This window comes from Microcaecilia unicolor, chromosome 2 (genome assembly GCF_901765095.1).
Source record: "Microcaecilia unicolor chromosome 2, aMicUni1.1, whole genome shotgun sequence".
NCBI lineage: Eukaryota > Metazoa > Chordata > Amphibia > Gymnophiona > Siphonopidae > Microcaecilia > Microcaecilia unicolor.
The window spans coordinates 553,282,330-553,426,508 of record NC_044032.1 but is presented as its reverse complement, the minus strand read 5'-3'; the positions used below and the strand labels follow the sequence as shown (position 1 = coordinate 553,426,508).

The window sequence follows — 144,179 nt, the reverse complement described above, 5'->3', positions numbered from 1 at the left end:
AAATGTCACCTTAACTTAGAATGATATACTTCTCCCCATCAGTACCTCATAAGTAGTCTTCCCAGCCATGGCCTAGGACAGAGAGTGCATAAGGGACAGAGGAAGGAAGGAAAAGAAGCCCACAGATATATAGAGACCCTTCATTTGTACTGTTGAGTACTGGCTGTCAACAAGGTACTTGAGACACACCCAGCCAGTAGGTTTTCAGGATAGCCACAATGAATATGACTGGGATAGACTGGCACCCCCATAGAGCCTTGGTCTTTACTCCCAGTCCTCAAGGACAACCAATGGGTTAGGTTTTCAGGATATCACTAATGAATAAACAATAAGAGAGATTTGCATATAATGGAGGTAACAGACATTCAAATCTCCTTCGTGTATGTTTATTATAGATATCATGAAAATCTCACCAACTGGAGTGGGAGGACTAGGACTGAAGACTAAGGCCATAGAAGCAGCACCAGAAAATACAGCTCGTGGGGTTTGCTGTGGGTATCCTGAAAGCTTGACCTGAGGCCTGGGTGGAGAAACACTGCTTTATTTGGATTTTTGCTCACATATTTTCAGTAGTAGCTCAAGGTGAGTTACATTCAGGTACACTGGGTTATTTCTCTGTTCCCAGAGTGCTCACAATCTAAGTTTGTACCTCAGGCAATAGAGGGTTAAGTGACTTGCCCAAGATCACAAGGACCAGCAGTGAGATTTGAACTAGCCACCTCTGGATGTCAAGATTGGTACTCTAACCACTAGGCCACTTTCTAACCACTAGGCCACTCCTCTACTTAGAAAATATATGGTAAAATGATATTTGAGAAAGAATGTACAAATCAGAACTGAGATGTCCAGTTTGTAATCTCTCAGGTTCTGCTAGTATTCTAGAACAGGATCTGCCGACGTAGAGTCTGTTCTAAAATACATGAAGAAATGGATACATGTGGCAGGAGCATCCATTTTAGAAACATAGATGTCTAAAATATCAATTGGTCAAAACTGGCATTCCAGGTGACGCTGGATCAACTTGAAACATTTGGCCCCAACAGAGATCCTTGGCACCATGATGCTGGAGTGTCCTATGTTCCTGGGGTATTACATCAACTTAACCAGATGTGTAGAGTCTCTGATATTCACTGGGGACCTAACAGAGTAATTCTATCTCCAGCAGAAAAGAACTATGTATAGTTTATTATTTTTTTATTTTTGAATGACCGAATGAGTTGACTGATTTCAGAAAAAAACGGCCCTTGAAAAGGCAAAATTCCCATGCTGACTGCTTACTTGAGACTTGAAACCACAAGATCAGCCCATACTTGCTGCACTGCATGGCTCAAGCTTACAGAGAGCCCAATTGCAATGGGGAGGTAGGAACCTGGCTGTCTGAAGCACGAGTTCTTAGAAAAAGCAGTTCTAGGTATGTGCTTACTTAGTTTAATACAATACACTACCATTAACTGAGCAGTTGATTCCATCTACTGTAATTCTTTTAGTGTAGCTTTGAAAAGCTACAAGAAAAGAGAAAAAAAAGCCAAATTATAACCACTAACAGTACAATTATTACTATGAATAATAAGGTTATTATTATGAATAATTTGTGTGTATTATAATGCGAAAGAGTGAGAGGCATGATACAAGCTCACTTTAAACTATTTTTACTATTTCTATTATACTTCTTATAGACATTTTTTTTTCTGAAGATTTGATTTGAGGCTTGTTTTTGAGTTTTATCACCAATACCATTGAATGGAATGAGACTTTACAATGTACTTTTGTAACTTTGGTGCATGTACAGCATTAACCTATCATTCTGGCATTTATTAAACATAAGGCTGACCCTTCAGTGACCAAACTGTAAAAAAAAAAAAATTAGCATTTTAATCTCTTTTAAATTCTCAATCAGGCAGAAATGTTCTGGGTTTAAGGAAGTATCTAAGTTCTAATCTACTATAATAAAATTCACCCTCAACGTTCTGAAGACAACGTTCTGAAGTCACTCAATCACTCCCTGAAGGGTTCGTGGATTCATGGTGGTGAAGCCAGGCAGCCTATGCCCCGCCCTCGCGTCAAACGTCAGAACGTTGTCTTCAGAACAGTAAAGGAAGGGATCGTAAACAAGCAGGCCTACTCCTCCCCCTGCCTAGGAAACGAAGCCCACCAACCTTCAGACCCACCCGTGAAAAAAATCTGGAGGGAAACCACCTCCAAAGCTCCAGAGTCCAAATGACTCCGGACACCAGTGTTCGAGGTGCAACCCCCCCCCCCCCCCAAGCCACCCACCAAAGCTGCAGTTCGAAAGAAGCCCCGCCAAAAGAATGCAGGAGGTGCAACACCCCCCCCCCCCCCCGCAACACCCCTCCCCCCTAAGCCACCCACCGTCGTGTTGCTTTGCCGGCGGGGGACCCGAAACCCCGCCAGCAGAAGTCCTGTGTTGTCTGCTGAGTCTCACTCCAGCGATCTTCGGCGTTGCTAGCCTGTGCAGGCAGGGCTTCTGTGCATCTGACATCCTGCTCAGATGCACAGAACCCCGCCCTGCACAGGCTAGCAAGCAACGCCGAAGATTGCTGGAGTGAGACTCAGCAGACAACACAGGACTTCTGCTGGCGGGATTTTGGGTCACCCGCCAGCAAAACTACGCTATGGTGGTTGCGATGGTGACGGTGAGTGGGTTAGCAGCGGGTGGGTGCATCACGGTGGGTGCAATGGCGGGGGGGGGGGCATTGCGCTGAGGAGGTGCTTCCTTCCTTCTTTAAAGCAGGATCCCCCCACAAAACTAGACCAGAAGTAACTGATAACAATCACTAGAGTTTGCTTTAGAGTTACTCATTGTCACCAACTGAAATAGATCTTCTGGACAAGCACCCATTAAAAACTTAAAAACTAAACATAACACTTCAAAAATAATTCCAATCGGTAACCAATGTAGCTCCGTCAACACAGCAGTCACATGATCAAGTTGAGATTTGCAAAAGATTAAACTAGCAGCTGAATGTTGTTGAAATGAATTTTAGAAAACAACTTAGAGGATATACCCAAATACAAAGAATTTTCATAATCTAATAAAGCCAAAATTGAAAGCTGCACAATGATTTTGAAATGATCTCACAGAATATAAGAATGTAACAGACGCATTGCTTCAATTTAAAATAAGCTTTCTGAATCAGCCTATTAATCTGGGGTTCCATCGTCAATAAGGAATCCAACAGTACCCCCCATGACTTTGAACACACTCAACATTTAGTTGTTCCCCATCATAAGTTAGAATACACAGCAGGATATTTTGCAAATCAAGAGTAAACTATAGATCTTAGTCTGACTCGCTTGGTCTCATACACTCACTCTCACAGAGAATCTGTGTCTCACGCACACTCTCTCGCACACACACACACACTCTGACAGACACACTCACACCGAGACTCACTCTCTCACACACTCACACTTTCACTCTCTCTCTCACACACAGTCACTCTCACATACACTCTCCCAAACATACACACTCCGAGGAAAACCTTGCTAGCGCCCGTTTCATTTGTGTCAGAAACGGGCCTTTTTTACTAGTATACTCATAAGCTTTAGTTCTATACTTCTTCCCTTGGTACTCTGATCTCATCCCATGGTATTCAGTATCATCTTTAGGCTGATGACTCCCAGATCTACCTCTCCACACCAAATGTAAGCCGAAATCCAGGCCAAAGTATCAGCCTGACTGTCTAACATTGCTGCCTGGATGTCTCAGCGCCATCTGAAACTAAACATGACCAAGACTGAGCTTCTTATCTTTCCCCCTAAACCAACCTCTCCTCCTCCCCCATTCTCTATTTCTGTGGATAACACTCTCATCCTTCCTGTCTCATCAGCTGGTAACCTTGGGGTCATCTTCGACTCCTCCCTCTCCTTCTCTGCACATATTTAGCAGACTGCTAAAACTTGTCGTATCTTTCACTATAATATCAGCAAAATTCACCCTTTCCTTTCTGAGCACACTACCAGAACCCTCATCCACACTCATCACCTCTTGATTAGACTATTGCAACTTGCTTCTCACAGGTCTCCCACTTAGCCATCTCTCTCCTCTTCAATCTGTTCAAAATTCTGCTGCACGACATTCCGCCAGTGTCATTATGCTCATATTAGCCCTCTCCTCAAGTCACTTCACTGGCTTCCTATCCGTTTCCACATACAGTTCAAACTCCTCTTATTGACCTATAAGTGCATTCGCTCTGCAGCTCCTCAGTATCTCTCCACTCTCATCTCTCCCTACATTCCTCCCCCGGAACTCCATTCACTGGATAAATCTCTCTTATCTGCACCCTTCTCCTCCACTGCTAACTCCAGACTCCGTACCTTTTATCTTGCTGCACCATATGCCTGGAATAGACTTCCTGAGCCCGTACGTCAAGCTCCATCTCTGGCCGTCTTCAAATCTAAGCTAAAAGCCCACCTTTTTGATGCTGCTTTTAACTCCTAACCCTTATTCACTTGTTCAGAACCCTTCTTTTATCATCCTCACTTTAATATTCCCTTATCTCTTGTCTGTCCTAATTAGATTGTAATCTCTGTCGAGCAAGGACTGTCTCTTCATGTTCAAGTGTACAGCACTGCGTACGTCTAGTAGCGCTTTAGAAATGATAAGTAGTAGTAAGTAGTAGTAGTTCCCATACACATGATGTTCATCAAGTCTCACTTTGCTCAATTATTCTGGCAGGCTACCAAACCCATTAGTTGTTTTGGGGAAAAGGGAATAAGAGAGAGTGAGAGGAACTGAATGGGGGGGGGGGGGGGGGGGGAGGCAGACTGGATGAAGGCTGGGAGTTACGCGTGAGAAAGAGATATTAAAAGCTGAGGAGGTGTATGTAAGAGAGCCTAATGAAGGCTTGGGGGTATATGAGTGAGAGACTGAGTAAAGGTTTGGGGATTATAAAATTGATGAAGGCTTGGGGGGGTATGAGAGAGAGAATGGGTGAAAGCTTGGGGGGGGGGGAGACAAGCATATACTGTGTAAAGGCTGGGGAGAATATGAGACAGAGACTGGGTGAAGGCTTGGGGAGATATATAAGAAACTGAGTGAAGGCTTGAGTGGGTGTATGAGAGAGACTGGGTGAAAGCTTGGAGGTGTGTGAGAGAGACTGAGTGAAGGCTTGAGGGGATATATGAGAAAGACTGGGTGAAGGCTTAGAAACATAGAAAAAATGCAGGCAGACAGACTATCAGGGGCATTTTCGAAAGAAAAGGGCGCCCATCTTCTGTCACAAATCGGGAGATGGGCGTCCTCTCAGGGTCGCCCAAATCGGCATAATCGAAAGCCGATTTTGGGCGCCGTCAACTGCAGTCTGTTGCGGGGACGACCAAAGTTCACAGGGGCATGTCGAAGGCATAGCAAAGGCGGGACTGGGGCGTGCTTAACACATGGGCGTCCTCAGCCGATAATGAAAAAAAGAAGGGCGTCCCTGACGAGCATTTGGTCGACGTTACTTGGTCCATTTTGTTTCACGACCAAGCCTCAAAAAGGTGCCCAAACTGACCAGATGACCACCGGAGGGAATCGGGGATGATCTTCCCTTACTCCCTCAGTGGTCACCAACGCCCTCCCACCCTAAAAAAAAATAAATTTTTTTTTTTTTTGCCAGCCTCAAATATCATACCCAGCTCCATCACAGCAGTATGCAGGTCCCTGGAGCAGTTTTAGTGGGTGCAGTGCACTTCAGGCAGGCAGACCCAGGCCCATCCCCCCTACCTGTTACACTTGTACTGGTAAATGTGAGCCCTTCAAAACCCACCCGAAACCCGGTGCACCCTTCACCCCTTAGGGCTATGGTAGTGGTGTACAGTTGTGGGGAGTGGGTTTGGGAGGGGGTTGGGGGGCTCAGCACCGAAGGTAAGGGAGCTATGCACCTGGGAGCAATTTGTGAACTCCACTGCAGTGCCCCCTAGGGTGCCCGGTTGGTGTCCTGGCATGTGAGGGGGACCAGTGCACTACGAATGCTGGCTCCTCCCATGACCATATGCCTTGGATTTGGTCGTTTTTCAGATGGCATCCTCGTTTTCCATTAGTGCCGAAAACCGGGGATGACCATCTCTAAGGTTGACCATCTCAACATTTAGGTCGACCATCTCTAAGGGCGACCTAAATGTTGAGATTTGGGCGTCCCTGACCATATTATCGAAACAAAAGATGGACACCCATCTAGTTTCGATAATAGCGGTTTCCCAGGCCGTCCTGTGGGGACACCCTCAGGAAAACTTTGGTGCCCCGTTTGATTATGCCCCTCCACATGGCCTATCCAGTCTGCCCATCCACGCCATCTGCTCCCTATCACTCTCTTAGATAGCCTATGTATTTTATTTATTAATATTTTATATACCACTAATCGCCATGTGGCATCTGGGCGGTTCACAATAGAAAGCTCAGAGGAGCATACAGAGAGGAATATAAGAGGAAGAAAAGAAAAATACAGGAGATAAAACAGTAGACAACATGTGGTGAAGGAGGCATCATCCATGGAAATAGACAGGAGGACTGAGAAGTTATGGTGGAAAAGCTTGACTAAATAACCAGGTTTTAAGGAGTTTTTCTCCATCCATCCATCCATCCATCCATCCATCCATCCATGGTCAGCAATTTTCCTCTCTCCCCTCCTCTCCAGCGATCTCTTCACTCCCCCTGCCCTCCCCTCCATATCCAGCATTCTCCCTCCCTCAGCTCCCCGACAGCCCTCCTCTCCATTCCTTCCTTCCCCCCCCCCCCCCACGTGTTTAACCCTTTTACTTTCAGTCGCAGCGACGGCAGTGGAGAAAACAACACAGCAGGCTCGCCTCCAACTTCTCCCTTCCCTCACACAGTGTCCCACCTTCTGCAATGATGTATTTGCTGTCTCCAAGAGGGTGGGACACTGTGTGAGGGAAGGGAGAAGCTGGATGTGAGCCTGCTGTGTTGTCTTCTTCACTGCCGTTGCTGCGACTGAAAGTAAAAGGGTTAAACGCGTGGGGGGTGGGGGTGGGGTTGGGGGAAGGAACAGAGAGGAGGGCTGTCAGTCAGGGAGCTGAGGGCAGGAAGGAGGGACCATCCAAGAGCTGCCTGCTGTGTTGCGTCGCGCCGATCCTGCGTTTTGGGGGGGCAATGCCCCCTCACCCCCCAAACTACATCCATGCCTGCAGATCCAGTGTCTCTCCTCTTTTCTTGCCCCCTCCCCATTCCAGTGTCTCCCCTCCTGGGTCTAGTGTCTTCCCCTCCTCCAGTCCAAGTGTCTTCCCCTCCTCCAGTCCAGCAGTCTCTCTTGCCTCTTCCTGGCCCAGTATCTCTCTCTCCCTCTCCTGTATCCAGCACCTCTTCCTGTCTGCTCCCACCCCCAGGTCCACTGCAGCACCTATCCTGCTCCCCCCCCCCCCCCTGCTGCAGCATCTGTCCTTCTCCCTTGTTTTTCTCCTCTCTGTTGCAGCATCTATCCCTTTCCTTTGTTTCTTCCCCTCCCCCCGTTACAGCGTCTATCCCTCTCCCTTGTTTCTCCCCCATTGCAGTATCTATCCCTCTCCCTCTTTCCCTCCCGAATGCAGTGTCTATCCCTCTCCCTTGTCCCCCCACCCAGAATGCAGCATTAATCCCTCTTGCTCCCTCCCTGCAGTCCCTCTAATTTGATTAGATCGCCGCTGGTAGCACAGACGGCAGCATACTAACTAACAGTTCACTTTGGGGCTTCATACTGACAGCCTTCCTTATGATGCGTCCTGCCCTCACGGAAGCAGGAAGTTTAGTCAGAGGAGGCGGGACACGTCACAAGGAATGCCGTCAGGCCAAAGCCCCGAAGAAGCTGTTTTAGTACAATGTTGGCGTGCCGCTACCGGCGGCGATCTAAATCAAATTAGACTCAGGGAGGGAGTGAGAGGGATAGACACTGCATCGGGGGGTAGGGGGATGAGAGAGATGCTTGGGGTTTGTGGCTGGGGAGGCTTAGCCTCCCCAAGCCTCTTATACCGGGCACCTATAGGAGAGAAAGAGGGGACATGGAAAAAGCCAGGGAGAGAAGGGGAGAGAAAGAGGGGACATGGAAAAGAGCAGGGGAGAGCCAGAGAGAGGAGAAAAAGAGGGGACATGGAAAAGAGCAGGGGAGAGCCAGGAACATGGACAAGAGCAGGGGAGAACTTGAGAGAGATGGGGAGAGAAAGAAGGGACATAGAAAAGAGCAGGGGAGAGCCAGGGGCATGGAAAAGAGCAGGAGAGAGCCAGAGAGAGAAGGGGAGAGAAAGAGGGGGCATGGAAAAGAGCAGGGGAGAGCCAGGGACATGGACAAGGGCAGGGGAGAACCTGAGAGAGATGGGGAGAGAAAGAAGGGACATAGAAAAGAGCAGGGGAGAGCCAGGGGCATGGAAAAGAGCAGGAGAGAGCCAGAGAGAGAAGGAGAGATAAAGAGGGGACATGGAAAAGAGTAGGGGAGAGCCAGGAACATGGAAAAGAGCAGGGGAGAGCCAGATAGAAGATGCTGGATGGAAGAGGGGTACAGAGAGAGAGAAAGAAAGAAAGAGAGAGAGAGAGAGAGATGAGTGGAAAGATGGGGAGAGAAAGAGGGGACATGGGCAGGAGAGAGAGAGAGAGAAGCTGCTGGGGAGAAACTGGGGGAGACCCTAGCTGTCAGACGGAGAAATGCTGGATGAAAGGAGGGAGAAAGAAGGAAAATGCTGGAAGGAGGGGGCAGAAAGAGGGAAGACGCTGGTAGGGAGGGAAAGAGGAAAGACACTGGAAGGATGGGGAGAGAGAGGACATGCTGAATGGAAAAGGGTCGAGAGAGAGAACTGTCTAGAAGGAAGGGGAGATAGAGGGAGACAATGGATGGAAGGAGAGGGAGACAGTGGACGGAAGGATTGGGAGAGGGTAATGGGTGGAAGGATGGAGTGAGAAAGAGGGATGAAGGGTAGGAGAGAAAGAGGGATGAAGAGTAGGAGAGAAAGAGGGAAGGTGCTGGGGATGGATGGATGGAGGAGAGGGAAGACTGGAAGGAGATTCCATGGATGGAGGGAAGGGAAGAGAGGAGAAATCTGGACATGGATGGAGTGGAGGGCAGGGAAGAGAGGAGAAATGTTGGACAGGGATGGAGGGAAGGAAAGACAAAGGAAGGAGATGCACACGGATGGAGGGGAAGGGAGAGAGGAGAAATGCTGGACATGGATGGAGGGGAGGGAAGTAGATGCACATGGATGGAGGGGAGTGAGGAGAAATGCTGGGTATGGATGGAGGGGAAACTGCTGAATTTAAGAGCTGGATCGAGACACTGAAGGATAGGGATAGAGCTACAGATGGTAGACAGGACGTATAAGGACAAAGGAGGATGGTGGACATGGTGAGAGAAAAAATATCAAATGGAAAGAAGACACTGGGACCAAAGCGAATAGAAAAACTAAATGCTCAGACAACAAAGGTAGAAAAAAGTATTTTATTCAGAATATGCCAGCTTCTGGAAATGTGCATCTATGATATTTTGCATTTAAGTTTTAATTTCTCTAGTATTGCATGCTGAGTCTGACTTCTTGAGGTAACTTTCCAGTTCAGTATTTTGCCTTCATATGAGATGTGTATGAAAATGGCTGAGATCCACAATGGGTCAAGAAAGACTGACAGCTTTATGTTTACTGAACATTGAAAGTGATCTTGTTGGAGATTTTAACCCTGAGCAGATCATTGACACTTATGATGTGAAGTCTAGTTGCCGGATGTTACTTCACTATTGTGACCATTTCATTTTGGGATTTTCCATGGATGGAAATAACAGTGTTTAATAATTGATAACATTTTTGAATAGTATACATTGGTTAATATATGCTTTGAGCAACCACTTTTTTTCTTTGACATATGATACATATCTAATATCTAAATTTAATAAAAAGTATTTATTGTAACTATTTTACTTTTACTTATTTTTTTTCTGTGTTGTCAGACAATTATGGATGTAAACCCCACCCCGGCACCACCCTTAACCCCGCCCCTTTAGCCTCCCCAAACAGTTGGGCCACCGACCGCCTATGCCTGTAAGTGCTAAAGTTATGACAGCAAAAGTCTTCTGCCTATTGCAGCTCTGGCCTCACAATGGCTACTGTGACCCCCCAGAAGCAGTCTTGCAGTATTTGAGGGAGGGGGGACTGGGACCAGGGGAATTGGATGGGTGGAATCAAAAGGCCTGAGAAAAGTTCTTCTTCTCATGTGGGTCCCGACTGAATATCAGCCGGGACCCCCATAAACTCCGGTGGCTAGCAAGTGCAGAATTACCCTGAATTTTCAATGCTGGCACCTAGATATGGCCTCGAACTAAATATCTGGGGCTAATTCTGCTCAAGGCATCAGCATTTAAAAATCTGCTGACCAAATCACAGGCTGAATACTGACCAGAATTATAATAAATCTTTCTCGTGTTAGTTGGTGTATATCAGTACCTCACACTTTGTGTGCTGATTTTTAAATATTCCATGTGGATATCTTGAGCACCAGACTTATTGTGACTTATTGTGGAGGAGTGGCCTAGTGGTTAGGGTGGTGGACTCTGGTCCTGAGGAACTGAGTTTGATTCCCACTTCAGGCACAGCTCCTTGTGATTCTGGGCAAGTCACTTAACCCTCCATTGTCCCAGGTACAAATAAGTACCTATATATGTAAGCCACATTGAGCCTGCCATGAGTGGGAAAGTGTGGGGGTACAAATATAAATAAAATAAATTACAAACACCAGGGCCCAGATGCTCAAAATCTAACAAACTGGTGCTAGGAATGATTAGCACTGGAACTGCGCACATGTTAATGTGTGCAGCATGCACTAAACCTTCCAGCACATGTGTTAATCAGTGCGCTGAAGATCAGCTCAAATTGTATTTAAATGCATTGAATTAGATTCAGATCAGGGTGATTATATATTCATTCCAATGATCAGAAGACAGAACAGAAACTAATGCTGGCCTTAACGCTGAGAACACGCCGCCAGGTCGGAGATAGCGTTCAAGTTTTGAGGAGAGGATTTCTTCTGCATTTCTCACTTTAAATTACTGGTTTTGGGCTTCTTTTGAAAGAAGAAAGAAGCCAGTGCAGCCTGTAGTGCTGATAGTGAGAAAAAAACCCATGCCTACGGATCCGAGCAAAGCTGGGGGTGAGGGCGGGCTTTGGTGCCTGCTTTCCTGCACTTTAGTGTAAGCCTTTTAGGGGATTAAGGGCCCTGTTTACTAAGCAGCATTAAAGGCATGTTTACATTTTTAATATGCGTTAACCATATACGTGCCTACAGTATCCCGATAGGCGCCTACATGGTTAGCGAGCATGCTAAAGCCGTCTTTTACTAAGGCACGCTCACAGTTTTTAGCGTGCGCTAAAATGGTGGGTGCTCTAAACATTGGAGACACCCATAGGAATGCATTGGCATCTCTAATGTTTAGCGCACGCCAAAAACATGAGCGCGCGCCATAGTAAAAGACCCTCTAAGTGTAGGCACACTAAAAACACTAATGCACCTTAGTAAACGGGGCCCTTAAACTGCAAATATTTGGGGGGAGCTTATATCCATGGCACAGGGGAAGGGTGCTGATGTGCTGTTGCACTTCCTGTTTTGCCTGGCACAGGAGTTTCACGGTAAGCGCAGCTCTTGTGCGCATGTGTCACTCACATTCCTCCCTTTGCCTTTGCTTTCCTAGTGCGTATAACATTTGCATCCCATTTGCTTTGGACATTGGAGGATTAGTTTTCAGCGCTGCTCTTGCGCTATGGGATGTACGTTCTTGCCTCTAGCACTGGAGGTTTGAGCGTCAGGCACTAGGTTAACATACACAAGAAAGTTAAGATGGATTTTTGTTTTTTAAGTGGATGCCAGTAAGTTATTACAGAGCTCATTTACAGTAAAATTAACTGAAATGAATGCAGTTCCCACTGAAAACTGAAATGGTGCTAGTTATTTTTCATATTGTTTAAACCTGTGGATAAATAGATGAGATCATAGGATTGAGGCACTCAATTTGTTCCGCTTTGTTAGCATTGTAAATGTCTCTGTGGGGTGTTTACAAACCAAATTGGCTTTACTGACCCATCTGAAGTGCATTTAGCTATTGCGCTTTGGCTATGGATCTTGTCTTTGCAGGAGACGTGTGACAGGATGTTTGTTGCTATTGGTCCACTCTTAGTTAGTATTAATATGTTTTGTAAGTGTCGTTTGCATGCAGTGTTCCTTACCAGCCATGGTGTACAAATTGTCCAGGGCTTCGTACCAATTGCACAAGCTGGGAAATACTACATCATTCTGAATGGCAGTTCATGATGGTGGGAAATTCTCTAAACGACATTGCATTTCCCACACTACAACACTGTTTCAGACAAAAGTTGTGATTTATATTTAGAATAATATGCTCCCATTTTGTGCCTCTGGAAAAATCCAGTTAGAAGTCAGGCTCAAACGATGCTACATGTACTTTTTCTCCTTAATAATAAAACTGGCTTTAGTTACATCTTTGTGGTAATGTGCATTAAGTTAAAAAAAACTTCTGAAAACACAGCTGTATGTGGCATCATTCTTCTAAGCTGTTAGTTTCTTGTTAATAGAGATTAGGGATGGAGCAATGAAATTTTTATGAACAATTATGTTTGTCTTATGTATTGTATAAGTTTACTATCAGGTTATTTTCAAAAGAGAAAAACGTCCAAAAAGTGGCATAAGTCTGCATTTGGACGTTTATCTCACAATGACGTCCAAATCAGTATTTTCAAAACCTATTTTTAGACGTCTTCAGTGGTGTGCTGGTAAATGTTTAACAACAGGCTCTCTCCCCGGTCCACCTCTGCGCCCCCCCATCCACCTCTGCGCCCCCCCCCCCCCCCCCCCCCCGTCCACCTCTGCGCCCCCCCCCCAAATTGCAGAGCTGGCTATAGCCGGGGAGAGATCCTGGGGGGGGGGGGGGGAGGGCAATGTATTACTCCAGGAAAAAAAATATTTTATGATCCCAGGTTCCAATCTAATTCATATTTAATGTGGGATAAAATGCCATAAATAAGTAAATAAATATAAAATTTTAATGTTGAGCACCTGATTCTCAAAGTGGACATATTCCAAACACTATAATGAAAATAAAATGATTTTTTTATACCTTTGTTGTCTAGTGGCTTTGTTTTTCTGATCATGCGGGCCCAGTATCCAATTCTGCTGCTATCTGTCCTCTTAACTCCGTTTCCAGGGCTTCCTTTCCATTTATTTCTTTCCTTTCCTCCTTTCTTCTTCATTTCTGGTCCTCCGCAGACTTGACTGTCCAGTGGATGCAGCTTCTGCCTATTTTCTTCATCCATGTGCAGTTTTTCTCCTCTCTTCATTTTCCCTCATCTCATCTCCTTCCTCACTCTTCCCTCCCCTCCATCCATGTCCAGCATTTCTTCTCTCTCCCTTCCCTCTGCTCCATCCATGTCCAGCAACTCTCCTCTCCCCTGCCCCCCCTCCAGCCATCCATACCCACCCAGCGATTCTCTCCTCTCCCCTGCCCCCCTCCAGCCATCCATACCCCCCTCCAGCCATCCATACAAACCCAGCGATTCTCTCCACTGCCCTGCCCCTCCTCCAGCTATCCATACCCACCCAGCAATTCTCTCCGCTGCCCTGCCCCTCCTCCAGCCATCCATACCCACCCAGCGATTCTCTCTGCTGCCCTGCCCCTTCTCCAGCCATCCTTACCCACCCAGCGATTCTCTCCTCTCCCCTGCCCCCCTCCAGCCATCCGCACCCACCCAGCGATTCTCTCCTCTCCCCTGCCCCTCCTCCAGCCATCCATACCCACCCAGCGATTCTCTCCTCTCCCCTGCCCCTCCTCCAGTCATCCATTCCCACCCAGCGATTCTCTCCTCTCCCCTGCCCCTCCTCCAGTCATCCATTCCCACCCAGCGATTCTCTCCGCTGCCCTGTCCCTCCTCCAGCCTTCTATAACCACCCAGCAATTCTCTCCGCTGCCCTGCCCCTCCTCCAGCCATCCATACCCACCCAGCGATTCTCCTCGCTCCCCTGCCTGTCTCTAGCCTTCACTTCGTTCCTGTCAATGTCCCGCCCTCGTGGAAAGAGGAAATGATGTCAGAAGAAGGCGGGACACTGACGGGAACGAAGTGAAGGCTAGAGATGGGGGTTGACTGCGTCTGCTGAGGTAAATCAACAATTTAAACCCCCCGGAGCGGCGAGGGATGAGGTAAGCATGGCTTGTGGCGCCCTCCTGCCATGCTTACCTCACTTACCGCCGGGGTGCGCCGCCCCTCGGAGCCAGCTCACCTGCCACAACAACCGGCTCGCAAGAGCTTTAAAAATTTAACAACCGGCTCTTGCGAGCCGGTGCGAGCCGGCTCCAGCACACCACTGGACGTCTTTCTCTGAAGTCCGTCAGAAGGATGTCTGAATCTCAAGGGGGCATGCCAGGAGTGTGTTCAAGGTGGGACTTGGGCATTCCTAAGAAGAAGACATCTTTCAGCCATAATGGAACAAAACAAAAATGTCCTAGATGTTTTGAGCTAGACCTGTTTTTATAAGGAATAGCTGCAGTGGAAATTGAAACCACTTCCCCAGGATCAAAGTCTGCTGCATTAACCACTAGGCTTCTCCTCTACTCCATTCAAGAGGTGCCCCAAATGATCAGATGACCACTGGAGGGATTCAGGAATCACCTCCCCTTACTCCCCCAAATCACAAAACATTTTTCCAAACAGCATTTTCAAAAGGAAAAGATAGACTTTTTTTTTTTAGTTTAGAAAAAAAACGTCCAAATTCAGGCTTAGATGTTATATCCAAAAATGCCCCTTGTGCATTTGACTTGCCGAAAGTCACAAGGAGCAGCAGTGGGAATTTAACCCATGTTGCCAGGCTCAAAGCCCGCTACACAAACCATTAAGCTAATCCTTATCTGTTTTGGACATCTTGCATTTGGACGTCTTTTGTTCAAAAATGGACCAAAAAAAAGGACGTCCAAATCACAAGACGTCCATAATATTTTCGAACACAGAACATAGACGTCCATCTTTTTCGAAAATGACCTTCTTTCCTGTTCAGAATTATTCTGATTTAGATGTTCTATTGAAAATGCCCCTCCACGTGTGTTTTATGCACACCACCTAGGTTTTAGGTGGTATTTAAATGTTAAAAATACATAAATAAACAATAGTACACATGTGGGGCAATTGATAACAAGGTGCCTACTACATAAAGGAAAAATAGAGCCTGTGTACCCTTACAAATGGGCACCCAGAGCCAGCCCCAACAGCATGCAAATCCTCTTACACAAATTTAAACCTGCTTTGAAGCTGATGTAAATGTGCATGAGTACTCTTTGCATGTATTAGCATATTTTATAAAATACATGTACACAAGATCAAAGTGCAAAGGGTCCGCTTCGGCTTTATTCTGCTAAGCTACCAATCATATTTTATTTGTACTAGGCGGGACAATCATCCAATTTGTCATCTCAAAAGGACAAAGCTAGGCTGCTCCTTAGAAACCACAACTTTATTGACCCCTGATGCAGATGCTGTGTGCCGAAACACGGCCCTTGCCGGGTCATTTATGAAAGAAATGATGTTTAGGTTACATGATTAAAGAAATTGTGTCCCGTTTTTGAAGGCTCCTGGTGCTTCTTTCCACTGTTTGGACTTTGTTCTGTACTTTAGACCCTCTCTGTGCTGTTCACATTGCAACTCTGCCCAAACTCCACCTCTGGAACAGCTATGTGCATGCCTTGATGGTGTTTAATCAAATTAATTACCATGCCAAACAATAAACACTTATAAGTGCATATCATCTAGGCCGGTGGTTTTCAGCTTAGTCTTCAGGGACCCCCTGGCCAATTAGGTTTTCAGGATTCCCACAATGAAAATGCATGAGAAATATTTGCATGCAGTGGAGGCAGTGCAAGCTAATACATCTCATGCACATTCATTATGGATATCCTGAAAACCCAACTGGCCATAGGGACCCTGAGGACTGGGTTGAAAACCACTGGTCTAGACAGCGTAGTGTGTTTGTATGTGCAGACATAGCTATGCAGTTGTATAAAAGCCTTGTTCTACATATAAAATAGGCTTTACACACAGGAAATGCTTTCTAAAATTACCCCCATGGAGGGAAATTCTATAACAGGGTGCCTGGAAGGTAGCTGGAGAGGGGTGATATGACACCTACATCTCTATCATATCTCCCCTCAGCCATCTTTTATCAAAGCTGAAGAGCCCTAGCTGCTTTAGCCTTTCCTCATAGGGAAGTTGTCCCATCCCCTTTATAATTTTTGTTGCCCTTCTCTGTACCTTTTCTAATTCCATTATATATTTTTTTGAAATGTGATGACCAGAATTGCATACATTATTTGAGGTGCGGTCGCACCATGCAGTGATACAAAAATATTATAATGTCCTCATTTCTATTCCTTTCTTAATAATTTCTAACATTGTATTTGCTTTCTTAGCTGCCACCGCACTGAGCGGAGGGTTTCAATATATCATCAACTATCCTGCTTATAATCGAACGAGAAAAACGCCCAAGTTCCGACCTAAATTGGGAGATGGACGTTTATCTCACAAAAACGAATAACGCGGTATAATCGAAAGCCGAACTTGGACATTTTCAACTGCACTCCATCGCGGAAGCGTACAAAGTTGACGGGGGCGTGGTGAAGGCGGGACTGGGGCATGGTTATCACCCGAACAGAGATGGGCGCCTTTCGCCGATAATGGAAAAAAAGTATGCGTTTGTAGCTAGAATTTAGGGCACTTTTCCTGGACCCTGTTTTTTCACGAATAAGGCCCTAAAAAGTGCCCTAAATGACCAGATTACCCCCAGAGGGAATCAGGGATGACCTCCCCTGACTCCCCCAGTGGTCACTAACCCCCTCCCACCACAAAAAAAATGATGTTTCACAACTTTTTATTTTCACCATCAAATGTCATACCCACCTCCCTGGCAGCAGTATGCAGGTCCCTGGAGCAGTTGTTAGTGGGTGCAGTGGACTTCAGGCAGGTGGACCCAGGCCCATCCCCCCCTACCTGTTACAATTGTGCTGCTTAATGCTTATTAGTCGTCCAACCCCCCCAAACCCACTGTACCCACATGTAGGTGCCACCCTTCACCCCTTAGGGCTATAGTAATGGTGTAGACTTGTGGGCAGTGGGTTTTGAGGGGGATTTGGGGGGCTCAACACACAAGGGAAGGGTGCTATGCACCTGGGAGCTCTTTTACCTTTTTTTTTGTTTTTGTAAAAGTGCCCCCTAGGGTGCCCGGTTGGTGTCCTGGCATGTGAGGGGGACCAGTGCACTACGAATCCTGGCCCCTCCCACGAACAAATGCCTTGGATTTATTCGTTTTTGAGCTGGGCGCTTTCATTTTCCATTATCGCTGAAAAACAAAAACGCTCAGCTCTCAAATTGTCGAATAAAACATGGACGTCTATTTTTTGCGAAAATACGGTTCGGTCCGCCCCTTCACGGACCCGTTCTCGGAGATAAACGCCCATGGAGATAGACGTTTTCGTTTGATTATGCCCCTCTATGACACCTAGAACCCTTTCCTGGTCAATGACTCCTAATGTGGAATCTTGCATCATGTAGCTATAGTTCGGGTTCCTCTTTCCCACATGCATCACTTTGCACTTGCTCACATTAAACCTCATCTGCCATTTGGATGCCCAGTCTCCCAGTCTTGTAAGGTCCTCATGTAATTTTTCATAATCCTCCTGTGATTTAACAACTTTAAATAACTTTGTGTTGTCAGCAAATGTAATTATCTCACTAGTTACTCCCATCTCTAGATCATTTATAAATTATGTTAAAAAGCTGCAGTCCCAGCACAGACCCCTGCAGAACCCCACTCTGTTTTCTATCTTTTAACCAGTTTCTAATCCACAATAGAACACTACCTCCTATCCCATGACTCTCCAATTTCCTCTGGAGTCTTTCATGAGGTACTTTGTCAAATGTCTTTTGAAAATCCAGATTCAGAATATCGACCGGCTCACCTTTATCCACATGTTTGTTCACCCCTTCAAAGAAATGTAGTATTTTATTTATTTATCATTTATTAATTTATTATTTAATTCACTTATATCCCGCTTTTATCCAAAGCAGGTAACAATTAAACATACACAGGAAATAAAATCTTAAATACATATAATCATCATTAAAAAAAAAACACTATCATTCAGACAAACTCTACTTCATTGTGTCAGGAAGGTCTTCACAAAATAATGAGTCTTTAAGAAATGTTTGAACTGTTGAACATTTCCACAAAGTCTTAAATGTCCTGAAGGATTTTCTGTTAGCTCTAATTGCTTCCTTCACCTCACTTTTTAGCCATGCTGGCTGTCGTTTGGCCTTCATTACTCCTTTTTTAATACATGGAATATATTTGGCCTGTTGGTATTTTTGAACAGCATCCACGCCTGATGTAAATTTTTGACCTTCGTAGCTGCTCCTCTAAGTTTTTTTTCACCGCTCTTTTCATTTTATTATAGTCTCCTTTTAAAAAAGTTAAATGTTAATGTATTGGATTTCCTGTGTACATTTATTCCAGAGCTGATATCAAATCCGATCATATTATGATCACTGTTATCAAGCAGCCCCAACACCATTACCTCCTGCATTAGATCATGTACTCCACTAAGGACTAGGTCTAGAATTTTTCCTTCCCTTGTTGGCTCCTGCACCAGCTGCTCCATAAAGCAATCCTTGATTTCATCAAAGAATTTTACATAGTAACATAGTAGATGACAGCAGAAAAAGACCTGCACGTTTCAGCCAGTCTGCCCAACAAGATAAACTCATATGTGCTACTTTTTGTGTATACCCTACTTTGATTTGTACCTGTCCTCTTCAGGGCACAGACCGTATAAGTCTGCCCAGCACTATCCCCGCCTCCCAACCACCAGTCCCGCCTCCCACCACCAGCTCTGGCACAGACCGTATAAGTCTGCCCAGCACTATCCCCACCTCCCAACCACCAGTCCCACCTCCCACCACCGGCTCTGGCACAGACCATATATGTCTGCTCAGCACTATCCCCGCCTCCCAACCACCAGCCCCGCCTCCCACCACCGGCTCTGCCACCCAATCTCGGCTAAGCTCCTGAGGATCCATTCCTCCCTGGCATGTTACATTTACCCAGTCAATATTGGGGTAATTAAATTCAATAACTTATATAGAAAAAATGATTCTACTAAAATACAACCGAGTATTGACGGTGTACAGTCACTAGCATATATGAAACGTGGAGAAAAAAAGACTTCAGAAACTCATAAAGAGTGCTTTTCATGTGGAAACCACCTTTCAATATTCTAGCACTCTAGTTCTTCAATCATTAGTCTTCACAAAAAAAACTCCACTCTTCTTATTCATATAATGCATGTATCCACACCTATATACAATACTCCAAGTTGAAGGCACACACCTTAGTAAACAAACTGGTGAAGCAAAAAATTTTTTTTACTTAACTTGAAATGTTCTTAAAGCTGTCCATGCTTCAACCGCATATCATGTATCCAAAGCCCAACAGGAGACCCTGTTTCGCCACTCTCAGGCTGTTTCAAGGGCCAAAATTTAAATATGGACAGTTCGTTCTCAACTTCTAACTCCACCACGGTAAACTGCCTCCCGTCGGCGTCCTAAATATGAGTGCTGCTTCCTGCTTCTATATATACGTCATTTCCTTCCACCCATTGAATATACATCAACAGCTTTATTGACAGGAGCTCATTTCACAAAAAGGCTTTCCATTCAATAGAAATGTTCAATCCCTTAGGTATGACAGTCTGTAGAATATATATCCATCGCTGTTCCCGCTGTCTTAACTTTTTCTTTATATCTCCCCTACGTTCTGAGATCTGTAATTGCTCCAGAACTACACATCGCAACTCATCAAACTCATGTTGTCTCAAAAGGCAATGAGAAACTAAAGTTTCATATGTCTTTCTGGCTTGTATGCAATGTCTATGTTCGATTAGCCGCGTCTTTAACATCCTCGAGGTTTGTCCCACGTAATATAAATCACAAGGGCATCTCAATAAATAAATCACATTTTTTGACTGGCAATCCGTCATCACTTTAAAATGATACGTCTTGCCAGTATGTATATCAGTGAATTTATCAATTTCTTGCATTATGTGACACACTGAACATTGTCCGCACGCTTTATGATGTCCTGCTCTGACCGAGGGATTGGTCTCACGGTTCCACGTGTCCGCTACACACAAAATGTCATTCAAATTACTTTGTCTTTGATATGCAAATACAATTCTTAAATCACGGAACCAAGGATAGATTTGTAACATAGGCAAGTGTTTCTTAATGATCCTCATCATGCGATTTGTGTGGATGTTATATTTCGTGACAAAAGTCACTACTTCTTGCTGTTCCCCTGTATTCATAGTCGGGTTCAGCAACCATTCTCTGTGGTTATAAAAGGCTCGTTTTTTCGCCCGAGACACCAAGGTTTTGGGATAGCCTCTATCTTGAAATTTCTGTTGCAAAACAGACGTCTGCTGCAAAAATTTTTTATTAGTGGAACAAATTTTACGATATCGCAGAAATTGTGCAAAAGGAATGTTAGTTTTACAATGAGCAGGATGCATACTTTGAAAATGTAATGTGGTGTTTCGATCTGTAGATTTAACAAACACAGACGTTTCCAATTTTTTCTGAACCAAATTCACCTGTACATCCAAAAATGAAATAGAATCTTCACTATGGGTGCATTCAAATTTAATTGTCTCATGACACCCATTCAAATATGTTACAAAATCCTGTAATTCTATGGACGTACCACTCCATAGAACAAAAATATCGTCTATGTATCTCCACCAACTTTTCAACAATTGGTTCCATCTTGATTTATACACCCATTGGCATTCAAAATATTCCATGAATAAATTAGCAATAGTAGGTGAACACGCTGCTCCCATTGACACTCCAGTTTTTTGTATATAATATTTCTTATTACAAGTGAAGTAGTTTTCTGCCAATGTAATTCTAATCAATTCCAAAACAAAATTCGTTGGTACCAAATGTGGACGCTCTCTTGTGTCTAAAATATGTTCCAAAACCTCTATTGCTTCATTTTGAGGGATCGAGGTATAAAGCGAGCAAACATCTAACGTGACCAATAAAGTGTTTTCATACACTTCAGTTTTCTTCATCTCCAAGAGTTGTAGAAAATGAGAACTGTCTTTTACGAAAGAATCAGTTTTTGAACAGCATCCACACCTGATGTAAATTTTTGACCCTCACAGCCACTCCTCTAAGTTTTTTTTTTCATCGCTCTTCTCATTTTATCATAGTCTCCTTTTAAAAAAGTTAAATGTTAATATATTGGATTTCCTGATATCAAATCCGATCATATTATGATTACTGTTATCAAGCGGCCCCAACACCATTACCTCCTGCATTAGATCATGTGCTCCACTAAGGACTAGGTCTAGAATTTTTCCTTCCCTTGTTGGCTGCACCAGCTGCTCCATAAAGCAGTCCTTGATTTCATCAAGGAATTTTACCTCCCTGGCATGCCCTGATGTTACATTTACCCAGTCAATATTGCCTTCACCTTTGAGTATTGTGTTAGGTGTATGTGCACGCAGTATATGAATAAGAAGAGTGGAGTTTTTTTTGTGAAGACTAGTGATTGAAGAAGTGGGGTGCTCCACAGATATATGGTGGTTTCCACACAGGAGCATTCTCTAGGATTTCTGAAGTCTTTTTTTCTCCACATTTCATATATGCTAGCGATCACACACCTCCAATACCCAGGTATACAATAGTGGAATTTGTGGGTTATATATTTTGGTAATTAAATTCACCCATTATTAGTGTGTTCCCCAGTTTGTTAGCCTCTCTAATTTCTGATAACATTTCTACGTCCGTCTGTTCATCCTGGCCAAGTGGACGGTAGTACACTCCTATCACTTTCCTTTTCCCCTTTACACATGGAATTTTAATCTATAGGGATTCCAAGATGTGCTTTGTGTTCTGCAGAATTTTTAGTCTATTTGATTCAAGGCCCTCCTTAACATACAATATTACCCCTCCACCAATTCGATCCACCCTATCACTACGATATAATTTGTACCCTGGTATGACAGTGTCCCACTGGTTATCCTCCTTTCACCAGAGATGCCTATTATATCTAATTTTTTTATTTAGTACAATATATTCTAACTCTCCCATTTTATTTCTTAGGCTTATAGACATTTCAAACTATGTTTGTTGTTCCTATTTACTTCTTGCTCAGCAATTGACAGTAATAATATGCAATCTTGAAAATCGGTCTGCTTTTTATTTAAAGATACCTTATCTACTATGGTCTCTATTGCAACCTTGTTATCGGGATACCCTATCTTCCCTGTTTTGGTGATGTCTTTGAAAGATACCTTGTTCCGAACCATGTTCTTTTGACTGACTGCCGGCCTTCCCCCAGTTTCTAGTTTAAAAGCTGCTCTATCTCCTTTTTAAATGCCGATATCAGCAGCCTGGTCCCACCACGGTTAAGGTAGAGCTCATCATTCCATAATAGGCTCTCCCTTCCCCAGAATGTTGCCCAGTTCCTTACAAATCTAAACCCCTCCTCCCCATGTAGCATACCATGGATGGCAGGAGAAGTCCTAAATGTCCTAAGTGTAAAGGAAGTTTATGTTACTTTTTTGGGGCTGCACAGTGTGTGTCAGCCAGTTTTTTAGAATGTAGGATATAAATAGTATGTTTCATCTGTGATGAGCCATACATCTTAGCTGAAAATGTTTCTAAATCTGTAGCAGGGCTCTATCATGGCCTAAGTGCCTCCAGGCTGATAACTGTAGCAATGTACACTGATAACAGAAGTAAACTGTGGTGGTCCTCAAAATCCAATAGGTGCATTCCAATCTACATTGCTCAGTCTTGCCACTCTTTACATTATTGTTTACAGATGGTAGCTATCAGGCCTGTCAGCTTTATAAACACATTCTGAGAGCAACATCCACATTCCTAGGAGTTATGGCTAGACAGATTTCACCTTTTAGGGCTCTCCGTTCACTAACATGTCAAGTCCGTTTCAGTCTCACTACAGTCTTCAGCCTGTTCTGGATGTTCCATTTAGAAGAGTATACGGAGCTATTTCAATGTAAATATTTCAACTAGAACAGGCATATCTGATCCAGATTAATTTCCTTTACACAAACCCCTCATTCTATCTTGTGTGCACTATTTTACATTTAGTGCCTGATTCTATATTTGGCGTCGAAAAAGTCAATGTGGATGGAAAATGCGCCTATGCGTATTCTATAAACTGCGCCTAAATTTAGGCATGGTTTATAGAATACATATAGCACCATCCACGTGACTGAAATGTAGGTGCGGCCATTTACACCAGTGAAAAGATGGTGTAAATTCCCATGCCTAACTTTAGGCGCAGAATGGGTTATTCTTTAACCCTGCACGTAAATTTTAGGAATGCCCACGGCCCACCCATGCTCCTCCCAAGGGCACGCCCACTTTTGAGAGCCTTGTGCTAGAATTAACGCGGACTACTTTATGGAATACGCTTAGTGAGCAGTGCAACCAGTTGAGTTGCATGTGCAAATCAGAATATGCCCAGATTTCCACATGCAACTCTAGTGGCACTATATAGAATTTGCAGGTTATCATGCAAAATTGCAAATGCAGGTTATGGAATTGATAAAAATTATAAAGAAATTATAAAGATACAGTAACTGCTGTTACCACATCCTCTGGCAAAGAGTTCCAGAGCTTAACTATTCTAAATCTAAATTACAGCATAATTTTGTTTTCTTTGTATTATTTTTCCTGCTTATTAGATCATTTTCAAGCTAAGTGTTAATAAATATAGAGTCGTTTTTCTGAACATGTGGATGCTTGTTTTTTGTATTGATAAAAATTATAAAGAAATTATAAAGATACAGTAACTGCTGTTACCACATCCTCTGGCAAAGAGTTCCAGAGCTTAACTATTCTAAATCTAAATTACAGCATAATTGCCAATATCAAATTTGTGCTTAGTGTGCAGCATCCCAGTGGCAAGCTTTTGGTGACCTGTAAAGAATGTATTGAAATAAGAGGTTATGGGACACTTATGGGGCATGTCAAGATGGCGACAAGGAAGCTGGTGCTGTGAGTTTGCTCTCTGACCGAGCTGCAGTTCTGAAGCAATTACCTGGTTTCCTGTTGACCCGATGCCCCATATGAAGAGGAAAGGACAGGTCCGGGCAGTTTCCTCTTCAGCCCGGACCTCTTTGCCGGTTCAGCAGCGCATGGAACAGTACACCATCGGTACCCCTGTGAGAATGTCGGGAAATCCCGCTGTATTGGAAGACATGGGATAGTCTTCCATTCTGGGGTTGGATGTTTCTCTTTCTCCTCCCAACGCCAACCCTCCCCCATGTCCAGCGACAACTCCTGCCAAGCTAGCTGGGATTCAGGAAACAGAGGAGTAGCCTAGTGGTTAGTGCAGTGGACTTTGATCCTGGGGAACTAGGTTTGATTCCCACTGCAGCTCCTTGTGATTCTGGGCAAATCACTTGACCCTTCATTGTCCCAGGTACAAATAAATACCTGTATATACTGTGTAAACTGCTTTGAATGTACTGTAGTTGCATAAATCACAGAGAGGTGGTATATTAAGTCCCTTTTCCCTTCCCTTCAAGTTCCAGCAAAGAGGAAGCTGGCTTGGAGAGTATGCCAGCTGTGATGTCCATTGAAGGGCTGGGTGTTCTTTCGCTACCCTCAATGGAGGTTATTCTGGAGCACATCTGGAGAGGACTTCAGTTAATTAACAACATTGTGGTTGAATCTACCAGGAAGGTAAAATCTCTGTCTACTAAAATACAAGATTTGACCTCTGCTTTAGATATTGTGAAAATTTCAACAAATAAAAGAGGATATAAAAGAAATTTAAGACTGTAACAGTTAAGGACAAACCATTTCTTCATAGAACAACTAGAAAACTATAACAGGAAGTTAAATCTACATCTTCTAAATTTTCCCAAGCCAGCTGGTATCCTCCCTGGGAACTTATTTAGGCAATATTTAATTGAAGTTCTTCATTTTACCCCTGAAACTATTCCTGCTTGGAATAAAATCTACTTCTTACCGAGTTCTTCTAAAAAAACAGGGAATGGTGGTCCAGGAGTGGCTAAAGTTAAAGAAGGCACTATAGACTTGAATAATTTGTCAACTTTGTTGGAGGAATCCATATCAGAAGTAGCAGAGAAAACTACATTGATCATATCTTTTGTATTTGAACAAGATCTTAACAATGTGATGAGATTTTATTTCCGGAACGTTAAGACTCTGTTTCATGGCCAAAACGTTTGGATGTATTCTGATGTCACCAAGTCCACTCAAAATAGGAGGAAAGCTTTTTTGGTCATAAGACAGGCGTCTAAAGACATGGGAGCATCTTTTTTGTTATCTTATACATGCCAGTGTCTAATTAAATATGGTGGGATTCATTATGTTTTCTTTTGCCCAGAGCAACTGTGGTCCTTTTTGGATGGGAAGTGAGCTCCAGGTTTGAAGATCTAAGTTGGATTATGAAGAAAATGCGGGGGGGGGGGGGGGGGGGGGTGTAAATCCTTGCTAAGCTTTTTCTTTTTTTTTGTCTTCTTTGACTCCCTTTGGTTTGCTTTGTCACACTCCCACTTATATAGTGGGTTAAGATGGCTAAAACCTTTCTTTTTCTTCTTGTTATATGTTGAAGATCTTATTACATAATTTTGTTTTCTTTGTATTATTTTTCCTGCTTATTAGATCATCTTCAAGCTAAGTGTTAATAAATATAGAGTCGTTTTTCTGAACATGTGGATGCTTGTTTTTTGTATTGATAAAAATGATAAAGAAATATGAGGTCATGAAGCAAACAGTCTTACTGTATGTTTTTATTGGCCATGTTCTGGACTGTTATCAGGCTACAGAAAATGGCATCTAAGGTTTGACTCCATTGCTAACAAATGTCAAATGTAACACTCCATTCTAGTAATAAAATAAGCAGAAATGTGAAGAAGGAATGGAGGATCTTAAAAATGCCAGAACCACTACGTCTTTCTGTGTAGGTGTAATGAAAGGTATTACGGCCTACACAAATTCTAACGATGAACTGGTATCTTACTCACCACTATTCACAAGTGAACAATGAAATTAAACAAAGTATGAAAGAAATTATTTTTTACCACATCTGATTTGCTACATTGGTATTAGCACATTTTTCTTTAAAGATGCTTATATATTTGCTTTGTCTGCTGTCTGTGTACACATTATGTTCTGAGTAATTTAATCTAGAAAACAGTAATCAATTTTTCAGGATGGGTACATCTGTGTAAAAGAAACTCCTTGTGTAAAGCCATGTGGTCAGTGGCTCTAATGTGGGGCTTTCTGCATCGACCCCTGAACCAGGAGACTTGAGCACTTGGGATCTCCTTTTGTTTGCATTATCCATGTAAACTCTTAGTAAAATATACTGGCATAAAATTTCGTAGGACTAATTATGTTTTCTTTATCCCTGAACAACTGAAGTTTTTAAAAAGATTTCTGTTTTACCCTCTCCAATGGTCATCTGAATAATCATTTTTAATATATATTAGTGTTTACAATATGTTAATTTTTTTTTTAATATAGAAGGGGGAGAGAAAGAGGGCAGAGAGTGAAAGACTGGGAATAAGGGTAAGTAAAATAGGCAAGTTGGGGTGAGTTTATGAGATGGAAAGCTGCAGTTAGACGCAGTAAATAAAAGAGGGAAACTGAAGATTAGATAATAAGAATGAATTAAATCTGGACAGAAAGGCAGAAAAATGAATTGAAGAAAGCCAAAAGGGAAGGAAGGAGAGAGAAAATTGTTAAATGGACAGGAACTCCATGCAAGAGACTAAAGAGAAGACAGAGGAAAGCAGAAACCAGAGAAGTAAATGGCCAGAAAACAAAGATAGAAAAAAGAATTTTATTTTTAATTTAGGATAAAGTAGTGCACCCCTGATTATGAAGGTTAATAAATATAAATAGAAAATGGAATTAAGATGATATATTTTCATTGGACTAATTTTAATACATTTTTGACTAACTGTTGGAGATCAAAACCTCCTTTTTCAGGTCAGGACAGGGTACTATAACAACAGTTTACTGTCTTGACTTGAGGAAAGAGGTTTTGGCCTCTGAAAGCTAATTGAAAAGTGTTTTAAGTTAGTCTAACAAAATATCATCTTAGTTTCCATTTTTTTTGTTTGTATTTGTTAATTTGTAATGTAGTGATTGGAATATATCAGGTTTTGAAGTTTATGTCTGCTGTCTTTCTATTTTGCACGGAACAGGAGGACATGCATCATTGTTTCTCTGGTGTTCACTGTATGCAGAGTCTGACTTCTTTCGGGTTTAATTTAATTTTTGTCTATTTATTTCTATTTTTAGTTTATGGTTACTTATATATACTGGGATCTGTGTTCTGCGTTTGTGAAAGAGACATGGAGGCGTATTTTCAAAGCACTTAGACTTACAAAGTCTATGGAACTTTGTAAGTCTACGTGCTTTGAAAATGAGCCCCCTAGTCACATGCCAACAGGAAGATGCTGGACTGGGGAGCTAGTGCTGAGAACCAAGTGTGAAAATACCTGCATATATTTCCAGAATACTGCTTTAATATGTTGTATTATTTTGGCTTGCATTATTTTGATTTTTATTTCTGGTACATATTTCTCTGAAGTGCAGCGAGGGGCGACTAAAATGATAGCGGGGATGGGACAACTTCCATATGAAGAAAGACTAAGGAGGCTAGGGCTTTTCAGCTTGGAGAAGAGACGGCTGAGGGGAGACATGATAGAGGTATATAAAATAATGAGAGGAGTGGAACAGGTGGATGTGAAGCGTCTGTTCACGCTTTCCAAAAATACTAGGACTAGGGGGCATGTGATGAAACTACAGTGTAGTAAATTTAAAACAAATCGGAGAAAATGTTTCTTCACCCAACGTGTAATTAAACTCTGGAATTTGTTGCCGGAGAACGTAGTGAAGGCGGTTAGCTTGGCAGAGTTTAAAAAGGGGTTGGACGGTTTCCTAAAGGACAAGTCCATAAACCGCTACTAAATGGACTTGGGAAAAATCCACAATTCCGGGAATAACATGTATAGAATGTTTGTACATTTGGGAAGCTTGCCAGGTGCCCTTGGCCTGGATTGGCCGCTGTCATGGACAGGATGCTGGGCTCGATGGACCTTTGGTTTTTTCCCAGTATGGCATTACTTATGTACTTATGTACATAATACCATCAGTAACAGAGCTACTGGGGAGACAGCTGGTAGATAGTGAAAGAGTCTTCCCTATTGTGTTCAAAAGTGCCTCTACTGCCCCCCTTTTTTTTATTTGTTACAGAGGGAGCAGTATTCCCACAAAGCTGTGCTAAACATCCTGTAGCTGAGTAAAATTTAGAGTAGCTATGAACATTAGACCTTATTGACCTACCACCCAGGAATGCTAAAAGATCAGCACGCACATTCCTAAATCTTCACTTCCCCAGCTGTAAAGGTCTAAAATATAGAGTAATACATGCATCCAGTTTTTCATACCTGAGTTCGCAATTGTGGAATTCTCTACCACTTGACCTGAAAATAATTCACATTCTAATCAACTTCTGTAAAGCACTGAAGACACATCTCTTTAACATGACATATCATAATGCCTCATAATTAGAACCTTAATTCTCCATCATTTACTTAACAATCGGAGTATTTTCTCCCTATATCCTATTGTCTAATCTTATTATATAATCCATGTTCAATATGTGATACCAATTGTTTGTTTTCCCCTTTTTTACCTGAGTGACCTAGTGGTTAGGGTGGTTGATTTTGGTCCTGGGGAACTGAGTTCAATTCCCACTTCAGGCACAGGCAGCTCCTTGTGACTCTGGGCAAGTCACTTAACCCTCCATTGCCCCATGTAAGCCGCATTGAGCCTGCCATGAGTGGGAAAGCGCAGGGTACAAATGTAACAAAAAAAAAAAAAATTATATCTGTACTCTGAAATGGCATAAGTCATGATGGAAAATTGTAAGCCACATTGAGCCTGCAAATAGGTGGGAAAATGTGGGATACAAATGCAACAAATAAATAAACAAACATATAATTAAATTACACATGAACAAATAGAGAAAGCATAAGGAGCACGGCTAATGAAATTATTTCCAGCTTCCCTGTGAGTGTTTATATGTGTGTATGCACGTCTGTGTTTGTATCTGTAGGAAGTGCTCAAAGGGTAATGAAATGAAAATTTTTTGCTCATGTCAACTCAGTCTTTTTCTTGTGAAGAAAAGGTTTTGCTCACATCAACTCGGTCCTTAGAGGGAACATAGCTGGTGATGATTATATACAGCATGACATGAATTATAGTAATGCTGTTTCCATAGGGATTATTTTTTATTAATGATCTGGATTTTAAGGCTTGTAATGTCATATTAGTGCCTTTACCTGATTATTACAATATAGCCATGGCATCACCAAGCAGCTTCAATAACCAATGACACTTCCTATTTCATATATTAGCACCTGGCCCTTATTATCATACAGTACAGTATATTAGGGCCATACTTTTCAAAATATTTTTTTCTTCAGCTGTATGTTGCTTGTACAGTGAAACAGATAGTTACATACAAGTCATGAGGTTGCCTAATATTAGAAATTTTTGTCCTGCTTCTCATTTCTTAAGCCTATAAAGAAAATGATAACAGTTTGTCCATCCAAAAACATTTTCCTTAAAATTGCTGTTTCCATAAGTTTAAAAATATTTCATAATTATGGTATTCAGTTTTCTAACAGCTTTGTTGGGTGACTCAGTCAGCATTTTTTAAATTTATTTCAGTAGTGAAATATACACTTCCAGACACAGAATAAATGGAGAGACAGAACGGGCTACTGAAGGCATCAACAAATTATCTTAGAATCTAGGAGCCAGACGTGGAACAAAGAAATTTTTTATTTATTTATGCACATTTATAAATCACATATTCATGATGTGCTCAAGGTGATGTACACAAAACTATTTATAAGTACATAAGTATTGCCGTACTGGGACAGACCGAAGATCCATCAAGCCCAGCATCCTGTTTCCAACAGTGGCCAATCCAGGTCACAAGTTCCTGGCAAGATCCCAAAACAGTACAATACAGTTTATGCCACTTATCCTAGAAATAAGCAGTGGATTTTCTCCAAGTCCATTTTAATAATGACCTATAGACTTTTTCTTCAGGAAGCCATCTAAACCTTTTTAAAATCCTGCTTAGCTAATTTCTTTTACTACATTCTCTAGCAATGAATTCCAGAGTTTAATTACACGTTGAGTGAAAAAATATTTTCTCCGATTCGTTTTAAATGTACTACTTTGTAGCTTCATCGCTTGCCCCTAGTCCAAGTATTTTTGGAAAGAGTAAACAAGCGAGTCATGTCTACCCATTCCACTCCACTCATTATTTTATAGACCTCTATCATATCCCCCCTCAGCGGCTAAGGCTCGTCTTTTCTCCAAGCTGATGAGCCCTAGCCACTTTAACCTTTCCTCATAGGGAAGTCGTCCCATCCCCTTTATCATTTTCATTGCCCTTCTCGGTACCTTTTCTAATTCCACTATATCTTTTTTGAGATGCGGTGACCAGAATTTATTACAATAGAAGGGAAGGAGTGGATAAGAGGCTACTGCTCTCCCCATCGCTCACCCACCTGCACCCTATCTGGCAATGGAGAGTCTTTAAGGCTGTGGGGCAATGAGGGAGAGACTAAAGCTGCAGCTACTAGGGATTGGTGGGGAGTGCACTCATTTACCTACCGCCAGAAGCTGCAGCTGTAGGTTCTCTCCATTGCCATCTGCCCCCAGCAGCTGCAGTTTAACCTCTCTTCATTTCTTGTACACTTGCTCCCAGCAGCCATAGTCCTACAGCTTGTCTTCATCATCTACACAGCTTCCTCTCCACCAGCAGCCTTGGTGTCACATCCCCGCATACAGCACTAACCTCTCTGTATCTCTCCTCTTTCTCCCCCCCCCCCCCTCACCCCACAAGCAGTAGCCTTTCTGCAACATTATTTTCTTAGAGGCCATTTTACTAACCGTGTAGGCGTCTATCCAGCTTATTTTCGAAGGAGAAGGGCGCCCATCTTTCAACACAAATCAGGAGATGGGCGCCCTTCTTGCAAGGCCGCCCAAATCGGCATAATTGAAAGCCGATTTTTTGACACCCTTGACGGCTTTCTGTCACGGGGACGACCAAAGTTCACAGGGGGGTGTCGTCAGGGTAGCGAATGCAGGACTGGGGCGTGATTAGGAGATGGGCGTCCTCGGCCGATAATGGAAAAAAGAAGGGCATCCCTGATGAGCACTTGGCCGACTTTACTTGGTCCATTTTTTTTTCATGACCAAGCCGTGAAAAGATGCTGAACTGAGCAGATGACCTCCCCTTACTCCCCCAGTGGTCACTAACCCCCTCCCACCATAAAAACAGGTTAAAAATACTTTTTTGCCAGCCTCAAATGCCATACTCAGGTCCATCACAGCAGTATATAGGTCCCTGGATCAGTTGTAGTGGGAGCAGTGTACTTCAGGCAGGCGGACCTGGGGGGGGGGGGGGGGTTGGGGGCTCAGCACCCAAGGTAAGGGAGCTATGCACCTGGGAGCAATTTCTGAAGTCCACTGCAGTGCCCCCTAGGGTGCCCGGTTGGTGTCCTGGCATGTGAGGGGGACCAGTGCACTACAAATGCTGGCTTCTCCCATGACCAAATGGCTCGGATTTGGCTGTTTTTGAGATGGATGTCCTTAGTTTCCATTATCGGCGAAAACCAAGGTCGGCCATCTATAAGGGCGGCCATCTATAAGGTCAACCCAAATGTTGAGATTTGGCCGTCCCCAACTGTATTATCGAAACGAACGATGGGCGCCCATCTTGTTTCAATAATACGGTCGGGGATGCCCCTTTATGGGGCCGTCCTTAGAGATGGGCGCCCTTAGAGATGGGCGCTCCTGTTCGATTATGCCCCTCCACGTGCGCCCAACATGTGCCAATTCAGAACTACCGCCTAGCTACCACATGGCCCGGGCAGTAATTTCATTTTTTACAAGCACCCACTACATGCGCTGGAACATATATTTTATTTTCTGGCATTGTATGCGCACTGATGATTACCGCCCGGTTAACACATGAGACCTAATCGTTAAGTGAATGGGTGGCGGTAAGGTCTCAGGCCCAAAATGGATGCGTACCAATTTTCATTTTGCCGCACATTTTTGGCCTCCCAAAAAGGTCTTTTTTGCAAGTGCGCTGAAAAATGGACCTGTGCACACCTAATACACACGTCTACACCAGCACAGGTCACCTTTCGGCACACCTTAATAAAAAGACCCCTTAGATTGTTCTAAAATTATTCTAAGAAAACTCCAGATCGTGGCTGTTGGTCTGATTTATTCCTTTTCTAAAACAGATCACATCTTTCTTTATGTGTCTTCACTGGCTTTCAGTGGAGGCGAGAGTACTATTCATGTTTTATTGTTTTCTTTTTAAGATTGCATAGGATGAGGCACCTATTTACATGTATGACTTTTTAAATTTTGCTTCAAGTATAAAGATATAGTTGCTAAGACAAGTGAATCCTTTTCAATTTCCTAATACTAGAAGCAAAAAGTCAATTAAATTACTCAATTCTTCTTTTGCTTTACAGGCTGCAAAATTGTGGAGAATTCTTAGGGATATTTCTGATTATACAAAATTTAGAAAGGAACTAAAAACTTTTTTATTTCAAAAATGTGTTATATATTTATGGATTTAGTTGGGCAAATTGTTTCTAGGTATACTATGTTGTAATTTCTGGGTATCTATTTTCTGTTTTTTTCTTATTGTAATCTAGATTGAACCTGAAAAAAAAAAGAACCAGAATGTAAAATTGATCTGACCAACAAAGCTGCTGGATAATATCCTCTTGTAAAAAGGCTCCGTGTAGGCTACCTTTTCAGGGTGGACACTCCCCAACTTTCCTTCTCTCTCTTTCTATCCTCCAACAAAGCCTCCCCCCCCCAAAAAAAAAATCTCTTCCGTCACTGCTCCTGGCATGCACAGATCTCCATAGCTCTCTGTCAGCCCCTCCTCCGGAACCCCCCTCCCAAAGCTCTCTCTCTCAATCACCTCTTCTCTTGGACCTCCCTCCCATAGCTCTCTCTCAACTCCTCCTCTGCCACACCTCCCCATAGCTCTCTCAACCACCATCCCTCAACCACGACCCCCCCTCAGCAAACACCCTTTATAGCTCTTTCTGACCATCACCCTATATACCATTTTGTGACATACACCTGACCACCTCCTGTAGCTGTCTCCTAGTGATCATTCCCATAATTGAATCCCTCCAGCTTTCTCTCTCTTCCACCTACACATAACTCTCTAGCTCCTGCACCCCAGCACACAGACATTTGACTGTCACCCCTCCTGCTGCATCCTTCTAGCCTCCTCTGCTGTTTTGGCACTGAGATCCCGATGATCAGAAGCAAATGTGGGCACTAGAGGCCATTAGCACTGGACTACTGCTGGATCTTGGACAGCTCCAATGGAGGGATGAACGAGGGCAGCAAAGGCTAGCATGGCTAGCATTTAAATTGTATTAAAATTAATTAATTAAATATGCATCAGATGCCCTTCTGCTCTGCAGGGATCTCCGTATGGCCATTTTTGTACAAATGATGTCAGACTGATGTTTTTGTGTCTGCTTTTTTGGTATTCATATTTTGAATATTTCAATTTGGAAAATGGCTGTTCATTTTGGACATTTTCAGCACAAGAACGTCCTTCTCACACATTTTTCAACAGGTAATCCCAAAGCTTTTCCTGTTCAAAAATGGCTGTGGATGCAATTTTATTTTGGACATTATGAGCAGGATGTACCAATTCTGATTTGGACATTCTTTCAAAAATGCTCCTCCACATGTACTTATTTTAAACATGTTAACTGGGAAAACCAGATTAAAGCAAAGGTCCCCCTCCTCTTTCTCTATGGGGATCTTTTACAAAGCGGCGGTAAGCTGCCAGTGGTAACTCTGGCTGGTGCACATGGTATTTCCGGCGCTCTGTAAAAACTTTTTCTCTAGCACAGTGCTAACCCAGCGATAATTGGGCTTTGCTGTGCACTGCCCGGTTACTGCCGGGTTACCATGGGAGCCCTTACCACCACCTCAATGGGTGGGGTAAGTGTTCCCCACCGCTTGGCCATGCAGTAAGGGTTATCTTACCACATGGCCATTTTTGGGAGGCTTTTTACCCACTGTGGTAAAAAGGGAAAACGGCCCTTTTCCCCACAGCTTAGTACAAGGACCCCTAGATAGATAGATAGATAGATAGATAGATAGATAGATAGATAGATAGATAGATAGATAGATAGATAGATAGATAGATAGATAGATAGATAGATTTTAAAATATATTTTTTGTTTTTTAGGAGCTTGCTCAAAATGTTGTCCGGTCTTTACTAAGAGGAAATTAAGACCTAAAAGCATTCAGAAGAAACTCTGGCATTTGAATAAGCTTGTGCAGAACCACATCCAAGCTGACCTCATTGTTCTTCGAACAGGGTTATAGAATAAGATTGTGCCATCCAAAGGGTTTATTGTGCATCACTGCACACAAGAGTCTATAGACATTTTCAATTGAGGAAGACTGAGCATTCCAAAAATGTAAAGAATCCCTGCATTGTGAGATAGGTTGCTAGGCACACAAGCCAGGTATTTGTCTTTATTCTCCTCTATCTTCCTCAGCTGGAAGGGAATTCATGATTAACTCTGCATCTTTTCACTGCATTTGCAATTGCCTCACTGGCTCTTTGGCTTCTGCTGATGCTAACCCCATTAATTCATAACTCTTTCTTTCTTTCTTGCACATTTGCTAATGTTATCAATGCTTCAGCCTTTTTTGAAGCTTGGCTCCTTAGTGTGTCTGTGTATTGCACATTCTTGCTACCTACTCACTATAATAACAAGGGCAGCAGCTTTGAGAGTGCTGTGACTTGTGCCTTTTGCTTACACAGCAGACAGGCTCAGCAGCCTTTCCTTGTTCCAGCAACATCCTTTTGCCTAAATGGAATGATAAGATAAAACACACTGTAGAAAGAGAAAAAGAGATAAAAGATAATGAAGAGGAGAAAAAAAACTGGGAGACTATGGCGAGTGTTGCAAGAAGCTACAACCAGAAAAAAAAGCATGATCAGACCCCTTATGAGTAATTATCTGACAAACTCCTAATCACAAGAAAAGGATCTCAGGTGCACTGGTATCTTATCTAGTATTTTTTTCAAGATAGGTTAGAAATGGAGACCAGACAGTAAGATATGCACAGCTGTTATCGAACCTGTCAACCCATAAGCTTGCCATGTTTCAGCAACTCCTGTCTTGGAAGCAGGGTGGGTTGTGCTATTTTTAGATTGTTGAAACTGAGCATCTGGTGGTGACTACAAGATATGAAATACGGTTATTTTAATGGAACAGATGTCTTATATGTGATGATGGAACAAAATTGCTGCATCACCAGAGACAGAAATACTCAGTAACAGTTCATATTGTCTTGAACACTGCTTTCCAGATCTGCTGCATGTGCTGACAAAATCTGCAAAATGCAACAGAGTGACGACTGAATTATAATTTCTTCATCACAAAGCTTTGCTGTTTCCTTGTCTTTTGGTGGCATAGCCAGAAGGCAATTTTTGGATGGACATTAGGGGGTCCTTTTACTAAGCTGCAGTAAAAAGTAGCCGTAGGGGTCTTTTACTAAGCCCAGGTAGTGTTTTTACCTCATGGTAGAAATCAGATGGTGGTAATGTAGGTGTCTAGACATTTACTGCCAGCTGATTTCTACTGGGAGCTAAAAACCCTATTGCAGCTTAATAATAGACCCCCTTAGTGCACCTTACGCAGGTCTTTCCCCACATGCTATGGTCATTTTACTGTAGCCATAAAATGGCCTGTTTTCTGTTTTTTGTATTAATGGCCATGCACTAATGTTCACAAATAAATAACAAGAGTTCTCCTGTAGCCCGACCTCACAATCCAGCGATGTTCGCAGGAGGAAAAAGCCTCAAGAAGCTCACAAATGCAATAAGCAACAAGAGCAGGGCTGCTTCATCATTGGCACAAAAAACCTCCTTATGAGCATACATGTCAAATGCAAAACTGCAAAGCTGTATTCCAAAAAATAAGCGGAAGAGTACTTAGCTTAAATGGGTCTTCGTTAACACTCCTCTTCTCAAAATGAAGGACCGTGACCTACGGTGGCCAACGTTTCGTTGCTTGCTTCAGGGTCCAACGGTCGACAGTTGTCGAGAGAGCTTCATCCGTCTCTTCTCAAGGGGAAGACAGCAATCAGAAAAAATTGCAACCCTTTAAAGGGCTGACATCAGACGCACTGAACAGCAATAGCCAATCACCTGGCAGTCTTATGGTGTAGGTTGTACAATTGCAAATGGTATTTCCAAGACCACAATCAACCATAAGCTTATTGTGTTTGTCCTAAGTATAGAGTGAAAACTTTCAGCACCTAATCACAAGCAAAACGTCTCTTGGCTTCCATAAAAAAAGTTTTCAAAATCTCAATTTGGTGTTTCAAAATCTTGTCTTACAATCTTATCTTAGAATATCTACATGGGCTCATGTTTCGCTAAAAGTGTCATCAGGACATTCTACAAGACAATATAACATGCTTACAGTGGCGTAGCTATGTGGGGTGTTTATCTGGCTGCCCTCTCCCAGGTATAAAGCTACTAGTTACCTGTAACCTGGAATGTCCAGCACTCCAGGGATTATGGTCCTAACGCCACCAGGTGGAGAGACAGAAAGACACAGAAGGCTATAGTAATAATAGAATAATCAGTAACTATTTATTACACTTACCAATCAGGAATACAATTAGAATACGTAATATAATTATTAATTAATTCTCATATGAGACAGCAACCGGGACACAAATGTGACCTCTGACATTAGCTCTCTGGTTGCCTCTGTCCATGATTCTCCTTTTATACCCTTTTCTCTCATAGACTAGTATTGGAAGTACAAAGTCAGCATATCTAATATAATAATTTGCTCCTCCAACATTTCAATGTGTCTCACTGGGATCGTAACCACCTGCTGACATCACTCCTCCAATGTTCTCCATCCCCCCTCCCTCCCAGTTCCATGGGACCCTGGAACTGGGAGGGAGGGACAGAGGGAGGGGGGACCCTGGAAATGGGAGGGAGGGAGGGAGGGGGACACTGGAACTCAGAGGGGGGAAGGGGGCCTTGAACTCGGAGGGAGGTGGAGGGGGCAGGGGAGAGATGCTGCACATGGATGGATGGAGGGGACAGGGCACAGAGGACGTTGCCTGCATATGGATGAATGCAGGGGAGAGAGCATAATGCAGGGGAGGGAGGGGACCCTGAAACTCGGAGGGAGGTAGGGCAGGAGGGGGACAACAACCCTGGAACTCGGAGGGAGGGAGGGGGGATGACCCTGGAACTCAGAGGGAAGGGGGCCGACCCTGGAACTCAGAGGGCAGGAGGGAGGGGGGGCCCTGGCACACACTCTCATGCTCACACACACACACTCTCTCTCTCACAGACACACTCGCACCCAGTCTCACTCTCTCTCTCTGTCACACACACACACTCGCACATTCACTCTCTCTCTCTCACACAGTCAGTCTCTCAAACATACACACTCCGAGGAAAACCTTGCTAGCGCCCATTTCATTTGTGTCAGAAACGGGCCTTTTTTACTAGTTCTAACATATTCCAGCATATACTAGTAAATTCTATCTTACAGAAGCAAAGTTCTTCATAACATATTTGCTTATCAAAAGTAAGGTCGGTAAGGTTATCCTACTTTGCAAAAACCATCTTCCCAGCAACCAAAGTTGTATCCCTTCATTTATCTGCTTTCATGGTCAGCAGCAAATTCCCCCTTACATTACTACCTTTATGTACAGTATTCTCCTGCCACACATATCTCTGTTATGACTCCATATCTGCCTGTCTCTCCAACAGAAGGGCAAGCTGGAGAGGAAGAAGGAGTGCTGGGTAAGGAGGAAAGAAGGAAGGAAGGAAGGAAGGAAGGGAGAAAGAGCTGGCTTTTTTGGGAATAACCATAATGTATATTTCTTACAAAATAGCCAAAATATATATTCTTACAAAAAGTTTTGTTACACTTACAATAGCTCCTTTCAGTTTTGCCCGCTGCTTTCCAACTGATGTTCCCATCCAGACAGCAATTCCTTGAGGTAATCCCCCATCTGAACAAAGTTAGTTTTTTTTTTTTAATCTAGAACCTTCACTTTTGAATGAACCCTCTCCACACCTATCTTAATATTAAACCACACCATCTGATGATCACTGGATGACAGATGATCACCTACTATAACATCAGAAATACTCGCCCCATTAGTAAGCACAAAGTCTTGTATGGCCCCACCCTGCATGGGTTCCATTACCAACTGCTGGAATAGTTCTCTCTATAGAGAATATGGGATCTCCCTGCTTCTAAAAGACCCTGCAATAGGGATACCTGAATCAACATCTGGCATATTAAAATCACCTATTAGTAGTACTTCCCCTTTCACAACTATATTTTGAATGTCTTCAATTAAATCTCTGTCCACTTCTGTCTATGAAGGAGGCCTGTCTATCGCACCACTACTACTACTACTACTACTACTACTATTTAGCATTTTTATAGCGCTACAAGGCGTACGCAGCGCTGCACAAACATAGAAGAAAGACAGTCCCTGCTCAAAGAGCTTACAATCTAATAGACAAAAAATAAAGTAAGCAAATCAAATCAATTAATGTGTACAGGAAGGAGGAGAGGAGGGTAGGTGAAGGCGAGTGGCTACGAGTCAAAAGCAATGTTAAAAAGGTGGGCTTTCAGTCTAGATTTAAAAATGGCCAAGGATGGGGCAAGACGTAGGGGCTCAGGAAGTTTATTCCAGGTGTAGGGTGCAGCAAGACAGAAGGCGCGAAGTCTGGAGTTGTCAGTAGTGGAGAAGGGAACAGATAAGAAGGATTTATCCATGGAGCAGAGTGCACGGGAAGGGGTGTAGGGAAGGACGAGTGTGGAGAGATACTGGGGAGCAGCAGAGTGAGTACATTTATAGGTTAGAAGAAGAAGTTTGAACAGGATGTGAAAACGGATAGGGAGCCAGTGAAGCGACTTGAGGAGAGGGGTAGTATGAGTAAAGTGACCCTGGTGGAAGACGAGACGGGCAGCAGCGTTTTGATCCGATTGGAGAGGGGAGAGGTGACTAAGTGGGAGGCCAGCAAGAAGCAGATTGCAGTAGTCTAAACGAGAGGTGACAAGGATGTGGATGAGGGTTTTGGTAGAGTGCTCGGAAAGAAAGGGGCGGATTTTACGGATGTTGTAAAGAAAGAAATGACAGGTCTTTGTGATCTGCTGGATATGAGCAGAGAAGGAAAGAGAAGAGTCAAAGATGACCCCAAGGTTTCGAGCTGAGGAGACAGGGAGAATGAGAGAGCCATCAACAGAAATAGAAAACAGGGGGAGGGGGAGGTGGGTTTGGGGGGGAAAATGAGAAGCTCGATTTTGGTCATATTTAATTTCAGGTGGCGTTGAGACATCCAGACAACAATGTCAGACAAGCACGCTGAAACTTTGGTTTGGATGCAAGGTGAGATATCAGGGGTAGAAAGGTAGATTTGGGAGTCATCAGCATAGAGATGGTAGGAAAAGCCATAGGATTAGATTAATGAACCAAGGGAAGAAGTGTAGATAGAAAAGAGGAGGGGACCAAGAACAGAACCCTGAGGAACGCCGACAGGCAGAGGGATAGAAGTAGAAGAGGATCCACCAGAGTGAACACTAAAGGTGCGGAGGGAGAGGTAGGAAGAGAACCAGGAAAGGACAGAGCCCTGGAATCCAAGTGAGGACAGGGTATCGAGAAGTATGCTGTGATCGACAGTGTCAAAAGCAGCGGAAAGATCAAGAAGAATGAGGATGGAATATTGACCTCTGGATTTAGCAAGTAATAGGTCATTGGAGACTTTAGTAAGTGCAGTTTCGGTTGAGTGGAGAGGGCGAAAACCAGATTGTAGTGGGTCAAGAATAGCATGTGAGGAGAGAAAATCAAGACAGCGGTGGTGAACAGCACGCTCAAGTAATTTGGAGAGAAAAGGGAGGAGGGAGATGGGTCGGTAATTAGAGGGACAAGTAGGGTCAAGTGAAGGCTTCTTAAGGAGAGGTGTGACCACAGCATGTTTAAAGGCAGTAGGGACAGTTGCAGTGGAAAGTGAGAGGTTGAGAATGTGACAGATAAAAGGAATAAGAGCAGGTAAGATGGCATTAAGAAGGTAGGTGGGAATGGGATCAGAGGAACAAGTGGTACATTTTGAGGAAGAAAGGAGAAGTGTAGTTTCCTCTATAGTAACTTCAGGAAAGGAGGAAAAGGATTGAGGGGAAGGAGAGAGAGGGGAACGGACTAGTGGAGGGAGAGGTGGCGAGGTAGAGAATTCAAGGTTTATCTTTTGAACCTTGTCGTGAAAGAATTCAGCAAGGGTCTGAGGAGATAATGAAGGGAGAGTTGGGGGAGGGGGCACCTTGAGGAGAGAGTTCAATGTGGTGAAGAGAAGTCGAGGGTTAGAGCCAAGAGAGTTGGTCAGTTGGATATAATAATCCTGTGTACACCAATGTAAATACATTTGTCATTCCCTCTTTCCAGATTGACCCACAGTGCCTCTTCCTTACCCTATAGGTCCTGGAATTGCGTGGCTTTAATATTATCTTTAACATATAATGCCACTCCCCTCCATTTCTTCCTGCTCTGTCTTTCCCTGAACAGATTATAGCCATGTATAACTATATCCCAGTCATGTTTCTCTGTGGACCATGTCTCTGTGATGTAAATCTAAATCAGCCTATTCTATCACAGCCTCAGGATCTAAAACCTCATTTCTGATACTTCAGGTATTAGTATATACTGCTTTCCAGACGTTGTCCATTTTCCCCATTTTTGAGTAGAGATATTTAGTGCTTCACTTACCTGAGGGTTTATACTTACTTGGGGCCTTGATCACCCTTCACCTTTGGAAAAGTTGTAAATGTGTGCAAGGGAATTTTTGTGGTGTTAGGGCTAGTTCTGAGAGATTATCTCATGTGGGGGGCATAATCGAACGGGGCTGGCCATCTATATGGGCGGCCATCTCTAAGGCCGGCCCCGGAAAGCGGCATACCTGACCGTATAATCGAAACAAGATGGCCGGCCATCTTTTGTTTCGATAATATGATTGGGGCCAGCCAAATCTCAACATTTGGGCCGGCGTTAGAGATCGCCGCCATTGTTTTTTACCGATAATGGAAACTAATGGCGGCCATCTCAAACCCGGCCAAATCCAAGGCATTTGGTCGTGGGAGGAGCCAGCATTTATAGTGCACTGGTCCCCCTCACATGCCAGGACACCAACTGAGCACCCTAGGGGGCACTGCAGTGGACTTCAAAAATTGCTCCCAGGTGCATACCTCCCTTACCTTGTGTGCTGAGCCCCCCAAAACCCGCTACCCACAACTGTACAACACTACCATAGCCCTAAGGGGTGAAGGGGGGCACCTAGATGTGGGTACAGTGGGTTTTGGGGGAGGGGTTGGAGGGCTCACATTTACCACCACAAGTGTAACAGGTAGGGGGGGATGGGCCTGGGTCCACCTGCCTGAAGTGCACTGCACCCACTAAAAACTGCTCCAGGGACCTGCATACTACTGTCATGGAGCTGGGTATGACATTTGAGGCTGGCAAAAAAATGATTTTTAATTTTTTTTTGGGGTGGGAGGGGGTTGGTGACCACTGGGGGGAGTAAGGGGAGGTCATCCCCGATTCCAGTGGTCATCTGCTCAGTTGGGGCACTTTTTTGAGGTTTGGTCCTAATAATAAATGGACCGAGTGAAGCCAGCGAAGTGCTCGTCAGAGCCGGCCTTCTTTTTTCCATTATCGGCCGAAGTCGGCCAAATCGCGTAACCACGCCCCCGTCCCGCCTTCCATACCCTGCCAAAATGCCCCCTTGAACTTTGGCAGGCCCTTTGACGGAAAGCAGTTGAAGCCGGCGAAAATTGTCTTTCGATTATACCGATTTCGCTGGCTTCAGGAGATGGCCAACCATCTCCCGATTTGTGTCGGAAGATGGCCAGCCTTCTCGTTCGAAAATAAGCAGGAAAGGCACATAAATGTCTATGTTGCCTTTATAAAGTAGGTGCTTATTTGACATTTTACTTATATATTATTTGTTCTCTGTTGGATGTTCCTTTGTTACACTTGCTACATTGCTATTCAAACCACTCTGCTAACATTATGGGGTCCTTTTATTAAGCTGCTGGCATCAGCGTCTGTTTTTGACGCGTGCTGAGGCCCCCTTTTACCGCAGCAGATAAAAGGCTGTCTTTTTTTTTTTTTAAGAAATGACCATGCGGCATTGAGGTAGCGGTAAGGTGTCCCACATTTTCCCACCTATTTGCAGGCTCAATGTGGCTTACAAAGACCTGGTATGGCATCGCCATACCAGGTTAAATAATACAATTGGTGTTATAAAGAAGTTAATGACGACAAAAGGATTTGTTCAAGCAGTTGTAGAAAGATACATTCTGAATAAAGTTGGATAGGTGTTGTGTAATTAGGATCTATTCATCCAGTATGCACAGAACTGAACATTTCTGCATAAACTATAATACCCCCAAACTATAGTCTGTTCTTTACAGCATATAATATAGTTCAAAGAAATGTTTATAAAATTTAATTTAAATGGAGGAAAGACTTCAGTAAAGTAGTGCTCCAGAGAGCGTGTGTTGTATTCTTATATGTATTCCAGCCATCTACATTGCCCAGCTGAATTTGTAGCTGACAAGCCATAAGAGGGTGTATTGCAAATCAACATTAAGAAGACTTAAAACCCTCACTAAAGATAAGTAGAACCTTCTGATAAAAAATAAAAAGAAAGCATCTGATAAGAATAAAAAAGAAAGAAAATTTTTTATTTTGTGATTGATAGAAAATAATAAGAAAATAAATAAAATCTTCAATAAAAAAAATCACAAACTAGGACGGAAGGGGTTTTCTGACTAATGATGGTTTAGTGTAGTAGCTGCATATACACAGAAGTTGGCAGCACTACTTTACTGAATTCTTTCTTCTTCCATTAAAATTAAATTAAATTTTGTAAATATTTCTTTGAACTCAAGTTTTTGGTATTTTGCATTTTATCTGTTTGCCTATTTTTTTGTTGTTGTTGCATAAACTATAAGCCATCATTTTTTGGGTACTGGGACTAAGTGGAAAATAAATAAATAAATACATACATACATACAATAATGTAACATCCGGCCCTATATTATCATGAGAAACAGATAGCATAATTGTAGTAGTAAAATTAACTACACTGCAAAGTCATTAAGAAATTATATTGTAAATATGTGCACAATATATATGAATGGTTTAATTATTAGGAACATGTCACTTAGTGGCCCTTTTACTAAGGCATCTCTAAAAGTGGCCTGTGCTAGTGTAGGAGTGTGTTTTGGACGCGGACAGGTCAATTTTTCAGCGTGCCTGGAAAAAAGGCATTTTTTTCTGGCCAAAAATGGACATGCGGCAAAATTAAAACCAGTGCGCATCCATTTTCGGCCTGAGACCTTACCGCCACCCACTGACTCAGCGGTAAGGTCTCATGCACTAACCTGGTGGTAAGCAGCTGGCGCACACAAACTGCCATTTACCACCAGGTAAGCACCACGTGGTAGAAAATAGAAAATATTTTCTTCCACGTGTTTTCTGCACGCTTCAAAAATAGAATTACCACCCTGGGCCAGACAGTAGTTCCAATTTGGCACGTATTGGATGCATGTAGGCACCTACGCACCTTAGTGAAAGGGCTCCTTAGTGCACAATGTTTGTCTATTTGATATATCTATCTGTCTATGAAGTGGAGGAGTAGCCTAGTGGTTAGTGCAGTGGACTTTGATCCTGGGGAACTGAGTTCAATTCCCACTGCAGCTCCTTGTGACTCTGGGCAAGTCACTTAACCCTCCATTGCCCCTGGTACAAAGTAAGTAACTGAATATATGTAAACCGCTTTGAATGTGGTTGCAAAATCCTCAGAAAGGCGGTATATCAAGTCCCATTTCCCTTTCCCTATTTGAGATTCTACATGGAATGCTGCTGTTGCTACTATCTGAGATTCTGGAATGTTGCCATTCGAGATTCTACATGGAATGTTGCTATTCCACTAGCAACATTCCATGTAGAAACCTGCCATTGCAGATCAGCCACGCAGCTGCACAGGCTTCTGTTCCTGTGAGTCTGACGTCCTGCACATATGTGCAGGACCTCAGACTCACAGAAACAGAAGCCTATGCGGCCGCATTGCTGATCTGCAACGGCAGGCGTCTACATGGAATGTTGCTAGTGGAGGAGTAGCCTAGTGGTTAGTGCAGCAGACTCTGATTCTGGGGAACTGGGTTCAATTCCCACTGCAGCTCCTTGTTACTCTGGGCAAGTCACTTAACCCTCCATTACCCCTGGTACAAAATAAGTACCTGAATATATGTAAACCACTTTGAATGTAGTTGCAAAAACCTCAGAAAGGCGGTATATCAAGTCCCATTTCCCTTCCCCTTCCCCATATGCATGTGTCAGGGGCCCAGTCCCTGGACAGATTTGGCTGAAATTTGGTAGGAGAGCTTCTTACTGAGGTGCCAACATTTCTCCCAGATTTGTCCAGGGGATGATCCAGAAGGTTGGAAGAAGGGGACATCTATGATTTGGCAGGACCCAGGGAACAGGAGTGGAAAGCAGAAGAAAACTATGAAATGCACCTTCCTTGTGTTATGCTTATGTTTAAAAACCATGCAATTCTGCAACTTATTATGGGCTGTTGAATTTATATATGGTTGAATGACATCTTGACAATGTTAATTGGTTTTGCATTTATAACATTCCAGTCCAGATGAGTTATGAAACAGTTAAGTTGATTTTTTTTCCAGTACATTAATTACAGTGTAATTTCAGAGATACAGAAGCACTATTGTACTGCTGATTTTGTGTTGACATCCATTCACATTCCTTCAGGTGCAGCAAGGCAGGTGCAAGAAGATCAACCTATTTGAAAGGGAAAAAAAAAGGAACAGATGCATCACAGAGAATTTCTGTCCGACAGCTGAAGGGCAGCATTCCCTTGCCCACAATATTATATTAACAAAAGGCTAATCAAACCATACAACATATGTTTACCTTTGTAAGTATTTATAAAGACTGAATTTCTCTCTGTAGTTGGTAATGCCCGTGAAAGGTATTTTTCTCTAAACTAGAAAATGATTCCCCTACATAAGAAGCTCATTTTCAAAGCACATAGACTTACATAGGTTACTCTGAAACTTTGTAAGTCTATGTGCTTTGAAATGAGCACCTTAATAGAACAGGTTCCATCTAACTGAGCGCATCCACATTACACTGCCAACATGCTTCAGTTCTGTCTAAGGAGATCATTGATATAGTGAAAATAGTCTTGAGAAAAAATAATCTATGCTCTCAGCTGGGTAGCAGTCACATATCTGGACCTTAAATATGGGGGAAGTGGGTGGCCTGAGCCCAAAGTAGGAGGATACAAAACGTTACCTTACCCTTGGTCTCCACCCCTGCACTTTCCTTGCTCTCTGTGACCCCCCCCCCCCCCCCAAAGGATCTGAGCTGGCGGCGATCCCCAAGCCCTGCCAGCAGAATGGGTCCTCCACCTATGATCTAGTAGTTGGCAGTTGTTTCCATGGGCTGCCACCATGCCAGCCTCCCCATGCATGTTCATTTTTTTGCACGTGTGTAAAAACTGAGCATGAACGGGGGGAGGACCAGCACAGTGGCTTATATAAAGAACCGCCAATGGAAGATGTCTGCTGATGGGGCTTGAGGATCCTCATCAGCTCTATCAGCAGATGGTGCCACAATATTTTGGGTGGGGTCCTAAACCCAAAATGGGGGGAGCCCAGGCCCCCCAGTGGTTACACTACTGCTGAGTAGTGGTGATTGTGGCAATTGGTTTAGGGGTCCTTTTACAAAGGCGCTGAAAAGTGGCTTGCGGTAGTGTAGGCGCGGGTTTTGGGCACATGCAGAATCATTTTTCAGCATGCCTGTAAAAAAGGCCTCTTTTTCCCCCCTGAAAATGGATGTGCGGCAAAATCAAAATTGCCGCACATCCATTTTGAGTCTCTGACCTTATCCATAGACCTAGCGGCAAAGAATTTGGGTGGTAAGGACCTAAGCGCATTAGATGCCACTTGGTGCGCATCTGAAAATAAAAATTATTTTGCAGACACGCATAGCGGATGCATGCCAAAAATGAAATTACCACAAGAGCCACGCGGTAGTTGGGCAATAAGTCCATTTTGGCACACATTGGGTGCGCATAGGCGCCTAAGTGATGTGAACACCTGTCTACTAGATAGACGAAATGGCCAACTCATTTCATGTCATCATAATGAGCAAGCAAAGTAGGGATCAGAAATAGTTATAAGTGAGGGCAATATTCAGCAAGCTGGAAAACAATAAAGTTTTAAAGTATTATTGCAAATTATTCTACTAATTCATGTGAGTCTAAAAAGAGGAAACAGGAAGGAAATGCCTCGGAGAACTCTGCAGGAATATTCCTGTGGTTCAAATTCAGTCAGCATAAAAATCCTTCTTGTGAGTACATTTCATACTGTGCTATGCAGTGCTCAAACTATTGTGCATTCAAAACACTAATCATTGAACTGAACCCCCCCCCCCCCCCCAAACTTAACTTATGGTCAATGCTGGTCAGTGTGTCACAGTTTCTATTAACGTAATCGTTGCATCAGGGAATAAGAGACCTCTTATATTGTACTGCTTTCTAACTTGCCATGGGGAGAGGGAAGAGGGTAGTCACTTTACCTTTACCAATCAGGTTAAAACTTTTAGACAGGCAGCCAAATAAGCCTATCCCTGCTTCACTTCTGCCAAACCCCATAGCTGAGAATGTCAGCAGCCAACGGCAAAATAAAAAACAACAGCAGTACAGAGAGAAATGGTGGCAGAAAAATTGGCTTGTTCAGAAAGTTATTTTGCTAAAGTACAAAAGGTCTAAAAAATACTGTAGAGAAATCATCCTTAAGATGATCAAGATAGAGCTCTGAGAGAAATACAGAGAGTACTGTTTCTGTCTCAGTGTCAGAGAACAGTGTGTTTCAAAAATTTCTCAGGCTTTGAGACTTTAGAGCCAAAGAGACTGACTGCATAGAAATAAATAGCAGAGACAAGGCTCCGTGAGAGAAACAAGCAGCACTGTTTCTATCTCAGTGGGAGAGAAATGTATAGACATTTCTCATGCTCTCTGGCTTCAGAGTGAGAGAGTCAGCTTAGAAGTCAGGGAGCCATTTTCTAGATCTCTATGTTAAAAGGAAACAAAAAGAGAGCACAGACAGGACAGATAACTGTAGGTACTGTTACTACTACTACGTCCATCAGTTTTCATTTCTAAAGCACTGCTAGACATATGCAGAGCTCTATGAACACACATAAGAGAGAAATTCCATAGTGGAAGAGGTAGAAATAGTGGTAGAAGTAAGGAGGTCAGGGAACATAGTTGATGCTCTCAAGGGATCTAGGACCAGCAGAAGCACTAGTGAAGAACAGAGAAGATAGACTCCAGTACCATGTAGTCCACCTATCAAGCTGAAGAAAGATTTCTTTGAACGGGAGGGTAAAAGGGAAACCATACATTAAGAAAGAAATCTAAGACTATAATCCTCAGAGCAAGAGTTAGAGAAAGAACAGAGACGACTACATTTCCATCCGCCCTAGATCCAGGAAGGAAACCCACATAGAACAGTGGGATCACAGGGACTCTGAGGATTAACGTTCGGAGAGTGGGAGGGTGGGGCTTTCCCATAGCAGCACAAAAACGGTAATTAGAGGAGGAGCTGGTAGAACTGAAAAAAAGAGTCACTGCTAGAGAATGACACAGGGACGGGGACAGAGCTTGCAGGGGCGGGGTTGGGACAGATCCCACGGTGATGGGGACAGAGCCCGTGAGGATGGGGACAAACTTTGTCCCCATGTCACTTTCTATTTTGAAGCCTGTTAATGAACTGGACTGTTATTTATGTTTGTTTGATTGATAGAGACGACAATATTTTTATTTTTTGGAAAAACAGGCAAACCTGCTGGCCACAGCTAGCAAAATTTGCATGGGGATCCTGTACATCCTGCTACCAGCACATCTTCTAAGAAGACATCTTCTATTGCAGGAGGGACTGTGGAAGACAGGAGAGCTAGACTGAATTTTGAGATTGTTGATGACTTCTTATTCATAACATCGCTTTATAGGGCATATTTCTCCCCTCTAGGGCATACAGAACGGGTTGTATTTTGTACCCCTGGACATTTTAACAGGGTTGATTAGGATTCATTGGGGTAGTAGAAGTCAGCTATTGTTAGGGTTGGAAGGGTAAAGGTGGTGGTGGTAAGAGGGCTTATTAGAGCTGCTCATTGTTATTGTTTTCTATTTGTAATTTATACACAACAGTTGCACAGCACATTGTTCCTTTTTATACTTTAATAAAAAGATTTAAATATAAAATCATAAGTGTTCGAGAGAGGAGAACAGAACCCGCGGAGATGGGGTAGTGATGGAGACAGGGCCTGTGGGGACAGAACGGGGATGGAGATGGGGCCTGCGGAGACGGGGTGGGGATGGAGACAGAACCCACGGGGACAGGGCGGGGACGGGATAGAAATTTTTTCCCCGTGTCTTTTCTAGTCACTGCTAAAGAAGGGAGCTCTCTTTATTTGAATCCATGGAGTTGAAGGTACCAGAGGCAGCAAGTGCTGTGGTAATCCAGGAGTTAGTGAAAACAGATACTTGATAAAGAGGTCTGTAATAAAGGCTTTCTGTGCCAGCTTTTTTGTGGTTGCTTTATGAGTAAAAGAGAATATTATTTACTTCAAATGAACAGTGGATTGTTGTGACAAACTATTTCTGGTATTGCCACAGAGGGTGATCTATTTATTTATTTTTTTAAATTTCATATTTATGCATTTAAAGATTACAATCTAAGTAATACATTTCTTAAGAAAATAGCGATTGAACACAACTAAGAACACACAAAATAGCAAAGATTAATTCAGAAAAACAACCCCTTCAATCAGCTATTTATTACAGTAAAGGAGGGTGGTCTTTTTAATGGATTTTTAAGTCCAGAAAGAAATCCTAGGGTGAATTTGCTATGTGAAACAGCTGTGTTTGTTTTGTGCTGGAGCTATCAGCAAGAGAGAGCAAAGCAGCTGGGAGCAGTGATGATTGAACTGTACAAAGTAGCTGGGTTTTTCTTCTTGCTGAAGTTAACTGAGAAGTGCTACAAATATTTTGTTTTCATCTGAAGACGGTTCAGGTGCTACCAAAGAGATATGGGGAGATGTTGATTCCCTGGGTGCAGACAGTGAATCTCAGATAGCAGATACTGCTATATGATCTGTGTTTTGAATATTAATGGAACAAAAGGGGCTGGCTGAGTGTGCCAAATGTGGAAGAAAAACCTGTATAGTGACTATATTTGCTAAATTTTATGTAATTACTGAGTTTAATCCATGGGCTTGTAACAGTGACTTGTTGCATTGGGCATACCAAGGACATAATAAGGGATGACCAGAGAATTGTGTGACACGAAAACAGTGTAACCTCCATGGACCTCAAAGAAAAAGATGTGGTTCCTAGTGGAAATGTGAGATTGATCTAAATCCAGCAGCAGCACTAGTGGAGAAGAACTGAGAGGATGCCGCTCAATAGTCTGTAGTCTACCAGCCAAGCTAAAAAGAGATCTTTTAAGAGGAAAGTACCAAGAACTAGCTACAACTTGCAGTGAGCATGTGAAAGACTAGTTCACTGCTCCAGTCTTCACAGAGGGAAGAAAAGAAAGTAGAAGCAGTATAGGCTGGGGGCCTAAGGGGGTCTTTTACATAGGGGCACTGGCGTTTTTAGCGTGCGTTAAAAATAGGCATACGCTAAATGCTAAAGACGCCAATTTATTCTTGTGGGCGTCTTTAGCATTTAGCGCATGCCTACTTTTAATGCGCAGTAAAAATGCCAGTGTGCCTACGTAAAAGACCCCTCTAAGAGACCAACAGCAAGCGACTGCTTTTTGCTGAGAAGTATATGGGTGAGCTGTGACAGAAATAGAATCTGATTAATCCTCATGTAAAGGATTTCCAGAATCATCAGATGGTGAATGTTTTGTAACAGAAGAGGGTTTGAAAGCAGGGGCGTAGCCAGACACCCAATTTTGGGTGGGCTTAGGTCCAAGATGGGTGGGCAGAACTCCGCCTTGTCCCACAAGTGATTTGGTCTCTCCCTCTCTCACTTGCATGCCATATGGTCTCTCAAATATCCCCCCCCCCCCCCGGCATACCTTTTAAATAGCAGATTTTCACCAGCAGTGAGCAGCAACCAATACACACTGCTTATGTTGGCCTCGCAGCCTTCCCTCTGATGCAACTTCCTGCTTCTGCATAGGCAGGAATACATCCAAGGGAAGGCTGTAGGGCCGGTGCAAGCAGTAAGTATCAGTTGCTACTCACTGCAGACGAAGATCTGCTATTTACAAGGTATGCAGGAGGGACAGTTGTTGGGAATTTTCGGCTGGTGGGGCTTGGGGATCCCTGCCAGCCACATCATAGGTGTGCTGCAGTCCACCCAGGCCCACCCTTGGCTACGCCACTGACACAGAAGCAGAAAACTGTACTGGAACCACTCAAACAAGGCAGCAAGCTGTATTGGAACCCATTCGCACACACAGCTGGAAGTGGTACTGGAACCACTCACACAAAAAAGCGGTAAACTGTATTCTCCCCATCAAGGCAGGCAGAATGAAGGCGTCTCAGAACCCTACTAAAGCAGAGCAGCAGCTAGGGGCGACTACAGTGGCGTAGCCATGGGTGGGCCAGGGGCCACCCTATTTGGACTCAGACCCACCCAAAATTGTGGCACTCTTGCTATGGCTGATAGAGATCCTCAAACCCCACCAGCTGAAGATTTCCTCCTCAGGCAGCTGGTGCTCTTTCAAACAGCAGCTGGCTTAACTTGCCTCGAGCTGACACTAGCACCAGCCCCTCTGCACATGCTTAGTTTGTTTTCATGCATGCAGAGCCTGCTGGCCATGGCATCAGCTCGAGGAAAGTGCTGCTGGCTGCTGTTTAGAAGAGTGCTGACTGCCTGAGCAGGAGGAAATCTTCAGCTAGTGGGGTTTGTAGATCCCCTCCTGCTCAGGTATTTAATATTGTGGGCTTGCAGGTGGAGGTAGGGATGAAGAGAAGACTGCAGAGCAAAGCAGAGCAGAGGGGGCCTAGGGACAGGGGGGCATGAATTCTGTGCCCATCCACCTTGGACTCAGGCCCACCCAAAATTGGCTGTCTGGCTACGCCCCTGTTTGAAAGTATAGTCCTTAGCATGCCAAATGGTGAGGAGGTAGGGTTGATATTCAGCTAGGGACGGTGAGCATTTTTTAGCTGCCAACACCAGTGTTATTCCTGGATATTCAACATCGTAGTGATTGGTTGGACCGGACTGGTGGAGGAGTAGCATTGTACATTAACGAGAGCCTTGACTCAGATAGATTACAAATTCAGCAGGACACAAATCACACCTTTGAATCATTGTGTGTTGAAATTCCATGTATAAAAGGGAAAAGGACAGTGATAGGAGTGTACTACCGTCTGCCTCGCCAGGATGAGCAGGTAGGCACAGAAATGATAAAAGAAATCAGAGATGCAAACAAAATGGGCAATGCGATAATAATGGGTGACTTCAATTACCCAAATATAGACTGGGTAAATGTAACATCGGGGCACGCTAGAGAGGTACAATTCCTTGATGAAATCAAGGATAGCTTTATGTAGCAGCTGGTGCAGGAGTCGACAAGAGAAGGAAAAATTCTAGACTTGGTCCTAGTTAAGGTAGTTATGGTACTGGGGCCGCTTGATAACAGTGATCATAATATGATCAGTTTTGATATCAACCTTGAAGTAACTTTACATAGAAAGTCAAATAGTTAAAAAAAACTTAGAGGGGCAACTGAGAGGGTAAAAACTGTACAACAGGCGTGGATGCTGTTCAAAAGTACCATCCTAGAGAACCAGGCCAAACATCTTCCGCAAATTACAAAAGAAAGACGGAAGTCCAAAAGACAGCCGGCGTGGTTGAAAAGTGAGGTGAAGGAAGCTATTAGGGCTAAAAGAAACGCCTTCAGAAAATGGAAGAAGGAACCATCTGAAAATAACAAGAAGCAACATAAGGAGTGTCAAAGCAAATGCAAGGTGCAGATAAAGAAGGCCAAGAGGGATTACGAAAAAAAAGATAGCATTAGAGGCAAAAAAACATAGTAAAATTTTTTTTTCAGTATATCAAAAACAGGAAGCTGGCAAAAGAATCAGTTGGGCCGCTGGATGATGGAGGGGTAAAAGGGGCGATCAAGGAAGACAAAGACGTAGCAGAAAGATTAAATGAATTCTTTGCTTCGGTCTTCACCGAGGAAGATTTGGGTGGGATACCTGTGTCGGATATGGTATTTCAAGCGGACGAGTCAGAGAAACTTACTGAATTCACAGTAAACTTGGAGGGCGTAATGGGGCAGTTCAGCAAACTGAAGAGTAGCAAATCTCCTGGGCCGGATGGTATTTATCCTAGAGTACTGAAAGAACTGAAAAATGAGCTTGCGGAGCTATTGTTAGTGATATGCAAATTATCCTTAAAATTGAGCGTGGTACTGGAAGATTGGAGGGTGGCCAATGTAACGCTGATTTTTAAAAAAGGTTCCATGGGAGATCCGGGAAATTATAGACCAGTGAGTCTGATGTCGGTGTCGGGCAAAATGGTAGAGGCTATTATTAAAAACAAAATTACAGAGCACATCCAAGGACATGGATTACTGAGACCAAGTCAGCACGGCTTTAGTGTGGGGAAATCTTGTCTGACCAATTTACTTCAATTCTTTGAAGGAGTAAACAAACATGTGGACAAAGGGGAGCCAGTTGACATTCAAGCTCATTTTCAAAGCACTTAGCCTCCCAAAGTTCCATTGAAACCTATGGAACTTAGCCTCCCAAAGTGCTTTGAAAATATGCCTCATTGTGTACCTGAATTTTCAAAAGGCATTTGACAAGGTACCTCATGAAAGGCTACAGAGGAAATTGGAGGGTCATGGAATAGGAGGAAATGTCCTATTGTGGATTAAAAACTGGTTGAAGGATAGGAAACAGAGAGTGGGGTTAAATGGTCAGTATTCACAATGGAGAAGGGTAGTTACTGGGGTTCCTCAGAGGTCAGTGCTAGGACCGCTGCTTTTTAATATATTTATAAACGATTTAGAGATGGGAGTAACCAGTGAGGTAATTAAATTTGCTGATGACACAAAGTTATTTAAAGTCATTAATTCGTGAGAGGATTGTGAAAAATTACAGAAGGACCTTACGAGATTGGGAGACTGGGTGTCTAAATGGCAGATGACGTTTAATGTGAGCAAGTGCAAGGTGATGCATGTGGGAAAAAAGAACCCGAATTATAGCTACGTTATTCAAGGTTCCACGTTAGGAGTTACGGACCACGAAAGGGATCTGGGTGTCGTCGTTGATAATACACTGAAACCTTCTGCTCAGTGTGCTGCTGCGGCTAGGAAAGCGAATAGAATGTTGGGTATTATTAGAAAAGATATAGAGAACAGGTGTGAGAATGTTACAATGCCATTGTATCGCTCCATGGTGCAACTGCACCTTGAGTATTGTGTTCAATTCTGGTCGCCGCATCTCAAGAAAGATATAATAGAATTGGAAAAGGTGCAGAGAAGGGCGACAAAAATGATAGTGGGGATGGGACGACTTTCCTATGAAGAAAGACTAAGGAGGCTAGGGCTTTTCAGCTTGGAGAAGAGACTGCTGAGGGGAGACATGATAGAGGTATATAAAATAATGAGTGGAGTGGAACAGGTGGATGTGAAGCATCTGTTCACGCTTTCCAAAAATACTAGGACTAGGGGGCATGCAATGAAACTACAGTGTAGTAAATTTAAAACAAATAGGAGAAAATATTTCTTCACCCAACGCGTAATTAAACTCGAATTTGTTGCTGGAGAACGTAGTGAAGGCGGTTAGCTTGGCAGAGTTTAAAAATGGGTTGGACGGTTTCCTAAAGGACAAGTCCATAAACCGCTACTAAATGGACTTTGGAAAAATCCACAATTTTCGCAAATAACATGTATAAAATGTTTTGTACGTTTGGGTAGCTTGCCAGGTGCCCTTGACCTGGATTGACCGCTGTCAGGGATAGGATGCTGGACTTGATGGACTCTTGGTCTTTTCCAGTGCACTTTCTCTAGTGAAAAAGGTGCCGGTACTCAAATGCTAGGCCACCCTTCAGGGGTGGGGGTAATCACTGAGGGATCCTCCCCACAATAGCCAGGCCCCCTGCTACCAGTCACAGAACCTATGACAAGGCAGAATTGGTGTGTAGAGCCTGAGCTCTTTCATTAAACCTTGAGTTCCATAGGTCAATTTTAGCAGACAATGGAAAAGGTGCCGGTACTCAGTACCCTCAAGTACCCCCTCAAAAAAAGCCCTGGTCTTTTCCCAGTATGGCATTACATATGTACGGGCACAGGCATTGAATATCCAGGTTTATGCAGCCGGCTGTCTCTTCTGCAGTTAAGTGCAATATTCAGCACTTAACTGTATAAGTGACACTGAATAAAGATTGACACTGACTAAAGATAGGAGTGACTTTTATATTGTCCAATTTCACTGCTAAACTTAGGTGATTAACAGGCTTATTTTCGAAAGAGAAGGGCGCCCATCTTTCGACACAAACCGGGAGATGGGTGTCCTTCTCTCAGGATCACCCAAATCGGCATAATCAAAAGTCGATGTTGGGCATCCTCAACTGATTTCCATCGCGGGGACGACCAAAGTTCCCGGGGGCGTGTCAGAAGCATAGCGAAGGTGGGACTGGGGCGTGCTTAACACATGGGTGTCCTTGGCCGATAATGGAAAAAAGAAGGGCGTCCCTGACGAGCACTTGGCCGACTTTACTTGATCCATTTTTTCCTGCGACCAAGCCTCAAAAAGGTGCCTGAACTGACCAGATGACCACCTGAGGGAATTGGGGATGACCTCCCCTTACTCCCCCAGTGGTAACTAACCCCCTCCCACCCTAAAAAAAAACAAACTTTAAAAATATTTTTTGCCAGCCTCAAATGTCATACTCAGCTCCCTGACAGCAATATACAGGTCCCTGGAGCAGTTTTAGTGGGCACTGCAGTGCACTTCAGCCAGGCGGACCCAGGCCCATCCCCCCCTACCTGTTACATTTGTGGTTGTAAATGTGAGCCCTCCAAAACTCACCCGAAACCCACTGTACCCACGTGTAGGTGCCCCCCGTCACCTCTTAGGGCTATGGTAGAGGTGTACAGTTGTGGGGAGTGGGGTTTGGGGGGGGGGGGTTGGGTGGCTCAGCACACAAGGTAAGGGAGCTATGCACCTGGGAGCAATTTCTGAAGTCCACTGCAGTGCCCCATAGGGTGCCCAGTTGGTGTCCTGGCATGTCAAGGTGATCAGTGCACTATGAATTCTGGCTCCCGCATGACCAAAGAGCTTGGATGTGGTTGTTTTTGAGATGGGCATCCTCGATTTCCATTATGGCCAAAAACCGGGTCGACCATCTCAACATTTATGTCGACCAACTCTAAGTTCGACCTAAATGTTGAGATTTGAGCGTCCCTGACCATATTATCGAAACAAAAGATGGCCATCCATCTTGTTTCAATAATACAGGTTTCCCCGCCCCTTCACGGGGCCGTCCTGCAAGGACACCCTCATGAAAACTTGGGCACCCCGTTCGATTATGCCCCTCCACGTGTTATTTCAGTGCAGATCCTGCACCTGATCACTCACAGACTCTGCACCTGATCATTGAAATATTGCAAATTGTTTTAGAATAGCTTAGTAACCGCACCAATTATTTCCATCTACTGTTCTCTGACTGCTGCTCGGCCTGGATTTTCTTTATTAAAAAAAGAAGAAACTATTATATTATGTTGTTTTCCCAGGGTAGCCTGTAGGAAACCTAAAACAAGCTTTTTTTTATTTTATGTTTACCGTTTGAGACTACAAATTGATGCTGTGATAGTTGCTGCTGAGCGGTGTTTACAATAAAATGCTTAATAAAATTTGCAGCTGCATAATACAGCTTTAAAAAGAAATCACTCCACTCATTCCCACATTTCTGTCTTCATTGAGTTCCTGTTTGAGCATAAAATGTTGCTAATAAAATACGTGCTTTTGTGTTCATCATTTAAGATGCATGCTTGATCTGAACAACAGTACTAGAAAACATCAAAGCTATGTGGATGAGAATCACCTCTGATCCTTGCTTCAGATAGCTGGTGAAAGCTCCACAGCAGCACAGTGAAATTAACGTCACACAGCTGCCAGAATTCAGTTATTTACGCACATAGACAAAGACTGAAGCAGAAATTTACATATAAGATACTGCAGGTTTATCTATATTTAGTTGGTAAAACATTATCTGAATCGTATACAGCTCTGTTATGCCAAATAGTGGAAGGATGGATGGTGAAAATGATACTGAGGAATATTCAATTGTTTCCCATATGAAAAGGGTCATGGCTATTAGATATGCCGCTGTTCTGTACTATAACCAAAGTGTATATGCAGGTTCTTTCTCTGTGGGCTCACAATCTAAGTTTTGTACCTGGGGCAATGGTAGGTTAAGTGACTTGTGCAGGATGAAAAGGCAGCTTTCCTGGTAAGGCCCAGGGGCCAGTGGTAACCCCACTGACTTTAAACTTGACATTCTGACTCTCTTCCAGTACATACTCTCTCCCCCTCCCTTTTTTGGAACAGGGATTCTGTTTTTTTTCTCATGCAGCATGGCTCTCAGTAACAGTGACCTGTACATAGTCCTTGAACTCCCACACCATTGAGATCAGATTGTGAAAATAGCAAAAGAGATCTGGCACTGCATGGCACAAAGTCACTGAAAGCTATGCAATGCCAAAAGAAAACATTGCTAACGAAGGTTAATACAGAATATGAAGAGAAATTTGCCGCTGAGGCAAAAACTCAAAGTAACATTTTCAGGTACATCGGAAGCAGAAAGTTTGCGAGGGAATCAGTAGGACCCCCATTAGATCATGAAGGAGCAAAAGGGGCACCGAGGGAGGACAAAGCCATAGTGGAGAGACTGAATGAATTATTTGCTTCAGTCTTTACAGAAGAAATCTACCTGTACCAGAAATGGTTTTCAAGGGTGATGTGGAGGAACTGAAAGAAATCTCAAAGAAATCTCAATGAATCTGGAAGATGTACTGAGCCAAATCAACAAATTAAAGAGTAGTAAATCACCTGGACCGGATGGCATGCATCCAAGGGTACTGAAAGAACTCAAACATGAAATTGCCAATCTACTGTTAATAATTTGTAATCTTTTGTTAACATCGTCTGTAGTACTTGACGATTGGAGGGTGATCAATTAACACCGTATTTTAAAAAGGGTTCCAGGGTTGATCTGGGAAATTATAGACTGGTAAGCTTGACATCAGTGCTGGGTAAAATAGGTTACTTACGTCAGAAGGAGGCGGGGCCTAGGCCAGGGAAGAAGAGACGTCATGGAGACTCTGCGACCAACACAACAGATCTTCCTGCCCGTGCAGCGCTTCAGAAAGAGGTGAGAGGCGCTGCTCGGGTCGGTAATAGGGAGGGGGGTCTCGGTGGAGGGGGGGAGCGGCGTAGTCGACCTCAGGGGGGGCAACAAGGGCGGGGCACGGGGCGGAAGACTGACAGGAGGCGGAGTTAGCTTTTGCAAAACAAGAACAGGAAGGGAGGGGGACCGGGGCTGCTAGAATTTTGCTTTCTCATGTGGGGGGGGGGGGGGGGGGAAGTTGCAGACAGTGGGGAGCAGCGGGGGGGGGGGGGGGTATGGCCATCCATACAGGACGCTCCTGATGAGCGCCCTTGCCCCCTCCCAATCCTTTTTTTATTTTTTTTATTTGATGTGTTTTCTGACACGTTTTCTTACAGCTCAAACACAGCTCTTTTGGACATATGTAAGGCAACGTCCTTTTGACCAATCACAGCGCTTTTAGTTCTGCTAATGCGCTGGGATTGGCTCAAAGTTTGTTTATATTTTCACTTTACAATTTTTCCTGGCACAGAGCTGTCCTAACGAGAGGTCCAGACCTCTCGTTAGATTTCCTGCCTTTTTTTCCTGCGTAAAGGCAATCGGAAAAGGTTAGTGCATCTCGTTTCAATGGGGTTTTTACACTAATTGCTCATCTGCACTCCATTTTCATTAGCTGCTAGCTTCCTCGGTAAAAGCCCTTTGATGCATGCAACGGCTCAAAATTTCCTCGTTGGAGGGTCGTTAAAGGCTCATTAAGCTTTGGTGCATTTGCCTCTAAGTGGTTTTTTTTTTGGCTCACGGAAACTTGGCAATTCTTGTGGTACTTACATTGGGATTCTTGCTTCCCCCCTGAGCTATACAGTACAAGAAGTTTGAGTTTATCTCACAAGACCAATCTGAACTTCTGGTATCGCATGGCTCAAGTTTGCCAAGAGCCAAGCCATGGTGGGAATGTAGGAATCCCAGTTTTTTTCTGCATTTGAAGCCAGGTGAGGAAACAGAAACTGGGTGAAGGCTGGGGGGGGGGGGGGGGGGGGGTTACATGAGCGAGAGAGAAGGCTGGGAAAAGGATGACACACCATTGTTTTTTGCTTCTAATTGATGAAACATGCACCAAAATACAACGGTGCGTGTTTTGGCCCTCTGACTTACAAAACATAAAATGTGCCCCCCCCCCCTCCAAAAAAAAAAAAGATTGGCTAAGCCTGGCAGAGGATGTAACCTATATTTTTTGCTCAAAGCAGCAGCTATGACTTTAGCCACCTTGCTGGACAGAGTACTACTACTACTTAAGATTTCTAAAGCGCTACTAGGGTTACGCAGCGCTGTACAATTTACATAAAGGGACAGTCCCTGCTCAAAGAGCTTACAATCTAGTAGACAAGTGATGGATCATGCTCGTCTAACGATTGTCTACTACTATGTTAATGCTTCTAACAGTTGAAATTGCTGGTGGAAGTATTGAGGGTTATGTTTATTTTACTTTATCAACTAAATATGCCCTTTCTTCAGTTGCATTGCTTAGAGAAGCCCTTGACTGTTGGGCATAATCAGAACAATCCCGATGGGGAGATGATGTTAGAAGAGTCAAAGTATTAGTTGTGTCTTTGAATTGTCTTCACCTAACTGAAGATATGTCAAAATTTTTACTAGGCCCAAAAAGGTGATTTATAAATTCCAAGAACCAAACATTTGCACATGCCATATGCAATCTGTTAATGATAATTTTGCTCTGTAATTGCAGGAAGGGCAGATTTAAGTTTGTACATGTGTAAGCCATCTCGTTCAATGGAATCCCTAACGAACTGACAATTTTATCACAGTTATTTAACATTTATACAGAACAGTAATGCTAAACTGGAAAAACAGGAATGCATCTTCTCCAGTGCTGAGCAAAATACAAAGATAAGAGATGCACACTGCCAAACATGCCATTCCCAAATGCTGAAGTGAAAGCAGAATGCTTTTTATCTGGAAAAGTAAAATGGCTTAACACATATGACAAAAAATATAAGTAACGTGATTATCAGTCTAACTCCTCTTTCCAGGGTCTTTGGTCTGTTTTTCTCTTACCTCCAGTTTCCATCCCTTGTAGTCAATCTCCTTTTTACCTAGTACTACTAGTAATCATTTCTATAGCGCTACTACATGTACGCAGTGCTGTACACTTGAACATGAAGAAACAGTCCCTGCTCAACAGAGCTTACAATCTAATTAGGACAAACAGGACAAATAAGAGAAGGGAATTACTAAGGTGGGGATGATAAAATAAAGGTACTGAACAAGTGAGTAAGGGTTAGGAGTTAAAAGCAGCATCAAAAAGATGGGCTTTTAGCTTAGATTTGAAGACAGCCAGAGATGGAGCTTGACGGACCAGCTCAAGAAGTCTATTCCATGAATATGGTGCAGCAAGATAAAAGGAACTGAATCTGGAGTTAGCAGTGGAGAAGGTTGCAGCTAAGAGAGATTTACCCAGTAAACAGTTCCCAGGGAGGAGTGTAGGGAGAGATGAGAGTGGAGAGGTACTGAGGAGCTGCAGCGTGAATGCACTTATAAGTCAATAAGAGGAGTTTGAACTGTATATGGAAATGGCTAGGGAACCAGTGAAGTGACTTGAGGAGAGGGCTAATATGAGCATAGTGACACCGGCGGGATAAGTCGTGCGGCAGAATGTTGAACAGATTGAAGAGGAGAGACCTGTGAGAAGCAAGTTGCAATAGTCTAAGTGAGAGGTGATAAGAGTGTGGATAAGGGTTCTGGTAGTGTGCTCAGAAAGGAAAGGGCAGATTTTGCTGATGTTGTAGAGAAAGAAACAGGCTTTAGCAGTCTGCTGAATATGTTCAGAGAAGGCGAAAGAGGAATCGAAGATGACCCCAAGATTATGAGCTGATGAGACAGGGAGGATGAGTGTGTTATCCACAGAAATAGAGAATGGGGGAAGAGGAGAGGTGGTTTAGGAGGAAAGATAAGAAGCTCAGTCTTGGTCATGTTTAGTTTCAGATAGCGCTGAGACATCCAGGCAGCAATGTCAGACAGGCAGGCTGATACTTTGGCCTGAATTATTGCGGAGATTTCTGGTGTGGTAGATCTGGGAGTCATCAGCATAAAGGTAGTACTGAAAACCATGGGATGAGATCAGAGGGCAAAAATTTAGATGGAGAAAAGAAGAGGTCCCAGGACAGATCCCCGAGGTACACAAACTGACAGTGGGACAGAAGTGGAGGAGGATCCACCAGAGTATACACTAAAAGTACGATGGGAAAGATAAGAAGAAAACCAGGAAAGAACAGCGCCCTGAAATCCAAGTGAGGACAGCATATCAAGGAGTAGGCTGTGATCAAGTGTCAAAAGCAGCAGATAGATCGAGAAGGATGAGGATAGAATAGAGGCCTTTGGATCTGGCCAGGAACAAACAGGTCATTGGACACTTTAGCAAGTGCTGTTTCAGTGAAATGAAGGGGGCAAAAGCCAGATTGAAATGGATCAAGAATAGCTTGAGAGGAAAGAAAGTCAAGACAACAGTGGTGAACAGCACGTTCAAGTATCTTGGATAGGAAAGGGAGGAGGGAGATGGGGCGATAGTTGGAAGGACAGGTGGGGTTCAATTAAGGTTTTTTTAAGGAGTGGTGGGACTACAGCATGTTTGAAGGCATCAGGAATAGCCACAGTGGAAAATGAAAGACTGAGGATATGACAGTAGGAGAGATAGTGTTAAGTAGATGGGTGGGAATAGGATTGGAGGAACAGGTAGTTAGTTTCGAGGAGGAAAGAGGATATGTAGTTTCCTCTTCAGCGATTTCAGAAAAGGAGGCAGGGGTTGGAGGGTTGAGAGAATGGACTAAGGGAAGGAGAGGTGGTTCTTCCTTATAAACTGGCTTTTCCTCTTTCTCCCTGTCCCCTGCTTCCCCTCCCCTCAAGTGTTCACCCTTTCCTCAACCCCCCCCCCCCCCCCCACTTGTTACCTGCTCAAATGCTCAAGGTGCCAAAGCTCAACACAAGCGATAAAAGGGGTTAGCATATTTGCGCACACATTATTATGTGCAGAATGCTCAAGGGACTGGGGCTTGGGTGTTAAGATGTGCACTAAACATTAAATTATACTGAAAATGTACTTAAATGGCTACAAATGAGGTTAGTTTGTATTGCTTCTCAATGCTCAGATGGCAGCACTTTGATGCACAGAAGCAAATGATGAAAACGTAATGGCAGCTTAGGGGTAGTGTTAGAGGATTTCAGATTTCTTGTCAATTTGTCACATTAAACGGGAGGTTTTATCCTTTTTGGCAAGCGGAAGGAAACCTATGCAGGTTTTTAAGTGCTGAACATGAGAAACAGGCATGTGTATGAGTCTAAGCAAAAGTAAAAGAACACATCAGCACCTCTTCTGTGCTAAAAGTTTATATTTTAAGTGCAATTTTTGAAAGGTTCATATTTAAAGGTACAGAACAGTGTCAATGTGTGCTTGCATGTCTGGGCACATACACAAGGGTTGTGCTTACTGCAAAAGCATTGTACATATGTGCCAGGCATGTTCTTTCCCACTACTTTGTTTACTAGTGTGAATTAAGTATGCTATTTGCATGCCGATTCCATTGAGCATTCCTGAGCTATTTTTGGCAGTGTTTGAATTATAGGTTTTAGCACCCAGGTTTCAGACTCAGCCCTCAAGTTCCTTAATACCAATCTCCTCCTCCACCACCTCCCCCCCCCCCCCCAAAGAAACTTCTAGCTCCTTCCCCTTACTTGCCAAGGATCAGAACTCTCCTCCAGAAAGGAGAACAAACAGACCTCCTAGTTCAAGTGAAATGGAAAGACCAGCTTGGGTATAAGAGGAGGGAACCATGCAGATAGATACAAGTCCTTAATCAAGGTGCCCCATAAAGGGCTCAAAAGCAGCCCTGGAAAGTACAAATCCAGGTCCCAGGAAGGAAAGTCAGGGTGCACCGGAGGTCACAAATGAGCAACCCCATCACCTTCCCATGTGCTGCCAAGGAAAGGGTCCGAGCTCTGGCTTGAAAACTGGAAAGGGCAGCACCAGGCCCTGATCCAGACCTTACTGCAAAACAAAACAAAAAAACCCTAATATCAGGAATCTGTGCCTTCCAGGGAGATGGTGCTCACTTAGCACACCAATTCTCAAAAACCTTCCAGACCCACACAAGGTAGCAACATGGAAGACTTTTGGGACAAGCAGGGTAGAGATAACCATGGTTTGATAAACTATGCCTTACAAGGAGCCTCCTTTCAAGGGCCAAACTGTAAGCCAGAAGGGACCTGAATCCTCCATTTCCACTGGACTGACACAGGCAGTCATGTCCTCTGGCCAGAGGAAGCAGTTTAGCTACCAACAGTTGCATTAGATCCACATATCATGGCTGATAGGGCCAAACCAGAGACCAGAAGGATGGCACACTTACTGCGCGCAAGATTAGGCCTATCAGAGGTCCAGGGAGGAAAGATGTACAGGGGCTCCTCCACTGGCCAGTTGAACCAATACACCTTTCCCCTACAAAGCTGCCTCCCTGAAGCACATAGCCATCAGTTCAAATCTTGGCACCCCCCCCCCCCCCCCCCCATTTCAAGCAGCCTGAAAATCTTCTGGCCCCAGCTCCCACTCCCTGGGATACAACTGGGAGTGCTGAGAGCGTCTCTCGACATTGTTCCTGCCTGCTATATGAACCACTGAGAGGGCTTGTAGAAGTCTCTCTACCCACCACTTCAGCCTGGCTCCTGATGCCTTGTTTATGTAGGCTACCGCCATGGTGGTGTTTGTCATCATCTGGACTGCCTTTCCTTGAAGAGAAAGGAATTTCACTAAGGCCCAAAGAGCAAGTGCCCCGAAAGGGCTGCTGACAGATGCTGCTTCTAAAAAGCTATGACCCAATGGCACCACAGCCAGTGGCAATTGACTCCAGACCACCAACCAGGAGGAGAAAAAACAACACCAAATCAAAACAATGTCTGCCAGGAAGGCTGCCTCAGCCAATGCAACACAGCACATGCCACCTAGCCCCTGAAGAGGTAGCCTGGACTTTAGAAGAGCTAAAGGAATTGCTTCTGCACCTGTCATGGAGCTTGTGGAGGGCATAGCCCCCTTGCATGGGAATAGTGGTCTTCTTAGTGACCAGTGCATCCACATGGGTTACATCCACCTCCTCAGGGGAAAATGCATACTGACTGGCCCTGCAGAGAGCCCCATCTGGGGACTCCACACCAGCATCATGCAGGTGAGGGCCTTATGAAACAGAATATACTTCAGAGGCCCTGCTAAGTCCTCAAACAGAGGGTCAACCTCCAAGGAATTAGAAAGGAGCCTTGAGAAGCCCAAGGGCCTCAATAACTGTCAATGATATGAGAGAACTTCTCCCAGAAAAAGAGCTGATCACATGGGACTGCTCTTCCTCCTTTCTCAGAGACATGTTCCAAAGTCTGAAGGGGGATCAAAGATCTGAAAGAGCCTTGGGATCCTTCAGGGACCATTTGGAGCCTCCCGGTACCCTTTGTGGCATTGGTCCCTGAACCAGGGGCCCCTGGCTGACTGACGGACCAGCTTCTGCCTGCAAGGCTTGCTTAACCAACTGCGTTAAGCTCTGGAGCAAAAACAAGTAGCCAACTGGGGCCCCATCAGACCCCCTGCAGGTGCACCAGGGTAATGGGGGCCATGAACTGATGCAGGAGAGAAAAGAAACAGCCATGTGTGAGACCCAGCTCCGGCAGCCCCCCACAGGGCCAGTTTCCAAAACCAAAATGATCTGTTGCAAGAGGGTCAGAGCTGGCAGCTACTAACCTGTTGGCTCTTGTAGACAGCACCTGCTGGCAGGCACACTCAGCCATATGGCCAATACATGCAGGCCTGCCCAAGTACTCCCTGACTTTGGCATTTCCATTGTTCCCTGCAGGCATGCCTTTCCTTAATGGCAAACTCTCCCCTCCCCCACCACACTCACCTTTATTCCTCAAAGGGAATGAAGCTAAACCAGGCAGGCCAATTTTCTTTGCCCAGGAGCTGCTGGGATGGGGGAACACCCAAACAGGGTGTATTGACTACAAGGGATTGAGGATGGGGACCTGCACCTCCTCTGAAGGCACAACTGGGAGCAGCAGAACCAAGCTCCATATTCAATCAGGTATGGATCAAGGACCAGCTATTAGGCTACCACTAATCATTTCTATAGCGCTACTAGATGTATGCAGTGCTGTACACATATGCATGTACTTTCTAATGTGCTCACAATCCAAGGTGTTTTTGTACCTGGGACAATGGAGAGTTAAGCAACTTGCCCAAGGTCAAAAGGCGCTGCTTTGGGAATTGAACCCAGATCACCATGATCAAAGCTCACTGCACTTACCTTTAGGCTAACTCCTAACCCTCAACCTTGCTGTGTGGCCACAGCCAGGAGATCAGGGAGCTAGGCCCAGATCTACCACCTGCTAGGTGTAGAGAAAAATACTGGAGTTTTCCAGTGACCACCAGCAAGATGTACTCCTGAGTTCACTGGAAAAGATCAGTTTTTCCTTTACCTGAATCTGGTTTGAATGGTTTTGTAAGCGATGTTGCAGAAGGACAACCTAGTAAGGTTTGCCTCTTTGTGGGATACCAAGATCTGCAATAGGGTAGACACCCCTGAGAATGTGGTAACAAAAGGGACCTAGCAAAGCTTGAAGAATGGTCCAGAACTTGGCAGGACAATGCAAACAAAACAAAAAAAAAAAGGGGGGGGGGGGGGAGGAATGGTATACTTTTAGGGGTGACTAGTGATCCTGAAGCGGATGCTTAGGTGCATAGGGAAAAGACTGACCAGAGTACTGTGTATAATTCTTGAAACTACACCTTAAAAAGGAAAATAGGATGTCAGTTCAGAGGGTAACTAGTATAATAGTTAGTGGATTTGGTCAGTGTATGGGAAATGACTTAAGATGTATACTGTTGAAGGCAGAGGGGAGATGAGTCATTTAAATACTCATGGCATAAATACACAAATCAATTTTTCCAATTAAGTAGCTCTAGAATGGAGGCATAAGATTACTCCCGAGTGTCCCCTAAGGAAAGACTTTATGGAAAGGGTGGTGAATTCAAGAAAACTTGGGACAAGTACATAGGAAAGGATAGTAGATAGGTATGGATGGGCAGACTACATAGGCCAGAGCTTACCAAACTTTCAGGCCTCAGCAATTCTGGCAGCTCTGCCAAGGTGTGCCAAAATAAGCATATGAATTTCTGGGCTGGGTCATGACCCCAGACAGCATGATTGGCCATTTTCTGTTTCTATGCGGAATACACTGATCCATTTGGTTCTTTGCAGGTGTTACAAAAAAATGCTACAGCAGACTTCAATCATGAAGCTTTAAGTAGTGAGAGTGGAGATAGTTTCTCCAGCTACTTCATCCATCTGTAGTTACCACCGAAGATCATAGCTGTTTTAAATATTTAGCTTCAGTATGCAAGAACTGTTTACGCAGGAACTGTTCATTAGTAGCTCTACAACGATATTGCTGTGTTATGAATTTTTACCTGCAAAATATTGTGAACAGATCTTCTCAAATGGTATGAGAGAACCCATGTCTGGGGTCATGACCTGGGCAGGCACTACATATGGCAAAGATTAGTGAGCACTGTCCTAGGCTATAGTAGTCAAATTTTAAACAGCACTGCCCATGAAATCAAACCTTGGTTTCAGACTACTTCTGGATAATTTTCTTCAAGTGACCAAACGTTTTTGGTATAAAATTAAATTCTTCAGCAGGTGTTGGCCTGGCCCTGTAGAGTTAGCTGATAAGATATCCAATATGAATGTACACAACAAAAAGAAAAAAAAAAAAAAAAAAAAGCAGTCAGCACAAGCATTTTTCTAAAATGATTTTATTAAACATAATAGGAATCTGATCAGTTCATAAATTACCCAATGAATATAACACCATAAAGTTTAAAAGCATATAATGTGGCTAACAGATTAAGCCAGCTGCATAGCAAGGTTTCAGCACCATGCTTGTATCAAAGGATTAGATTTTAAAATATGCTACACCAATCCAGTGCAGCTCTTAAAACTGGATTGGAGCTTAGTGTTATCTAGAAAAAAAATGGTTTGCTAATGTTAAATAAAAAAAATAAAAAAAAAAGACCAACCAAGTTTAGTGGCCCTTTTAAAGCTATGCTAAAATTGGTCAATTTTCTTTTGCTGTTCGCTAAGGCTACTTAAGTGTGGCTATAAATGGCCACATTTCCTATTCTCAATTAACAGCTATGTGCTAATTTCCCCATTATCACAGGAGAACTTAATACCTATTGTTTTTAATTATTACTAACCTTTTTAACCCTATTCCATAAAGCATAATGTGTGCTCATAATTTCTTCACTATTTTCTAGGAAGTAACAGCTCCTGTAGTAATCATGCTAATCAAGGGCCAATTATGTACATAATTAGGTAAACCCAATTACTCTTCAAGATTCAAAACCATAAAGTGGAGATAGCACCAACAGTTTTGGCACATGCCTCATCAGGGGTAAGCACTAGTCTGCAGCAATGCTAAGGATACATTCCTAGCTACCATCTAATTGGTTTAGTTTTCAGGATTGCTACAATGAATATACATGAGCAGTGCATGGAGCGAGTCTTCACTACATGCTAGTTTCAGTCAATTTTGTTTAAAAAGCATGATTTTTAAACTCGTTAGAACTGAATGTCTTTTGCTTTGGGGCCTCCAGAATGTTTCATAGTAGGTCTCTGGTACGTTCTGTACTCCAAAATAGTACATGCATTCCTGCAAAAATATGGAAACAATTTTAAAAAGCACAGAAATGATTTTTAGCAGTCAGATCGGAGAAGGAAAAAACATGGGTTACGTTACAATTCTTTTAAAAGAGTATCAGCTTCTTATCTAGCATCTTTTTTGCCACATTGCAAATAACTAAGCTTTTTTAAATAAGCATTTGATGTATTCAAGCACACATCTTCTGTGTATTCTACTCTTTAGATGTGCCCTGTCCTCGCTACTATTTACTCTTACTGTTGAACCACTGGCCCAAGTAATTAGAGCACAAGCGGACATACAGGGCATTCACATATGGCCAGAACATAAGATCATGCTATTCGTGGATGACATTCTATTGACATTGACCAACCCCCAGAGGTCTTTACAGGTGGTGAGCCAGAGCCTTCAACAATTTGGGTCTATATCAGGCTTTCAGATCAATATGGCCAAGTCAAAATCATGGGTTTAAACTTGTCTCCTGAGATGACCCTGAGTCTGCAACGTTTCCCTTTTAGATAGGCCACACGCTCCCTTCGCTATCTGGGAGTCAATCTGACACCCACTTTACAGGGCCTGTTTGGAGCAAACTTTCTCTCTGAACTGCGAGAGCTATTCCAGGAGTTAGATCGGTGGGAAGGGCTGGAACTTTCGTGGATAGGTAGGATCCCGGCTATAAAAATGACGATACTTCAAAAAATTCTATATCTGTTTCTAGCACTGCCAGAGTTCGTTGAAGGTGGGCAGACTCAGGAATGTCAGGAAATATTTTTTCACCAAGTGGGTGGTAGATACCTGGAATGTCCTCCTGTGGAGGTGGTGAAAACGGTAATGAACTCAAAAATGCAGGGGACAAACACAGAGAAATCTTGTTTAGAAGGAACGGATCCAAAGAAGCTTAGCGGAGATTAGGTGGCAACACTGGTAAATTTATTTAGCTGCATTTGTATCCCACATTTTCCCACCTATTTGCAGGCTCAATGTGGCTTACAATATGTTAAAACGATAATCACATTAATGGAATAAGAATTTCAGAATATTGTTACAAATAAGGTGTATAAGAATATCATGGCAATCATAACTAATAATAATAATCATTATTTGGGAAGCAAAGCCAGTGCCCTGATCATGGCTGAATAGATTTGGATGAGTTGAAGTGGAGCTTTTCGGGGGCTTCGATGACAACTTCAGAAGTTTTAGAACAAGGACAGTGCCGGGCAGAATGGCAAGGACAAATCAAGATCAGGTATACATAATCACATCATACTTCATACCTGGATGGACTGTACAGATCTTTATCTGCTGTCATATACTATGTTACTATAACTTCAGAGGAAAATCCCCACATACACTTACACTTCACCATTATTAGCTGCAACTTTACAACATTTTTGCTTCTCATTCAGCTGCAACTATCCCACCCAACCATCTTGGGTACTTCCCACGTTATTTTCTACAACTATAAAAATAGTTTGATGATTCAAGTATTTAGTTGCCCTGCTGTTAATATTTCTCCCGACAGGATCCAAAATAGAGTAAGAGCTCAATTTTGGGTTTAAGAGAGAAGAATGCTTTACCCCTCTGTATTGGCCACTTATAGTACATCAAACTACAAGTGGGCAAAGCAAAAAAAGGGGACCCAAGTCACACAAGTAAAGTTACACTTAAAGAGCTGGAATATGGGAGCCCTTGCAATCTGGTACATGGATGATGTAGCTCATCCATGCACTTCTCCCAGGTGCCTCCAGTGTGGTATCTAAAAGCCTATTGGGCTGCACAACCAATCTGTACTCCTTTGACCAAGGAAAAATATAAAGCTCTTGATTTGTGAGGGGGAGGGGTAGTATTTGCTTGGAGCTGCTTGCATGTCCTGTAAGTTCCTGTCCCAATCAAATTCAATGAAGTTCTAGTTGTGTTAAGTTGAATTCTGTTTCCTTGGTTCTCAGCCCATGGCTCTAACCACTCGACCACTCTACAGAACTAGAGTACTGATCATAATCCTTACCTTAGGATAGAAGTTGTCCATTAGATAATCATTTTTCTCAGCTCCAGAAAGGATGTCTGTGGAAAACAAGTTTAATAAAACAGACCTGAAACGGAGGATCTGACGATTTGTAATGAAAAGCAGACAGTTTAAATGTTTTTAAGCCTTTGATCAAAAAAAAACCCTAGACATGCTGAAAAATGTGCCTACTGGCTAATACTAGAGCACAGAATTTAATAAATTCCAGGGTACCTAGAAGTTTCACTGTGGCACCTAGGAATGATTCAACTGATGCAACAGATGGCATAATTGGCCAGAATAGCCTTTCCTTTAGTAAGAATCCAGAATTCTAGGAACTTGCATGCACAATTTTGTTAAGTGCATAACTACCAATTATTGGCTATAAATTGTGTGCACAAAATCCACTGTGTGCAAATGCTAAGGGGCACAAACCTGGCTAGCTTAGGTGCTCACATCTAAAAATTAGGCACATAACTGTATACTTACACTAGTATTCTAACACAGCAACTGTGCGCAACTGCCATTAGAATTCATGCTTACTGTGCCATCATCCCTGTGCTTAACTTTAGGCAGCCTATGGCGAATTACCCACCCCCCCCCCCCCCCCCACAAGTAGCTCCCAATTACCACACAACATGCAAGAGACTGAAAAAAATATTTATTCTGGTCATGGTAACTAATGTCTAAAAAGCGAGGGGAACTAGGAGTTGAGTGATGCCACTGGCAGTGGAGGTGAGAACCAACGTTTAATCTGTTTACTAAGCTTTCCCCTTTATAAATACAAAATGGGGAACAACTTGAGTGAATCAGGCCATGAGCAGCTGAAGGAACTTCAGAGAAAGATTCTTCCTATATGCCCAGTGCCACACCTTTTCATTTTTTTCCACTTTATTCCAACCGCTGGCTCCGCAAGCCAAAGAATTTATCAAGGCCTGTAACAGTAATGCTACCTTTACTTGTGGTAAAATGCAAGACTGCTTTAAGACATCTGTGAACTACTAGAGCCACCTTCCCACATAATTAGTCCCTTTCAGTTAGAGCAGCAGACAGATCCTGGGGAATCAAGTTCAATTCCCAATGCAAGCTCCATGTGACCCTGGGCAAGTCACTTAACTTTCCATTGGCCCAGGCACAACCCTCCCCCCCCCCCACCACACACACACCTTAGATTGTGAGCCCACTAGGGACAGAAAAGTACATGCATATAAAGTGTAGTAGCAGTAAATTATGTTGGCACAAAAATTTGCTGGCATGCTCTCTTCAAGTCAACTTGTCACTGCTTTCAAATAACCAAATGAGCATTTGAAACATGACAAATTGGAGTAACACCTAGAGGGACTTAGTTTTCCATAAAGTGGGAACACTTAGCTAACATGTGAAGGGGCCTTCATCCTTTTTAGCAGGGCTTGAATTTTGTAAACACAAGTAGTGCTTTTAATTACTGGGTATACTAAAAATCTGAAAAAATAAAGATTAGGTTTAAAATAAGTTTCTACAGTCATGTTCCATCCTGCTCATTAAGAAAATTGGACAGTTTTGGAATTAATCCGCTACCCATTGTTTTAATCTGATATCAAAACATATGCAATAGCCAATATGGCTCATGTGCTCCATGATTTCAACCAAGAATAAAGATGAAGATTCCTAAGGAAAGCAAAGGTACTTAACTGTAGCAGGTATTCTCCGAGGACAGCAGGCTTCTTATTCTCACAAATCCCACATCGCCCAGCCTGGCAAATTTGCCATAGAAAAATCCAGAGCATCTAGGAGAGCAAGCCGCACTCCAGTTGAGTGCCTTCCTACCCGCCTTAGTTTAATACAAAAGCAAAAAAATAAAAACATGCAAATCGACAACTCCAAGGGGAGGAGGGCGGGATTGTGAGAAGCCTGCTGTCCACAGAGAATGCCTGCTACAGGTAAGTATCTTAGTTTTCTGAGGACAAGCAGGCTTGCTTCTTCTCACAAGTGGGGAATCCCTAGCATCCAAGCTCACCCAAAACAGACATTGGTCAATTGGGCCTTGCAACGGCAAGGACTTAAGCGCAGATTAAACCTGAAACTATATGCAAACTAGATGAGAGGCCTGGAACAAAATAAAATGGGCCTAGGAGGGAGGAGTTGGATTCCAGACCCCAAACATATTCTGAAACACTGACCGCCCAAACTTGACTGTCACATCAGGTATCCTGCTCAAGGCAGCAGTGAGATGTGAATGTGTGGACCGAAGACCACATTTCAGCCTTGCAAATCTCTTCAATGGAGACAGCCTTCAAGTGGGATACCAACGCAGCCATGTCTTTGACATTGTAAGCCATAACAAAACCCTCTAGTCAGCCCAGCCTGGGCATAAGCGAAGGAGATGCAATCTTCTAGCCAACTGGATATGGTTTCCCCAATGGCGACCCCCATCCTGTTGGGATCAAAAGAAAAAAAGCTGGGCAGACTGTCTGTAGGGTTTTGTCTGCTCCATGTAAAAGACTAACGCTTCCTTGCGGTCCAAGGTGGGCAAGCTGCTTTTGCCAGGATGGGTGTGAGGTCAGGGAAAGAACGTTGGCAAGACATTACGCGGTCAGATGGAACTCTGACATCACCTTTGGCAAGAACTTAGGTCGCGTGCAGAGGACTACTGTTGTGATAAAACTTAGTATAAGGTGCATCCACTACTAAGGCCTGAAGCTCACCGACCCTATGAGCTGAAGTAACAGACAAGAAAACGACTTTCCAAGTCAAGTACTTCAGATGGCAGGAATTAGTGGCTCAAAAGGAGCTTTCATCAGCTAGGTGAGAACGATATTGAGATCCCATGACACTGGTGAAGGATTGACATGGGGCTTTGACGAAAGCAAACCTCTCATGAAGTGAACTGCTAACTCCAGGCTTCGCTCCTTTTCTCTCGCGGCACCTTATGCCTGGAATAGACTTCCTGGACCTATACGTCTAGCTCCATCTCTACCTGTTTTCAAATCTATGCTGAAAACCCACCTCTTCACTACTGCTTTTGGCTCCTAGCCACAATTGCCCTCCCCTTGTCCCTTCTCACCCATTACTTCCCTCACCTGTAACTGTCTTGTCTGTCTGTATTATTTAGATTGTAAGCTCTTTTGGGCAGGGACTGTCTCTTTGTATCAGTTGTTCAGCGCTGCGTACATCTGGTAGCGCTATACAAATGCTAATCATAATAATAAAGGCTGTCCAGAGATAAGTGTAGAAAGTATTCAAGCAGGGTCTGTTTAGGATAAGTAAGAGGATCTAGGGCCCTGCTGTCACACCAGACGGCAACCTCCTCCATTTAAAAGAGTAACACCTCTTAGTGGAATCTTTCGTGGAAGCCTGCAACTCAGGAGGCACCCTCCAAAAAACCCAAGGAAGCAAATTCTAGGCTCTCAACATCCAGGCCGTGAGAGCCAGAAACTGGAGGTTGGGATATAGAAGCGACCCCTCGTTCTATGTGATGAGGGTCGGAAAAAACACTCCACTCTACGGTTCTTTGAAGGACAATTCTAGAAGAGAACCATATCTGTCACAGCCAGTACGACGTGATCAGAATCATGGTTCCGCAGGCTTGCTTCAGTTTCAACAAAGTCTTTCCCACTAGAGGGAATAAAAAAGGAAGTTAACGCTAGTCTGTCATGGGCCTGAAGCCTTGAACAGAATTGAGAGACCTTGTGGTTGATCTGAATGGCAAAAAGATCCACCAAGGGGGTGCCCGCACACTGAAGATTTTGCGGGCTAGGTCCATATGAAGAGACCACTCATGGTTCCATTATCCTGCTCAGCCTGTCGGGCAGGACATTGTTTACATCCGCCAGATAAGTGGCTTAGAGAAACATGCCATACTAGCAAGCCCAATGCCACATCTGGATGGCTTCCTGACAGAGGGTGACAGCCGGTGCCCCCCTGCTTGTTGGTGTAATACATTGCAACCTGTTTGAATTAGAGTAATTTGATAAGACAGCTGATCTCTGAAAGCCTTTAGAGCGTTCAAGATTGCTTGAAGCTCCAGGAGATTGATCTGAAGATTTGTTTCCTGGAGGGACCAAGCTCTGAGTATGAAGCCCATCTACATGAGCTCCCCATCCCAGGAGAGATACATCCGTCGTCAACACCTTTTGTGGCTGAGGAATTTGGAATGGAAGTCCTAAGGTCAGATTGGACTGAATTGTCCACCACTGAAGAGAGTATACAAGCTCTGGGATCATTTGGATGACATCCTCTAACTCCCCATGGCTTGATACCACTGAGAAGCCAGGGTCCATTGAGCAGAACTCATGTGCAGGCGTGCCGTGGGTGTAATGTACACTGTGGAAGCCATGTGGCCCAACAATCTCAACATCTGCCAAGCTCTGACCTGCTGCAATACCTGAACTGTGGACACTAGGGAAACCAGATTGTCTGCACGCATCTCCGGGAGTTAGGCTCGGACAATCCTTGTGTTGAGCAGGGCTCCTATAAACTCCAATTGTTGAAAAGGGTGGAGTTGGTAACGAACCTTAGTAGCTCCAGCACCTGAATAGTCATCTGCATGGACCCCCAAGCACCATTCTCCGAGGTGCTCTTCACCAGTCAATCATTGAGATAAGGGAACACAGGGACTCCCAGTCTGCATAGCAATGCTGTGATTACTGCTAGACACTTGGTAAAGACCCTGGGAGCTGACAAAGCCAAAAGGCAACACGTGGTACCGAAACTGATGTGTTCCCAGCTGAAATCAAAAATATTTCCGGTGGGCTGGAAGTACTGGAATGAGAGTATATGCATCCTTCAAGTCCAGAGAGCATAGCCAATTGTTTTCCTGAATCATGGGAAAAAGGGTACTTAGGGAAACCTTCCTTAACTTCAGACTAGGAATTTGTTCAGGGCCCTTAGGTCTAGGATGGGACACATCCTCCCTGTCTTTCTGCACAAGGAAGTACTTAGAATAGAATCCTTGCCCTTCTTCCCCTGATGGAACAGGTTCGACAGCATGGGCCTTGAGAAGGCCAGAGAGTTCCTCTGCAAGTACCTGCTTGTGCTGACAGCTTAAAGAATGGGCTCTCAGTGGACAATTTGGAGGTCTGGAAATCAAATTGAGGGAGTATCGGAGCTGGACTATTTGAAGAACCCACCAGTCGGCGATGAGAGGCCATCTTTGGTGAAAAAATTTTAAACTCCCTCCGACCGGCAAGTCGCCTGGCACGGACACTGTGGCTATGCTCTGCTAGAGTCAGTCAAAAGCTCATCCCTTGCTTTTGACAGGGAGCAGCCAGAGCCTTGGGCACACGCTGTTGACAAGAACAAGTGTGATGGAGCCGAGCCTAAGCAGCCTGGCGAGCCACAGGAGTGTACCTACACCTAGAATAGTAATAGGGAACACTCTGCGACTTGCCAAAATACCTCCAGGATGAGGAGACACACTGCAGGAGACAGACGATACAGTATCTGTATGCTTCTTGATCTTCCCTCAAAAAAGGTTATCCCCCTGGCAAGGAGCATCCACCAACCTCTGAACAGAAAAGTTCCAGGTCAGAAACATGCAGCCATGAAAGTCTGCGCATCACCACACCATGGGCAGAGATACTGGATGCTATGTCAAAAGTGTCGTAAGTGCCCCTGGCCAAGAACTTGCGACATGACTTCTGCTGCTTGACTAACTGGTGAAACGGCTTGGCCTGCTCTGGAGGGAGGCGCATCGACCAAGTCTTGACAGTTGCCTCACTGAGTTCCGCAAGTAGACGCTCGTGAACAGCTGCTATGACACTGGATATGGGCAATGAGCATAGCGTCATGATACAGCTTCTCCCAAAAGAGTCCAGTGTTCTAGATTGTCTGCCTGGGGGAGCCGAGGAATAGTCCCTAGTACTCCTGGCTCTCTTGAAAGCAGAGTCGAACATCACGAAATCATAAGGTTAACTGGGACCTCACAAACCCAGGTTCACCCTGGATTCTACACTGGGCATCAATTTTCTTGGGGACTACAGGGAAACAGGGGATGCCCAGTTCCGTACAAGGACTGCCTTGAGTACCTCCTTAGGAGGTGAGGTGTACTCCAGAACCTCAGCATCTGGGCCCTGGGCTCATCCTCCACTACTACAGGGAATGGAATCGCACATTTCCCATACAGAAGATGTGAAAGAGGCTCTCAGGTGGGGAGAAGTTTCCTCAGAAGGAATCCCATAGGACTTGGAGGAAAAGTACCTGGTATGCTCTGATTTCCATGAATACTCCTCCTCTGTGTCGGACAGCACCTCCCCTAAGGGCTGTCCAAGACTGGGCCTGCCTTGATGCCAAGGATCCATATCCGAAAGCAGCATTGGGAGAACGACTCTCGTCTCGACTCTGGCGAAGCTTCCTCCACGGCTGTCGAGGGGGTGCCAGCCTGGGTGGCTGCTGACACTGGTGCCACAAGCGGCGACGGCATCAGGGGTTGCAGTGGGGAGGTATGTAGGCACAAGCACCCCCGATATCAGTGCACATTGTTGCATAAGGCCATCCAGAAGTTCGGGATGCAAGGCCCGGATGCACTCAGAGGGCCGCCATCAGGAAAGACTGGCGTCTGGGAGCAAAGGTTGCAGAATCGCTGGGGCTGGTGCGGGAGCAAGATCTTGGCTGCTTGGAGATGCATGCTTTGGCACCTCCTGGATGGGGAGTGGTCCTCCAGGCATTGCTTCTTGGGGGTCAAATCCCTCAGTGCCTGAGGCACAGTACTTCTCCTGATGCACATCACCCATGCTACTCTGTGCCGACGAGGCGGGTCTGACAATGGACGGTCTCGGGTGGGGGGGGGGGGGGCTGCAAAGTAGAAGACTTCGAGACTGGTGAAGACCCACTCGATGCCTCACTGCTCCCAGTGTCACAGGGCCTCGAAGCAGCCATTCCTACTGTGACTCCTGGTACGACGCTCATCATCGATGCACCGGACCTGGCTCCAAAAATCTTGTTGAGCCTCCCGGGAAACCTTGGTCCACTTCATACAAAGAAAGAGGACAGTTGACAGGGCTATGGTCAGGCCCAAGGCACTGGCGACACCAAGAAAGGGTGTCCTTCCCCGAGATGGTCTGGTTGCACTGGGTACAACGCTTGAAGCCACTGGGAGTCTGTGGACATGGAATGAAAAACTGCACTGGCTAAATCAAAAGATGTGATGGTGTTTGGGGAAAAAAAAAAGGCGGGGGGAAGGCACAAAAAAGGCAGACCAGGCAGTCCTAAAAACGGCCCACGTAAAAAAAAATAAAGGAAAAATGCGGGGCAAAAACTAGAAAAAGGCTTTTGAAAAAGAAAAAAAACAAAACAAAAAACAACAAACGGGTAGAAAAAACCGCTGAAAAGGCACTAAAAAAAAAAAAAATAGAATCGCTCTGACTGGGCGTGTGAGGAGCCACCACAAAAAAAGCTGCTCCTCACGCGGAAAGAGTGAAATTAAGGCAGGAGCGTTCTTATGGCAGGCAGGAAGGCACTTTGAGCATGCGTGCTGGAGCATCACTCACGCCCCTAAAAGCTCTGGAGTTTTCTATGGAAAATTTGCCAGGTGATGCGGGATGGTGTTTACCCACTTAAGCAGCCAGCCTAAGCTTGCTTGTCCTCAGAGAATCAAGATTTCCAAAATTCACTTCAAACCAACCAGTAAGGAAAAAGAAAATTTGTACTTTTTCCAAGTTACAAAAAGACATTACCTATCTGTGAACACTTAGCACAGCTTAATGGTTACCACAGATAATTGATGAAATTAAGTGCAAAACCTCTGCATTTACAGATCATTCTTGCAGTTTACCCACTGGGATAACAGAAGGTTTGGTGTGAACTACAGATAACTAAGCAGATAGCTACACCAATTCAAGAACATTAGCTAAGCCATATTAACCAAGGTGCAATCTTCATCCACTCTCCACTCCGTTAATTGCCACATTAATAACTTAAAACAGACCAACAGTTTAATGAATAGGCTAAATCAAATTATGTATCTCACGACAGGATCCAAAACAGTTTATTGAACTGTTTCAGGTTTCAGAAAGAATTGCTTTACCCCCCTGTGTTGGCCATTACAAAGCACTATTAGCTCTGAATGGGCAAAGCTGAAGGGGGTTCAAAGATTCCTTCGCTTTACAATCATAGAACACTTGTCATTCTCTGTTGACCTAGATTTATGTACTTTCCATCAGCCAGGAGCTGCAATATACAGAATTCTACTAGAATTTTCTACCTCACACTGTAAAGGCTTCACAGTCTTGGGGGAAAAAAAAGCAATGTTATCTGACTATAGTGACAAGTCAAACAACTAAAAATGATCCTCTCTCAGGCAAGTATCTTGGGAAAAATCTTCCCACACACAGACATTTTAAGTACAAGCAAAACTTGCTGCTCAACATTTCTCTTTGGGATAAAATATGATTTCCAAAGACATATACTACTAATTTTTTTTTTTTTACATATAGTAGTCTAACAAACTTGTATGATCTGGTCCTTTGTTTACTACTGACTCTGCTTCTCCCTTTCCCAAGTTTCCCCCAACTGTTCCCTACCATACATATACCTCATTATACCACAATATCACTTTGTATTCATTCATACTATGTATTTGTTCAAACCGTAATCGGCTAACACAGTTAACGGTTATATGTAAGCCACATTGAGCCTGCAAAAGGTGGGAAAATGTGGGATACAAATGTAAAGTGAATGATACATACCTGTAGCAGGTGTTCTCTGAGGACAGCAGGCTGATTGTTCTCACGACTGGGGTGACGTCCGCGGCAGCCCCCACCAACCGGAAAGAAGCTTCGCGGGACGGTCGGCACGCAGGGCACGCCCACCGCGCATGCGCGGCCGTCTTCCCGCCCGTGCGCGACCGCTCCCGCCAGTTGAATGACTAGCAAAAGATGAAACACACAACTCCAAAGGGGAGGAGGGAGGGTAGGTGAGAACAATCAGCCTGCTGTCCTCGGAGAACACCTGCTACAGGTATGTATCATTCACTTTCTCCGAGGACAAGCAGGCTGCTTGTTCTCACGACTGGGGTATCCCTAGCTCTCAGGCTCACTCAAAACAAGAACCCAGGTCAATTGAACCTCGCAATGGCGAGGGTATAACAGAAATTGACCTACGAAGAACAACTAACTGAGAGTGCAGCCTGACCAGAATTCGGGTCCTGGAGGGTGGAGTTGGATTTACACCCCAAACAGATTCTGCAGCACCGACTGCCCGAACCGACTGTCGCGTCGGGTATCCTGCTGGAGGCAGTAATGAGATGTGAATGTGTGGACAGATGACCACATCGCAGCTTTGCAAATTTCTTCAATAGTGGCTGACTTCAGGTGGGCCACTGACGCTGCCATGGCTCTAACACTATGAGCCGTGACATGACCCTCAAGAGCCAGCCCAGCCTGGGCGTAAGTGAAGGAAATGCAATCTGCTAGCCAATTGGAGATGGTGCGTTTCCCGACAGCGACCCCTAGCCTGTTAGGGTCGAAAGAAATAAACAATTGGGCAGACTGTCTGTTGGGCTGTGTCCGCTCCAAGTAGAAGGCCAATGCTCTCTTGCAGTCCAATGTGTGCAACTGACGTTCAGCAGGGCGGGTATGCGGCCTGGGGAAGAATGTTGGCAAGACAATTGACTGGTTAAGATGGAACTCCGACACCACCTTCGGCAGGAACTTTGGGTGGGTGCGGAGCACTACTCTGTTGTGATGAAATTTGGTATATGGAGCATGAGCTACTAGGGCTTGAAGCTCACTGACCCTACGAGCGGAAGTAACTGCCACCAAGAAAATGACCTTCCAGGTCAAGTACTTCAGATGGCAGGTATTCAGTGGCTCAAAAGGAGGTTTCATCAGCTGGGTGAGGACGACGTTGAGATCCCATGACACAGTAGGAGGCTTGATAGGGGGCTTTGACAAAAGCAAGCCTCTCATGAATCGAACGACTAAAGGCTGTCCAGAGATGGCTTTACCTTCCACACGATAATGGTAAGCACTAATCGCACTAAGGTGATTCCTTACTGAGTTGGTCTTGAGGCCAGACTCTGATAAGTGCAGAAGGTATTCAAGCAAGTTCTGTGCAGGGCAAGAACGAGGTTCTAGGGCCTTGCTCTCACACCACACGACAAACCTCCTCCACTTGAAAAAGTAACTCTTTTTAGTGGAATCCTTCCTAGAGGCAAGCAAGACCCGGGAGACACCCTCAGGCAGGCCCAACGCAGCGAAGTCTACGCCCTCAACATCCAGGCCGTGAGAGCCAGGAATGGAAGGTTGGGGTGCAGCAACGCTCAGTCGTTCTGCGAGATGAGAGTCGGAAAACACTCCAATCTCCACGGTTCTTCGGAGGACAACTCCAGAAGAAGAGGGAACCAGATCTGACGGGGCCAAAAGGGCGCTATCAGAATCATGGTGCCGCGGTCTTGCTTGAGCTTCAGTAAGGTCTTCCCCACCAAAGGTATGGGAGGATAAGCATACAGGAGGCCGGTCCCCCAATGGAGGAGAAAGGCATCCGACGCTAGTCTGCCGTGTGCCTGAAGTCTGGAACAGAACAGAGGCAGCTTGTGATTGGTCTGAGAGGCGAAAAGGTCCACCGAGGGAGTGCCCCACTCTCGGAAGATCTTGCGTACCACTCTGGCATGGAGCGACCACTCGTGCGGTTGCATGACTCTGCTCAGTCTGTCGGCCAGACTGTTGTTTACGCCTGCCAGGTACGTGGCTTGGAGGAGCATGCCAAACCGGCACGCCCAACGCCACAGCCCGACGGCTTCCTGACACAGGGGGCGAGATCCGGTGCCCCCCTGCTTGTTGACGTAATACATTGCAACCTGATTGTCTGTCCGAATTTGGATAATTTGGCAGGACAGCCGATCTCTGAAAGCCTTCAGTGCGTTCCAGATCGCTCGGAGCTCCAGGAGGTTGATCTGCAGATCCTTTTCCTGGAGGGACCACAGACCCTGGGTGTGAAGCCCATCGACATGAGCTCCCCACCTCAGGCGAGATGCATCCGTCGTCAGCACTTTCGTGGGCTGTGGAATTTGGAATGGACGTCCCAGGGTCAAATTGGTCCGGATGGTCCACCAGAGCAGTGAAGTGCGGCAACTGGTGGAGAGGCGGATGACATCTTCTAGATTCCCGGTGGCTTGGAACCACTAGGAAGCTAGGGTCCATTGAGCAGATCTCATGTGAAGACAAGCCATGGGAGTCACATGAACTGTGGAGGCCATATGACCCAGAAGTCTCAACATCTGCCGAGCTGTGATCCGCTGAGACGCTCTGGTCTGCGAAGCCAGGGCCAGGAGATTGGTGGCCCTCGCTTCGGGAAGGTAGGCCTGAGCCGTCTGGGTATTCAGCAGAGCTCCTATGAATTCCAGAGACTGGGTTGGCTGGAGATGGGACTTTGGGTAATTTATCACAAACCCCAGCAGCTCCAGAAGTTGAATAGTGCACTGCATGGACCGGAGGGCTCCTGCCTCCGAGGTGTTCTTGACCAGCCAATCGTCGAGATATGGGAACACGTGCACTCCCAGCTTGCGTAGGTAGGCCGCTACCACCACGAGGCACTTGGTAAACACTCGTGGGGCAGAGGCGAGCCCAAAGGGCAGCACACAATACTGAAAGTGCCGTGCGCCCAGGCGGAATCTGAGATACTGTCTGTGAGCTGGCAGTATCGGTATGTGAGTATAGGCGTCCTTTAAATCCAGGGAACATAGCCAATCGTTTTCCTGAATCATTGGCAGAAGGGTGCCCAAGGAAAGCGTCCTGAACTTTTCTTTGACCAGGAATTTGTTCAGGCCTCTCAGGTCTAGGATGGGACGCATCCTCCCTGTTTTCTTTTCCACAAGGAAGTACCTGGAATAGAATCCCTGCCCTTCCTGCCTGGGTGGTACGGGCTCGACCGCATTGGCGCTGAGAAGGGCGGAGAGTTCCTCTGCAAGTACCTGCTTGTGGCGGGAGCTGAAAGACTGAGCTCCCGGAGGGCAATTTGGAGGCAGGGAGGCCAAATTCAGGGCGTATCCGCACCGCACTATTTGGAGAACCCACTGGTCGGAGGTTATGAGAGGCCACCTTTGGTGAAAAAATTTTAACCTCCCTCCGACCGGCAGATCGTCCGGTACGGACACTTGTAGGGCGGCTATGTTCCCATGGATCCAGTCAAAAGCCCGTCCCCGGCTTTTGCTGTGGAGGCGCAGGGGGCTGCTTAGGCGCACGCTGTTGACGAGAACGAGCGCGCTGGGGCTGTCCCTGTGCCTGACGAGGCCTTCGGGCCGGCTGGTTGTACCTACGCTTCGCAAAAGAATAGGGTGCAGCCTGCCGGGCCCGGGAAAAAACGTCCACCTGTGGAGGTGGATGCTGAAGGCGCCCGGTGGGAGAGCTTGTCGAGAGCGGTTTCCCGCTGATGCAGTTGGTCCACCATCTGCTCGACCTTCTCACCAAAAATGTTATCCCCCGGCAAGGGACGTCGGCCAGTCTCTGCTGGGTGCGGTTGTCCAGGTCAGAGGCGCGCAGCCATGAGAGCCTGCGCATCACTATACCTTGGGCCGCAGCACGAGATGCCACGTCACAGGTGTCATAAATACCCCTGGACAGGAACTTTCTGCACGCCTTCAGCTGCCTGACCACCTCCTGATAAGGCCTGGACTGCTCCGGCGGGAGCTTCTCGACCAGGTCCGCCAGTTGTTGCACATAGGTCCGCATGTGAATGCTCATATAGAGCAGGTATGATTGGATGCGGGTCACGAGCATGGAGGATTGGTAGGCCTTCCTCCCAAATGAGTCCAGAGTGCGAGACTCCCGCCCCGGGGGCGCCGAGGCGGTATCCCTCGAACTCCGTGCCCTCTTGAGAGCAGAATCCACGACCGCCGAGTCATGGGGCAATTGTGGCCGCATTAGCTCTGGGTCAGAGTGGATCCTGTACTGGGACTCTGCTTTCTTGGGAATGGTGGGGTTAGTTAATGGTCGCACCCAGTTCCGAAGCAGCGTCTCCTTTAGGACATTGTGCAGCGGCACCGTGGAGGACTCTCTAGGTGGTGATGGATAGTCGAGGACCTCGAGCATCTCGGCCCTCAGCTCTTCCACAGAGACCACGGGGAAGGGAATGCTGATAGACATATCCCGCACAAAGGAGGCAAAAGAGAGACTCTCGGGAGGTGAGAGTTTCCTCTCCGGTGAAGGCGTGGGGTCCGAGGGAAGGCCCGTAGACTCCTCTGAGGAGAAATATCTAGGGTCCTCCTCTTCCCCCCACGAGTCCTCATCCTCGGTGTCGGACATAAGCTCATGTAGCTGAGTCCTGAACCGGGCCCGGCTCGACGTCGAGGCACCAGGGTCTCGGTGTCGTCGAGCGGTGGACTCCCGCGCCGGCGGGGACGGAGCTCCCTCCATCGACGTCGACGGGGACTCCACCTGCGTGGCGGTCGAGACCGGCACCGCAAGCGGCGGCGGTGTCGACGGCCCTGGCGCCGGGCTAGAGCTCGCCGGCGCCACAGTCATCGGCGCCGAGGGCGCAAGCACCCCCGGCGCCGGCACAGCCTGGCGCAAGCACCCCCGGCGCCGGCACAGCCTGGCGCATCAGCCCTTCCAGGATCCCCGGAAGGATGGCTCTGAGGCACTCGTCCAGGCCCGCTGCCGGGAAAGGCGGTGGGGCCGGTAGGGGTGTCGGTGCCAGAAGCTGCTGGGAGCCAGGAGACGGCACCGAGGTGCCGGAACCCCGACGCGTCGGTACCTCCACAACCGACGGAGACCGCTCCTCTCGACGGTGACGCTTCGGCGTCGCCTCCTCTCCGACATCGGGCTGCACCGAGGGCGACCGGTGACGACGCTTCTTGTCTTTTTTCCGATGCCCGTCACCGGCGCCGGAGGGCATGGAGGAGGAGGAGGTCGATCCCCCTCGGTCTCGAGGTACCGGGTCAGACAGGGTTCGGTCCCGTGGCCCACGAGCTGAGGGAGTGACCGGGGCCGACTGCCCACGCGGCCTCTCACCCCCACTCTCACCGGAGGACCGGCGGGCCGACGGGACCTGTTCTCCTGGGGTCGCTGCCATCGGTGCCGATGTCTCGGGCATCGATACCGGTACCGAAGGACCGGGCGTCGATACCGATGCCTTCGAGGTCGACGTCGAGGGGCCGGCGCAAGTTCCAAAAAGACGGTCCCGTAGAACTTGCCTCGCAACCTGAGTCCGTTTCCGGAGACCGAGACACAAAGCACACGACTTGAGATTGTGCTCCGGCCCGAGGCACTGGAGGCACCAAGCGTGGGTGTCGGTCTGCGAGATCGGCCGGCCGCAGCGACCACACTTTTTAAATCCACTCGGGACCTTCGAGGACATCGACGGAAAAATCGCGTCGGCGAAGTCAAAGTCGTCAATGGTGGCTGAAATCACACCACGAAAAAGGAAAACGACCGTGCGGCCACTAGGCCGCAACGCGGCGGCCCCGCTGGAAGCGAGGGAAAAAAGGGAGCGCGTGCCCCACACGCGCAGGGTTTCTTTTTTTTTTTTGGTAAAAAGAAACCGGGCGGTAACGAAAAAAGTAGAAAAAAGCACGATCAGCGTACACGCGATCGAACAATCCGGCGGCTGAACAGAGAGAGCGGCAAGGCACGACTCTCTCCAGGCGCGGAAAAAAAGGAACTGGCGGGAGCGGTCGCGCACGGGCGGGAAGACGGCCGCGCATGTGCGGTGGGCGTGCCCTGCGTGCCGACCGTCCCGCGAAGCTTCTTTCCGGTTGGTGGGGGCTGCCGCGGACGTCACCCCAGTCGTGAGAACAAGCAGCCTGCTTGTCCTCGGAGAACAAATAATACATGCAGGATCTTGGCAGTTCCAATTCCTCCCCTCCCGGTACTGCTTAAAACTTCAGTAGAGTAAGATCAGGACTAGATCTGTTGGGTGAAGCATGTGTTGTAAGGATGATAGTCTATTGCTGCATGAAGAATGAGGAGGCTTGGTAGAAAGAAGGGAAAGATACTTGTTGGGCAGACTGGATGGACCATGCAGGTCTTTTTCTGCCGTCATTTACTATGTTACTATACTGGACTGTAGGCATAGGCGGTCGGTGGCCCAACTGTTTGGGGGAGGCTAAAGGGGGCGGAGTTAGGGGTGGTGCCAAGGGTGGGACTTATATCCAAAATTGTCTGGCAACAGAAAAAAATAAAAACGTAAAAGTAAAATAGTCAAAATTACTACCTTTTATTAAATTTAGATATTAGATATATATGTCAAACAATATTTTTATTTTAACTTATAGAACCTCTCTGCCCCAATCCGACATTGCCCCTTTGTCTTGTCCCTCACCACTATCCAACATTGCCCCTATGTCCTCCCCATCTCTCTCTCCTCCCTTCAACATCCAGCATCATCACCCTGTCCCCTCACCAGTTTCCTGTTCAACAAAGCAATGAGACCCAAATACTCCTTACCGCTTGCTTGCTCGATCCGCTGACTCCCTCCCTGGCTTGGTCAGTGTCAGTCACTGATTGAAAAGAGCCGCCCTGTGCTGCAACACTCAGGCTCCGCCGCTCCTGCTGCTCGCTCTTCTTCCTGGCACCCCCCGCATCTGCCCTTGAAAAAGAAATGTCCGACATGGTGGTGACGCGCAGCGCCTCGCATTTGCATGTAAAAGAAGCGGATCGTCTCATTGGGCCTTGCCTCACTGTCCTGCCCTTGCGGAAATAGGAAGTTGCGTCAGAGGAGGGCGGGACACAGTGAGGGAAGGCCCAATGAGATGATCCGCTTCTTTTACTTGCAGACACGAGGTGCTGCGCCTCGCCACCACGTCGGACATTTCTTTTTAAAGGGCTGGTGCGGGGGGGTGCCAGGAAGAAGAGGAGCAAGCAGCGGGAGCGGTGGAGCACCCCCCCCCCCTTGGGCTGACACCCTGCAGCCAGTAAGAAAAGAAATTAGCGGAGCGGGCACCGGTGCTGGTGGGGAGAGGAAAATACAATTTTGTTCCTGCCCTGAATTCAAGAAGGCAGGGAAGCGATACGTCATGGTTGGGCTGGGGAGGCTTAGCCTCCCCAAGCCTCTTATACGGGGCGCCTATGACTGTAGGGGATGGCATGAAGCCTTCACCTGCTGGAAGTGGGGGTGGCACAGGCAGAACACCCAAGGCTAGCCTGATACCTTTAGACCAACCATTTCCATTCAGGTTTGTCACCATAATAAACTACTGGGAACCCTGCCTGCCTTGCTGCAGAACGGTAGCTTGCTGGAAAAATGAACTTCATGGGGGGGGGGGGGGGGGGGGGGGGGAGGAGGGAGTAGGCAAAGCTAGTAATCTGTATTCAAAGCACTGGCAAGTTTAAATTTTTGCATAGCCTTGCATACTAATTAGGAAAAGTCCATGGGGTTGAACTTACTTATGACCATAATGAGACTATTTTTTTGAGATGGGTGAAAGAGGAAACCATCTGCTCAGACTGGACTGTTGTGTGCAGACACCTTGTGCCAAGGTGTTAAGCTGCAAAACAAGTTACAAGTATGAATCATATCTAAATCAGTTACAAATAGGTGGATGTTTACCTTGCACTTATGTTTTATAGAAATGCAGCAGGTTGTAGACTGACTTGACAGTGATCTTAACCCATTCAGCATGATTGTAATGAGCATGTCTGGCAGATTAAGTACCTTAATGTTGCTATACTGCAGTGACCTTTTTCGCATAAAGATCCACAAAGTGGTCACAAGCTCAAAGGGCCACCAAAAGATAATTATTCTTACCTGTGATTTTACTTTCAAATCCCTTTGTTCCTCCTTTGCTTCCTGCCCTATATCCATTCACCTTTCTTCAATTTTTCATTCTCAAATTTATATAGTTTCCATCTCTTCCCTTTTCCTCAGTCCATAGGTACGGTCACCTTCCATCTTTCCTTTCCCCTCCCCTCCCCTCCATGGGCATCATCTTGCCTTTTCTTTGTTTCCAGCATATGTCCCTCTGAAACCCCTATGGTCCATCTCTTCCCTTTTTTCCTTGGGCATCTTACTTACCTTTCCCAGCACTCCTGCACACCCCCCTTCCCTGCCCTCTGAACTTGCCTTTAGTGCTGCTGTGCTGAAGGAATGCTGCTTCTCACCACCTGAAGTTTCTCTGAAGTATCCTGCCTCCTCTGACAGAACTTGTTTCTGGCCAAGATGCTTCAGAGACTGGATGGTGAGAAGCAGCATGCCTTGAACATGGCAGCGCTAAAATCAAGTTTAGAGTACTGAGATGGGCAAGTAAACGGAGCTAATAGGATGCGGAATTCGGGAGATGTAGACAATCTCTCTAGACCAGGGTTTTTTTTTTTGTTACATTTGTACCCCGCGCTTTCCCACTCATGGCAGGTTCAATGCGGCTTACATATTATTATACAGGTACTTATTTGTACCTGGGGCAATGGAGGGTTAAGTGACTTGCCCAGAGTCACAAGGAGCTGCCTGTTACATTTGTATCCCACATTTTCCCACCTTTTGCAGGCTCAATGTGGCTTATATATAACCGTTAACTGTGTTAGCCAATTACGGTTTGAACAAATACATAGTATGAATGAATACAAAGTGATATTGTGGTATAATGAGGTATATGTATGGTAGGGAACAGTTGGGGGAAACTTAAGAGAGGGAAAGGGAGAAGCAGAGTCAGTAGTAAAGGTCCAGATCATACTTAACCGGCTCTTGAGCTGCCCAACCCTAGGTGCATTGCTCAGCACCAAATCCCTCAACCATCGAATATTATGAATAAACAAAACATACCAGTAATATATGCACTCAATATGCAGGTTAACTATTGCTAGTCTCTTCTTCAGTCATTACCTGTAATACTTTCTTGGACTTTAGCCACATTTAGAGTCTCAGGGCCAATTCCTTTTCACCTAACTTGCGAACAACACCCATCTGTACAAGTTCCCCAAAAGTGGAAATGCTTCTGCTGCTCCTTCCTGACCCTCCTTGCCATGAGCAGACTTGCCTATTCTTGCACTCCAGCTCCTTTTGCCAACATGTGCATACAGCAGTCATTCTGTTACATTTACCTTGGCTGTTGCTGGAGGTGATGTGATTAAGAGCTTTTCCATTGCTGATCAACATTCATGGTGAATCATTTGATGCTCTGCATAGTCACCTCACTGGGCCTGGAGGGGGAAAATGAATGATGAGAGTATTCCGTGCAGCACAAAGCAGGGCCTGGCTGACAGAGACCTGCATGCTACCCCATTAATTCCCACACGTACTCAAACAGAAGCTTCTACATATCTGAGAACCACTGCTGGTGTCTAACTGAAGAATGAGTGCTAGGCTGGCAGTAGTGACCAGAGCAGCAGGCAGCCATGACTTCTGTGCACACTTAATCAGATCTGAATTTTTCCAAACCAGTGTATTGTGGCACTAGTGTACCACTATTTTACCACACAGGCCCCAGAAAGAAAAGGTCAAAAAGGAATCCTGTTAAGAAGGAATGTAGCCAAAGAAGCTTAGCAGTGATTAGATGGCAACACCAGTAATTAGGCAGCAAAGCCAGTGCTGGTCAGACTTCCACTGTCTGTACCCTGATTGTGGCTGGACAGATTCAGCTTCAGAAGTTGGAGAACAAGGCCAGTAATGGGCAGACTTCTAGTCTGCTCTGATCGTAGATGGACAGATTTTGGATGGGTTGAAGTGGAGCTTCGATGACAACTTCAGAAGTTGGAGAAAAAGGACAGTGCCAGGCAGACTTCTACAGTCTATGCCCTGAAAATGGCAAGGACAAAACCAAGATCAGGTACACATAGGTATCACACCATACCTTATTGTATGAGTATCTTGTTGGGCAGATTGGATGGACCACATAGGTCTATCTGCCATCTACTATGTCACTATATTCCTAATTTGAATCACAACTAAAAATTCATATTTACAGAAGTAGCCTTAAATTTATCTTTATTTACATCCTACTGTGGAAGTTAACAGCTAATGGGAGAAGCACAGAGAAGATTCTACTACTAATCATTTCTATAGAGCTACTAGATGTATGCAACACTGCTCGACAGAGCTTATAATCTAAACAAACAGTACAAATAAGGGATAAGGGAATTACTTAAGGTGGGCATTATAAAACAGTGCATGGCTGAGAGGACAGGGTAGCCTGAGAAGGGGCATTTGATAATAGGAATGAATTGTGTGTGTATTGGGGGTAAAAAGATAGAAAGACTAGACTTGATGGAAAAGGAAGAGAAGGCAGGAAAGCCTTTTACAGATTGATATATTAAGAGATCTACCACTATTCGAGTTCCCATCAAACAGGGCTACTTTTATTCACAGTTAGAGCAGTTGTTCTTAACCAATGTCAGGCTACAATGGTGTCACCAAAAATCTGAATACACTGGTGCTTTTCTTAGCCATGTGTGTTGCATGTTAGGGTAAGTTGAGAACAAGAAGTCAGGTACTTGAAATCTCCATAACTGATCCCTACTAACACCAGCCTCAATGGAAAATGCTGCATCCCTTTCTTCCACCCCCCAGCAACCACCACCATTGCATCTATATGTCCCTTACATCATTGTTAGCAAAAGTGAAGTGTTATATAGGGTTTTTATCTTTGTTTAGCTGTGAATTGTAGTATTCAGTGCGTCACCAATGTGAACATTATCTGCCAGGTGTCAACAGAATAAACACTGAGAACCACTATGTTAGCCATGTGTTGACAGGCATTAGGAAGCTGCATCAAAAAGCATGCACCCTCAAAAAAACAGCACACTGCTGCAGTAATATGTAGCCATCTTTTGTATCGAGAGTAAAACTGCTTCCTTCCTATCAGCATGTGAGACTGTGTGTGGGCACATTAGCTCATACATTTATAAGAATGGACATTATGAAAAAGCTGTCTGTTGGACTCTATCCCCTGACACCCAAACAAGATCCCCAATGCGCCACTGCAGGCTCCCTACCCTTCTAAGATGGGAAGCAATAGTTTCCTTACTTAAAATGGTGGCACAGAGGCAAATGGGGATTGCTCCTACCTCATCTTAAAAAGGCACATGGAGGTGGGCCTCAAGACCACATACTTCATTTTCGGTGTCCGGGTAGGTGCAAGCCACTTGATGAAGAGCACCTTCCATAGAGATCCGAGATGACATGCCCCATTCCATAATCCAGCCACAAAAGGTGCAAGTTCTCTTTTGATCTAGGCACATGAAAACAAGATTTTACTTCTCCAAAGGGCACATGAAAACAAGATTTTACTTCTCCAAAGTTTCAATCTAAATCACGATTAATATGGGCTATAGAAGTAAATAGCAACTCTGAATGTTGAGGCACTTGATTCTCATAACATGATATGCTTTAGTGGCCTTTTACGAGGAGAAAAAAATCTCACGATATAACACATGCTAGGGTGTCACTATAACCAGCCCCTCCAAATTACACACTTATTACGATTTAAAATAAATTACTACTCTACCTATACAAAGTTATACTGCCTCTGGGAACATTCGTATGCTGCACAAGCTGGCACGTTTGAAAATATAAGTGAGCTTAGAGATTAAATAAAAATGCTACCATCAATAAAGCACGACAACGTAGCTGCAGCAAATAGAACTAGCAACTCCTAGCTCCGCTCCTCGTCCTCGTCCTCCTGCGTTCAATTCCCGAACTCAGTGACTCACCGCTTTCTTCTGCCTTCTCCTCCGGTGCCCGACTGTCCTCCCCTCGCCTCCTCTGGCCGGCATGGCGCAAGCCACGTGGAGGCACAGAAGGGATGGCATACGGAAAAATCTAACCAGCACACACACTACAGCAGGAAACACAGACCACTGGGAAAAAAGAAATGGCGCCGGACCGGATGATAATTTAAGTGGGCCAGATCCCGCCTCCCTCGGTCTCCTATTGGTCCAATTAGGACCAATAGGATTAAGCAGTACAAAGCCGTAGCGGTAAAAAAAGAAAAAAAGAAGCGCCCAACCAGCAACCACCCCACAAAAACCAACGCGGACTCTCTCTCGGGGGGGGGGGGGGGGGGGGGGGGGGGTTATCAAGGAGGTTTAATAAACAGACCAAGTGACGTCAAAACGTTGAAACATAGTAACATAGTAGATGACGGCAGAGAAAGACCTGCACAGTCCATCCAGTCTGCCCAACAAGATAACTCGTATGTGCTACTTATACCTGACCTTGATTTGTATCTGCCATTTTCAGGGCACAGACCTAGAAGTCTGCCCAGCACTAGCCCCGCCTCCCACCACTGGCTCTGCCACCCAATCACAGCTAAGCTTCTGAGGATCCATTCCTTCTGAACAGGATTCCTTTACGTTTATCCCACGAATTCTGTTCAAACACGCGTGGGATAGTAGTAGATTGGTGAGATGCTTCACATCTACCCGTTCAACTCCACTCATTATTTTATAGACCTTTATCATATCTCCCCTCCCTCAGCCGGCTTTTCTCCAAGCTGAAGAGCCCTAGCCTCTTCAGTCTTTCCTCATAGGGAAGTCGTCCCATCCCCTTTATCATTTTCGTCGCCCTTCTCTGCACCTTTTCTAATTCCACTATATCTTTTTTGAGATGCGGCGACCAGAATTGAACACAATATTTGAGGTGCGGTCGCACCATGAAGCGATACAAAGGCATTATAACATCCTCATTTTTGTTTTCCATTCCTTTCCTAATAATACCTAATATTCTATTTCCTTTGGCATGTTCTTGGTGCCTTAAAATAGGTACCTCATATACAATTACCTTCTACATGACTGTCAGGTGAATTTTTGAAAGAGAAGGACACCCATCTTCCGAGACAAATCGGGAGATAGGCGTCCTTCTCTCAGGGTCGCCCAAATCAGCATAATTGAAAGCCAATTTTGGGCGTCCCCAACTGCAGTCCATCGCGAGGACGACCAAAGTTCCTGGGGGCGTGTCGGCAGTGTAGCGAAGGCAGGACTGGGACCTGCTTAAGAGATGGGCGTCCTTGGCCAATAATGGAAAAAAGAAGGGTGTCCCTGACGAGCATTTGGTCGACTTTACTTGGTCTATTTTTTTTCATGACCAATCCTCAAAAAGGTGCCCACACTGACCAGATGACTACCGGAGGGAATCGGGGATGACCTCCCCTTACTCCCCCAGTGGTCGCCAACCTCTTCCCACCCAAAAATAAATAAATAAATAAATTTTTTGACAGCCTCTATGCCATCCTCAAATGTCATACCTAGCTCCATCACAGCAGTATGCAGGTCCCTGGAGCAGTTTTAGTGGGTGCAGTGCACTTCAGGTAGGCGGACCCAGGCCCATCCCTCCCACTTGTTACACTTGTGGTGGTAAATGTGAGCCCTTCAAAACCCACCCGAAGCCTACTTTACCCACATGTAGGTGCCCCCCTTCACCCCTTAGGGCTACAGTAGTGGTACATAGTTGTGGGGAGTGGGGTTTGGGGGGGGCTCAGCACCCAAGGTAAGGGAGCTATGCACCTGGAAGCAATTTGTGAAGTCCACTGCAGTGCCCCCTAGGGTGCCCGGTTGGTGTCCTGGTATGTGAGGGGGACCAATGCACTACGAATGCTGGCTCCTCCCATAACCAAATGCCTTCAATTTGGTCGTTTTTGAGATGAGCGTCCTCGGTTTCCATTATCACCGAAAACCGGGGACAACCATCTCAAAAATGACCTAAGGACGACTATCTCTAAGATCGACCTAAATTTCATGGATGTCCATCTTGTTTCGATAATCCGAGTTGCCCTGCCCCTTTACAGGGCCATCCTGCGAGGATGCCCTCATGAAAACTTGGGCGCCCTGTTCGATTATGCCCCTCCGTATTGACCAAAATTAAAAGTATAATTGCTGGAGAATTTTTTTAAGTACTTTATGTAGCTGCACCACAGCTGAGTTCATTAGGGGCCCTGTTTACAAAGATGTGCTAACATTTTTAGTGCTCACTAAAAATTAGCACGCACGAACCATGTGGATGCCCATAATATTCATATGGTTAACACGTGCTAATTTTTAGCGTACACTAAAAATGCTAGCTCGCTTTTGTAAACAGGGCCCTAGCATTTTTAAATGTCAGTCTCGGTATGTCTGTCTGTGCTGCACACACATAAATTCTTCTTTTCCCCTGCTTCTCTATGCAAGAGCTGTAGACTCTCAAGAAGGTTACTACTACTACTACTACTACTACTTAACATTTCTAAAGCGCTACGAGGGTTACGCAGCGCTGTACAATTTAACAGAGAAGGACAATCTAAAGGACAATCTAAAGGACAAAGTGTGCAGTCAGTCAAATTGGGGCAGTCTAGATTTCCTGAAAAGGGTATAATGGTTAGGTGCCGAAAGCAACATTGAAGAGGTGGGCTTTGAGTAAGGATTTGAAGATGGGCAGGGAGGGGGCTTGGCTTATGGGCTCAGGAAGTTTATTCCAAGCATAGGGTGAGGCGAGGCAGAAAGGGCGGAGCCTGAAGTTGGCAGTGGTGGAGAAGGGTACTGAGAGGAGGGATTTGTCCTGAGAGCGGAGGTTTCGGGTAGGGGCGTAAGGGGAGATGAGGGTAGAGAGGTAATGAGGGGCTGCAGATTGAGTGCATTTATAGGTTAGTAGGAGAAGCTTGAACTGTATGCGGTACCTGATCGGAAGCCAGTGAAGTGACTTGAGGAGAGGGGTGATATGAGCATATCGGTCAAGGCGGAAGATAAGACGCGCAGCAGAGTTCTGAACGGATTGAAGGGGGGATAGATGGTTAAGTGGAGGCCAGTGAGGAGTAGGTTGCAGTAGTCAAGGCGAGAGGTAATGAGAGAGTGGATGAGAGTTCGGGTGGTGTGCTCAGAGAGGAGAGGGCGAATTTTGCTGATGTTATAGAGAAAGAAGCGACAGGTCTTGGCTGTCTGCTGGATATGGGCAGAGAAGGTTTAGTTCCAGTTTTGGGTCTCAAGGCCCAGGACACAAGGGATATTTTTTTTGTGTGGGAAATAATCTCACTGGTGTCCAGTCCAAGTGATGAGGTTCAGCAATCTGTTACTCCCTGGCTAACATGTCAAAATGTAAGAATTTTCACTCACCTTCCATTGCAGCATGGCTAAAGGAAGGTGAGGAATGTAATTTCTCAGATATAATCTACTCACTGATGTCATGGAAGTGTGGGTCAAGAAATTGTTAAGATTAAACTCAGAGCCAGTGCAAGGGTGTTGGATGCCCTAGGCAAACCTTTAGCCTTGCATCCCCCCCCCCCCATCCCACCCATAGTTCCCCTCTAGTATTTTCTTAAATTCAACAAGCCTGATTTTCCAAATATTACCCATTCCAGAAGAAACATGTAAAAATGCATAGATAGACATCACACTTTTAAATATGAAATGTTTCCCTCATTACATGGGTACAGGTACATGCTGATTCTTTGAGCTGCCTGGCTGTCAGGATCTATTGTTTTCTTTTGACTCTAGCTGCTCTTTGTCCTCCCCAGAAGCTGTCACCCCTGGTGACTGCCTAAATTCTCTAATGGTTATATGGGCCCTGATTGAGTTGCTGGATTGCAGGCAGTCTCTCCTGATGCCAGCCCTGGTGCTCAGGGCTGCAGACAGTGAGAAGATCCAGCACCAAAGGGGGTCACTACTCAATCTTCTCAGGTCCTCTAGATTCTTCTAATGCCCTGACACTCCACAGAGTCATTAATGGCAGCTCTCACTCTCACATTCCTGGAACAGTCTGGAAACAGAGATCTCTACATACCTCTGCAGGCAGAAACCACTTATTGCAGATTTATGAATGTTTCACTCTGTGTCAATAATGTATTTGCTCTTGCCATAAAAGAAAGGGCCTCTATTATATAAATATTTGTATTTGATGTTCTTTTAGTGTCAAATTGCTGAGTTTACATTAGCTTAATGGAGGTTTGCCCGGTGTGATAGTGTTGTGTTGCTTAGACTGGAGTCAGAGTCTGCACTGTATATAAGTATGGACAGTGATTTCTTTTTCTTTTCACTGTGCTTTGACAGTTTGGGAATACATGCTACTGTAACTCTGTGCTGCAGACCTTGTACTTTTGCCGGCCCTTTCGAGAGAATGTTTTGGTATACAAGGCTTAGCTGAAAAAAAGAAGGAAAATCTACTGACTGTCTGACAGACCTTTTTCATAGCATTGCCACGCAGAAGAAAAAAGTTGGAGTAATTCCACCAAAGAAGTTCATTTCAAGGTTAAAGAAAGAAAATGGTGAGTGCAGATGAAAAGTGTTGTTCAAAGAGAGAAATAATCTGTTAGTGTACAGAGCACAGGCTTGAGGGGAGGTGGGTATTTCTGCACTTTTGTCTGCATTTCCTACATATATGAATAATGAATGAAAGAGAATTTTCCTGCAAACTGCTCTTAAAATGAGCCACACAGCCAATCTAAGTACATAAGTACATAAGTGTTGCCATACTGGGACAGACCGAGGGTCTATCAAGCCCAGTATCCTGTTTCCAACAGTGGCCAATCCAGGTCACAAGTTCATGGCAAGATCCCAAAACAATAGAATACATTTTATGCTGCTTATAAGCAATGGATTTTCCCAAGTCCATTTTAATAATAGCTTATGGAATGTTCTTTCAGGAAGCTATCCAAACCTTTTTTAAACCCCGCTAAGTTAACCGCTTTTACCACATTCTCTGGCAGTGAATTAATTACATGTTGAGTAAAGAAATATTTTCTCCAATTCGTTTTAAATTTACTACTTCGTAGTTTCATTGCGTGTCCCCTAGTCCTAGTATTTTTGGAAAGAGTAAACAAGCGATTCACATCTACCCGTTCCACTCCACTCATTATTTTATAGCCCTCTATCATATACTACTACTACTACTACTTAACATTTCTAGAGCGCTACTAGGGTTACACAGCGCTGTACAGTTTAACAAGAAGGACAGTCCCTGCTCGAAGGAGCTTACAATCTAAAGGACGAAATGTCAAGTTGGGGCAGTCAAGATTTCCTAGATAGAGGTGTAGTGGTTAGGTGCCGAAGGTGACATTGAAGAGGTGGGCTTTGAGCAAGGATTTGAAGATGGGCAGGGAGGGGGCCTGGCGTATGGGCTCAGGGAGTTTATTCCAAGCATGGGGTGAGGCGAGGCAGAAAGGGCGGAGCCTGGAGTTGGTGATGGTGGAGAAGGGTACTGAGAGGAGGGATTTGTCTTGAGAGCAGAGGTTACGGGTAGGAACGTAAGGGGAGATGAGGGTAGAGAGGTAAGGAGGGGCCGCAGATCAAGTGCATTTGTAGGTTAGTAGGAGAAGCTTGAACTGTATGCGGTACCTGATCGGAAGCCAGTGAAGTAACTTGAGGAGAGGGGTGATATGAGTATATCGGTCCAGGCGGAAGATAAGATGTGCAGCCGAGTTCTGAACAGACTGAAGGGGGGATAGATGGCTAAGTGGGAGGCCAGTGAGGAGTAGGTTGCAGTACTCAAGGAGAGAGGTAATGAGAGAGTGGATGAGAGTTCGGGTGGTGTGCTCAGAGAGGAAAGGGCGAATTTTGCTAATGTTATAGAGGAAGAAGTGACAGGTCTTGGCTATCTGCTGGATATGCGCAGAGAAGGAGAGGGAGGAGTCGAAGATGACTCCGAGGTTGCGAGCAGATGAGACGGGGACGATGAGGGTGTTATCAACTGAGATAGAGAATGGAGGGAGAGGGGAAGTGGGTTTGGGTGGGAAGACAATAAGCTCGATCTTGGCCATGTTCAGTTTCAGGTGGCGGTTGGACATCCAGGCAGCAATGTCGGATAAGCAAGCCGATACTTTGGCCTGGGTTTCGGCAGTGATGTCTGGTGTGGAGAGATAAAGCTGGGTGTCGTCAGCATAAAGATGATATTGGAAACCATGAGATGAGATCAGGGAGCCCAGGGAAGAGGTGTAGATTGAGAAAAGAAGGGGTCCAAGGACAGATCCCTGAGGAACTCCAACAGAGAGCGGGATGGGGGTGGAGGAAGAACCATGAGAGTGTACTCTGAAGGTACGGTGAGAGAGATAAGAGGAGAGCCAGGAGAGGACAGAGCCCTGGAACCCAAATGAGGACAGTGTGGCAAGAAGTAAATTATGATTGACAGTGAAAAAAGCGGCGGATAGGTCGAGGAGGATGAGGATGGAGTAGTGAGCTCCCCTCAGCTGTCTTTTCTCCAAGCTGAAGAGCCCTAGCCACTTCAGCCTTTCCTCCTAGGGAAGTCATCCCATCCCCTTTATCATTTTCGTTGCCCTTCTCGGTACCTTTTCTAATTCCACTATATCTTTTTTGAGATGTGGTGACCAGAATTGCACACAGTATTCAAGGTGCAGTCGCACCATGGTTATTCAGGAAAATGACTGATCTCAAGTCTTGAAAAACATAAATTGAGACCGTACAGGGACAACAAGAAGGGAAACGCTGGTGGCTGTCGTAGAAACATAGAAGAAGATGTCAGATAGTGGACCATTTGGTCCACCTTGCCTGTTTATTTGACCCTGCCTATTTTTGCCGTTAGAAGTCTTCCCTGAACTATGGTTTTCTGCTCTCATCCACTGCCCTCTGCATCTGTCTGAAGTATGCTTGAATTTCATCATAATTTTTTCTCCTGCCAGCTCCACTAAAAGTCTGTTTCAAATCTTTCAAGGAAAAAACATTGGAGGTAATATTCAGCTGGCAGTAGTCATCAGTTTTATGAGTACTGAGTGTTGCAGGCTAAATTAGTCCTTTAGATATTCATTGCCAGGCCTTTTCTGGGCACTGGCTTTGAATAACTGAGTTTGCAACAGCACCCAGACTTATGCTGGTATGGCTGATATTCACTAACATACCCTCATAGCTAATCGAGCAGAGTTAGGACTGCTATTTACAGGGTCCTACTTGCCAGTTAGTTATGTGGGCACCAGCACTGAATATCACTGGTAGGCTAGATAACTTCCTGGACTGTACTAACTGTGTCCCCAGATCACCCCTCAACTGGCTGCTTTTGACATGGCTAGTTAGAGCCGATATTCAGTGGCACTGCCCAGTTAGGTGCTGCTGAATTTTGAATATGGTGGAATTCCGTCCCGAAATTCATCTGATGGGAACCTAATTATTTGATAGGAAATACCTTAAAGCCACTCTGTTTAAGCAATTCCTCACGGATAATCATAATTAATTTAAACCCCTAATTGTACAGGTATTCAATTTCTCAGTTCCATTAATTGTTATTATACATGGATGACTATAAATTGTTACCTTTTCGTGTCTAGTATTCATTTCCATATTACATATTGTAATTACTCAATCCTCATTAATTTTGTTATTACTACTGAATGTATACTATCCCACATAACTTTTTGTACCGTTAATCACAACAAGTTGTTAGCCATATTGAACTTGATCTATTGGGAAAATGTGGGATATAAATGAAATAAACAAATAAATAAATAAAATATTGGGCCCATTATCTTATCTTTCTCTTTAGCCTGCATCCCGCCCCGGTTCACAGGGCAACCTCTTTTACTTAAGCTGTTGAAAAATAGCTACTATCTGGTACCCAGTGGCGTAGGAAGGGGGGCGGGAGGGGCGGTCCGCCCCGGGTGCACGCGCTCGGGGGGTGCCAGCCCCGTTGGTTCCCTGCTCCCTCTGCCCCGGAACAGAGAGAGCAGGGAACCAGCGGGGCTGACGCAGCTCCGAGTGACGTGCACTCGAGGCGGATCGGCCCTCCTGCAGGTAAGAATGCGGTCCGGGGGGGGGGTTCGCGGTCCGGAGGGGGGGGTGCGCCGCAGAGGGGGGGCGCGCCGTGCTGCACCCAGGGGGGGGTGCGCAGCGGTGACCCGCCCCGGGTGCCATTAGCCCTCGCTACGGCACTGCTGGTACCTTAATGATAACACTGGTAACAGTGCTAGTATAATATTATCTCTTTTATTCTCTTCTTAGAGAGTCCATCTTTTGTTCTTTCTGTCTCTCTGGATATATGGTTTGCAGTGCAGTTATGCTCCAATTTGGTGGCCCTCCTTTGAACTGTCCTTTTATAGATGTGAAAAACAAACAGGGCCTTACCAACTGGAGTAGAGATGGTGAAAGCCATGATAAATTATCAGAACATCACTACTTATGGGGGTCTTTAAAAAGCATTTTCCATGTTTCAGCATGCTTTACATTTGGAAAACGGTTCTTATAAAGTCACTGTGCTACTGATGCTGACTGTTGCATTATCTGCTGTTCATTGCAGTTATTCTCCTTATTGGTTTCTGTATTCATATACAGTTGTAACCCCTGAGAAAGGCATATTGCCAAAACACAGTCCATTTATACTACCTTTTTTGGAGAAAAATTATATTTTTTAAGACATTGGATTTCTGGAAGTTCTGGGAACTTCCTCCTTCCACTCTGTGCTTATCTCTTATAAAGCGCTCATGGGTGTACATGTGTAGAATAGTGGCATAGCCAGACCTCAACGGGGGGGGGGGGGCATAGCCCAAAGTTGGGGGCACATTTTGACCACCCCCCCAATGCACCCTCCCCCGCCACCTCTCCATCATCATACTTTGGCTGGCAGGGGTCCCCAACCCCACCAGCTGAAGCATTTGTCCCACGCAGGTCTCGCATTGCCTGCCCTGCTCTTCTCAGTCACGCCGTGCACACTTTTTTTTAATGAAACTGAGCATGCTCAAAGTGTAGCACATGCTCAGTTTCACTAAAACGAGCGTAAACAGTGTGACTGAGAAGAGCAGGGCAGGCAATGCAGCGAGACCAGTGCAGGACAAATGTTTAGTTGGCGGGGGGTTGGGGACCTCCAACAGCCAAACCAGGGACCTCAGAGCCAATTTGGGGGCCCAGGCCCCCGTGGCCCCCCATAGCTACACCACTGGTGTAGAATTAAATTTGCTGATGAGCCTGTGCATATTTTTAACGATCCATGCAAAGCTGTTCTCAAGGGGTGGAGTTTGGATGGAGCGGGGCAGAGTCATGATGTAATTTTATAATAGGGTGCCTATATGAAATGTTCAAAAGTCTATTTTATGCCTATTTTATAAAAGAAATCATACACAAAACATACATGCTCTGGGGGATACCAGAACAGGACCATCAAACATGGGAGAGCATTAATTAGAATAGATAGACAACCTTTGGTCATATCTTTCAGTATCATCATGAGTACAGATAAAGATATTTTTATATATATAAATAGCACCACTGTTCAACACTGTTCAGTAGAAATAAACTTAATATATATTAAACACTGATCTCCACTATTCAAATTCATACTTTATTCTCCGTTCCAGGTTTCATATTTCACTCCGATATGATATCATATCTTGATGAAGCCATTTGCACCGGGGATCTGCTGATACTGATACATTCTTGTATTCCGCTACAACCTTGCAGTTCAGTGCCGATCACATTTAACTAAGAGTTCGGACAAAATCAGTAAATGGTTCTAAACAGATAAAAGATGTTTCTTAGAAAGATATGTTCCTAAAGTATTTCTAAAAACCAAATAATCTGAAATAATACAGATCTCAGCTGGAAGAAAATTCAGCACGGCTTTTGTGTGGGGAAATCTTGCCTGACCAATTTACGTCAATTCTTTGAAGGAGTAAACAAACATGGACAAAGGGGAGCCAGTTGATATTATGGATCTGGATTTTCAAAAGGCGTTTGACAAGGTACCTCATGAAAGGCTACAGAGGAAATTGGAGGGTCCTAATGTGGATTAAAAACTGGCTGAAGGATAGGAAACAGAGTGGGGTTAAATGGGCAGTATTCACAATGGAGAAGGGTAGCTAGTGAGGTTCCTCAGGGGTCTGTGCTAGGACCGCTGCTTTTTAATATATTTATAAATGATTTAGAGATGGGAGTAACTAGCGAGGTAATTAAATTTGCTGATGACACAAAGGTATTCAAAGTCGTTAACTTGCGACAGGATTGTGAAAAATTACAGAAGGACGTTACAAGACTGGGAGACTGGGCGGCTAAATAACAGATGACATTTAATGTGAGCAAGTGCAAGGTGATACATGTGGGAAAAAAGAACCTGAATATAGCTACGTCATGCAAGGTTCCACGTTTGTAGTTACGGACCAAGAAAGGGATCTGGGTGTCGTCGTCGATAATACACTGAAACCTTCTGTTCAGTGTGCTGCTGCGGCTGGGAAAGCAAATAGAATGTTGGGTATTATTAGGAAAGGTATGGAAAACAGGTGTGAGGATGTTATAATGCCGTTGTATCGCTCCATGGTACAACCGCACCTTCAGTATTGTGTTCAATTCTGGTCGCTGCATCTCAAGAAAGATATAGTAGAATTGGAAAAGGTGCAGCAAAGGGCGACTAAAATGATAGCGGGGATGAGATGACTTCCCTATGAAGAAAGACTAAGGAGGCTAGGGCTTTTCAGCTTGGAGAAGAGACGGCTGAGGGGAGACATGATAGAGGTATATAAAATAATGAGTGGAGTGGAACAGGTGGATGAGAAGCATCTGTTCGCGCTTTCCAAAAATACTAGGACTAGGGGGCATGCGATGAAACTACAGTGTAGTAAATTTAAAACAAATCAGATAAAGTTTTTCTTCACCCAACGCATAATTAAACTCTGGAGTTTGTTGCCGGAGAACGTGGTGAAGGCAGTTAGCTTAGCAGAGTTTAAAAAGGGGTTAGACGGTTTCCTAAAGAACAAGTCCATACACCACTACTAAATGGGCTTGGGAAAAATCCACAATTCCAGGAATAACATGTATAGAATGTTTGTATGTTTGGGAAGCTCGCCAGGTGCCCTTGGCCTGGATTGGCCGCTGTCATGGACAGGATGCTGGGCTCAATAGACCCTTGGTCTTTTCCCAGTGTGGCATTACTTATGTACTTATGTACTTATTCCAGGAAGGACTGTGGAAGACAGGAGAGCTAGACTGAATCCTGAGATTGTTGATGATTTCTTTTTTAACCACAGATTAAAAAAACATAATAGTGCTTTATAGGGCATATTTTTCCCGTCTAGGGCATATAGAATGGGTTGTATTTTATACCCCTAGACATTTTAACAGTGTGAATTAGGATTCCTAGGTATAGTAGAAATCATCTATTGTTGGGGTTGGAAGGGTAGAGGATGGTGGTGGGAAGGAGGGTTATTACAGCTGCTCATTGTTATTATTGTTCTCTATTTGTAATTTATACACAACAGTTGCACAGCATATTGTTCCTTTTTATATTTTAATAAAGAGATTTAAATATAAAATCATAAGTTTTCAAGGCTTCTGCAGATGAGGACAGAACCCATGGGGACGGGGCGGGGACGGGGACAGAACCTGCGGGGATGGGGCAGGGGTGGAGACAGAACCTGTGGAGATGGGGCACCAACCGGGCACCCTAGGGGGCACTGCAGTGGACTTCAGAAATTGCTCCCAGGTGCATATCTCCCTTACCATTTTTCCTTTGACATATGTACTTGCACAGACTGCATTTTCATCACGTGGAAGTAATTGTTATTATATATCTCAATAGTCTACTACCATACACTAGCAACTCAACAAAAAAGTAGACTTAGGGTCCTGTTTACTAAGGCGTGTTAGTGTAGGTGCCTATAGAGATATTGAAGGCATGTACATGGTTAATGCACGTACTTGGTTAACGCACATTAAAAATGTTAATGCGCCTATAACGCTGCTTAGTAAACAGGGCCCTTAATGTTCACTCAAAAATATGTTGTGATGGGGGGAAAAAAGGTCTCGTTAGTCACTGGGATATGCTGCCGTATGGCAACTTCAGGACACAGATAAATCCCACTCGTGACTGAAATAATCATTGACCAAAAACTCCCCTCCTTACTGAATCTGTGCTCTGTGAAAATGTTTTCTAACTTTTAAGTTTTTATCAATCGTGATATATCTTTTCATAACATTGTTAATACTCTGAAGGATCATGGGGCCGCAAGGTGCGTTCGAAGTGTCAGTGATCAATGCGTCCTGCAATTCACACTAATTCTCGCAGCTTATAACACATTCCTCGTGGATCACTCAGCAGAAGCAGGGAAAGCAGAATGGGAAGCTGAGAAATGGCAATGAAATGGTACAGAGTAATAAATCTGAGCTCACCTGGATGCATGAAATCTTCCAGCGAACACTGATTAATGAAACGAGGTGCTTGACCCATATGAATCTGTAAGCATTGCACTGTTTACTCTACTGCCCATTCCAAGCATTTATGCTGCATTCCATTCAGAACAAAGCCTCTTTGTTGGCTGTTACAGAGAGAAATATTGAAATACATGGAGACAATAGTCACATTGACATACAACAATAGAGTTAAGAGGAATAAACAGTTGCTGGGGTTAAAGTGGTACAAGAATGATGCCTCTCTGGGAGTACATAAGCATTTGAGCTTAGGCTGTGGCTCACATTTTGCCCAAGTTATCCTTGAGGTGCACTGGAGCCCTGGAGGAGGGGGGGGGGGAATGCAAGCAGCTGCTCCCAGGTCTTCTGAGATGGACACCCCACCCTCTCTCAGGGTGCTTTCCACAATTGTTCTTTGGTGGCCTTTAATTTGAATTTCTGCTACTGGTACACTCTTAATTTAGAATCAACTAAACTGTGAAAAATGTTCGGTTACAGATCGACAAAAAATAAATAAATACACAAAAAAAGGATCTTCACCAGCAGGTTTATGTAGTAACAGGTTTTTTGGCCAATTATGAAAGCAGGGTCTCTAGACCCGTTATAGCTTCAACAGATCGATTCAGGACCTGGAAGCTCTTTGAGGCCATTTTTCCTGCTGGATGTTAATACTCTTTTAATTTATGCAGAGTGAGTCCATTTTCTATGTGTCTTCTCTATAAACCATTCTGGATCTTAGCAGGGCTTATCCAAAAAGTATTTTTGTCACCTCAAGTTTCACACAGAAAATCAAAGGACGATTTGCTAGTTCTTGGTTAGCATATAAGATGCAAAGAGCTTTCTGAGGTTTGTTTCCTGGACTAATTAAATTTGGTACTGCAAGCAGCCTAACACAGACATATGGTGCAAGAAACACTGCATACCCTTCTGGATATAAATATGAGCATTGTCTTAGAAGTACCAGCTGATGCGGTGGTGTTGATGTTAGTTAATAAGTTGTCACATTCCTGTATTAACCATGGTACTGTTGCAGGATATGACATACAGTGGTGGAAATAAGTATTTGATCCCTTGCTGATTTTGTAAGTTTGCCCACTGACAAAGACATGAGCAGCCCATAATTGAAGGGTAGGTTATTGGTAACAGTGAGAGATAGCACATCACAAATTAAATCCGGAAAATCACATTGTGGAAAGTATATGAATTATTTGCATTCTGCAGAGGGAAATAAATATTTAATCCATCTGGCAAACAAGACCTAATACTTGGTGGCAAAACCCTTGTTGGCAAGCACAGCGGTCAGACGTCTTCTGTAGTTGATGATGAGGTTTGCACACATGTCAGGAGGAATTTTGGTCCACTCCTCTTTGCAGATCATCTCTAAATCATTAAGAGTTCTGGGCTGTCGCTTGGCAACTCGCAGCTTCAGCTCCCTCCATAAGTTTTCAATGGATTAAGGTCTGGTGACTGGCTAGGCCACTCCATGACCCTAATGTGCTTCTTCCTGAGCCACTCCTTTGTTGCCTTGGCTGTATGTTTTGGGTCATTGTCGTGCTGGAAGACCCAGCCACGACCCATTTTTAAGGCCCTGGCGGAGGGAAGGAGGTTGTCACTCAGAATTGTACGGTACATGGCCCCATCCATTCTCCCATTGATGCGGTGAAGTAGTCCTGTGCCCTTAGCAGAGAAACACCCCCAAAACATAACATTTCCACCTCCATGCTTGACAGTGGGGACGGTTGTTCTTTGGGTCATAGGCAGCATTTCTCTTCCTCCAAACACGGCGAGTTGAGTTCATGCCAAAGAGCTCAATTTTTGTCTCATCTGACCACAGCACCTTCTCCCAATCACTCTCGGCATCATCCAGGTGTTCACTGGCAAACTTCAGACGGGCCGTCACATGTGCCTTCCGGAGCAGGGGGACCTTGCGGGCACTGCAGGATTGCAATCCGTTATGTCGTAATGTGTTACCAATGGTTTTCGTGGTGACAGTGGTCCCAGCTGCCTTGAGATCATTGACAAGTTCCCCCCTTGTAGTTGTAGGCTGATTTCTAACCTTCCTCATGATCAAGGATACCCCACGAGGTGAGATTTTGCGTGGAGCCCCAGATCTTTGTCGATTGACCAGTCATTTTGTACTTCTTCCATTTTCTTACTATGGCACCAACAGTTGTCTCCTTCTCGCCCAGCGTCTTACTGATGGTTTTGTAGCCCATTCCAGCCTTGTGCAGGTGTATGATCTTGTCCCTGACATCCTTAGACAGCTCCTTGCTCTTGGCCATTTTGTAGAGGTTAGAGTCTGACTGATTCACTGAGTCTGTGGACAGGTGTCTTTCATACAGGTGACCATTGCCGACAGCTGTCTGTCATGCAGGTAACGAGTTGATTTGGAGCATCTACCTGGTCTGTAGGGGCCAGATCTCTTACTGGTTGGTGGGGGATCAAATACTTATTTCCCTCTGCAGAATGCAAATAAATTCATATACTTTCCACAATGTGATTTTCCGGATTTAATTTGTGATGTGCTATCTCTCACTGTTACCAATAACCTACCCTTCAATTATGGGCTGCTCATGTCTTTGTCAGTGGGCAAACTTACAAAATCAGCAAGGGATCAAATACTTATTTCCACCACTGTATTACTAATTTTGTTTCACTTCTAGAGAATGCATTTGTTTTATCACTCTGCACTCACAGACTATTGACCCAGGGTTTCTGATAGAAACATTTGAAGCTTGGAATATTGAAATCACGTGGAGGGGCATAATCGAAAGGGGTACCCAAGTTTTCCTGAGGACGTCCGGCGAAGGGGCGAGGAAACCCATATTATCGAAACAAGATGGGCGTCCATCTTTCGTTTCGATAATACGGTCGAGGACGCCCAAACCACAAAATTTAGGTCGACCTTAGAGATGGCCGTCCTTAGAGATGGTCGTCCATGATTTTCGGCCATAATGGAAACTAAGGACACCCATCTCAGAAACGACCAAATCCAAGTCATTTGGTCTTGGGAGAAGCCAGCATTCGTAGTGCACTGGTCCCCCTGACATGCCAGGACACCAACCGGGCACCCTAGGGGGCACGGCAGTGGACTTCAGAAATTGCTCCCAGGTGCATATCTCCCTTACCTTGGGTGCTGAGCCCCCCAATCCCCCCCCCCAAACCCACTCCCCACAACTGTACACCACTATCATAGCCCTAAGGGGTGAAGGGGGCACCTACATGTGGGTACAGTGGGTTTCTGGTGGGTTTTGAAGGGCTCACATTTACCACCACAAGTGTAACAGGTAGGGAGGGGAATGGGCCTGAGGCCGCCTGCCTGAAGTGCACTGCAATACCCACTAAAACTGCTCCAGGGACCTGCATACTACTGTGATGGAGCTGGGTATGACATTTGAGGCTGGCAAAAAATATTTAAAAAGTTTTTTTTAGGGTGGCAGGGAGTTGGTAACCACTGGGGGAGTAAGGGGAGGTCATCCCCAATTCCCTCCGGTGGTCATCTGGTCAGATTGGGCGCCTTTTCGAGGCTTGGTCGTAAAAAAAAAAATGGACCAAGTAAAGTCGCCCAAGTGCTTGTCAGGGACGCCCTTCTTTTTTCCATTATCGGTTGAGGATGCCCATGTGTTAGGCATGCCCCAGTCCCGCCTTCACTACGCTTCCGACATGCCCCCGTGAACTTTGGTCGTCCCTGCGATGGAAAGCAGTTGAGGACACCCAAAATTGGCTTTTGATTATGCCGATTTGGGCGACCCTGGGAGAAGAACACCCATCTCCCGATTTGTGTCGAAAGATGGGCGCCCTTCTCTTTTGATAATAAGCCTGTAAATATACTAGACCACCAGGGTATGTTAAAGTACATGAGGGGAGAGCACCCTGAGGCCTGCCTGCTCGCAAGCCAGCCTGCCCGGTCAAAAGGGCAGGCTGGAAAAACCCACCCAGATGCCCTCAAATAGAGGACATGGCCGGGTAAACCCGGACATATGGCAACCCTAGTTCTGGCCACCTTCAGAGGAAGACTTCAGCTGACAGAGCTTGGGGATTCTCATTAGCTAAAGTATTTATAGTTTGAGTTGTGAGGTGCCGAGGGAGGGATGAAGAGTGACAGTAGGGCAGGGGCAGAGAAAATGTTGTGCCTTCCCAATTTGAGTTCAGGCCCACTCAAAATTAGCTGTCTGACTACACCACTGATATCGTGCCAAACGAACCTCATTGAGTTCTTTGATTGGGTGACAGGAGAATTGAATCAGGGACGAGCTATGGACTTAATCTACTTAGATTTCAGCAAAGCTTTTGACACGGTTCCCCACAGGAGGCTCTTAAATAAACTGGATGGGCTGAAGATAGGACCCGAAGTGGTGAACTGGATTAGGAACTGATTGACGGACAGACGTCAGAGGGTGGTGGTGAATGGAATTCGCTCGGAGGAGCGAAAGGTAAGTAGTGGAGTGCCTCAAGGATCGGTGCTGGGGCCGATTCTGTTCAATATATTTGTGAGTGACATTGCCGAAGGGTTAGAAGGTAAAGTTTGCCTATTTGCGGATGATACTAAGATCTGTAACAGAGTGGACACCCCAGAGGGAGTGGAAAACATGAAAAAGGACCTACGGAAGCTAGAAGAATGGTCTAAGGTTTGGCAATTAAAATTCAATGCGAAGAAATGCAAAGTGATGCACTTAGGAAGTAGAAATCCATGGGAGACGTATGTGTTAGGCGGGGAGAGTCTGATAGGTACGGGCGAGAGAGGGATCTTGGGGTGATAGTATCTGAGGATTTGAAGGCGACGAAACAGTGTGACAAGGCAGTAGCCGTAGCTAGAAGGTTGTTAGGCTGTATAAAGAGAGGTGTGACCAGCAGAAGAAAGGGGGTGTTGATGCCCCTGTATAAGTCGTTGGTGAGGCCCCACCTGGAGTATTGTGTTCAGTTTTGGAGGCCGTATCTTGTTAAGGATGTAAAAAGAATTGAAGCAGTGCAAAGAAAAGGTACGAGAATGGTATGGGATTTGCGTTACAAGACGTATGAGGAGAGACTTGCTGAACTAAACATGTATACTCTGGAGGAAAGGAGAAACAGGGGTGATACGTATGATACAGTCGTTCAAATATTTGAAAGGTATTAATCCGCAAATGAACCTTTTCCGGAGATGGGAAGGTGGTAGAACGAGAGGACATGAAATGAGATTGAAGGGGGGCAGACTCAAGAAAAATGTCAGGAAGTATTTTTTCACGGAGAGAGTAGTGGATGCTTGGAATGCCCTCCCGCGGGAGGTGGTGGAAATGAAAACGGTAACAGAATTCAAACTTGCGTGGGATAAGCATAAAGGAATCCTGTGCCGAAGGAGATGGATCCTAAGGAGCTTAGTCAAGATCGGGAGGCGGGGCTGGTGGTTGGGAGGCGGGGATAGGGCTGGGCAGACTTATACGGTCCTGTGCCAGAGCCGTGGTGGGAAGCGAGACTGGTGGTTGGGAGGCGGGGATAGTGCTGGACAGACTTGTACGGTCTGTGCAGAGCCGGTGGTTGGGAGGCAGGGCTGGTGTGGGGAGGTGAGGATAGTGCTGGGCAGACTTATACGGTCTGTGCCTGTGCCAGAGCCGGTGGTTGGGAGGTGGGGCTGGTGGTTGGGAGGCGGGGATAGTGCGGGGCAGACTTATACGGTCTGTGCCCTGAAGAGCACAGGTACAAATCAAAGTAGGGTATACACAAAAAGCAGCAAATATGAGTTATCTTGTTGGGCAGACTGGATGGACCGTGCAGGTCTTTTTCTGCCGTCATCTACTATGTTACTATGTTACTATGTTACTATATGCGAGAGTAGGGGTTTGCTGTTCTATTTTCATCATCGTTTGAGGTCTTATGAATTTGTAATTGTTAAAATGAGATCATATTGGAAAAATGTTTTGGAAATACTGGTCTAATAAAAAAACTCATAAGTTCTATTGAAAAGTTTTAACAAAATTTCAGCTCTTCAAATGACATTTCTCAGGGCCCGATGCACAAGGCTTACTGAGCTTCGATGGTTTGCTTTAGACCGGTTGGTGCCGATCTACAGCAAATGTTATTTAGCAAGTAATGCACCAAGGGGTTTTCCATGGCTCTAACGTGCCCGTTAGTGGCTACCGAGAACCCTATGCAAATGTATTGCAAGGAGCTCATTAGTATTCAAATGAGCATTCTGAGCAATGCACAGAACCAAAATTCCCTGGTGGTCCAGTGGACCTCCTCCAATCCCCCCCTCCCCGGTACCCACCTGAACCAACAAAAATCCCTGGGGGTCCAGTGGACTGCATCCTTACCACCCCCTCGCTCTAACTCCCTGGTAGTATAGTGACCCCCCCCCCCCCCCAATTACCTTCAAGACTCTGAATGGAGGAGGGCAGGAGCAAATCCTCCCTCCTCCTGCCTCTGGACCCGCCATCTCAAAATGGCAGCACCCAGCCCATCCTCGTTGCATTCTGGGATGAATTGGGAGGGGCTAAACACCGCCATTCTGAGAAAGCAGGCTCAGAGGCAGGAGGGAGGAGGCGTTGCTTCTGCCCTCCTGTCTCCAGCATCTTGAAGGTATGTGGGGCGGTGGGGGGGGGATCACTAGACCACCAGGGAGTCATTTAGAGCAAAGGGTGGTGGTGGTGGTAGGAAGACAGTTCACTGGACCACCAGGGATTTTTGTTGGTTCAGGGGCATTGTGTGTGGGGGGGGGGGGGGGGGGGGGGGGGGGGGGGGAGTCACAAGGAGGTCCACTAGAGCACCAGGGATTTTTGGTTGAGGGACGCCTGGAACAGGGGTCAGGAGGTGGTCTGCTGGACCACCAGAGATTTTCTGCACATGTAGGGGAGAGGAGAGGGGTCACTAGACCACCAGGAAGTTTTTCGAGTTGGGCAGGGGGCTCGAGATGGGGGGGTCTGCTGGATTCCAGTGGACTCCCTCTTGAGCCCATCCCCCCCGACACAACAAAAAAACTCCCTTTTGGTCTAGTGTCAAATGCATTTGACAACTCGAGTCGCAAACAACGACTGATGCACAAAGGGGGATCTGTGCATCTGATTTGCATACCATCCCTTTTGTGCATCGGTCACTGTTTGTGACTCAGTAAATTTTACCACAGCAGCCATTTTTAACAGCTGCCTTTGTGCATCGGCCCCTCAGTCTTTATAAACAACCACTTAGCAGCCAAGGCTAGTGTTCAATTGCTTAATCCATAGATGAACAATGAACACCACAATCTACTATTTCTATGTGGACAGAAATCTTATGCTATCTTCAGATCCATGCAGAGATATACTAATGCTGTTTGTGTAAACACAGCTTTTGCTAAATATGAAGGCCCATTTTGCATAGGACCTTGAGGGAAGAATTGAAACATCCAGATCAGGACATAGAAAATTCTTCCTCTATTTTACAAAGGCTCTGTATATAATACCTAAGAGGTACAGCATGCCTGTCCATTTCCTGGCATCTCTAGTGGGAACACTAATTTAAAAAATGCCAATAAATGAGTGCTTTGTGGTCTGCTAGTTGCATCGCTGCAGCCAAAAACATCTTGGGTTCCTGTTTATAGCAACGGGCATAGCAGAGCCCAAGCCAAACCTGATATCTGTTACAAGGATCAGTGGGCGTGATCAAGTCCCACTCCCACTCCCCACAAACACCGTCACAGTTCCCTTCCCTCCCCATAACCCCAGACACCGTCACAACCTGCCCCATATCAAGTATTTTGGCACATGCAACCTTGCCCCTATCACTTCTCTGCCATGGCTTCTTTCAGTCTCTGCACAACAGATGCACAAATAGCAGCTTTTTACAATTGCTATTTGCACATGTATGTGATGTACACATGTAACAGTGCCATTTACATATGTAGATGTTTCTAAAATAAGGGCCATAGTTTATCACCTGCGATAACCTGAACTGTTCAGAAAAGTAATATATTCTTACTTTTTAAAATAATACTCAAATGCAATAACTTAAAAAGTCATCTAGTTTATTGAAGAAAGGTACAAATTAGAAATGTGTCCTCTTTATGTGTCTTTGTGACAATTTCCTAACTCTAGATAGGTTTGAAGCACATTACGTTTACAATAAAGTGCAGTGCTCATTGCAACATATAGACAAAAAGAAAAACAAAAAGCAAACAAAAATGTCTTTGGAGGTTTGGAAGCAAACATTTGTTCTAGCAATGGAAAAAATGGTTTCTATCTTATCAGTCATACCTAACAAGACTTAATAAATGCATCCAGGTCCTCTACAGGTATAGTACACCACGTACTACTCATTACAAAACTAGAGATAATAAAAAGATACAAAAATAAATCTATTACAGAGGAATAGATGCTGTAGGTTCTAACAAAATAATTGAAGCATTTTCTTTTCATATTCTATAATCTTAGTGCTTAACTGTCAAACATGCAGGGATAATTTTGGCTTTACTTTGAGTGCGTGATTCTCACACAATAGCAGTACTTTTCTAAACTGCCTTTAGGTTATAAAAGAGTAGTCTGAATTCTTTCTGTGAGTCGCACGACTTCATGATTCCCAAACTGAGCTGAATACATAGAAACAGAGAAAAAATAGGCAGATAAAAACCATATGGCCTATCCAGACTGCCCATCCAAGCGATCTACTCTACCTATCACTCCCTTAGAGATCCTATGTACTTGTCCCAAGCTCTCTTGAATTCAGACACTGTTTTCATCTCCACCACTTCCAACGGGAGGACGTTCCATGAATTCACCACCCTTTCTGTGAAGAAGTATTTCCTAAGGTTACTTCTGAGTCTATCACCTTTCACTTTCATCCTATGCCCCTCATTCCAGAGCTTCCTTTCAATTGAAGGAGACATGCTTCCTGTGCATTTAGCCACATAGGAATTTAAATGTTTCTATCGTATCTCCCCTCTCCTGCCTTTCTTCCAAAGAATAGATATTGAGATCTTTAAGACTGTTCCCATATGCTTTATGACAAAGATCAACGACCATTTTAGAAGCCGCCCTCTAGACCAACTCTATCCTGTTTATGTCTTTTTGAAGGTGAGGTCTCCAGAATTGTACACAATATTCTAAATGAGGTCTCACCAGATTCTTATACAAGGGCATCATCACTTTCTTTTTCCTACTAGCCTTTCCTCTCCCTATGCACCCAACCATCTTTCTAGTTTTCCTCCATCACCTTTTCTAACTGTTTGGTCATCTTAAGATCATCACATTACAATCACACCCAAGTCTTGCTCCTCTTTCAAGCACTAAAGTTCTTCACTCCCTAATCTGAATCATTCCCTTGGGGTTTTGCAGCCCAAATGCATGATCCTGCATTTTTTAGCATTAAATCTAAGCTGCCACATTCAAGGTCATTCCTCTAGCTTCGCTAAGTCCTTCCTGATGTTATCCACACCATCACAGGTGTCTACTGGATTACATATTTTGGTATTATACACAAAGAAGCAAACCTTAACAGATAACCCTTCAGCAATATTGCTTTCAAGAATGTTAAAAAGAACTGGCCCAAGAACAGAACCTTGCAGCACATCACTGGTAACATCCCGTTCCTTAGAATGAGCCCTATTTATCACTACCCTCTGTCACCTTCCACTCAACCAGTTCTTAACCCAGTCAGTCACTTTAGGGCACTCAGTTTATTTATTAGACAGCTATGCGGAACCATGTTAAAGGCTTTGCTAAAATCTAAATATGCCACATCTAGCACTCTCTCTCGATCCAACTCTCTGGTCACCTAGTCAAAGAACTTAATTGGATTTGTCTGACAAGACCTCCTTCTAGTGAAATCATGTTGCCTCAGGCCCTGTACAATCCATTGGATTCCAAAAACTTTACTATCATCTGTTTTAAAAGCGTTTCCATTAATTTACTTACCACAGAAATCAGACTTACCAGCCTATAGTTCCCAACCTCTTCCTTACTTCTGCTTTTGTAGAGAGGGACCACATCTACTTTTCTCCAGTCCTTTGGGACCACTCCTGACTCTAGAGAAGCATTGAAAGGTCTGCCAGCAGAGCTGCTAGAACTTCCCTAAATTCCTGGAAGCCCAGGTCAAATATATTCTATGTATTAAAAAAGGAGGATGGAAGACCAAACAACAGCCGGCATAGTTAAAAAGTGAGGTGAAGGAAGCTATTAGAGCTAAAAGAAAATCCTTCAGAAAATTGAAGAAGGAACCGACTGAAAATAATACGAAACAGCATAAGGAATGTCAAGTCATTTGCAAAGTGCTGATAAGGAAGGCAAAGAGGGATTAAAAAAAAAAGATTGCGTTGGAGGCAAAAACACATAGAGGAGCATAATCGAACGGGGCACCCAAGTTTTCCTGAAGGTGTCCTCGTAGGACATCCCCGTGAAGGGGCGGGGAAACCCTTATTATCAAAACAATATGGGCGGCCATCTTTCTTTTCAATAATACGGTCGGGGACGCCCAAATCTCAACATTTAGGTCAACCTTAGAGATGGTCATCCCTGGTTTTCGGCCATAATGGAAACTGAGGACACCCATCTCAAAAACAACCAAATCCAACTCAATTTGTCATGGGAGGAGCCAGCATTCAGAGTACACTGGTCCCCCTGACATGCCAGGACACCAACTGGGCACCCTAGAGGGCACTGCAGTGGACTAACTGATGCACTAACTGAGCAGAAAAAGCCCTTCCCTTACCGATCCCTTAGCGATTCAGAAAGGAACGGGCAAGCATGAAGGAAATCGCATGCAAATGAGCTGCTCACTGTTAGCTCATTTGCACACGATTTCCTTGCTAAGGAGGGGAAGCCAAAGACGGCTTCATAAACGCAGAGAAGCTGTGTGTATAATAGCCGTCTACAACCTTAAATAAATTGCCATCTACAACCTTAGAAAAATGCAAGTCCAGGTGAAAACATCCAAGTGCACTTCAGGGATGTCTTTTTTTTTTTTAGAGTATGGGTGAAGGACGTCCTTTGCTATGCCTCCGTCCCTGCGACTGCAGTTGAGGATGTCCAAAATGTGGATGTTTCTGTGAGAAGGATGTCCATGCCTTTGCTATGCCTCTGACACCCCCTTTATTTATTTATTTATTTATTTATTTATTTGGATTTTGGATCACAAGTAGCAGCAGTGGGATTTGAACTGGCCACCTCTAGAAACAGGAAATGAGGGCAGGACCAGAGCTGAGAGAGACAGAAGGGAAAACAACTAAGCACCGAGACGAGCCTGCATGCTTTTTATCGCTGCTGCCGCCCTAACCCCGACGAGGTAAAATAGATGACTTTTAAAATTTGGAGGGAGGGGGCCTGGAACTCGATGGGAGGAGAGAGGGAACGAACTTCCGGTGGGTGAACGAACTTCCGGTGGGTGAAATATTGGGGGTGCTCGAGCATCCACAGCACCCACGGAGCCGGCGCCTATGGCTTAAGTTATCTGCAGCAGGACCCATAGGAATAACATGGGCCCTGCTGCAGATAGCTCGAGCTAAGCTTTAGTAAAAGACCCCCTTGGTGCCATAATAGTCTGACCTGGATTGTGCCTGCACAAGTCATGGGATTACTGCTCAGATGTGTGTGGCAGCCATTCTTATTACTCTCTGCCTGTTCTTTGTCACTCATACAATTACTTCTTGTGAGGGAGTCTATAGGATGCTACCACTCCCTCTTAATGACACTCCCTCACAGTAGCAGAACCATCTTAAACCTCACATTCCCAGGGGGTGGGTGGGGGGGGGAGGAGGGAATGGAGCCAGGAGGGCATGTTCCAGAGAGTATAAAAGCTCAGGGCACAGCTAGGTTGAGGAGGCCCAGAGGGAAGCAGCGAAGTCCCACTGCATATGCCTCCACATGTATTTGTGAATTGCAACTGCAACAGACAGGTAGGCCAAGTTCAATTTGGGAGCTTGCAGAACTGTACTTATGACTCAGTTGGACGCCAGCTGGCAAATGTTGTCTGATAAAGATTGTACTGGTAACAGAGTCAAGTGGAGTATTCTGCCTTGCTGAGAGACAATAGTACACACCGTGGCCCTGCAGGGGCAAGCCAAAAGAGGAGGTTCCTACATCAAAGAACTAGTTTTATGTTTATGTTCTCCATATCTGTGAACCGAACAGGACCCTTTTCATGGCACCTTTAATGAAATATATTTTTTTGTGTTCATCTTTAACCCATTGTGTGGCTCTGTTTATCAGAGCTCGGGCCTTGCTCTTGTTCACATCACCGCACTGCTTTCTTTGCTTGCCTGTCTGCTTTAATTCCATGAAGGTTTGATCTGACTTGGGGACTTTTGCAGTTTTCTTTCTTTACCTCTGGCAAATGCCATCTCCTGCTACCTTTACCTTGCACAAATCACTATTTATCATTCCCCATTTCTTGAGACTGGTTATGCAGGGATCCTGTCTTATGAGGAAGTGGTTAAGGAAGGACCATTGACAATAGGGGAGATTAATTCCTGGCTGTTGATTAGGAGGGTCATTGACCACAAATGCCAACTTCCAGTCCTCTCCCAATATTGACAGGCACTTACATTAGAGATTTTGAACTTTACAAATACATAAGATGAAATGATTATAGGGAGAAGTAGCCTTAAAGTAAATATGTTTTTGGTCCTTTTGGTTTTCATGCTGGGGTCAAGCTACATGGTAAAATGGGCACTAGGACCTAGAGGAAGCCTGAATAAAGCATGTTGATGCTTACACCTTAGCAACCAACAATCCAAACTTAAACTCTGAAGGTAAATTGCCAGGTAAGCACTTTGGTTGTCTTATATCAGTAACTTTAATATTCTTGCCTGACTTTGCTTCACACATACAGCATTATAAAGAAAGGCATCGCAACTTTGTGACATATGGTATTTCTTTTCAAAGTATATCAAGTGGTGCTTAAATGGCAACTCTGGTTGTAAAAACTAAGGCCAGTGCCTGGCTGGCTTCTACAGTCTATGTCCCGCATATAGCAATCGAGTTTAGGATGGACTAGAGAGGGCTTTGATGGAGATTCCAATAATTTGGAATGTGTTGACAGTGCCGGGCAGACTTTTACAGTCTGTGTTCCGCGAATGACATGACAGATTCGGATAGGCTGGAGTGGGCTTTGAATGCAACTCCAGTAGTTGGAACATAAAGACAGAGCTGGGCGGACTTATACAGTCTATGTCCGAGAAACACCAAAGAAAGACCATGATTAAATATATAATCTCACATTCATGTTGATTTTAATCTTGAATTGATAATGAATGACTGTGGGGCACACTAGATGGACTGTTCAGGTCTTTATCTGCTGTCATTATGTTACCCCTGAATTCTATGTAGGTCGCCAAAATGTGGGCGCACAGGGCAGATGCGTGCATGAATTAGTTAATGAGCTGTTAATAAATTAATGACATTAATTGGCTCTAATTTGGCTGATATGGAATGCTCTAAAGGCTTTCAGAGATTGTCTGGTGAAACAAATTATTGCAATTCAGATGGACAACCAGGTTGCAATGTTTTCTGTCACTAAGCAGGAGGGTATGGGATCCCCCTTGTGTCAGGAAGCGGTCAGGATGCAGCAGTGAGCCACCAGGCATGGCATGGTGCTCCGAGCCACATACCTAGTGGGAAAGCACAACAGCCTGACAGACAGACTGAGTAGGGTGATGCAAACACATGAGTGGTTTCTCAACATGGGCATTGCCTGAAAAATCTTCTGACCCCCCCAGTGGATCTTTTTGCCACTCATCTCAACAACAAGTTCCCTCAGTTCTGCTCTAGGCTCAGGCCACTTGACAGACTATCATCAGATGCCTTCCATCTCAATTTTGAGGAAGGTCTCCTGTGTGCATATCCTCCAATCCCACTGCTGAAGACTCTGCTGAAATTCAAGCAGGACTGGGGAACCATGATCCTAATCATTCCTTACTGGCTGAGGCAGATCTGTTTCCCTCCTCTCCTGGAATTTTCCTGTGAGGAGCGGAGGAGACTGGACTATTTTCCAACTTTCATTACGGAGAATGAGGGGTCTCTTCAGCATCCCAACCTCCAGTCCCTGGCCCTCACAGCTTGGACATTGAGAGTGTAGAATTTGCATCTCTGCAACTTCCTGAGGGTGTCTCAAGAGTCCTGTTGGCTGCCAGGAAAGATTCCACCAAGAGGTGTTATACTTTTAAGTGTAGAAGGTTTGCCATCTGGTGTGAGGGCAAGGCCCTAGACCCTCTTACTTGCCCCCTATACCTCTCTGAGACTGGTTTGAAAACCAACTCTGTAAGGGTTCACTTTGGTGCAATCAGTGCTTATCATCACCACTGCATGAGAGGTTGGCTGTTGACAAAGCCCCATAACAGACCACCTACAGTGCCATGGGACCTCAGTGTCATCCTCACCCGGCAGATGAAAGTTCCTTTTGAGCCACTGGATTTCTGTCATCTGAAGTACCTGACCTGGAAGGTCATATTTTTGGTGGCAGTCACTTTAGTTTGCAGAGTCAGTGAGCATCAGACCCTAGTAGTGGATCCACCTTACACAACGTTTCATCCTAACACAGTAATTCCCCCCATGCACCTTAAGTTCCTTCCTAAGATAGTGTTAGAATTCCATCTTAATCAATATTCTTCCCCAAACCTCACGCCTATCCTTGCAAAAGTGCACTGCACACCTGGGACTGTAAACGAGTCTTGGTCTATCTTGAGTGGACTAAAGCCCATAGACAGTCCACGTAGCTTTTTCTTTCTTTTGATCCAAACAGGATGGAGACGGCCATCGGAAAATGCACATTGTACATTGGATAGCAGACTGCTTCTCTTTCACTTATGCCCAGGCTGGACTGATTCTGGAGGTCATATTATGGCTCAAAATGTCAGAGCTATGGCTGCGTTCGTAGCCCATTTGAGATCAGCCTCTATTGAGGAGATTTGCAGAGCTGCCTTCTCATTACTGCCTACAGCAGGATACCAAATGTGACAGCCGATTTGGTTAGATAGTCCTGCAAAATTTGTTTGATGTCAAGAATCCAACTCCACCCTCCTAGGCCAATTTTTCTTCTGCTCTAGGCTGCACCTTCACTACAAGTCTGTATATAGTTTCAGGTTGTCTGATTCTGGTTGGCCTTGCTGTTGCAAGTCCCTATTGTCCTGGCGTTGTTTTCGGTGAGCCCGGTAGCTAGGGATTCCCATATGTGAGAAATGATGTCCTGTTACAGAGAGATGCTTCGGGCCAGGTGAGAAGCAGCAGTGGTGAGGAGCAGGAAGAAGGAGCCACAGAGGAGGGGGGGCACTGGAGTGCTGTGCCTGGAGAGGTAAGACGAGTACTGGCTAGTGGGGGAGGGATGATGATGTTAACAAGTTAAAAATGTTAACGCGAGTTACTCATTTAATGCATTAATCGCATTATTAACACATTAAATGTACAGCCCTAGTTCCTATATATGATAAGCTACAAAAATACACTTTCTTAGAGTAAAAATTGGGTGCATTGATATAGAATTACCCCCAAAGTTCCATAACACACACTTTTACTCACCTTCTCACCAGAGGAGGCCAGAACATGCATGGAACTGGCAGGAAAATGTATTCGCAGGTACCTGCAGACTTTGCACTTGGCCAAATGGTTTCGAGAACTGTTCCCCTCCCCTCCATCTCCATTGTATTTATGTTAATTATATTAATTTGGTAAAGTTCAGTGAGGAAAGGTTCCTGAATAGTCAGTGGGATACTCTAACTACTGCTTTACTACAATGGTTGAAACTGTAGGGATTGAGTGGGGTTGGGGGATGGGAGAAGAAGAGAATCATTCATTTACTACTACTACTACTACTACTTATCATTTCTATAGCGCTACTAGACGTACGCAGCGCTGTACACTTGGGTATCCTTACTGATTAAAGTAGAAAATATGCTGTGCAAATCCTAATAATTTCCATTCCTCTTAGGCTCAGTTTTACATCTAATTTAAACATTATTTGATATTGAGTTAAACAGGACTGTCTCGATTACAGCACATTGTTTGCTTAAGACTGTAAGACCATAACACATGTGCCTAAGATTCCAGTACTTATTCAACAGCACTGTTTCTGATTTTTTGGGTATTTGAATGAAGGAAACTGAGAAGCTTTGCATTACATTCATAGAAAAACTAAACAATAAGCATGAAGTACATTTTTTCAGCATTTTGTAATTCACTCTGCACTTCCAAGCCTAACTGTACATAACAAAAATTCCTTTCCTTTTAAAACTGAACATTATATAGCAGCACAACCAAACTTGAGTTTTAATAAAATAGGATTTTTGCCCTGTCTTTTCATATGTGCATAAAATACATTTTTGAGACATAAAAACGTAATTGAAAATGTGAATTTTCTATTCTGCCATAGATGCCGTTTCATAGGTCTAGTGCTGTGCTGCAGGATGGGAAGTTGCATGAAGCTAAAATTACAGCAAAGGAACTTCCAAAAGAGGTTGAAAAGCACTTTGGTCCTTCAGGAGCTGAAATACTGAGGCAGAGTTATTCTGAGCACTTAACGCTAGGTTAGTAATAATAGACTTTCTTCAGGTAAAAATCTAAAAATGACCAAATTTGCAATTCAGAGATTTCATATGCATAACCACTGTGTCTATGGTTATGTTTTTTGTTTATTACATACTTAATATACCACCATTTCTAGGGTTAGATTATAGTGGTTTACAACACATGGGAACAAATAGAATAATAGTAAAATAAAGTAGAACTTGAAAGGAATGCCAAATCAAGACAGGAGAGGTAATTGTTCGCACCACTATCACACAAAATAATAGCTATGTGTCTCGCCAGGAGACCAAACCATTCAAGTAGTCCAGATATTATCCACTGGAGGTGCATGGCTCTCACCACATTAAAGCCCTTGGGGCAGAACCCCAAAGGTGTGGCTGAAAAATATGGGCTTAAAGTGTGACCACTTGTAAGATGTCTCTCCTTATTCAGGATGGATTTTGTCTTTATACTATTCTCTCTGGGGAAAGGTAAGCATGCAGCATCCATCACTTAATTAATACCCTGTATGCCTCTCTTCCCATGTGCAACCAAAAGGTTGTATAATAATTTAACATGCCATTGCTCATTCAGGGCCCCTTTTACAACGGCATGCTAGCGTTTTTAGTGCACACTAAAAATAAGCGTACGCTAAGCATTAGAGACACCCATCTATTCCTATGAGCGTCTTTAGCGTTTAGTGCGGCTAATCATTAGCGAGTGCTAAAAACACTAGTGCACCTTTGTAAAAGACCCCCTCAATTGCCTGTGCAGCCTAACAGACTGGACTATGTGAGCACATGTATAAATTATTACTGTACTTGCAGCCTGCCAAACAGACCCAGATATTTGAGAGTCATTTACTAATAGAGATATCAGATTCAATGCCATCAATAACAGGTAGCGACAGTGCAGATTTTGCCTCCGATCTAGTTTAAAATTACAAGTTTCCGTATGCAGAAGGGCAAAACTAAGATCAGCTTAGCCTTTTCCTGAAGTTATCAATAGAAATCAAACAAAATAAAACATGGATAAGATGATACCTTTTTTATTGGACATAACTTAATACATTTCTTGATTAGCTTTCGAAGGTTGCCCTTCTTCGTCAGATCGGAAATAAGCAAATGTGCTAGCTGACAGTGTATATAAGTGAAAACATTCAAGCATTACTATGACAGTCTGACAGGGTGGGAGGATGGGGGGGGGGGGGTCGGAGGTATGCATGGGGACATCAAAGCATATCATTGATATTCTAACAGGATGGGTGTGGGTAGGTGAGGGGAGGGTGATCAACAGAGACATACAGCTTTATGGTTTATAATGGGCTAGGAACCCCAGGTCCTTGTTAAGTCCTTTCTATTGGGTGTTAAAATATTCAATCATTCTGACTTCAAAGGTCTTACGTTCTTGTATGGTTTTAAAGTTACCTTTCAGTATTCTCACTGTGAAATCACTGGTACAGTGTCCTGGTTCTGTGAAGTGCTGTCCCACCGGGGTGGGGGCCCTACTGGCTGTATTGTTCATGTGATGTCTATGTAAATTGAATCTTGTCTTAATCATCTGGCCTGTTTCTCCAATATAGCATCCTTCGTTACATTTTTTACACTGAATGATATATACCACATTGGAAGATGAGCAAGTGAAAGATCCCTTTATGTTGAATATCTTTCCTTTGTGGGTAACTGTGGGGTCCTGTGAAATATTTTGGCATAGTTTGCAACTGGATAAATTACAGGGACGTGTGCCCTTCTGTTCCTTTTCAGTTTGTGATGGAAGTTTACTTCTGATTAGCTTGTGTTTTAAGAAGAATTAGCTTTTTATTAACCCTAATGCTAAAATACATAGTTATACCAAATGCGAGCTAATTTAAACTTCCTAGGTCAGCTTTACATCACCTGCTTGGAGAAGCAACCGATATAGAAACAATCAATCACTCTGATTTGTGCATTTGACTTCTTTCAGCTGCTATCTTTTCTCTGTGTGGAGTACCCTGTATGCAAGGATTTAATATGGGCAAAGAATATATTGTCTTATTGAATTCTAGTTTGATTTCTTCAAATTAACTTCTCATATAAAACTAATTGTAAATGTTCTTTTTTTTTTTAATTTTAGGACACCACGGAAGTTCTATGGTTTCACCCCCCAAACAGGAGATGATTGATAGAATCTTGGCCATAAGAAATATTCAGCATTTTGACAGAAAAATTCAGAATGCCGAAATAATCAAGTAATGCCATAGCTGCTTTAGAGTGGAATAGTAGAGTTTTCCCAAATCTATTCAGGCATCTGAAGTGGGTTTTCAGCAGGCTAAAGGTCCAATCATTAATAGTGCTTATATGTCTTGAAAACTTTGTGTGCTTGTTGGCCATGTTATGCTGCTTCTCAGCTGCTTTCTGGGAAGCAGCATTGGGATTCATGAGCCAGATGTTCTGAGGATAGTCTCTATCACTGGGGGGAGGGGCAATTCATAGAAAAAAAAAACAGTAAGTGGAACAATGGTTGTATGGTAGACTGTTCGGCTTTGCTGGGACTCCCCTGGTGCTTCCTTGGCTGAGTTGCAAAAGAAATGAGAGGCTTAGTTGGAGGGAAAAAAGCTATCGTAAAAGGTAGAGTATATGTTTCAGAGGTCCTTCCTTGCCTAAGAGCCTTCTCTCCACTGATTTTGCTATTCACAGAGCACTTATTTATGCCAGTCTGTGACATAACATATCATGGAGAAGCCTGGGAAGCATGGGACACATCAGTGATGAGACCTATGGCTTTGCAGACCACTTGCATATTGAGGGAGAGAAATACCTTATAACTATCCTCACTCCCTGCAAGTGGCCTGAAAGCAATGTGTGTGCAATCTATTACCATCAAAATTAATGGAAAGCAAATCATATTGTACAATTGCGTCATGGTTGGCTGTGTCTGGTGACTATCCTCCGAAAAAGAAATATATCAGTTGCTTCTCAAAGAAAAGTACTCAAAAACTGTACAATGCAGAGAGAGGTGATCAGTTAGCTTATCCTTGCTGTAGCCACCTCAATAATATGGAAGCTTCCAGTGTGCAAAAAGGTGAGGACTGTGATTACCTTCAGATGCACTGGCATGGCATGTGCTTTCCAAGTAAAGGCTGAAACTTACCCTGCAATTCGTGGCATAGGTGGAGAACGGTCTCCTTATCAAACTTACACCTCCATTGACATTGCTTTTCTGACAAAGCCAGGAACTGGGTGCCGATCCTCTTTTTCTTCTGCAGGAGGTACCTCTTGGAGAAGTTGAGGAGTAGCCTAAGTTGAGGAGTAGCCCCAGGTATGAAATAAATACCTGTATGGAATATGTAAACCACTTTGACTATAACCACAAAAAGGTGGTATATCAAATTCCTTCCCTTTTCCTCTTCTTCCTCTGTTACCTCTTCCTCATTCAAGCCAGGGCACATACAAGCCACTGATAACTCATTCTAAATATACTTACTTACCACCAACACACTCAGATCCACATCCACACACACATATATAATATCTATCTATCTATCTATCTATCTATCTATCTATCTATCTATCTATCTATCTATCTATATACACCCTCCCCCAAAGCCATATGTACACAGAGATCTAGCCACATATATAAAGTCATAAAGAAGCACACAGACAAAGAGCAAACAGGCAGAAAGGAATAAAGAGACTGACACTAACCAGAATAGAGAAAAAATGTGTATGCAAGCAAGTAAGAGGACCGAGAAAGCAGAAAAAAAAAAATAAAACAGACAAGCAGCTCTCCAGCACAAACCACTCATCCAACTGTTGGATCCTAAAATGCAAGGTGGACCTACCTTAGGCATCTTATACAGCAGACACAAATTAGGGTTGTGAAGGCAAAAAAAAAAAATAATTAAAAAAAAAATATATATATATTGTTTAATTTTCCATTAAAAAAACAACCAAACAAAAAAACCCAAAATACCAACCAAAAGGAAAGGGAAAAAACCCTAGGTGGAAAACATTTAAAAGCAGAGTAGGGTGGACCAACAAACGATGTAAAGAAATACACTTTTATTTACTAAGCACCATAAAATAAAAGAACCCAATATGAGGCCGTGTTTCGGCGGAGAACTGCCTGATGCAGGAGTTACAAAAGCTCTGTCAGACTGTATTGTGGTTCATGGAGCAGTGATGAAACAAGTCCGAGATCTGGTGGAGCTCAACTGGAAAAACATCAGTATAAATCGTCTTGCTTCTGTGGTTTTAGTCCTGATGAGAGAAGCAGGATGATTTATATTGATGTTTTTCCAGTTGAGCTCCTCCGGATCGGGGACTTATTTCATCACTTCTCCATGATCCACAATACATTTTGACAGATCATTTGTGACCCCTGAAGAATGCAGTCCTCGGCAGAAACACAGCCCTGTGTCGGGTCCTTTTATTTATGGTGTTTTGTCAATAAAAGTGTATTTCTTTACATCATTTGTTGGAAGCTTTGTGTAATTTCACATGCCATTTACTGATTTTGCTGTTTGTTTAGTTTTTTCCCCCCATTTTGCATTATTTCTCAATAGCACGAAACAATATGAAACAACATCTGATATGTTATTGACATTTCTTATGTCATTTCAAATGACTGCAAAGAGTTTTATACTTCTCTCCAAAAGCTCAAGATCAAGTCCTATCAGAGCACTTTCTTAGAACGGACCTCCTCCTATTCAGATTGGATTGGCACTTTCTGGAACAGGGGCCCCAAAAGTTCTTCCTGCTACTGCAAAGGAAAGAGGATTTTAGCAGCCTGCTACATTTGCACACAGTTTGATGACATATGCACACACTGGTGTTATATAATATGCAGTACACACATATTTCAGTGTCAAGCCCTCAGCAAACATAGAGATGCAAAATCTCTAATGTACATGTATTCTCTTTTGCCTTAAAATCAATTCATATGCATAAACCTTCTTACATGTATTTAATACCAAATTTTATATCCCATTTACACCTTTTAAAATTACCTCCTTACAGGACTGCAGAGAGGGGGCGAGGGGGACAAGATTCCCCCAGGCCCGGCCTCCAAGAGGGGACCAGCGCCAGCAATAGAAAAGCCACTTTCTGTAGACTTCCGGTGGCAGGCACAGACAGAAGACATGTATCTGGCTTTTTGTATTATAGCTCTTGATTTCAGTATTAATATAATCCAAACCAGATCTGAATCAGGGAAGAAATTTTGCCCTGATACTCTTGAGCTGCATCTTAAAGGGTCCAGTGCAAGCACCCCTCCATTTGAGCCCTCTAACACAACCTTGCATCCTGAAGAATCCTCTTGCCCACAAAGACCCCCCCCCCCCACAAGACCCCCACTCCCTTATCCCCCCCCCCTCCGCCTATGCTTCCTAATACATGGTATCTAGGGGTGTCTGGGGCAGGAGTGATCCCCAGTCACTCTTACCCTGCCAGTGCCAGATTCAAAATGGTATTGGTGACCCTAGCAGTATCTAGAAGTATTCAATTTACATAATAATGAGGTACTTTGCATGTATCTGCATGCTTTCCATCTCGTTATTATGTACCCTGTGGTAACTTAACGTGCTCTATAATGCACATTATTTCCATTTAATCCAGATTAAGGAACTGTGGTAACATGAACGAGGGCAGGCCCTGGAGCCAGGATAAACCAGAGCCCCACAGCAGGTTAAAGTGAACAAAATAATATTTGTTTAAGGTGTCAGGTAGGGGGCCTGTTCAATTCACAGGTGAAAAGAGAAAGGTGGCATATACTTCTGGGCTCTGGTCTGGCTCCTAGAGTCCCAGTACAATCTTTAGCAGTCAACATAGTAGGGGCGTAGCCAGACAACAGATTTTGGGTGGGCCTAAGCAAGAATTGGGTGGGCACCAAGTGTTCTCCCCTCCCCCCCCCCAAATTATCTCAGCTGGTGGAAAAACGCCTCTTTCCATCTTGGCAGCAGGTACGCACAGAAAACTGAGCATGCGCAGGTGCCGGTGTCGTGGAGAGTAGCGTTTTCGTTACCATCAGGGGAAATCTTCAGCTGGCGGAGCTTGGGATTCCCACCAGTTACCACTAAACATGTGCTGCTGTTGGGTGGGCCTGAGCCATAAGTGGGTGGGCCCTGCCCCACCCAAGCCCACCTGTGGCTACGCCACTGCAACATAGGCCAGCTTGCATCCAGCTGGGTCAAAGATATTGTGTTGCAGAGTTCCAAGTTGAACTTGGCCTACCTGACTGTCATGGTTGCAGTTCACAGGTTGCAGGTGGAGGCATATGCAGTTGGGTGTTTCTGTTTCCCTCTGGGCCTCTCTAATCTAGCTGCGCCTTGAGTGTTTATACTTCTTAGACCCTGCCCTCCTGTTTTAAGGTGGCTCTGACACTGTGAGAGAGAGCAATCAAGGGAGAGGGGCAGCATCTTATAGACTCCCTCACAGGGACATTTAATGTGTATTAATGCCATAATGCTTAGGGTTACCATATGTCCGATTTTACCCAGACATGTCCTCTTTTTGAGGACATGGCCAGGCAACCGGGCAGGTTTTGCCAGCCTGCCCATTTGTCAAGATTTCCAGACAAACGGGCAGGTGGGTGGGCCTACTGGTGTCCTATCCTCCACTCCCCTTACCTTACTATACTGCCCTGGTAGTCTAGTGACCTCTTCAGGGTAGGAAAGAGCCCCCTCTTTCCTGCCCCCAGTGCCTGCATACTGTTCCTGTGACGGTCCTGGTGTCGATTCAAAATGGATACCGAGAGTTGAAGTCTCGCAAGGCCACTTCAACTCTCGGTGCTGGAACCGGAGTCAGCAAGGAACAGTATGCAGGCACTCCAGGCAGGAAAGAGGGGGCTCTTCCCAGCCCCGAAGAGGTCACTAGACCACCAGGGCAGTATAGTAATGTAAGGGGAGGGGAGGATAGGACACCCTTAGGGGTGTGTGATAGGGGGTGGGGGCGTGGTGTGGGCGGGATGAGGTGTGGGGGGAGCAAATATGGTAACCCTAATAATGCACCTCAATGTTTTCACAAACCTGTTGGACAAGTATATGAAGGTAACAATGCCCTCTAACTCAAATATTTTCTTTTAAGGAAACTGAATGAAAACAAGGAATTATTGAAGAAAGAGCTTAAAGAGTTGCAACAACAAAAGAAGTATTTTCAAAAAGGTATAATCACATCTGGCCTCTTTCAAGATGGTAGTGTTGTGCCATGCTTTATTCTGCTCTATGCCCATACAGCACACAGTGGGAGTAACTTTACAAAGCCTTTCTGCAAGTAAAACAGTATTTTAACCTGCAGAAATAGAAACGTAGGGCTCGATATTCAAAAGGATTTTAGTGAGCAGGAGAGACTCCTGTCTGGCTAAAATCCGCTGACCTGGCTGTCTGCCGATATTCAGTGGCACTTAACCAGGCAGTGCCACTGTATATTGGTTCTGAATGTTGTGGCACTGTCCAGTAAGTGCCAGGGTGGTCAATGAGCAGAGCCAGTACTTAACTGGCATTATTCACAGAGGTGTAGCTAGGTGGGATGCCAGGGAAGCGACCGCTCCCCCAAATGGACTTTGGACGGTGATAGCGTCTGTTTTTCAGGTGGTCTGTCGCACCTATGCAGTGCGTACGCGCACCTCTCTGCTCCCCCTGGCGTCACAACCTGGCTACGCTTCTGGTTATTCAGTCCGCTAGCCAGTTAAACAAGCAGATAAATTTAGGACTACAGTACAATACCATACAACACAGTTAAGGCTTATAGGTCGCACATACCATATAATAGTTCAACACAGCTGAACAAACTCCTGAGCTTACATAAAAGGGGAAAGGGAATGGGACTTATACACTGCCTTTCTGTGGTTTTTCCAACTACATTCAAAGCGGTTTACATATTATATACAGGTACTTATTTGTACCTGGGACAATGGAGGGTTAAGTGACTTGCCCAGAGTCACAAGGAGCTGTAGTGGGAATTGAACCCAATTCCCCAGGATCAGAGTCTGCTGCACTAACCACTAGGCTACTCCTCCACTAAAAGATAAATTAATTAAAATGTAGGACATTGAACTTATGGTGCAGCACTCCAAATGGTCCATTTTTGTTGACATCTTGGACTTTGGGATACCGGCAGCAATAATGATGATACAGCTCACTTGAAGTCCCTGCAAATACTCTCTGCAACTACTGGTGCAGATAAATTTAACAATTTTGAGCTTTTTGAGACACTTTAAGCACATTGTTTGAGTTGATTATATAGATGTATTCTGCACACTGTATCAATGATCTTTACTGGAGTTTTTTTTCTGCTAATGACTGAATTGGGGAAGCACATCTGATTGCCCCATTATTAATCTGAGGCTTTTTTCCTGTGTTGTTGGTAGATACTGTTTCTTTACCAGTGAGGTGTTTTGATTATGTTTTTTTGAGTAATTAAAAACTTACAGACTACGTATTTAAAATCTTGAAAACAAACAAGTTTTTAACAATTTACAAAAAAATCTTGTAATTAGATTCAAAACAAATAAAAGGTGGCAGTAGATTCCACCATTTTGCAGCCTGGCACGTAAACCTTAACGAAAATACAGTCTTATAATGCACCCCGAGAGAAGAAGGAAATTGAAGCATCAAATAATGCCTAGAGGTCCAGGAACAGTACTTATCTAATATCGTGATCAAAGGTAGCATATACTGACTGTCCTAACTTTATCCGCCAAGGTAACCATGCACTGGTCTGAATATCGGCCAGTACACTGTTAGCTTTCTAGTGTCCGGTGTCCCCTGTAACCTGGATATTCAATGCTGGTGCCTGGACATGACCTGGCTTTGAATATCTGGTCTCAGTTCAGCCCATAAAAACTGTTGAATATTATCCCCTTAAAAAATTAGCTAGGAATATACACACATAAAATTACATGCTACTGACACATAAAACAGACTTCACACAGAATGAGCACTCCAATTTATTTATTTAGAAATTGATTATCCACCATCCAAACTCCAAAAAGGGCTGCCCGGAGTGACATACATGATAAAACAGCACAGTACAGCAATATTCAGTACACATAATTCAGTAAGGGGTAGTTATCAAGCTGCATTAAGGTACTAACCCATGTTATTTACCCCTTAATATGTGTTAAAGGGCTCTAAGCTGAGTGTGGCGCCTTAACACAGTGATAATTTGGTTTCCCCCTGTTATATAGTAATGAGATGAAAAACATGCAAATGTATGTAAAACAGCTCATTACTAAGTAGATACTATACTTCTGCTTGCAGGGTGCAATGGTTATATACTGGAAGTCATGGTATATAGCTGGTGAAAACCATGTGAGAGCACTGGGTTGCCAAGCCTGGCCACATGGCTGCATATTGAAGGGGGTCAGCACATATAAGCCAAAGCCATGGCCAGAGCACCCCACCCCCACATCCAAATTCATGACCCCCCCACCCCAATTATAAGTGTTCCTTCTCAAAGGTAGTAACTCCTCTCCCAGGCCCTTTCCCTGCTTGACTGAAGTATTCATGAGCCTTTGCAAGGCACTTAATTTTAGCAAAATTGGGGATCAGATGGGGTTGGAAAACACCAACGTAGATTGTATTTTCAAATCTATGTAAATTATGGGCAATATTCCAACCCCCCCTGGCTACCGCATAAAGATAAGGGATTTATTTGCTTCTCTCTATACCCAATATTCAGCGACCCTATCCATTTCAACAGGATCAATGAATATGCCATCCTAAAGTTAAATAGTTAACTTAGGGATCCTTTTACTAAGCTGCATGAGGTGCCAATGTAGCAAAAAAAAAATGGAGTACTGCAGGACATGCTACTACTACTACTACTTATCATTTTTAAAGCGCTACTAGATGTACGCAGCACTGTACACTTGAACATGAAGAGACAGTCCCTGCTCGACAGAGCTTACAATCTAATTAGGACAAACAAGACAAACAAGAGATAAGGGAATATTAAAGACATGCTCAGGCATCCTGATCTGCATACATTATTGCATGCTAAAAAAAAATTCTAATTTTTTTGAGGGGCAGAGTGGGCATTCCTGCACTAAACAGCACATGTACATTACCATGTGCTAACTGTTTAGAGCACAAATAATGCAGGATGCCTTACCACCTTCAAATTGGGTGGCAGTAAACGCTAATGCGGTAATTAAAAAAAAATGGCTGGTTTTTTTTGTGCTTCTTTTTATGCTTGTATGCTGTTTTACCCTCTCTTTTGTTACTTTGTGTGATAATGGCAAAATTAGTGCATGGCCATTACTGCAAACAATAGAAAAAACCCATATTTATGGCCACAGTAAAAATGGCCTTAGCGTGCAGGAAAGACTCGCTAAGGGTGTGCTAAGGCCTCTTTGTACCACAGCTAGTAAAAAGACCCCTTAACTGGTATGTTAAGACTGCTATGTTTGTAGTCCCCTAAACAGGTACAGTATAATCATCTGGATAGCACTGGCTTTTCCCATTGGCTTTTACAAACGAGCCTTGACTCCAGAGCCATCCTTTCAGACATAACACCTTTGTAAATATGGAGGGTTAGTCTAGTTGTTATCTTTGGCACATACTACTGAGCTGCCAAATCTAAGTCAAATTTTGTAGTTTGCAGATCATCTTGGTTTCTTTTTTACTATATATAGCGGGGCATTTTTGATATGACGTCTAAGTCTGACTTTGGACATTTTGCAAAAAACATTCAAAATCTGAATAGGAAAGAAAGGTAATTTTCATAAAAGAAAAATGTCTAATTTTTGTTTTCGAAAATACTGTTCTGAACAATGTTTTGTGATTTGGACGTTTTGTTTTTTGGTCCATTTTCAAAAAAAAAAAAAAAGTCCAAGTGCAAAACTCACAAAATCAAGCCACTGGGATGTAGGAGGAGCCAGCATTTTTAGTGAACTGGTTCCCCTGACATTCCAGGACAGCAGTAGGGCACCTTAGGGGGCACTGCAGTGGACTTCATAAACTCCTCCCAGGTACACTTCATAAACTGCTCCCTTACCTTGTGTCCTGAGCCCCCCCTAAACCCACCGAAAACCCACTACCCCCAACTGTACACCACTACCATAGCCCTTACGGTTGAAGGGGGCACCTATATGTGAGTACAGTGGGTTTCTGGTGAGTTTTGGAGTGCTCACAGTTTCCTCCACAAGTGTAACCGGTAGGGGGAGGTAGGAGCGTGGGTCCACCTGTCTGCAGTGCACTGCACCACTACTAGACTACTCCAGGGACCTGCATGCTATTCTAATGGACCTGAGTATAACATCTGAGGCTGGCATAGAGGTTGGTAAGTAATGTTTTTCATCACATTTTGGGGGGATGGGAGGGGGTTAGTGACCACTGGGGGAATAAGGGGAGGTCATTCCTGATTCCCTCCAGTGGTCATCTGGTTATTTAGGGCACCTTTTTGTGTAAGGTCTAGCTCAAAACGTCTAGTCCTGGACGTTTTTATTTTGTTCCATTATGGCTGAAAAATCTCTAAGTCTTAGGAACGCCCAAGTTCTGCCCTGAACACACCCTAGCACTCCCCCTTGAGATTTGGACGCACTTCTGGTGGACTTCAGAGAAAAACGTCTGAAAATCAGCTTCAAAAATACTGATTTGGACGTTTTTGTGAAAAAAACGTCCAAATGCAGACATGCCACTTTTTGGACGTTTTTCTCTTTTGAAATGAGCCCAATAGTCAAGTTCGTCTTGAAAGCATCCCAGGTTTTTTATGTTTGATTGGTCAGCAGTTTTAGAAGTGATTTAGGGAAAGAAAATTGGATGGACCGTGCAGGTCTTTTTCTGCCGTCATCTACTATGTTACTATGTAATTTGCTAGGTCATGGTATCTAATTGTAATAGCTGATTGTATACCCTAGGAGTATTTAATTTATTGGTGAGTTACCTTTAAACTGCATTCCTGCCATTTGGATGAACCCTGCTCTTTGTTCAGCTACAGTATATAAGTACATTTGATATGTTTAGTGCACACAGTGTCTTCTCAGCAAACAGAAAATAAACGATTGCTACAGAGTCGGATCATTTCTACTATGAAGCATCTACCTGACCTAGAGATGAGAGTACAAAACCTCAGGTTGGTTCCAAAGATATGAAGTGGTATTATTCTTATGTTCTCCTAACACATTTAGGAGGGAAGTTATCAGTTTGGCCTACCATTACGACATGTTATTTTACAACTTACGCAAGCAATTTTAGCACAGATCTCATATTATACAATGAAACCTAATTACTAATAACTTGGGTTAACAGGAAAATAATACTTCTTAATGGAAGCCTATATTGTTAACTTCCCCTCTTTTTTTTGTTACATTTGTACCCCTCGCTTTCCCACTCATGGCAGGCTCAATGCAGCTTACATGGGGCAATGGAGGGTTAAGTGACTTGCCCAGAGTCACAAGGAGCTGCCTGTGCCTGAAGTGGGAATTGAACTCAGTTCCTCAGGACCAAAGTCCACCACCCTAACCACTAGGCTACTCCTCCACTTTAATAGTTTTGGCTGTCAAAATGCTTTATTCTTAATTGTTTTGATTAATCAGTTTCTTAATACAATTTATTTATGTACTTTATTAAGTTTAAATAATAATACAAGCACAGACTTGTCATGAAGAGTGCATAAGTAAATCAAAAAAGAAAATAGCTGTAGTAAAGAAACAAAATAGGTACTATGTTAGACAAGAAATCCTGTGGATAAGCAGCTTAAAATGTATTGTACTGTTTTGGGATCTTATCAGGTACTTGTAACCTGGATTGGCCACTGTTTGATACAGGAAGCTAGGCTTGATGGACCTTCGGTCTGTCCACGTACTTATGTAACTAAGAAATGTTAAAGAAAAAGAGGAGGCAAAAAAAGACATCCTAGCAAATTCATTATGGTGGGTTCAAACTTCTACTCCCTCAGACTTCTAGGTGCCAGGACTTGAGATACTTTGCTCCTTCAAAGATCCTCAATCCAGGAAAAAATGTAATGTTGATGGCTCAAAAAGGACATATCTTACATTCTAAAACCTAAAGGCCAAAGTCTCCTGGTGCAGCAGTATAAATTTCTTTCTCCAGATCTGAGTAGCCATACTCAATTCAGGACTCATCCAGACTTTAGCTCCTGTTGATTACTAAAAAACAAATAGATAACATAATCTTGCCTCTGCAGAAAGACCATGGTCACATGCAAAGTCCTCCTATCAAGAGTGAACTGACAGGGATCTAGGCCTCCAAGAAATGAGTCAAGGGCCCTAACCCTATCAAAAATGATTAAACTAGATGGTGTCTAGGGGTGAGTAGGCCCCTACTGGTGTGGGCCCTCGGGCACTGCCTTATTGTCCCAATGGTCAGTCCGCCCCTGCCCCCTATGTTGCTTTTTAACTGTAGATCTCTGGAGAGGAGCAGAGACATCCAAACTATCTGTATATTGTTCCAGATCTGAAGCTCCAACAGCTCCCCTCCTGTGGTACGGAAGGCAGGTGGTAGGCCCTATTCGTAGCCCTTTTAGGAATTTTTAAAACATCTCACAAAATATTTTGAAGAGCAGCAATAAGTGTAATAGAAGAAATCATAAGAAATTTCAATATTCATAAGTTCAGATTTCTACCTGCATTTTCAAGATTTTCCAACTTATGTGATAGACCTTCCTTGGTCTCCTGCATACTGGATATCTGTGACTGCTAGTCCAAGGCTCTGATCCTCCCAGCAATCACCAAGTGATCAAATTCCTTCAACTGTAATCTATCATGAATATGTGTAGTAATGGTGGCTAAAGAAGCCACTGTCTTCCCACTGAAGCAACCACAGTTCAAAGTCACATTAGGAGGCCTCAGTAAAGTTGTTGTAGCTACCAGCATTTCTAAAGCCACTTTTGCCTGGGAGGAAGCTGACTTTAATTTCAACACCACCATTTAATTTTTCCAGACCACCAGCACTTACAGGTCACACTTCTGGTGATGCAGAAGTGCCCCCGGCTACTACAATAGATGCCTCTGCAAAAATGCTGCTTTGAGTGTGGTCTACAGCTGAACTCTGGGACCCAAATGCCATGGAACTCATAATCCAGCTGTTTGGACTGAGCAATACCTCAAGGTTCAGTGTGGGAGAACTTCCTATTAGCCTGGGCATAAGGTCAGGAGTGTGGTGTAGGAGCTCAGGAATAGTGTTCTGCCTTCCAAACTCTCCTTTTCCTCTTTCTCATGAAAACTGTGAGAAAGAGGTAAGATGCTGACAGAGATGAGAACTGCCACACACTTCTATCCCTTAAGGCACAATTTTGGTGTCCCTTAAAGTTAATTTAGGGGTCGTTTTACTAAGGTGTGCTGAAAAACAGCCTGCAGTAGTGTAGGCGCGGGTTTTGGGCATGCTCAGGTCCATTTTTCAGCGCACCTGTAAAACAGGCCTTTTAAAAAAATTTTTGCTGAAAATGGATGTGCAGCAAAATCAAAATTGTTGTGTGTCCATTTTGGGTCTGAGACCTTACCGCCAGTCATTGACCTAGCGGTAAAGTCTCATGCAGTAACTGTGCGGTAATGACCTACATGCATCAAATGCCACTTGGTGCGCGTCCAATATGCACATCTAAAAATAAAAATTATTTTTTGGCCGTGCACCATAATTGAAATTATCACAAGAGCCATGCGGTAGCCGGACGGTAACTCCATTTTGGCACACATTGGGCACGCGTACTCACTTGCGCGGCTTAGTAAAAGGGCCCCTTAATATTTATATTCCACACTATACCCAAACCAAGGGGCCCTTTTACTAAACTGTGTAAGCATCTACGTGTGCCCAACATACGCCAAAATGGAGTTACCGCCTGGCTACCACGTGGCTCTTGCGGTAATTTCATTTTTGGCACACATCAGATACGTGCATCCGAAAAATAATTTTTATTATCAGACGCGTGTCAAGTGGCATTTGACGCGCGTAGGTCATTACTGCCCAGTGACCACATGAGACTTTACCGCTAGGTCAATGGCTGGCAGTAAGGTCTCAGACCCAAAATGGATGCGCACCAATTTTGATTTTCCCGCACGTCCATTTTCGGCAAAAATTTTAAAGAGGCCTTTTTTACAGGTGCGCTGAAAAATGGATTGGCGCACGCCCCAAACTCACTCTTACACTACCGCAAGCCATTTTTCAGCGCAACTTAGTAAAAGGACCCCCAAAGGATCTAGGTGACTATTACATAACCTAAAAGATACATATGCAAAATAATAAACAAAATTATAGTACAACATAAAGAAAACAATAAGTTAACAATATAAATTAAATACACTTTAGGCATAATATATTGAAAATATTACTGATAGATTACAATTATAATAAAAATAATAAAACCAACTAAGAAAGATGAAATACATATTAAATATAAACAGAAATTCAAAAAGCATGATCAAACAATCATGTTTTCAATTTCTTCTGAAAATCAAATAATGCCTTTCAAATTTAAAAATAAACTATTTCAGTTGAGGAACTCTCCCAGATGTTGTACATTCCTGGGAAGAAACTAACCTAATATCCCTAGAAGAGGGAATAGTCCATTGTATATCAGTTTGAGAGTGTAAAGACTATATTAGCGTATATCTAGTACAGAGGGTCTCAACTCAATCCTCGGGATACACCAAGCCAGTCTGTTTTTCAAGATATCCACAATTAGCATTCACTGCCTCCATTGTATGCAAATCTATCTCATGCATATTCATTTGGGGTATCTTGAAAGCCTGACTTGCTAGGTGTGTTCCAAGAACCAGGCTGAGAACCACTGATCTAGTCCCATACACCTGAATGTAATTGGGACCAATCCCATGAAAAATTTTAAAAACAAATGTCAGGAGACTGAAAGAAATGCTCACCTACAGTAACACAGTAAATGATCGCAGATAAAGACCCACACAATCCATCCAGTCTGTCAAACAAGGTGGCCAGAGCCATGCCTGCCAGGGCAAGTTCCAGTCGCCCATGCTTAAATGCTGGATGTTAAGTTTCCACTATGCCAACCATAAGCAGCCAAACATAATGGGGAAGATACATGGTTATAACCAGTACTCCAAGTATTGCTGACAGTATTCAGCTTATCAGTCAAGATGTCAAGTCCATAGGTGGTTTCAGGTTTTTTTTTTTATAATACCAGTCATATAGGGCTAAGATGCAAAACTGTTTCAGATAGCTGGAGTATTCCTTGCAGTGTTCCGCAAGGTTCTTATCTATCTCCCCTACTTTTTAAGTATATGCACACTCTTTAGGCTTTGCGTTGTAAAAATTAGGCTTCTGTTTTTTTATAGCTATGCCAACAATATAACTGTTTTGTTGCCTACCCATTCTTTGTTATCAGGTTCCAATAAAATTTCTAAAGTCATTGGTATCATTGAAAAATGGATGGCTGTGCATAGACTAAAACTAAACACAAACAAAACCAAATTTTTATTTATTAAATAATTCTACTGTTCACGAGGAGACTGGTATCACTATAAATCAAATGGTTTATCAACTTTCCACCACTATAAGATTTTTAGAGGTACTTTTTGATTCCAAATTTTCTTTAGAACTGCAAGTTAACCTGATTATACAAAGATCTTTTGTACTTATATGGAATCTCTGCCATATTTGTAAATACTTTGAGCAAAACCATCTTCATCTGCTTGTACAAAAAAAGGATTAAACTACTGGAAAACCTGTTATCATTTCAAGCAGCAAGAATAGATAAAAATGTTAGTCATTTTCTGTTAACTGCTAGGGATTACAGGTATTTTAGGAGTTTGATTAAAACTTGTCTATTTAGAAAATTGATGTTAAAGAAATAGATTATGTTGGCATAAGTGGTTTATTCTTTATAATATTGTTCTTCTGTTTATATTATTACTTTATTTTGCTTTTATCTCAATAACTATTGTACTTCTTAGTACTGATCAGCTTCTTAACTGTGATACGCAAAGAACTGAAAGGTTTATGGCAGAATATAAGACATTATGTTATGTTATATCTTCCTCTCCAACCTGAGCTGCACAGCACCCTCACTCACAGCATGGGCATGTGACAATAAAGTGATCTGCAACACTGGAGTTGCCGAAGCTTCACCTGTCTTTTGCCATTTGAGGGACACAGAACATAGAAGTGTCTCCGGCATCAGCCTTGGTTCCCCCCAGTGCTGAAGTTGCTGAATATTCTTTCAGTCTTTTGTCATTTACAGAACACAGACTGTAGAAGTCTGTCCAGCATCGGCCTCAGTTCCTCCATGATGGATTTGGCTTATCTTTTTTCAGTCTTTTGCCATTTGCGAGACATAGACCATAGAAGTCTGTCCAGCATTGGCCTCAGTTTCCACTACTCTTGACCAACATAGCACCTCAACAGCCATGTTGTGCTTCCATCCGCTTTCTATTTAGGCATCCCCTGTGTCTATCCCATGCATTTTTGAAATTGCTCACTGTTTTTGACTCTACCACCTCTCCTGGAAGGGCATTCCAGGAGTCTACCACTCTCTCTGTGAAAAAGTATTTCCTGATGTTACTCCTAAGTCTACCTCCCTGCAACCCCCATTCATGTCCTCTAGTTCTACCACTCTGGGATTGTTTGAATATTAATACTTTTCAAGTACTTAAGTGTCTGTATCATATTACCTCTCTGTCTCCTTTTCTCTAGCTTATACATTCAATTCCTCCAGTCTCTTCTCATACATCTTATGGCATAAACCCTGTAGCATTTTTGTCACCATCCTCTGAACTGTCTCAAGTCTTTTTATGTCCTTGAAGAGATATGGCCTCCAAACCTGGACACAGTACTCCAAGTGGGGTCTCACCAATGACTTGTACAGGGGCATCAATATCTCCTTTCTTCTGCTGGTTACACCTCTGTCTATGCAGCCTAGCATTTTTCAGGGAACAGCTACCACCTTGTTGCATTGTTTTGCTGCCTTGAGATCCTCTGACATTATCACTCCAAGGTCTCTCTCCTGATCTGTGCATTCCAGTGCCTCACCCCCTTGTAAAAATCACTTTGCACTTCTTCGCATTAAATTTTAACTGCCAAACATTCGACCATTCTTCTAATGTTGTCCACTCCCTACATGGAGTCCGCTCTGTTGCAAATCCTGGTGTTATCCGCAAAAAGGCAAACTTTGCCTTCTAACCCTCCAGCAATGCTGCTCACAAATATGTTGAATAGAATCGGCTCCAGTACTGATCCCTGAGGCACTCCACTACTTACATTTCTATCCTTTGAACTGACTCCATTTATCACAATCCTCTGCCATCTGTCAGTCAAGCAGTTCCCAGTCCGGTTTACCACTTTATGTCCTAACACTAGCCTGCTGAGTTTGTTTATAAGCCTCCTATGAGGAAGGCAACCAAGGCAAGGGAATTAAATATGTTGTTTTGTCACTGTAGTGCCATGAACTTTCATTTGTAAATACTTTACAAGCTTTTAATACTTGGGATTTTTTTCCTCCATTATTTAAATTCCTCCCTCCTCCCACCTCACCTCTATCTAGATGAACTATCACAGTGAAAGTCCTGAGACTACAGCTCACCCAGTATACATGTACCCTGAATCTGGCCAATAGATGTCACTGTTATGGAATGGCAAAGACTTACTCCGCAGTGGGTGCGGTGGTTGGGGGCTGCAAACACTCCCATCACAGTGTCCTGAGCCCTGGCTAATCTGAGCATTAGAAGCCAGGCCTGGAAAACAAACCTAGATCATCTGCATGGCTGCTGACCCATCAGTTTACCCTGCTTTACTTTCTTTGTGTGTTGTTTTTCAGAGAAGAGCTTTATAGAAAAACTGAACAGAAGCTAAGACCATATCTGGGTGAATCTGTGCTTGTGGGAGCTGAACCCTATCAGATACGAGACATTAATATGGTATGCGTGTATTTTTAAAATTTTCTTTTTCTTTTTTATTACATTGTCACATGTATGTTTAACTGTTTTAGATCTTGGTCTATATTTATATTAAACCATTTTGGTTAATATTCCTATCAGTGTTCTCAAATTTTAATAGAACTTCCCTCACTGACAGTGGATTGGTTTATCTTCATCTTTATCTGAAGATCACCAAAATCCCCCTATCCTCACCACGAAAACTTGGAAATGGGATACTGTGCTTTTTACCCCATTTATAGTATGCGTTTAAAGATCAATGAGTTTGACAAATTCCTTTTTAGCAGATATTGGCAGTCAGTATTCAACACATTTAATGTTGGTAAACTCAGTTTTTACCAAACTCAGTTTTTACCGAGATAAAATCAACCCCACACAATTATCTTTGCAAAAAGGGAGCCGGACTGGAAGCATGGCATGAGCAGGATATTTAGCTGGGTAATGCTATATTGTGAATTAAGGCAATTTTAAAAGCCGTTTGTGAGTGTAAAGAGTACTTTATACATGAAATAGGTGCTTATAAAATAGTGCATCTGATATGTGTGTAAAGTTATGCACATATAGGGCTAGATTCTATATATCACACCAAGATTTCAGTGCAGAAATCGAAGCGTATTCTATAAAGTATGCTTTAATTTCAGGATACTTTATAGAATACGCTGAGCGCTGGTCCATGCGACTAAATTTAGTCACGGTCAATTATGCCAACTAAAACCTGGTATAAATCCTGACGCTGAAATTAGGCACAGAGCGGGTGTATTCTATAACAACATGCATAGACTTTAGAAACACCCATGACCCACCCATTCCATGCCTATAACCACGCCCACTTTTTCAACTATACCACTAAGAATTTACGCACACCACATTACAGAATACGCTTAGCAAGTACTGCATGTAAATTCTAATAAATGCTAATTAGTGCTAATTTCTTGTTAACATCCAATTAGCTTGCTAACCAATTAAGTTACACGCATTGTTATTGAATACACTTTGATTTCTGTGCAGAAATCTTGGTGTGATATATAGAATCCTGTGGACTGCATGTATCCTTTGGATTCTATATAGCACATCCAAAGTTGCACGCTGAAATTTGGGCATGCACCCAAGATGTGTGTGCAACTTTATTGATTAACAAACCTAACTTTTCTAGCACTTATCTAAAAAAGGAGGTGTGGCCAGGGCCTGTTTTCCCAAAAGTTGGAGGCAGAATTGCAGAATCTGGCCTAAGTGCACCTAACCTAGACACCGCCTTTTGTAGATCTAGGTAGTTTACAATCTAATAAAAACATACAATACCAGAAAAGAGAAAGGAACTAAAGTATACTGAAATGAAAGTAATCCACAAACAAATAGAGTTAGAGTGTGCCCATAAAAACAGGATAGTGGTAGGGGATAGTGGAAGGTAAAGGAGGAAGAGGCCTAATTATAAACCAGGAAAGGGAAAAGGAGGGTTTGGATTGTACCAGCAGTGATGAGCAGCAAACAGCTAATTCTGGAAATCAAAGGCCTGACAAAATAGCCACGCCTTTAAAGCTGCTTTAAATTTTTTTGAAAGACAATTCTGCGCGGATTTCATGAGGGAGGGAATTCCAGTGGGAAGGGGCTGTGAAGAAGAAAGCACAGTGTCTGGTGGATTCTAAACTAGCTTGCTTGGATGGTCCACTTTTCTGTGTTATTGACCATGTAGTAGTCATGTGCGGCACTATTGAGAACAAGATTTTTTACTATGTCCTCAATAAAATTTATTTTATACATATTAAATCCCTTAATACACACTCGAACATTTTACTGAGTCACACATTTTAGAACAAGTTTTCTTGCAGAGGCAGGTGGGGGTGGAATGAAGTGAAAGAGTAAAGGCATTTTGGATTATTGGTTTATAATAATACTGTATTAGATTAGACTGTCTAGATCGGTTAACCTTGATTTAGAACAGCATCAACTGTGATGTAATGGGAACATAATAGGAACAGGGAAACTAAAGTGTATTCTTTTAAGCAATAAAATATATTCTCATTATTCACCTTCAGATTTGTCAATGTTTTTGCCATTAATAAAATGTCCTTTCTTTGAGGTTCGAGCATTACTTGATGAAATGGTAGAGGAGCTGATGGATGACTACTTAAAACGAGAACCGGAAAGCTATGACAGTAGACAGTATCCTTTAATGCTACAGTGAATCCGTTCTCTGTTGCTAGGCTATTTACTAGAAATCTTATTTAAACCACCTATATAAATGAGTTTTAATGCTTTTTATTATATGCTAGTATTTATGACTACTATGGGGTTCTACTGCCAGCCTATGGATTGCTCTGTTTCTTAAAGGACTTGGAGTGAATATCTGCCTTCCCACTAGCACAGTGGTAGGTGACCATGGTCTTCGCAACCCAGTCATAAGTATTGCCATTCTGGGAAAGACCAAAGGTCCATCAAGCCCAGCATCCTGTTTCCAACAGTGGCCAATCTAAGTCACAAATACCTGGCAAGATCCCAAAAATGTACAAAACATTTTATCCTGCTTACCCCAGAAATAGTGGACTGTCCCCAGTCAGGTTTCAAGATTTGCACAATGAATGTGCAGGAGATCTATTTACATACAGTGGAAGCAGTACTTGCAAATCTATCTCCTGCATATTCATTGTTGAAATCTTGAAAACCCATCTGGTTTGTGACCCTCGAGGACCATAGTTGTTCACCCCTGCACTAGCAGGTATCAGTGTCATTCTTCTGGCCAGTTTAATCACTTTTACCTACTCTATGGTTCCCACTTCCTTTCAGGGGCCATCTTAGTTGAGAACATTTCTTGTCATGATGTGTATATATATATATATATATATATATATATATATATATATATATATATATATATATATATATATATATATATATATATATATATATATTTACTTATTTTTTTAGACCTCACATGCCTTCTTTGCCAGAACATGTACCATCTTGTTTTCTGATCCCATTGACTTCTATCTACTCTTGATTCCCTATGGTGATCTTGGTATTTTCCAGACCTTGATTCCCTGCTGTTTTTGTTTTCTGTGTGCTCCATCAGCTGAACTGGCCCTCCTGTTACATCTTCAGCCTTTCCTAAGTATGGGTCTATGTTTTTGCTGTGTCCAGTAGTACAGCCAAGACAGTGACCTTGTATATCCAGGCCCTGGCAGTCACCAACACCTGAGGGCTCTATCTAAGGGGAAGGTGACTGCTTCAGGTGGAAATTAATATCCTTCTCATTTTAGTGCTATTGGTGTTCCATTCTCCATTCTCTTTTGTCTCATCCTTGGAATTTGCCCAGTTCCTCATCCCAGGGTACCTTCCACCAATGAGGATTGTCAAAACTACATGTGACTCCTCCCTCCTGAAGGATTGAAGTGGATATAACCAGCCTGAGGGGTGGTGATGAGGGGAGCCCAGCCTCTAAAGGCAGGGCGGAGAAGTAAGTAAAAGGGCTTTACAATGTAAATCTGGGTTTTTGGTTGCCCAGCCCCCACCTAGACCCGAAGTACTGATGGGGAGTTCCGGAGTAAAGCCAGAGGGTCTGGGGTGGCTGGATGCTGTATCCCCTGCTTAATGGGCAGAGGAAAATGAGAGAGAGAAAGGAAGATCTCCTCCATCAGGGAGCCTTGAAGAGACGAGTGCCTGATGGAAAAAGACACCCCAGTTGGGATAGAAGTGGGTGCAGAGGAGCCCGCTACTAGAGTACAGCCATCTTCCTCTCTGAAAAGGGACAGACAGATGTGGGATGCTGAAGTGGAGGAGTGGCCTAGTGGTTAGGTTGGTGAACTTTGGTCCTGAGGAACTGAGTTCAATTCCCGGCACAGGCAGCTCCTTGTGACTCTGGGCAAGTCACTTAACCCTCCATTGCCCGCCGCATAGAGCCTGCCATGAGTGGGAAAGTGCAGGGTACAAATGTAACAAAAAAAAAAGTACTGATGATCTGATCTTGTTCAACTGAGTTTTTTTGATTAGAGTTCTTACAGTAAAGCAAGTCTCAAAACATTTGATCATATCACTCATCTTAAAAATACACATTGGATATCTATCACACACTGTATTTCATATAAAGTACTGTTGCTATCTAGTACCTTATCTTCCCACGCAAATCCTTAGATCTGCACATCTTCAACGCCTCAATGTACCTACTTATATGGAACTACACCATGAATACACTAGGCATGTAACGAACTTTGGAATGCATTGCCCATTCATTTATGACAGTGTACCTCCTTGGATACTTTCAAATCAGATCTTAAAACATTTCTGTTCCGAGATGCCTTTTCCATGATTCCATAAATATTTCTTTTTTTATTACTTTGAGGAATCGGTTGAGCCCCTGTGAGTCCTGATACAAGAGCAGAGTACCTAATATTTTCTACCTCCCCCTCCTTTGCTATCATACATTGGAGTTCTTCCTTTCTTTACTATTGTGTTTTTTTGTTTGGTTAATCTGTTTACCTAGCCTGCTTTTAGTCTGTATGCCACCCAGATGGTATATCCTGTTAGGCAGGATAGTAAGTTAATAATAAACTTGAAACTTGATTCCCCTCACCTTGCAGGCTGCTTTTGCAGCATGCTTCCTAGCCCCCACTGCGATTCAGTTCTCCTGTAAACTTGAGCCCTGCAGTACAGGAAGTTTGGGCTGGTCTGGCAGTGTTTCAAGTCCTGCGAGACTCCCAAGCTTCCTGCACCACACAGCTCAAGCTTACATAGAGAGTCAAATCGCGGTGCAGAAGCATTGTTGCAGGAATTGATGCATGAATTTATGATACTTCAGGAGTCAGACAGCACACCAGAATGAGAGAGAAATCTTCTTTATTTGCCAGCAAACACAGTAGGACATCAGTTCTAGCTCTTTTCTTCTCTTTCTCAGCTCTCTTTGTCTCTCTCTCAGCTCTCTGTGTCTTTGTGGCTTCTGTCTCAGCTGCTTCTCTTCTTATGCTGTCTTCTCCTTCTTCTGTCTGTTCCTTCTGTCCTTCTCTTTCTTCTGAGCTCCTTCTGACGTAAACTGCTTCTTCTCCCACTTAAATACAGTTCTATCTAGCCTAGCCTAGCCCCCTTACTCTCCAATTGGTTAAGGAATAGATTGATTACCTTGCCTCAACCAATCAGCTCCATACAAATATCAGTTACATAGGTTCCAGACATCCTAAACTGACCTGTGACCTGGGGCCCCTTACACCAGACATTTGGGCTCCAGTCTCTTACATGTTATTATGATTGATTTCTCATATTCCTAGTACTAACTGCTAACTAAACTCTGGCATTCATTAAAGGGGTCAAGGGCCAATCTTACTTAATGGCATACATATCGGGTTATTACTTTCAAGACCATTTCTACATTTACCTATAATTAATCAAGGAGAAGAGAGCTGACTAGTCCTGACCTCTTTCACCTATCAGCTTATACATTGAACCAGCCAGAACTGCAGATAAGTCAAAACACATGTTGACCTCTTCACTGCAGTCCTTGCTTGACCTCTCAAACAGCAGACAAAGAGTAATACAGAATTTAACAGACATTCTACACAGAATTATTAATTTACACAGAATACAGCATATTCTAAAATAAGCATCCTTATAAGACATATCCTACATACTTATAATGGTCTATATATCTATATCTAAGCTATCTCCTTATAACAAAATCTACATATCAAGAACTTCTGAAATTATTTCAGCTTTAAACTACAGCATGTCTGGCTCATTCCTTTGTTCATTCATAATAATATCCCCTCAAGATTTAATAGTATACAGATGTGCCAGCTAGCATTGGCAAATCACAAAGGACAGAGTTTCATTTCTCACTGACCTTTCTAACCTTTGGCTCGGCAAGCTAGATCTAAACCATCTGGCATTCCTTCACTTTAGTTGCAAGGTAGAAAATTGAACTTTTTAAACACCAGACCTTTAATATCATTTCTTTGTCCACTGCCTCATTCCCCCCTTTGAGACTAAAATCAGCTTATGCAGAGATAAGTCTCACTACTCAAACTCTGGAGATTATAGTGATCCTAACTGGGAATAGACTTATGAACCACCATTACCCTACTTGTTAAGGTTCGACGGCATACTGCCGAAGCACATGAGGCCAGGAAACAAAACAACAACCCTGCTAAAACTAAGACTATTAGGGAAATAAACAAGGGACGTATCCAGGAAGTCAATGACCACCACCAGGAGGTAAGGTCTAATCCTCCTCGGTAATCCTCCACATTAAGGCTGGCCAACTGTAGGACTTTATCCATAGCATGCCTAACTACATGCGTCCTATTTATGACAATGGTACAGCACTCTGAAGAATTTAGCACTGTGCAGAGGCCACCCTGGGCTGCAAAGAGATAGTCAAGACCCATACGGTTATACCGAGAAACTATACTTAATTCATTAATTTGATCCTGCAATGCATTGACTACCACGTTCAGCTCATGAACTAGAACATGAAGTAGGGATTGAAGTCTCCGGGTAGCCATACCTAGTTCAGTAATACCCGCTACCGGGCCCCCAATTGGAATCCAGGCCGTAGCAGAAAG

The 144,179-nt window shown here is 44.2% G+C and overlaps 1 protein-coding gene, 1 long non-coding RNA gene and 2 other non-coding genes across 4 annotated transcripts; 1 reads left to right on the top strand and 3 right to left on the bottom strand.

Annotated features, from left to right (window-relative positions):
- Window positions 1–66,548: 66,548 nt before the first annotated feature.
- Window positions 66,549–90,168, bottom strand: LOC115461520. Its single transcript, XR_003940724.1, has 5 exons — window positions 89,999–90,168; window positions 89,354–89,517; window positions 87,392–87,490; window positions 69,447–69,502; window positions 66,549–67,453 (listed from the first exon to the last, which is right to left on the bottom strand). It is a non-coding gene; the product is annotated as an uncharacterized LOC115461520 (long non-coding RNA).
- LOC115463943 lies at window positions 68,946–69,064 on the bottom strand. The gene has a single exon (XR_003941198.1). It is a non-coding gene; the product is annotated as a small nucleolar RNA SNORA26 (small nucleolar RNA).
- On the bottom strand, window positions 77,376–77,492 carry LOC115463944. The gene has a single exon (XR_003941199.1). It is a non-coding gene; the product is annotated as a small nucleolar RNA SNORA26 (small nucleolar RNA).
- A 4,076-nt stretch (window positions 90,169–94,244) lies between the features above and the next one.
- On the top strand, window positions 94,245–139,816 carry LOC115462188. Its single transcript, XM_030192203.1, has 7 exons — window positions 94,245–94,515; window positions 118,664–118,817; window positions 120,910–121,024; window positions 125,859–125,935; window positions 130,739–130,847; window positions 137,517–137,616; window positions 139,712–139,816. Exons 1-7 carry the CDS (start codon window positions 94,513–94,515, stop codon window positions 139,814–139,816), a joined length of 663 nt encoding a protein of 220 aa, XP_030048063.1. The 5' UTR covers window positions 94,245–94,512.
- The last annotated feature ends 4,363 nt before the right edge of the window (window positions 139,817–144,179 follow it).

Coding starts and splice junctions, on each gene's coding strand:
- LOC115462188 (XM_030192203.1), top strand. Junction 121,025..125,858: donor CAGAATGCCGAAATAATCAA/GTAATGCCATAG, acceptor TTTTCTTTTAAG/GAAACTGAATGAAAACAAGG. Junction 137,617..139,711: donor AGATACGAGACATTAATATG/GTATGCGTGTAT, acceptor CCTTTCTTTGAG/GTTCGAGCATTACTTGATGA.